Source organism: Astatotilapia calliptera, chromosome 15 (genome assembly GCF_964374335.1).
Source record: "Astatotilapia calliptera chromosome 15, fAstCal68.1, whole genome shotgun sequence".
Classification (NCBI taxonomy): domain Eukaryota; kingdom Metazoa; phylum Chordata; class Actinopteri; order Cichliformes; family Cichlidae; genus Astatotilapia; species Astatotilapia calliptera.
In genome coordinates this window covers 3,359,776-3,489,439 of record NC_137436.1, presented here as the reverse complement: position 1 = coordinate 3,489,439, position 129,664 = coordinate 3,359,776, and the positions used below count along the sequence as shown (strand labels likewise).

The 129,664-nt window shown below is 41.0% G+C and overlaps 5 protein-coding genes and 1 non-coding gene across 9 annotated transcripts; 3 read left to right on the top strand and 3 right to left on the bottom strand.

Annotated features, from left to right (window-relative positions):
• Window positions 1–21,018: 21,018 nt before the first annotated feature.
• Window positions 21,019–30,543, bottom strand: tbx18 (T-box transcription factor 18). Of its 2 annotated transcripts, none has more exons than XM_026143332.2 (8): window positions 29,952–30,543; window positions 28,581–28,740; window positions 28,124–28,225; window positions 25,894–26,065; window positions 25,310–25,477; window positions 24,266–24,330; window positions 22,860–22,954; window positions 21,019–22,670 (listed from the first exon to the last, which is right to left on the bottom strand). In XM_026143332.2, the coding sequence occupies exons 1-8, from the start codon at window positions 30,184–30,186 to the stop codon at window positions 22,135–22,137; spliced, it is 1,533 nt and encodes a 510-aa protein (XP_025999117.1). In that variant the 5' UTR covers window positions 30,187–30,543; the 3' UTR covers window positions 21,019–22,134. The 2 variants fall into 2 exon arrangements, with proteins under 2 accessions (XP_025999117.1, XP_025999116.1); XM_026143331.2 differs by having other exon boundaries at window positions 28,581–28,743; window positions 29,952–30,541.
• Window positions 30,544–64,813: 34,270 nt separating this feature from the next.
• Window positions 64,814–75,554, top strand: LOC113006921 (uncharacterized). The gene is made up of 9 exons (XM_080289802.1): window positions 64,814–65,191; window positions 68,282–68,337; window positions 68,452–68,590; window positions 68,746–68,873; window positions 71,647–71,782; window positions 72,348–72,525; window positions 72,643–72,726; window positions 73,976–74,252; window positions 74,342–75,554. Exons 1-9 carry the CDS (start codon window positions 65,001–65,003, stop codon window positions 75,103–75,105), a joined length of 1,953 nt encoding a protein of 650 aa, XP_080145928.1. The 5' UTR covers window positions 64,814–65,000; the 3' UTR covers window positions 75,106–75,554.
• A 10,581-nt stretch (window positions 75,555–86,135) lies between these two features.
• selenoi (selenoprotein I) lies at window positions 86,136–99,333 on the bottom strand. The gene is made up of 10 exons (XM_026194087.2): window positions 99,192–99,333; window positions 96,831–96,899; window positions 96,312–96,420; window positions 95,636–95,710; window positions 89,874–90,136; window positions 89,678–89,786; window positions 89,541–89,589; window positions 89,265–89,445; window positions 87,701–87,880; window positions 86,136–87,192 (listed from the first exon to the last, which is right to left on the bottom strand). The coding sequence occupies exons 1-10, from the start codon at window positions 99,246–99,248 to the stop codon at window positions 87,085–87,087; spliced, it is 1,200 nt and encodes a 399-aa protein (XP_026049872.1). The 5' UTR covers window positions 99,249–99,333; the 3' UTR covers window positions 86,136–87,084.
• A 296-nt stretch (window positions 99,334–99,629) lies between these two features.
• On the top strand, window positions 99,630–101,128 carry LOC113037235 (oligosaccharyltransferase complex subunit 4 (non-catalytic)). The gene is made up of 3 exons (XR_013901609.1): window positions 99,630–99,769; window positions 100,390–100,527; window positions 101,000–101,128. It is a non-coding gene; the product is annotated as an oligosaccharyltransferase complex subunit 4 (non-catalytic) (transcript).
• A 486-nt stretch (window positions 101,129–101,614) lies between these two features.
• Window positions 101,615–118,372, bottom strand: agbl5 (AGBL carboxypeptidase 5). 2 transcript variants are annotated; one of them, XM_026194081.2, is made up of 17 exons: window positions 118,238–118,372; window positions 117,212–117,496; window positions 116,954–117,125; window positions 116,654–116,820; window positions 116,343–116,520; window positions 115,450–115,628; window positions 112,616–113,147; window positions 112,261–112,430; window positions 111,879–112,014; window positions 110,841–111,058; window positions 110,549–110,742; window positions 108,177–108,356; window positions 104,598–104,740; window positions 104,424–104,476; window positions 104,071–104,258; window positions 102,430–102,563; window positions 101,615–102,320 (listed from the first exon to the last, which is right to left on the bottom strand). In XM_026194081.2, exons 2-17 carry the CDS (start codon window positions 117,424–117,426, stop codon window positions 102,246–102,248), a joined length of 2,934 nt encoding a protein of 977 aa, XP_026049866.2. In that variant the 5' UTR covers window positions 117,427–117,496; window positions 118,238–118,372; the 3' UTR covers window positions 101,615–102,245. The 2 variants fall into 2 exon arrangements, with proteins under 2 accessions (XP_026049866.2, XP_026049867.2); XM_026194082.2 differs by lacking the exon at window positions 108,177–108,356.
• Window positions 118,373–119,575: 1,203 nt separating this feature from the next.
• Window positions 119,576–128,699, top strand: LOC113037233 (poly(A) polymerase type 3-like). Of its 2 annotated transcripts, none has more exons than XM_026194084.2 (18): window positions 119,576–119,715; window positions 119,970–120,131; window positions 120,259–120,325; window positions 120,430–120,511; window positions 120,678–120,787; window positions 120,871–120,924; window positions 121,052–121,136; window positions 121,259–121,348; window positions 121,721–121,859; window positions 121,967–122,039; window positions 122,145–122,265; window positions 122,477–122,561; window positions 124,171–124,224; window positions 124,393–124,512; window positions 124,605–124,711; window positions 124,786–125,015; window positions 125,583–125,680; window positions 128,634–128,699. In XM_026194084.2, exons 1-18 carry the CDS (start codon window positions 119,708–119,710, stop codon window positions 128,644–128,646), a joined length of 1,698 nt encoding a protein of 565 aa, XP_026049869.2. In that variant the 5' UTR covers window positions 119,576–119,707; the 3' UTR covers window positions 128,647–128,699. The 2 variants fall into 2 exon arrangements, with proteins under 2 accessions (XP_026049869.2, XP_026049868.2); XM_026194083.2 differs by having other exon boundaries at window positions 121,022–121,136.
• The last annotated feature ends 965 nt before the right edge of the window (window positions 128,700–129,664 follow it).

The window sequence follows — 129,664 nt, the reverse complement described above, 5'->3', positions numbered from 1 at the left end:
TCAATAATCCCGACTGTATGGTGTCACCTCTACGCCTCACTGGCTGCTGCTGAAACACACCCATGGCATCTGCCCCAACTTGCGATTACCTGTAGCGGTTTCTTGGGTTTTTTTTTTTGCCCTAATGTGCTTTGTGGTTACGGGGTGTTAATTTCCTTTTGTGTCAATGTGCATTTCCTGCTCTTTCAGATACAGATGTGTAGGATTTGGGGTTTTCTCCTTTCAACACCTTCTTTCTCTCGCTGATGTCAACAGATAACAATTCTCCCTGGCTTCCCCCCCTTTCTTTCATCCTCCTCCTCCCTTCGTTCCCAGTCTTTGCGATATGTCCATGTTTACGTTCAGATAACTTTATTTTGACTCCTTATATGCTCTTGTGCCAGTGGTGCTGGAGTGTGTGTGTAGGGGAAGTTGCTGACAGACATAAACAACAGGGCAACAGAAGCACAAAGAGGGCTGATCCGGGGGGTAAGAGGTACTTGAAGATTTGAGTGTGTGTGTGTGTGCGTGGTTGTTTATAGTGGTAATAGGCTGCTCAGTCTAGACCCCTTTTGATCCTTCCACGGCATCTTGGTTAGCACCTCTGTATGGTAGGAACTCTCTGAACTTGATAATGAGACACCTCAGAGCTTCGGTCAGAGTGGGTTTTTTAGCCGGAGCTGTTGCACAGACACAAATAGAAATGGGCACACATGCTTGTATTTCAGGCATCTTGTTTATGTCTATGATCATCTTTTAGAAGTTTGTTTTCAGGGAAAATTGTTTTACAGGAAACGCTTATAGCAACATCTATGCTGCCCCCACATCATCTGCTACATGTGTGCGCCTTTTCTGGGTGGGTGCGGATGCGCTCCACATCAATGCACATTTATGTACAGACTTGGCAAGGAAACCTTCGCATTTTATTAGTTTCTGTCTTTGCATCTGTTAGATGTTTGCCGTGTTATATTTAGCATTTACATCCCCGTGTCTGAAATTACCCCCGCCATGTTTGGAGCTAATTCTGGGAAATATATGCTAAAATAAGGTCCACATAAAACACATTCTCTGGTTTCCGTTCGCCTGGCTGTCTCTGATCAGTCTGTTGTAACCTGCTAATCAAAAGCAGCGTGGCAGAGTGCTGGTCACAGCCCCACTATGTTTAGTGTTTACAAGGCTTAAACACGGCCCCATTTAGACTCATATAGGCAGAGAAACAACAGATGCAAGCGCACATACACACACGCGGATGTACATGCTTTTTTGGAGGCATGCTATATGTATCCATCCATGCAGCCCGCAGCCAACACACACTCTGTTGTTCTAATTGGATTTGAGGTGAGACGGTACATGTACAGAGACGACAACGTGAGGAGGTTGATGCAGACATTTTGCGTCCAGCTACTAATTTTATATTTTTGACCGTGTAACTCAAAAACCATCACTCTCTGCAGATCTGGATAACGTGCGCCGATGCAATCAAAAGAGCATAACTGGATTTGTTCCTCTCCACACTTTTCATTCTAAGAAACAGTAAAAAAAATAAATAAAGGTTCAAAAATAAGTGAAGAAACAGAAATCTAGGGTTTTATAGCAGCAATCTGAACTTGCTCATTGGTAACATTTATATTAATCACAAATCCAATTTTTAGAAGAGATATTTTTAGTTTTGATCTTTTTTTTAACTCTGTAATTTTTTTTATGTTTTATAAAAGTTCAATATTACTGAGCTAAATGAGCAGACTGTTCTACTTATGCATGTAGGAATCTTTGAGCACAAATACAAGCTTGCGGCATATTAGTCTGAAAAAATGAGAGGCCTGGTGCCTGCGCCGTTGTTTTTACCGGCTGAAAAAAGTTACCTTAGACTTGTTAGCCTCAAACTTTCACAAATGTCTGCACGCTCTCCCGTGCTCTCTTCCGTTGGCCCCCGTGTCGTTACAGGGCATGGCGCCTATAGCAGTCAAGAGAGTCATAGCTGTGCTCCTAAATTAAATCTGAGTCTCAAAGGGGAGAACCGTCCTGGCCACATGCGCACACACCATTGCCTTGTGGTGTCTGTGTGTGCCTCTCCTATTTATGTTGGTGAAAGTCCTCTGGATTTATCTGTTAGCGCTCAGAGGCCAGTGTGTGTGGGATCCAAACACGGTGGAATTATGGGTGATGAAGTCAAAGGTCAAGGCTCGCGGCTCAATGCAGTGTGTGTTGCATGTAAGTGTCTATGTGTATTGGAGCCGTGATGAAACTCGTCAGGGAGGGCGCTCTGCACGGATCATCAGCCGCCTGATGGAAGGTGTTCATGAGGAATTTAGATTAGCACTGAGAGAAAGCAAATGAGAGGAAGAGGGAGACTGCTGGGTGGTGTTGGTGGTGTTGGGGGGTTACCCTTTTTCTGAAGCAGATCAGATCATCTAAAGTTTTAACTACAGTTAAGTTAGCTCCCTTTATATTAGGTTTACATCTCAATTATGCTTTTCCATGACTTTTGCATTTATTCTTTACATGTAAGCCGCAGGGTTTAATTGCACCGGGTCACTAAAAATAAAACTAAAGGAAAAAATCTGGAAATCTTTATCTTCTTCCAAAACGTAGATATTAGCTCTCAGCCATATCACTGTGTAGCCACATGTCCATATCTCAGAGGACTGGCATGGCATGTGTTTACATTGTACAGTCAGCTATAAACCTTACATGACATTAACTCAGTTCAGCAGCCCTTCTCTTGGCATATTTATTATTTTAAAGCCCCAATGATGTTGTCATACTAGACCATCACAATTCAACACACAAACGCTGAAAAGTAAGAAAAGGTGAACTGTTAGGGTTCATTAAAAGTCCAACAAGAATCCACACACAGAGGTATTTTTGTTAGATGTTAAACATATATTGATGACAAGTGAATCCATGTATGAAAAGATGGAGGGAGAGTGAGAGAGACCATATTTCTTTGGGTGAACAGATTTTATGGCATATTGCCGGAACCATCATAACCTCTGCCCACACTCTGTTTTATTTCAATTACTCACACAAGGTTTTGTATTTGTGCATATAGGTGAGTGTGTGTGTGTGTGTGTGTGTGTGTGTGTGTGTGTGTGTGTGTGTGTGTGTGTGTGTGTGTGTGTGTGTGTGGACTCGGATGGAGTGTGAATGCTGTTTATTTGGTCGTGGGTCTAAACCGGATGGAGAGGTGTGGGAAACAGCAGCAGTGGGAGATGATATCATGAATATGCACGCGCATACACACTCACTGAGTACGTATACGCTTGTCTGATTGTCTGTATGGTTCTTATTGCAAGAAGGGCTCATGCTACATTGGTATCCGAACGCCGTATCCTTCCCAGCAGCATGTCCTGCAGCGTCTTGGTCGTGGGAATGAAGAGCACTAACATGAGGCGGTGACAGGAGACTCAGTAAGTCATTCCTGATGGGAGCTTTTTATTGACCTGATTCTTCATTTCCTTTGCTTTATTTTTTTGCCCTCTCTTATTGGCTTTTATTGGCCAGTAGAAAAAAAACATAAATGGATTCATTGCACACATAAAGTACATTATAATTTGAAAAGTTATGTACATTTCACAGATTTGTGTACATAACTTCAGAAAACAGCTGTAAAATACTGTATTACCAAACCAAAAACTGTGTTTTATACGGGTTAAAGCTCTGAACTTTTAGTTAACATTAAATCCAAACCTACATTTCCTTATTTCGGCCAAGCTGTAAATATAAATTTCCCAAGCCACTGCCATGATTCTTATACACAAAGATCCCAGTCTGACTGTTTCTCGCCTCACTTGCAGTCGGTCACAGCAGATGGCTTCACCTCCCTGAGCCTGGTTCTGCTGAAGGCTTCTTCTTGTTAAAAGGCAGTTTTTCCTTCCCACTGTTGCTACATGGAGGTTTTTTCTGTATCTGACAACCTTTCAATATAAAAACACCTGGAGGTGAGTGTTGTTTAAATAGTGCTATATAAATAAACTGTTGAACCAGAGGATTAGCCTTCCATTAGCATTGTATCAGGAGGCTTCTTCCTGTTAAAAGGGAGTTCTTCCTTCCCACTGTCTCCAAAGTGCTTGCTCACAGGGGGTCATATGATTCTCTGTATGTACTATTGTAGGGTTTGCCTTACAATCTAAAACACTTTGAGGCAACTGTTGTTGTGATCTGGGTTGATTTGAATGGAATGAAAGCAGGTTTGGGGCACCTGTGCGTCGACTAAACTTTATATAGTGTTTATGATGATAGCAAATATTTTAATTCTGGCAATTTTTTAGTGTCACAATGTAATTTAAAAAAAAAGGTGTTAACCTGACCTGAGAGTAACCTCTGCTTCCCAGATATTACCCGCACACATACTCATGACACACAGAACCACAACTGTAAACAAACAATATGCACAAACACAGGCAGCGTACGTGTCTAAACAAAACAGCCAGAAACCAACAGTGACCACCACACAGCAACAGGTTACAGATGAAACAGATGGAGCTTCTTCTCTCAGCCAGTTTCATCTACTCTCCTGCCTCCGTAAAGATGCCACCTCGGATAGTCTCGCCTCGCTGCAGGTGTAAGTGTAAGCTTGGGTGTGAGTGAAGAGAATCCAGAGACGCGGAGAGTTAAAGAGATGAAGGCAGAGAAAGAGAGACAGATGAGCGAGCAGATTAGGCTCGTCCTTGGCGCCTGTCTGTGGTTCTAGTGAACTGATGTGTCACCCGGATCCTGAGGGTGTTGACAGCAGAGCCGGGAAAAAAAGGTTGTTGATGCTACTTGGAGTCATTTTGCTCTTTTTAAGATCTGGGCTGATTGTCTATGTTTTGTCCTCATGCGAGTGGATTCAGGAAGGAAACAAAAGCACTCTAGTCTTCACGTATTTAAGTAGGATTTCAAACTTTGGATGTGGGTGGCGGACGCTGCTTATAGAGTTAAAAATGATTGAAAATATTAGTCTTTCTTTCTGATTGGGGAAAAAAACAAAACTACAAGTCTATCTTCTTACTTCCAAGCCTCTCGCCTCGTCATGCCTGTGTGCAAATGTGAACAGGAATTCACAAGTGTGAGGGGTGTACATATATTTGTGTCTGCTCGAGAGTGCGTGTGTGTGTGCATTCCTAGGTGACGCACACATGGTTTTCACATATCTGTTTTACAGCATTTTGCTGTGTAACCCTGACCACTGTCTAACCATCTGTCCTGCTCTCTGGATGCCTGTAATAACCAGTTACCCCTCTCTGTCCTTGCTGCCCTCCCCCCAATCTGGGACACTCTCCTGTCATCACACTCCATCCCCACCTCAAAGAAAGTCAATGAAAAGCAACAATTTTAATATGTTTTAATGTGATTTTCTCTTTTGATAAAGTGTGAAACGCTATGGCGTTTTAGCACAGGCGTCACAGACGTCATAGAAGTGGCAGTTTGATACCAGACACTTGCTCACACATTTAATATGCACAGTTTCTCATTCACAGGTGCGCAAAGTGACGCATTCACAGGTGGTTTATTTCATTTCCTTCACACCTTCACACCTGCGTGGCTGATATTGGCCTCAATAGATGGGTTATGCTAACACGCATACAATTGACACACATGTGCTTTCTATAGGGAAATAGAAACAAAGGAATGCATTCACAACCACTCAGTTATCAAAATGATACAGCTGGGAAAAGTTGCGGCTGTGGGGAGGTACCCATAAGTCTCTGTGAAAAGATAAAAGGGCACACACACACACACACACACACACACACACACACACACACACACACACACACACACGTACAGTGAAGCTGACATACAATGGACAAAGGTAGTTCCTGTGTATTGTATCTGCCCTTGTAAAAGCAGTTTCCAATCAAGCACAATATCTTTCAAATGTGTATCTACATCTATATATCTATATATATATCTATATATATATAGATATATATATATGTGTGTGTGTGTGTGTGTGTGTGTGTGTGTGTGTGTGTGTGTGTGTGTGTGTGTGTGTGTGTGCTGGAAGAGAAAGTAGGAACTCAAAGCCTGTGGCTTCTTTTTTCTGCCTTAGTACTGCAACGCGAAGGGAAGCTAGCAACACAATATTTCCTCTTTGATAAAGTACCCATGTTAAAGGCTTACACTGTTTACATGGACTCATATTTCACCTTACTTTGTGTTTCCTTCTCTCCCATCACAGTGGAACTGACACACAGAGAGTAGACAGGCTAGGCGACGATAGCATTTCTCAATTTGAAAACAACCCATTTTTGTAAAGCTTGATTTATAATATTGTGTTCAGTCTACACAGTAGCTACAGCTCAGCTCTATGCTCCATGTCTACATCATGCATCTTCCCAGAAATGGTACTATTGTAATAATATCTGTGGGCACAATGTAGAACTTGCACCATATAAACACAATAGTCCAATGAGGCTGTTAGCAAGCTGGTGAGGAGTGAGGCAGGAGGAGTTAGTTGCATATTTCATAATTTATAGAACTATCTGTAACTAATGTAGCCAAATTGTAGAGCTACATAAATGTATGAAGGAATTAAAGGAATGATCTATGTGAGAGACTTTTGATGAAAGGTAAAAGATTTTTGTTCTGCTAACCTGTTAGCTTATCAATATGCTAATAAGAAAAGTGGAAGAAGAGGGATGAATCTGTCAGCTTCCATCTGAAATACAGAAATTTTTTTGTCGTGTTCAAAAACCTCAACAAATGCAATGCTGTCTCAGTTTTGTTGGGCATCGACACTTTTAAGGCTACCACCGTCTTTTGTTGAATACAGTTGATTACGGTTATAATCTGTTAAAGTTAGTGGAAAAGATGCTTTCTCACACGAGTGTCTGTGCCTGTTCTGAAAATGCTTCACACCAAAAACCCAGAAGTACTTTAGAGGCTGAATAAATCTTAAATACGTACACGTGCATTTGCTGATATTTAAATGCTAAGGAGGTGCAAACAGAACAGCGTGCATGCCAAATGAATTTGCACGAGCTAAAAAATATCTAATACCATCTAACAAAATGCCAGCCTATCAGCTTCTAACAATGACAAGCTTGGAGATATGCTGTGGTAACCTAAATAGTGCGCCCCTGGCTGTGCAACTGTTTTGTAGCTTGGTGTCAAATTGCATCGTGTAAGCCTAACCCAAGATACTTTACATACTGTACTTTATGTGTGTGTGTGTGTGTGTGAAGTGAGAACAACTAACAAGGACATTTACCAAATAATGAGGACATCGGAAAGGTGTTAGCAGGTTCTTTCAGTTGAAAGACAACATTTAAATTGTGTGCCAGTAAACACCGACTGCCAAATGTTATGGCTTCAAAAGCTGGTTGTTTGAGCGGCCTCATTCTGTGATGTCTCATTGTTTTAAATGAGAATAACTACTGTGTGTTTTTTTTCTCCACAAATGTATAGATTCATGCTTCTCTGAGGCCATCCTCTTTTCCTTCTTACTGCCAGCTCCGCATTCAATATCCTGCATCTAATATATCCGCTATGCCAGAGCATCTATGCTTTTTTAAATGCATAGTCTCTATTTATTCACAGAATTATTAAACAAAAATATTAAACAAATGTTCCAGCTTCTAATCTAGATGAATCCACCTATTTGTGCGAAAAAATAATAAATATCCTACATATTTGTAGATATATAATAAAAAGTGATCAGTAATCTTTTTTTCTTAACCTGTGTAAGTGTGCATGTGCACGTGTGTTATGTTAACAGGCTCATTTCCGCAGATTTCGCCCATGAATGTTTTTGTCGGTTTTAAACTGGAAATCCAACCTCTGCTTCCTTTCTGCAAACCCCACAGTCAAAATATACTTGTTTAGGTTTCAGAGGGATTACACAGGGGCTAGCTAAGGCTATAGAGTGTTAGTAGATGGCTCGAGGAGGCTGGGGCGTCTGGAAAACTTTGTGTAAGCGGTAAGCAAGGCAGATCTTAGGTTGAAAGTGAGGTTGTTTTGGCTGTGGGGATTTATTTTGCAGGTTTGGGACTGTTTAGCGCAGAAAATATTCAAGAAGATGAATGAAAATTGTCCCTCACAGAACCTAAACCAGATGGAAAAAAGAAGAAGGAAAGGATGCGTTTAGCAGCGGCAGGGTGTTGTCGAATGGAGAGTAGTGTACACTTCCAGGGATCATCAGAGACTAATCCCTCTCTAGGGTCGTCTGCTGGGGTCATGCCTAAAAAGGGAGAGGTCACAGCAACATCCGGCTCAATGCATTAATGAGGGGTTTATACTGTAGACCAGTGGGTGTGGGTATCTTTTCAGTGTTTTTCAATGGTTCTCTTTAATTACCAGCCTTGGCACCATGACTGGTTTGGTTTCCACTCAATCATGCAGTCATGGAACTTTGCAGGCATATGAGTTTGAAGCCTGGAGTAGTCCTGCCCATGAGCAAAGGGTAGGGTTTTGAGTAAAGGCTGGTAAAGGAACAATGAGCCCCCGACTTGCATCCACGTCCCACGTTGTCTTTAACTTGTAACTCCTCGTATGAAGCCCTGTATCTGGTGTGAAGTAAAGGTGGGTGTGGTCACAGGTCAAGTGTTCACACTGTAGTGCACAAAGCAGCTGTAGGTGTGTGGAGTCAGGCCTCAGTGTGTGGCGTTTATTTGCTCGGGTCAAACGGCAGCAGATGGAAGCGTATTGATGACTTGCCCTCTGATCAGTATTATTGATCAGTGGTTACAGTGAAAAGGCTTTACTGTATTCAGTCCAGCATGCACACAAACACACTGAAGGAGATACTGTAGCCCGCTTGGGACAAACTGCTCTACGTGCTTACACCAGAGTGTGTGACTGCGGAGCAAGGACAGAGATTAACATGAAACACACACACACACACACACACACACACACACACACACACACACACACACACACACACACACACACACACACACACACACACACACACACACCAGCACAAACATTCCCAGTGAAACACAAAGAATTACAGATAAAACCCAGACAGAACATGTTATACTGTCACATTTAATTTTCAGCTGTTGTGTGTTGCACAATGTTGCTTTGTAGAAGTACATAAAACGCTTAAGAGTGAGAAAATACCTAATTGTTTTTTATTGACTTTCCTGCAGGCCCAAGACAGACAGTCAGATCCCTTCATATGTCGAACAGTCCGCCCATCTGGTTAAACCTCGCTGCTGCTTGTGATTAGCGATGCACTTTTATACAGCTGAAGTCATGATTAGATCATTTTGTTTTACAAATGTAGCATTTCAGACCCTTTGATTGCGCAGCTGGTAGAGCGAAGGACTGTAGCGCCATCATAGACGACATCCTTAGGTCACTAGTTCAGTTTCATTCATTTACAGAGACTTTATCCTATGTTGACAGGCTTACAGTTGTCTGCATCAGGCCAACACGTTGCATGTAGCTGTCAGCCATGTGTGGGAGGATGAGATCTTTTAGATGGTTTGGACTTAAAACTTAACAGAAATCAAGCTTCATATTAAATTAAATGATATGAGATTTTTAAAGTAATGCCACGCTGCTCACCCGCACATGTATCATTGTAGGGTCTTTACCTTACAATAATACAAAAAGTGCAGATGCTGCAGGGATTTGACGATGTATAAATAAAATTGATTTGAATTTAATGAAAAACAGCTTTCATCATCTAGTTTTGTGAATATATAAAACTGGAAATTGTTTAGATGAAGCCATGAATGGTTTTCTTAAAACATAACTGTCTGATAAAACTTGAAAAATTGAAAAGAGGATTGATCGGCTGTTGGGCCGCACACAGTAGCATCATAGTTTTTATATTCCATATCCAGTCATCACACAATATTTTAAAGAAAGACATTGTGTTGGCGTTAAATTTGCAAATGATGTTAATGTAAAAATAGGCCCCAAACTACATCGTGAAGCCACGTTTCATTTATTGCCTCATGAGTGAAGATTTTTACAGATCGCTTTTAATATTTGAAGAATATTGTTGTCATTGGGGGTTGTTGTGTTATGGTTGGATTAGGGTGATTTATTTTAGGATGTATGGCTAACATTAAATGTGTGTAATGACAACCCCCAAAATGCAGTTTTATTAACAAAGAAAATGTTCTATAACTCCAAAGGATGTGTAAGCAAACCTTCAGCATACTGATGGACTAAAACTAGAAAGCTAATTTATACAAAAATTCAGTCATTTTTTTAATTAAAAAAAAATTAAATGTTAATTTTTGATACCATCATGAAACTTCACCATTAACGACTTAAAGTGGGACTTTTTTTGAACATGCCTTGTACTATTTTAAATATTTTCTATATTTAAATAATGTAACATTTTTCTGATAGACAAAATAAGAAAGAAAATTAACACTTAAATGTTTATTTTGGACATTTTCTTTCCTTGGGTCTGAAAGAAGACGTGACTGAAGCAAAATAACCCAAAATGTTGTCCCAGTATATAAAAAAGCTTCCTGTGGCACATAAATGTCACATTATACAATTCTTTTCATTCCCCATAATGTTAAGCATTTCTTTTTTTTGTACTTACCTTCTAGATCCTGTGTTGTTTACCCATAAAGCAGAAGTTCTGTTGACATTTCAATAATTTAGAATAAAAGTATACAGGTTTGTATTCTTATTTAACTCAGTACTAACAAAATTGCTTCATAATAATTGTTAAATAAAGGTTGGGAGTTTTTATTGGTTGCGGTGAGGCCTGCCTGTGGTTGGCTGAGAGCCAGGCTGATCGACAGCTCTACCTGGGTGGCAGGAGGCAGTGACAGCTCTGTCGCTGTGGAAACAAACACAGCAAACCTACCGGCCAATCAGAGTCGACCGTGAACCCCGGGGATTCGTCTAACACATGCCGAAGATTTCCTCAAGACTAAAACACACATAAACACACACATATTCTTCTATGTGCCGCGCTGCTGCGTCGGATATATGAGCGTATATGTGCTAAAGTTGAGTTGATGTGTTCTTTCTCCCTGTGTGGTGTGGTCTTCTTTCGACACCGTCTCTGGGTCGTTGACGTAGCTGTCATGGGAGAGTGCTCTCTGGACCCACATGCGCTCCCGTACACATGCACACACATCAGGGGACAGGGGTCAGCTTGTATTAAAAGACCAAATAAACGAAGTGTTCGCGCCGCCAACCCACCGCAGACGAGCACAAAGAACTCGAGAAAGTGACAGCAGGAAATAGGTGGATGTTAGATGTTGGAGGGGAGCAGCTGAGGGAGATCTTTCATGTCTTGGGGCAGCAGTTTGGATCGCTTTGGGGGTGTTTCTCACCTGGACGGTGCAAAGTCATCTACACGTGCACTGTTTAGTGCCATTTCAACATGATTCTGTAGTTTACCTGAACTTTGGCCTTGCTGTAAAAGACAGTAAGTCACTTTTAATCAGTGTCCTCAAAGCACACTGAAGAAACAGATGTACCGGAGCATCTAAGCCTGTCATTAGGGGGGCTGTCGTGTCTGTCAGCTGCAGAACTGTGCGGCTATCTGCTCAGCTGTCCTGCTTGTCTGATTACTTACTGTAAAAGGCCGGTGTGTGTTTCAGAGATTCGATGTCTGTGTGCACACTTCGTCTATGTAACAACCTGACATTTTTGTGTCTTTAGTGGATCTAGGGGAGACCATGTCTCTTTTTTGCTTTCCTCGTCAACCGTCTTGCTCTCTCTGTCTCGTTCTGTCCCTCCTGCTCCTTGTTTTCCGCCTATTTATCTATTTCTCTGTCATTTTGTTTTGCTTTATCACATTTCCTTTCAACCCCTCATATTCCTTCTGTGTTTATTTCTTTCTTTCTCAGTTTTTCTCTCTGTTTATGTCTCCTTCTCTCCTGTCTGTCCTATTTTTCCCTCCCCGGCTCTTTTTCTCACTCTCAAGCCGCCATAAATCGCTCTCTTGTTGGCTGTTGAAGTGTGAGGAATGGCAGATCTGATGGTTTCTCACAGCTGTTACAGGCGTTCCCAGGTTTACCTCACTGCACTGCCCTCTGTGGTCCTGGCTTTCAGACCTGAAGGCAAAATATACAAGACATGAATAGGGTTTTAAATATTTGAACTGCTTTGATGTGAGCTTGACTTATCTTGCCAAGTAGTCCAGAGAGTTAACACATCTCATCCAACAATAAGACAAATCAGGCACTATTTTTTAAACTTGTGCCAAACAATGGCTTTATTTGGGTCTATTGGGTTTGTGGATTGCAAAAATATGTGTAAACTAGTTAAATATAAAACTGTTAAGCTAAACTTAAAATGTGTCCAAAAGTAATAAAATGTATTTACTGGCTCATCTAAAGCTCAGTAACTACATAAACTGTATAAAAGAGGAAACTAGAGACACCATGATGTCGCCCATTGGTATGTGGACTACTGTTTTACACCCTGGAGTTTAACATTTATCAAACTGAGACACTGGACTGTAAAGACGGTCTAAACCTAGCAACTCAGACTAAAAACTCATCAGGAAAATGTCATAAATCAGAGGAGCAGTGAAGTCATTTTCTTATAAACTTTTATATGATCAAATTTCTTTTTAGAATCACATTTGTGAATCAGGTTTAAGGCATTCTGTTACATATAGGGCCAGATTTACTAACGGTAACTGGGTTTGGGGTAATAAAAGTGCTGGTAATAATTACAGTGAGACAGTGACAGTTTTGCATGTAGGAGGTGAGACGCCAAGATTTTTCTAGTTCTTTTCTGAAGGTGCAAACTATAGGGAGGAGAATATTTAAATCGGGCATGAAGGCTGATTTATTAATGTTTTTGACACCCATTTTATGGCTAATTGCCACATTTAGGCCATGTCCACACTGATCTTTTTCTCTCCGTCCACACTGAGACGGTGTTTATGGTCAAGGAAAACAGAGCTTTTTGAAAACGTTCTCCAAAGCGGATACATTTGAAAACGTCGTTTTTGCGTCACAGTGTAGACTTTCGGAAGCAATGACACATTTTAGTCATGTGACCAATTAATTAGGGCATTATACAGCAGTTGTTTTGTTTGCTCTTAATTTGACAGCCCTATTAAAGATTAATATCAGTCTGTACTTTTGTGTTAATTGCAGCAACAACTCCACCTCATTGTCAGTCCATTTAAAAACTCACCATTTTGCTGTGACGTACCCATATCTGTTTTCAGGTGATTATTAAAGGAAAAGCAAAATTCTCTTCAACTAGGGGCACGTTATGAACTGTAAATTATGCCTTTCTGAATCTGTCTTGAAACTAGCAGTGATCGCTCCGTTGTTGCATGAAGATGCAGTGTACTGTGTCAGCACAGGCTCGCAGCACATTGCCAAATATCTCAGAGCACAGTGTGATCTGATGCCCAGCATGTGACCTCTCCAACTATGCTGGCAAAGCAGCATGTGTTAGTCCACCTTTACATGAAAATTGATTACCAAAATAAGAAATATGAACAAGAAATATAAACAGAAAGTATCAGTGTGTTGTAATGCAACTGAAACCTTGACTCTTCAGCACTTTGTGTGTGTCTGCAGTGGCAGGAGCACGAGAGACACGGATGGAAGACACCAGATCAGATCATTATTATCACCAACAGGAATAAACAAGTTGTGACCTCTCTATTTCTCGCCCCATCCCTCTTACTTACTCCCTCCCTCCTCAGTTTCACTCCCTCAGTGCTCTTTCGCCCTGCCACCTCCATCTCCCCTGTCATCTCTTCGCATGGCTCCCTCCCCGTGTTCCTCCTTCTCTCCTTGCCCCCATTGAGAGAATAGTGATCATGTCTGGCGTTTCATCGGCTCTTTGCACTTCTCTCCTCTATTAAGATTGATGGACTGCTTGGCTATAAATGAGCATGCTAAGACTTGGACAGGGCCACGGTCAGGCAAGGGCTACATCTACAAACCCGCGCACACACCCACACTCAGACTCTCACATGCACCCTCTTTATTAGCAGCAGAATGTCTGAGCTGGGGCCCAGGAAGGACGTGACAGTATGCAAACATAGACAACACACACACACACACACACACACACACACACACACACACACACACACACACACACACACACACACACACACACATATATGTCTATCACCTCCAAAGATATCTGCTGTAAACTGGTGGTCCTGATCAAATTAAAAACAGTATTTCAGTATAATGTCTAGAATGCCAAAAGGGGAAGATTAGGCATGAAAGGCTTTTTTTTCTTATCATTATCATCATTTGTTATCTGTGGTGTGCAGAAATGCTTTGTTTCATTGCTCGCCCTGCTTTGTCACCGTTAAAGCCGTATCTCGACAAGCTGTAGCCAACTGATTTTCTCAAACTGACGATGCTGCACAAGTGCACGAGTCAAAAGTATTTTCAGACAGACATTCCTCCTTTGCTTTCAGAAATGATTTAATTCTTTATGGCACAGATTCAACAAGGTGATGGAAACTTTCCTCCGAGATTTTGGTCCACATTTACATCATGGTGTCACACAGTTGGACCAGATTTGTTGGCTGCACATCCATGATACCAATCTCACATTCCACCACATCCCAGAGGTGCTCTGTTGGATTGAGATCTGGTGACTGTGGAGGCCACTTGAGTACAGTGAACTCCTTGTCAGGTTCAAGAAACAAGTTTGAGATGGTGTGTTCTACTCCAGAAGATGGGTACACTGTTTTCATAAAGGGATGGAAATTACCAGCAACAATATTCTGGTAAGCTGTGGGTTTAAATTATGCTTACTTGGTATTAAGGGAACTAAAGCGTGCCAAGAAAATATCCCCCACGTGATTTACAGCTCCACCAGCACCCTGAGCTGTTGATTTAAGGCAGGATAGATCTATGCTGTGATGTTGTTTACACCGAATTCTGACCCTCCCATCTGAATTGTACAGCAGAAACTGAAACTCATCTGACCCGGCAACATTTTCAATTTTTGTGTTGTCCATTTTTGGTGAGTCTGTAAATCGTAGCCTCCGTTTTATGTTGTGAATTGACATGAGTGGCACTTGGTGTGGTGTTCTGCGGCTGTAGCCCAAATTCTGCAAGGTTGGATGTGTTTTGCATTCAGAGATGCTCTTCTGCGTATGTTGGTTATGATTTTTATCAATACAATACCTTTGTTTCTTACACCGCAGATCACACATCCACAAGAAACTTCATAGCATGATTAAAGGGAAGGTTATGTTCTGGGATTTGCATCTTAGCTATTAGATTAGAAATGCCATTGTGATCTATTTTAAGGTTCAGAAGTTACAGTTCCTGTTTAATTGTTGGTTTTGGATTTTGTCACAGTGGATGGATGGATAGATAGATATGTTTCTGTGATACTCTGTTTAACAAGTGCTTACATCCAGTGCTAATTTAAGTTCCCAAAAAGTCCTTAGCCTTTAAAACTGTCCGCTAAGGCAGCTGTGAATAACTGTCCTGCGTTCGGTTATGTGTTGGCTAGAGGACTCAGGAGGGACCGAGCTACAGATCACATGCTTAAATAACTGATAGACATTTACAAGGCATTGCAGTGACTCTCCTTTCCTTTTGGCTGGACACTCAGTCTGTCAGACCTTCTCAATGTCTCACACAAGCACGAAGCGTTACGCACTATGAAGTCTACATGTGTATTCCCATGAATGTGTTTTGCATGTTTCTATCACTGTAGAACTAGAGGGGGGAGTGAGAGTTGTTTGTGCCTTCTTTATTAACATGGAAAGATTACAGGAAAATATGGTGTCATAATTATTTCTCAACACCTCTCTCATAGATCAGAGTTCATGGGGTGTCTAATAGGGGTGCACTGAGAAACTTCCCGGTGGAGCTTGCTATAAATCAGCTTAGCTTGAGCAGATTTGATGACAAAGAATTAATAGCTGTAAAGGACACCCTGAGCCCAAACGTCTAAAAGTCAACTGTCATCAAATACCCACGGGGCCATTAACAGGTCACACAGGCGTAGCTAAGCTGAGCCTGCAACATCATCAGCACAGTTACCCCCCCTCCCCTGAAGCGCCCGGAGCACAGGTGCACTTCCTGGAACAGCGGCAGCGGTGGAAGAACCTCTTTGTCCAAGTATTTGTCCTCTTCCTTCATCCTGGTGAATCTTTGGCGCTTTAATTTGAGACACCGTAGCACACGATGCATATAAGATGTGAGATCGTGAATTGTCAGCTGGCATCTTTAGCTAAAATCCAGCTCTCAAGTGTTGACAGATGTTTTAATCTCATTAGAACATTTCCTACTGGGAAACCTATAAGGTTCCTTTTGCATTCAAGACACTCAAGGCTTTTTCTTTTTTCCTACACAAACCGCCATTTGTAATTCTAATATGCTGTTCATCAGATACAAACAGACCTCCTTTTTGCCTCGGACCGTTGCAAGCATATTTGCCAAACCTTGTTCTGTGCTCAAGGGGAACTTTGCTGTCACTGCCTAAAATGACCTCACCTGTGGACTCCACGGTTTATATGCTTGGTCACGTACAGCAGGCCGCAACTCCCCTCTGAGCACGCTCGACCACGTGGTCACGTTGTCGGCCCATATGCTAATGCGCACTTCAATCACACAGAATGCTAAAACCACATAACTGCCCTCTATGCAAATACTGACTTCTGTGTTGAATGCACCGGGCAGCCAATTCCCTGAGGGAAGCAATGAAACGAGTATAGAGGAGAAATATGGTAAACGGGTTTGCTCACTGATACCACAAACATTAAACCGTACATGGAAAACATTTTTAAGGCATTGCAGTTTTCCCTACTTAATAGAATTATTCTCGTTTTCTTAAATGCTATTGTTCATATTTAATAGAAGCCACTTACTTTATCCAACATGTTAAAAGATACATAAAATAAAAACACCTTTTACTCTTTCTCAGCTGGTTCAAGATCCCAAGTGAACTTGTCCTTGCACCAAAGTACGTGTTTGATTTTGAAGGGTACTGGTGATCTGTGACATGTAAAATGCATTTTAATTGCACTGCAGACAGAAGTGAACTGTCATCACTACTGTGGGACGTGTATCCATGGTAACTAAGGACACATAACTGGGTAACACAGGAGAAACTTGCTGCAGATGGAAGAAGTTTGCCTTTAAACTTGTGTTTAACATCGTGAAATAGTCTGTTTGAACCCAAACCATGAGTTTTTCTTTCCCCCTTAAACCTAAGCAAATACTTTTGCATGTATCTAACACTAACAGAGGAGGTGAGGACAAAAATAATAGTAAAAGGAGAGTGCAAAAACGTGGTCCCATGCAGGACTCGACCCTTCAAATGCAGACGTCTGTAGGTTTTGTTCTTCTACATGATAGAAACAACAACCTAAGGGCGTTTAGGGAGCAGAACAAAAGCACTGGGAGCTAAATCTGTTAAAGCAGGTCGCAGATGACAATAATGTTAGTGTTATATTAGCTTCCAGAGTTTCTGGAAATCTTCCCTCAGATGCCCCAAATGTAGAATGTTACTGGAACTTTAACCCTTTCTCCTTGAAAGCCTACTAGGAGTAACCTGTGATGCTTTTTTCTGACCTGAGTGGTTTCCAACATATTTCAGGTCTGCTTATAGAAAAAAATATCTGTGTTTGCATCAGAAGTTAGTGAGGGTGGTCTCTGCCTCTGCAGCTACCCTTACAAAAACCTGTTCTAATGGTCATCAAGCCATTGATATATACTGAGGTGTCAGAACTCATTATTAATCATACAGAGGACAAAGTCAAATATGTCGATGACCATAAACACTTTTTGTTTGGTCTCTGGACTGTGTGGGACCCAGCTCTTATAACCAGTAACAATGCTTCACATGAAAGTTGTGTCAAGCTTCAATCACAAGTCAGGATTTCCAGTGGGGTCAGAATGAGTCATGTAAGGAGTGATCCAATTGTACCTCAGTGCAGTGGGTTGCAAAGAGACTATTTGAAGGGAGTATTAAATCTGTGTTGGGTTCATCACAGCAAATAGTTGCTTTAGTGCAGTCACAGAAAGTGTATGTAAATATATTTTGATCTGCAGTAGTGCATCAAATGAAATGGTTGACAGCCAGTTTACCTGTTTAGTATCATCACAACAACATACAGCACTAATCTTTCCATCCAGCATCAGCTCTTTTTCTACTCTCTCATCCAAGTTGCATTTGCCTGAGCTGGCATGAACGCACAGCCTTTAGAAAGAAGCCTGATGTCTCTCATTACTCATTGTCATGGTGAGCTGCTTTGGCAGCAGTGCTAGTGTATATTTATGTGTAGTTAATGTTAACAGGAAGACAAAGTAGTGTACTCAAATAATAACAGATATTGCAAGTAAAGAAGATAAATAGTGATTTTTATTAACCCTGCGATGCCAAGTGTGTCACACTTGATAGTTGAATACTTACTTGATACTTACTTGATACTTTTTGTGATACTTTGAGAACGCTACATTGTCAGCACAATAACATTTTAAGCAAAAACTGAATGAAAATGATGGATGTAGTAAAAAATGGTTACAAATTAAAGGTCATAATTGTTCATTGTAAACTGATGCATTTTAATTGTAAAATGCATCAAAATCCCAGCCCAATAAGTCTCATGTACATAGAGTTAAATGTGACTCAGTCCTCATCTACCTCATATTGTAGATATAATCATGCATTTGAGACTCAGCTGGAAGTTATCTGATCTATTTGTAAATTACAAATGAGGCAAATTTTTGTTTTTCTCATGAACACCGTTTGTGTAACTCTTAATTTTTTTTTTAAGTCAGTAATTGAAATTGAAATCCACTTATCAAGTTGTAATTCTTTACAAATTTTTGTTACATTTACCCTTTTAAAAACATTTAAATAATAAAAATGTGGCAAATATTATATTTTTAGTTTTTTAGATTTTTCTGAATTTTGATTGGTGACACTGACTGTGAGAAGTTTTCGAGTGATTTCCAGCACATTTGGTTACGACGTGTGCCGAATAAACATGTGAGGAAAGATAAGCTGTGGTTATAGATTTCATTGCGCTTTAGTTTAAACAAACTTTTGGTTTTAGCTGACAAGGTGTACAGGTATTCATGGTCGTCAAGGGACCAATCCTGCATTTTTCCTTTGGCCTATTTCGTTGTGTTTGTTTGTTTTTGTTTTTTTTATATTGGCACCTCTGTGTTCAGGACATTGTAAGTCATGGTCATAGCATGAAATATGCTAAGAATGCAGGATCTGGGACGATGAGATCGGAGTAAAATATTTCCTCCTGTGATGGTGTTACAGATGTAATCTTCTTTAGATCCTGTCTTGGTCCTCTTGTCTCAGCATCAGTCTGTTTGATGTGTGGATACTCCTACACTGTGCTGACAGTGTTCTTCGTCACCAGATGTGACCTACTGGCCTTTCTACCATTGCCATGAGATCCACTGACATGTTACTCAGAGCACCTGACTACCATTTGGGAAATGCTACTTTGTAATAACAGTGAATCTCATGGAGCATATTTGTTTTTTTGTGCATGTTTAATTTCTGATTAGACTTTGAATAGATTTATATCAGGATTCCCTGAAAGTCTCATGCTAAAGAGACACATACAGGTCTTAAACACACAAACACACTGTTCCCTTCATCCTCCTCTGTCCTCCCCTCCTGTTCTCTTCCCTCAGGCAGATAGCATCAAAGATCTGTCACGTCGGCACCTGGTCTTACACAAGTGTTAATGTCCCCACCTCAGCTGAGAATCACTGGAGCACTGACGCCAGGCTGAAGTGTGCCTCTGTGATTCGGTGTATTTTAGCTTTAAATGTATTTTGCCATTGCACCTGAGATCAGAAGTCTACTAAAGCTATCAAAGTTTTCCGAAAGAAGGAGGTTTAGGCAGCATTGTGTTTAAATATCTGTGTGCGGTGCGAATATAACAGGCAGAGTTCCAGCTCCTGCCGCTCAGACACAACAAGCCAATCATTCCTGAGTTCTAAAATAAGCTCCCCCCCCCCCCGCCATCCTCTTGCTCTCCCTTCACATGTGCTCCTCTCGTCAGCACCTCTCACCTTCAGAGTGACAGGAGACAACTGATGAGGAGCTGAGGAGGAAATGGGCAACATCAAGAGGGAGTCAGCAAACTTTGAAAGGGGAGAAATGGGGCCGAGTAAATCAGTTTTAAATGGGCAGATTACCTTCTATCTATCACAGCTAGCTACTAAAGAGGCTGTTGTAGTTGTTGGCCACATGATTGTTACTGTGATTTGCTGCGAGCTCAGACAGTATGTAATACATTATTGGACTTTGTAGTTACAAATACCACCAAATTTATATTGTACCTTGACTGCATTCTGAATGTTTCTCCCTCCTCCATTGATCAGTGTTTCCTGTCTGTGTGTTTGCTCTCTATTCTAGGAGCCAGTGCAAATAATTTCATTGTGTAGTTATGTCTTAAAGACACACGGCTCACGATGCAAGTTTCCCATTTTGGGGCAGCTGCTACAGTTTCTGATGTTTGTGTAGCTTTAGTGTGGACAGAGCCTCTCAGTATTAAGATGAGCTTAAGATAGCTGTAGATGTAGTTGTCTTCTCACAAGAAACCCTGCTTTATCTGGCTTTCTTGGGAACTCTACTTTTCCGGGTGTTAGAGTACATAAAGACTCAAAATTTTGGCTTGTGCTTTCATACACACATAACTTTGTGTGTGCATATATGTGTGTGTGTGGGAGAGGATGGGGGTGTCAATTCTCTGGGATCCACATGAACTTTGAGACTGTGAGGTCACACACTCGCTGACAACTCAACCACCTGTTGCCCCCCCCCCCCCCCCCCCACCACCACCACCACCACACGCACATGCACGCACACGCAAGTGTGCACAGGGACACACATATCCACATCCTTACACCCACATCCACATTCATAGCACACCCTCTGTCGTAAGACTCGTCACTTCTGCAGACTTGGAGTTGAAATGAGTGGTGATCGTGACGATGGTGTTTGAGAGTTGCGCTTTCTCTCTTTTGTTCTGGGATGTTTTTCATTTTTCTGTGAAAAAAACGGCTACTTTGTCTCACACACACACACACACACACACACACACACACACACACACACACACACACACACACACACACACACACACACACACACACCTGCAGTTATACTCAAATACAACTAGGCGTATTTTCTTGAGGAAATATTGTATTGTGATTGCTTTGATTTAAAAAAAAGTGTAAAGAAATTGTCGTGCCCACACGAACATGCATTGAATTTCATTACAAAACCACGTGAAATCAGTTAAATTAGTAAGTTATTGATTACATTCAAACATCGTGACACGTATACATATATTTTATTTGGCTCAAAAAGGTCACAGAACATGTTAATGTCCTCAGGCCAAAGGGCTTGTTGTTATAGCGCATTTGCAAAGAAAAGCTTTTCAGTCAAGTTCAGGGTAGGGTGTCCCATACCTGACCCAGTCTTAAGAGCAGAAGCAGGTGCATCGGGGTTTTTAAGTGCGAAGGGTTGCACGGCCCTTTATATACAGAAATCTCCTCCCGCCCACCTCCCCCCTTATATATACAGAGTCATGTACTGTTGCTTCTCTGTCAGACATGAAAAAATACATTTAAGCCTTAAATCTTTTCATTATCCACTCCTCTCTACAGTTTTACCATTAGACCACGACTGCCACCAGGAGAACTCCTATGGTCTGTTGTGGCTATGACGTCATTAAGTAATTATACGTCCGACCCCGAGTGTTGTGTGTAAAAAGTGTTTTTGAGTGGTGAACAGGCCCTGCCATTAGTGCATAGTGATCGAAGGAACAATCGTGCATGTAATGAGAAAAACTTTGATGGTGTTTAGTAGTCCCACCCACTGTAGGCAATGATAGAGACAAAGGCAGCACTGTATGAGTATCATAGTTACTGTTTCAGGGCAGAGGATGAAGTGCTTGCTTTGATTCTCTGGGCCACAACGGTCTGAGCCCAGTCCAAATTCAGTCAGTGTGTTCATTCGTCTGGACTCCTTAACCACCACTGCTGCTTCTTTAGTGACCACTGCAGGTCCACAGACATGTCATAGAAATCGTGCGTGAAAACAAAAGTAAAAATTATTTCCTTCAGGTAAAGCTTTAACAAGCTCATATATTCACAGAGGCAAAAAAAGCCTGCTCTGTCACTTCTTTCTGTCTTCAGCGTGATGCTTGATCGTTAACTCAGAGAGTGTTCGGGAACAAAAGCAGCACACACCCAATCCAGGGTGTCACTGTGTGTTTGTGACAACCCAGAGTCAAAGTCAGCCCATGTGAGCAGTGACCTGCGAGGCCCCGCCTCCCGACTGGCTCCCTGCCAGTCCCAAAGTCCGAGAATCGAACAAGAAGCCTTGCTGTCCTCCGCCGAGCACACCCAGACTGTCCGTTAAAGTCCCACTGGGCGACGAGCCAAGGAAGGCACTCTGATGATTGGCTGTGGCGGCCATTTTATCAGGACTGGCAGCGAGGCGCGGCGAAGAGGGAAATGTGTAACCATACAGGCTGTAGGGCGGCGTGTGGAGGCGAAGGCCGGCATAGCCCTGTGAGGTGGGGTTGGAGAGATAGCCGAGCTGAGAGGCAGGGAGAGGCAGGGAGCAGAATCCTTCGGCTTCATACGCAGATGGACCTCTGGGTGGGGGGAATGGCTCTGGGGCGTTACTGTAACGGTGGAGGGGGTGTGCCGGCCGGCTACAGGTGTAGTCCGGTGGGCTGAGAGGGCAAACTTGGAAAGGAGATGAGCACGGGGATGTGGAGAGCAGGTGAGGCGATGCTCCAACTGCTGCATGAGTTCCTGGGACTCCTACAAAATAAGAGCAGGATAAATGTTTACAGCCATGGCAACCTGTAGTTATGACCAACCAGTACTCTGTGAGTGACTGATAAACACTTTCATGGTGTGGATAAGGACGCCCATCACAAACAAAGATTTTGTCTTTAGGTTGGATATCTTATGTTCACCATCCAGAAGCTTCCTGTTGTTGAACTTTACCTTGCTTGGTCATGCCAGGGATGTCCTCAAATGTGAGTGTTCGCAGGGATGGACGCCAGAATGCATAAGACTCAACCAAAGCCTCCAAACCCATCCTGCAAACACACACAAATGCACACATTAACACTTCACCGTGAGCTCTCCCAACCTTCTAATGTCTGATGCAGTGGGAACCTCTCTTTCTCGCTCTAACTCAGCACGCCTCACTAAATCGTGCATTTCGCCCAACCACCTGGCGGCCATCTTAGTCGCCTGTGGGGCCCTCCTTGCCATCTCCATGGAGACCGCAGGTAATGAGGGGCATAAACGCCAGGCTTCGATTGGCTGCTGCTGGTTGGGTGCTTGTGTGTAATTGCTTTCACACGGCTTTTACGGGCGAATCAGGACGAAGGAGCAGGAAGCCGCAGCAACGATTTATGAGGTGGGACTCTCCTTCTTCCTCCTCCGCCCCCACCCCAAATCTGAGCCTCCATGCTCCTCTAGGTGGGGCGGAGGGTTGCTGTGGCGGGTGGGTAATGCGAGTGCTCTGTTACCCCTCGTTAGCGTGAGGATAAAAGTCTTCCCCCCCGCGGGGTTGTAGCCACGGTGATAATTTAGACAAGCTGCCCGGAGCGGTTCTGTGTGCTCCAAAGCAGCCTATCAGAGCAGAAGTTTATTTAGCAAACTGCTTAACTCTTCCTGTAATATTTAAGAGGAGGGTTTTTTTTTCAGCCTTCCTGAGTTTAACTTTTATAGGGTCAGCTGTCAAGGTGCCTGGGTTATCCAGTTTGCCGTTCTCTACCTTCCTCCCTCTCGCACATTCCCTCTGCTTCCCTTCCTCCGGCTCTCCTCTCTAATGATTTCTACGAGGCCTCAGGGGAGTGGCTGTTTGGAGACTGCTAGAGTTTTACTGCTGTGTTGTTTTAATGCTGTGTTTATATATGTTTAGAAATGTGTTTATACAGATTTTCTTCGGGACACTCTTGACTTTTATTATTTTGCTGTTGATGTTTATGTTCCCGAGGCTGGCTGGAATCTGACGCTCCATTTAGGCTCGCAGACAAAGTTACAGCATGTGCCTGTAACAGTGCAATTGCAGGAATTAATTTGCCTTTAAAGTTAGCACATTTGAACAAAAACGAATCACCACTCTAACCATAGCTACGTGCCACGTCTTTTTTCAGCTTAGTCCATTTCTTTTTCCTTTTTTTTTGCCCTTCAGGACAAAATTTAATGGGAGGCTGTAGCACATTTTCCATTAGGAAAAAAATAAATAAATAAATACATAGCTTTACTCCCCATAAAATCAGACTAAAATAGCAGTGACAAAAACCACATGCAAGCCAAAATATGAAGCAGTCATGCATCGCTCACTACCCCTAATGCACCAGATAATGTGCAAATCTCTGCGGTTAAAATGAACTCACCGGTTTCTGCCAGAGTCTCTGAAGCCTTTGGCAAATGGGTTTCTGTCAATTTTCAGCCTTGTAATCTGAAAAAGCAAAATAAGACTCTAATTATTTCCTGAAACGTTGTTATTATGAAATCAAAGATAACGCACTACGCTATATAATACCAGTTCCAGCCAAAATGTTTTCTTTCTCGGAAATCTTTCAATCAGGTCTATAAATAAATTCATTTGTGAGCATGCGTACTTGTATGTTTCTTTGCACATTTATGTGACTTTGTGTGGGTTCATGCATGCATACATGCATGGAGTTAATGTCTGAGCCTGTTCAGACTGTGGGTGGTGTTTAAGGCCCAGCTCTGTGACCCTCATCCAAAAGGACTTTTATAGACATCACCACCATGTTCTGACTTCAGCCATCATGCACTGCAGGCCAGCAAACCTCAGCTAACGTCCTACTTCAAAGCTCACATGGAGCAAACATGTGCAAAAACACAGAAAAGCTGCAGCTTTCCTCACTGAAAACAGAAAATATAACAATCTTAAGCTATGTGTGACAACGTAAGCGAATATCACTATTATTTCTTAACAGCCCGTCACATAAGCCTTTATTTGGTAAACTGCTTTAACAGCCTGCAGAGGAGTTTCCAGAGGACTTTATTCTGTTTATTTTGTAGAGCATGTACATGCATAGACATACACGCCTGCTGACAGAGATGAATCTGCCTTTAAATGCAAAACATAGAACATGTGTGATGTTTTTTTAATATCTCTGTAAAGCACTTTAAATAGACTATCGGCTTAAAAAGTGCCATATAAATACATTTTACTTACTTACTTACTAGGAATTAAAATAGCTTATCTTTACACTGCATGATGAGCTGCACGAACGTATATTAAACTTCTAACATCTACTTCACAACCACAACATCCAAAATTACATCATGTGTTTTCAAATTCACAGCACATTGTAGCAGCACACACTGGAAATGTGACTTTCTTGGCGACTGTGAGTATTTTGTTATATTTAGTTTATGGGTCTCTAGGAGTTCAGCTGAGCTACCTGTTGGTTCTGATACGCCGTGACAGTGGTAAACACGGTCTCCGGGAACGAAAAGGTGCGTGTGCCTTCCCCTGCGGGGATGGTCCTCACTGGGGATAACTCTTCTCCACACTCCTTACGGATTACATGGACCCGCGGCTGGTATTTGTGCATGGAGTGCAGAATGATCTGAACCGGGGGAGGGAAACACATTGATTGAGGCTTGGATTATGTAACTGCTATTTTATGTGTTTCATAAAGCATGGCTGGGGAAAATGTACATGTGCTTGTGGGTGCACAAGCTCTACAGACCTACACTGTAAAAATAAAGAAAGAAAATTAAATAAAACATGAAAATGCACAGAACATTAAGTCATGTTCAACTCAGACTAGGAAACTATGAGACTTTTACTATTTCATATGAGATGAGACTTTTTAATATTAGATTAGAAATTTACATTTTATATAATAGCTCATTGTGAAATTGAATGTTTTGATTGTAAATAATATGCAGTCATATTATTTGCTACAATAGTAGTAAATCATTTCATACAACAGAGCCACATTACAAATGTGTCACACAAGTGTGATGTGCTGCTACATACATGTCCTTGGTCATCCAGCTCGTTGTTGGTCAGTTTGAGTTTGTCGAAGCTGATCACCTGACGCATCCACGTCTCTCCTGAGGCCGGGGAGTCCGGATGGATGTATACTCTGGGAGGCACAGGGGAGTCGGCATTCCCCGCTACCATCCACTTGGAGCTGTGATACACGTACCTACACAATTCACACACAAGACAGTGAGTGAGCACGGTTTCTGTCTGAATGAACGTATCATTTACAAATCAAAAGGTAGACTCGATACTTCAGTAACTGATGAATAAATATACAGTAATAAAGAATAAAATGTTTTCTTACAAGGGAGTGAATTTATAAAAGCATAAAACTTTAACACTAAAATCTAAGTTCATATTTTACTCTTTATGACTTTAGGGTAGGACTGGACTCTCCCCTCTAGGCCACAGGTTGGACTCCACTACAGGATTAATGCTCTTTTTAAACAAACAGTATTTTCCTTCTGTTTGATCCACGGCGCTTTGACACCGGACGTTCTGAAGTGCGCCAATGCGCACCAAAGTTTACATAATGCATTTGTTATATGTTCTATAGGCAGATGGACCAGTAACGTGCTATCCGGCATGTCATTCACTTTAAAACGTGGTATCCTATAAACTGAATTTTGAACCTTTGAAATGACACCCACGCGGTTTATATCACGCAAAGACTTGGCTGCACGGATACCGCTGCAATAACACGCCGTTTTCTTCTGCTTTGTAACGACTTTTGCTGGTTTGACCTTCCAGGGTGGAGAGGTTAGGTATCCAAACGGTCCTCTCCAAAAGGGACGACAAAACCGCCGTGACAAAACACCGGTGCCAAGCACCATTTGTGGAGGCAAAGCTGAGGTTGCACAATTGAAAAATCCTGGGTTGTACCAAGAACACAGTGTATGGAGTCTAAATCAGGACTACATGCTAAAGAAAATTGCTGTGCTGTTGCCATTTATACAGTACACGCGTGTGAGAGTGTATCTTTAAGCTACAGCGCTGTGGGGTACAGCTTTCATTCTTTTGGGGACATTTTTCGCGATTCGTTTTTTTCGCCTCGAAATCGCTTTTCTGTCATTGGGAATGCGTCGTGTGATTTGCCCAAATTCCTTATATTGTGCTTTTTTCCGGACAAAATGGAAATGAATTTGTTTTTTCAGGGCTGGATGACACAAAACTATTGAACTATTTTACGAATGACGTGTTTTATTGCTTAGTATTAGCGAGACCTTTAAATCCTAACAGCACATTTAAAATAATCATGTTAACAATTGTTTTTGTTAACATCCAGCATGTTTGCTTAACATTATGCATTAGCCTATTTTGATGTGTTATTATAGTTTAACAGATTATTACGTCAACAAATTGCCTTGGGCTCCATAGTCCTGCTATTGATAAAGGTGTTACGTTGATCCAACATGTTTAAACAATATGTATTTTTTACAAGTATTTTCTAGAGTTTTGTTTTTTATCAGTGCATAAATTCATCCTTTAACTTTTGGCACTGAATATATCCAACCAGTTCATTATCGTGCCCAGTGATTCATCAAAACACTTGAATATAACGTTTTAAGGATTAAAACAATTCAATTCGACATCCCATCACAAATCAAAAAAAATCTGTGGTTAAAACTTACGTGGGATTAGCGAATTACATCACTGCCACACTTAATCTACCTTTTAGCGCATTCTTTATCTGAAAAGTTCAGTCAGCAAATGAACACCAAGATTATGCCCTCATTTTTTCAAAAAGTAAACATTATTTAAAAATTACTTTTTAAAATATTTTGTACAGAATTATAAATTTAATGAGATGGTGTACATGCCATAATTGACATTATTACATATTATTAACTCAAAAAGTCCACATTTTTGTTAAAATAAAGCTGAATATGTTCTTTTAGTTCACATTTAATTTGTTTTTTTGGCGCCGACCACAGTCCCTCACGTGATGTCGCAGGACTTGTGTCATGTGACTTTGTTTTATATTTCGACAGGGATTGCTTTGACAAGTCAAAAATAAAATGGTGTTTCAAATATCCCAGTGTACTCAGATTCGCTGGCACTCTATTCTGTTTTTACTTTTTCCTTCATTACGAGATTTGAAAAATAGCTTTTAAAAATTCTGACAGCAGGATCTCAAAGTTTAAGAAGCAGCATCTTTACGATTTACGAGCTTTGGAGTAAGTGTGCACGGGCCTGTGGTGGAGCTTTTTGTGGGTCTTACCTATATCGTTTATTGTCCACGGGGATTATATCCATGGCGATGTAATACTGCTGATGTGGATCCAAACCCGTAATCTTCACACGCATAGCGGGGAACATCCGGCTGCCAGGAAAACCAAAATCATTCTTTTGCAACACTCTGTCATTTTTTAACTGGTCACAAAAAATGCATTAATAATAGCTTAATTAAAGAATCAATGCAATAGAGTTTTGTTTGGCTTGGTTAGACAAATTAACTCTCTAAATAATTATTTTAATAGCAATTTTGCTCACTTTTCAAATTATCATCTGGTTCACTGCCTTGCTCATCTAATTTCTACGAATCGTGCGTCGTATTTCTTCTTATATGTTTGATATTGTTTTCATCTTTAACATTTTTTTTCTCTCCTCGAGTTTCTCATTTCTTCTTTTCTTCAGTCACCCATAAAGTTACGCATTCACGCGAATCCCTGTCTCACCGTCCGGCCTTGGTGATGATCATCTCCGTGCCAATCTCGTGGAACCTTTTCCACAGGTCTGATCCCTGCAGGTCCACGCGGGTCTCCTCTCCGGTCCCGGTTACCGGCGCCGTGCACAGAGCTGCTGGGTGCGGGCTCTCCAGCAGCGCGTCGTCGCTCTCTGCTACACCGAGATGAATTGAGATTGGCACGTGTTAATTGTAACATTCCATCACAAGCCAAGCGTTGTTCACGAGGTGTTGCATTTCACTCTTGTTGTGTGACTCATTAAAACAAAAGAAAAATAAATCTGAACGGGGTTAAAGCGCGGTAACGTCACACGGTAACGTCTTAGCAGAACAAAGGAAATACGTTGAAAGCCTTACTTTAATTTACAACACAATTATTTCAGAAGAGCAAGAGCGAAGTAAATATTTTTAAACCTCTGGCAGTTATTTCTGTCTCTACGATTTAATGTCACGCTATTGATAGATAGCCTTTAAAAAATGAAAACTATGAGAAAGTAGAAATATCTGCATGCTTAAACACCGTCTCGCACTCAGTACTGACCTTAAAAATGTTCAACGATTTTCACGCCAGTGCTTGAGTTGAAACCTGTTTTAATACTGAGGATATGTTCAGAGGAAGCACTAACAGCGGTGTTTATGCGTCTCGCCGCTGTTGTTATTTGTGCTATTCAGCACAGGCCTCCCCAAGTGGTAGAAATTTATGGACATTAGACATGGGCCTAACGAGGCAAACTAACACAGACTCCTCAGCCAAATGCATTGTGAACTTACAGCGGGTTTAAATCCTAATTTGTCCGGGCCAGTCGGTTTATTTCGTCTGCAGACCTCTTAGTATCCTTTCCGTGGCAGTTTCCCGGCCTTTATACGCTGCTAATTGGCGTGTTTATGATTGCAACACAACTCATAAAGCCTCTCACATTAGTCACACTCACACCGCTCATATTTACTAGACCAGAGCAGTGATGTATCACAGTCTCACCGTGCGGCCCCGAAGGAAGCCTATTATTGTTTTACTTTATAAACGTCATCTTTTTTATGCTTATGACCGAATTCTAGTCGGTGACGAGAAGAAGAGAACATGAATTATTATGCAGGCAAGGGGAAAATGCTCATGAATACATAAACAAGGATCAGGATTTTGGTCTTCTGATATAATAACAGAATAACAAATGTGCGCGGGCAGCAGCTGCACAGTAATTAACCAGCTTAAACAAATGCATCCTATAATGATGGAGTATGAGCGTCAAGTCATAATTTTATAATGCTGACATGTCAGACACCTATTATTATTATTATTATTATTATTATTATTATTATTATTATTATTATTATTATTATTATCATTATTATTATTATTACTTACGGGATCCGCCACTTCCACATTCAACTTCACTGCCCCGGTCGCCGGTACACCCTCTGTCCGCCCGTAGTCCCGGACTCCCGGTTACATCAGACACATCTGTTTCGTCCTCGAAGCCGGGGGACACGACCTCCTCCCCGCTCGTCCTGCGGCGTTTTTCCGCGCCGATCAACGCTTCTACTGAGAATGCATGCGCCTTGACGCTCAGCGCGCACGGGGACCTGCGCTTCTCTGCCATTTCTCCGCGTCTCGGGACAGAGGAAGAAGACGAAGGAGATCGCTCACGAGCTTGCAGGCCGGGAGCAAGAAAAGTTCAAAACCGAGGAAGTCGCAAAAAAAAGGTGATCCACGCTGGCAATCCCGCGCCAAGGGCAGGGTAGTTTCTCCGTGCTTGCACGGAGCAGCTGACGAGACAGAAGGGCCTGGGGCGAGCTGTAATGGTGTCTCCGTTATCCGTAGGTGCCTTGCGGAGTTTTGGAGAGTGTCAACAACCGAGCTTAGAGGAGAGTCGGGGAGAGGGACCTGTCAGTCACAGAGCAGAGCAACCAATCATGAGTAATCACAACCCCCCGGAACTTTTCCTTTGGTCCCGCCCGCTGTGGGGGCCGCTCGTGCCGCCTTATGTGGTAAAAGTAGAGCTGGTGAATGAATCATGTCTTCAGGCCAAGGAGAGCTAGGAGCGTCTCTCCGGGGCATTGCGCGCATTTTGACACACCGGCCCAACATGCTTTGCATATCTGGCCATTAGTAGCTCCTGCACGACTGGACCCCCCTCCCCCAAATAAAAAAGTCCTGACAGAACTATCATACAGACTGAATCTTATACTGATTATTTACCTCAAAATATCCATGATCATAATACGAGTATGGAATTAAATTTTGTTGTGTAAAATACTATTTTTATGTATTTAACAAGTCTTTTAAAAAATCCCAACTATGTCTACTGAACACAAGAGCTTTGTTGTGTACCATTTCACGTGTATTTTGGCATAAATGTCATGGCAACAGTGCCATTAACTTTAGTTACATTTCGATTTTTTCTTTTCTACTCAAATATGCAACTGTAAAAAGAGAAACTAGGCAACTGCTGCACTAAAAACAACCGTATGATAGCTGCACACTTAACCCTGAATCTATAGACTATTTAAAGGCTAATACAATAAGTATTAGTCTCTTAGTCGATAACGTAATAACAGATATGATAATGTCATTATAACGATCATGATCTAATCGGCGCTTTTGCTGTTTTCTTATGAAAAACGTAAATCACGAGGTAATATTTCCGTCTCAAACTGAACCCGAGTCTAACAGTAGCTAAATGAAATATTTGGGAATATGTTTGAAATACAGGGGGAAATGAGTGAATGCAACCAGCTGGATAAAATACATGGATGAGTTTGACTCGCTCTTACTGCACGCGTGGAAATAATCGTGCGCATTTTCAAGGCCGTGTTAACGAGCGCGGTCACGCCGGGAATGCGCGTTGGTGTGGCGGTGAGATATGGAGGGGAGAAGCTGGCTATAAATAAACAAAGCACTGAGCCTACGTGTGTGTGTGTGTGTGTGTGTGTGTGTGTGTGTGTGTGTGTGTGTGTGTGTGTGTGTGTGTGTGTGTGTGTGTGTGTGTACAGGTTTCTTTAGTTCTTGATGTTCTTTTTCAGACCTAAACACGCCATTTATTCCAAGAGTAATATGCACCGCGCGTGCTGCCGTTTGCATAAAATGTGCCAAACTAATGAACCTGTTCATTTGTTGGTGTATTTATTGAGCTGTTGTCGGAGTTAGAAAGTACAAAATGCCATTATTCACAACAGTATTTAAGCCTCCAGCTTACCTCCTCGGCTCCTTCGCCAAAATCAGCGTGAACATCGGGCCTCTGCTGGCTTGTTGGTCACGTATCCGCCGTTTGTTGGCGCAAATTTAATGTAAATATCTGGACATTAGGAGAAATTCCTTGTCTATATACTTTTGTTATATCAGATCAAAATCTGCCTCTTTCTCTTCCTCTTGGCGTTTTTTTTTATTTAAATGTGGTAGGTTATTTATAATTCCGTCACATTTACAGAGGCTAACATTTGTTTAAAACAAAATTTAGATTGTAGTCGATGCCAGGCCTCCCGACTTAACCTGACACTGTCAAAAAAAAACTTTAAAGCGAATATTTTTGCTCCCTTACCAGCCTCGGAACCAATAAAAACGCATGTAAACAGATGTACTTAAAACAAAAACAAAACAAAAAAAAAGACAGGAAAAAAAGAAGAAAAAAGGGGCAGAATTTAGTAACAGCACCAAACGGATTTCCCTCTTTTTTCCAGTTTAACAGGAATGTGTTCACAATCGTAATCTCAACATTGTTTAAGTAGTAATTTAAACCGGTTTAAGTTTGTTTTGAAAATCTTCACTCGTGAACAAAGGTTCTGTATGAATTGGATTTTTTTTCATAAAGACTGCCTTATTTATGTATTTGAGATTTTATTTGTAAGTTAAATGTTTTTTTGTTTTTTTAGAAGAAACTAACATTCTAATTGGCTGGCTGATCGTTAACAGAGTGCACATTATTTTCCCATCGTTTTCATGAAATACATACTATTTAATAATAATAACAATAACAACAATAATAAGAATAAGAATAATAAGAATATTTCGATTGGTATTGTTGATTTTTGAAACAGCTGTTTCGTGAAACTGATGTCGTTGCTTCCAGAGCACTGTAACTATTATTATCACATTATCGTAACTTTGTTATCATACTGTGTTTCGTCGCAACAGTGTATTTACACTGTAATACAAAAACATTGGTAAGTCATGCGATATTTATTTATGAAATTATTTTTTTTATATTATCTGATGCTTGTGTGATATTCTTCATAATAATATCTTCCCACAGAAATTTTTCTGCACATTTTAGTGACCTTTTTGTTTTTATTCGACGGTTTTTTTAAAAACATTTTTTTTAATGTATTTATTCATTTTTATTTTCTCCTTTCTATCCGGCAGCTCCACACTTCATTTAACATTACTGCGTTTTGCATATAAGTCAGGCTACAAGATTAAATAAATAAACAATGTATTATTTACGCTGTTTTAACTAAGTTTGGCAGGTTGCCCTGCTAGTTTTGTTAAGTGTTTCAGTTTTTCATTTCCCGAGGCTGATAGGATAAACTGTTCAAAATGAAATAAAATAAAATGAATAAAATAAAAACATTTTTTAAACAGGGTGTAAGCTTTAAGCATCAGCACATATTAACGTGTGGCCATTTTCTAATGTAGCTTTAAAAAAAAAAAAAAAAAAAAAATATATATATATATATATATATATATATATATATATATATATATATATATATATATATATATATATATTTAATATAAATCACAGGTTATAGCGGCAGGCTTCGCCTCCATACGTGAAACGCTGTCGGTGCCGCTATAATAGGCTCAAGCTGTTGCTTTGATTTATTATCCTTCCCTTTAGTCTCCAGTTTGTGAGATATTGGACGAAGGTAATTAATTTGGGAAATAAACAAAAATACTAATACTTAACAGCATTTCGGTTTAATGGACTTAATATTCAGTCCACTTGTGATTGACTATATCCTTTAGTCAAGTTTAAAGCATTATCCTTAATTACCCGGTCACATGCAGGTGCGGGGTTACCTGATGGCTTTTAACGACTTTGAGAAGACTTCAGCCAATCAGAGCCCTGCGCATTTGTAACTTTATCTAAAGGACAGATTTTGCCACTTTGAAGGTGGGCGTAACCCGCTGCACCAAGTAGCCTCAGCTGTTTATTAAAAACCTTTGACATAATTACCTGTGAGCTTTGAAGGGACCCGTGGAAGGGTAGAAGTGCCTGAACAGGGGAGTCTGGGTAATACATTGTTAACAGTTATTTAGCGCCTGCTAATGGGCACGTGGAACACTGCCAGGCATTTTATGGCGGAAGTGGCATGAGAGCAGGGAAGGTGTGTGAGTTTCTTTCTGTGTGCGTGTGGGGAGAGACCTCCGTACAAGGCAGCGGTAACGCAGTGCGTTTTATAAGCTTCGGGAGTGATAGCTTTCCACAGTTTTGTAATGTGTCACACTGATCTTTCCAGAGGACATGGGTTTTAGTGCTACAGCTGATCTGAGCAAAACGACAGACATCACACAGATGCAGTGGTGTACACAAAGATGGATGTAGTTATACGGGGAGAAGTGCAACATTCATCTTCAGCCATCTGTTTCCCTCCAGAATCGAGGGTCCCTGCTACACATCCGGCATGTCCTGGGGAGGCAGACCCTAGTCCGAGAACTGCTGGATCCTCTGCATGGCTCCACTAAGAACAGCCATGACTTGAACTCCGTGCCTATCTGCAGTTGAAGCAACACTGCAAAGTAAACGACCGGGGCCCCTCCGAGCGTATCCTGCTTATGCTGGCCCAGAATCACTCGTCATCCAAGTGAAGTGACCCCCGCGTTCTTTCATAAAGTTAACCTTCCATTCAAAATGTGGTATTTACTGACACACTTGATAGAAGTTGACGGATCTATGACATTTATTGATTTTCTTTTTACGAGCCGGTTCTGGTCTCGACGCCGTTTATTCAGGCCTCTGTGCGCCTCGGATGCTATTATAGTTGAACTCCTGCTCTGGCTGCAATAGCTTGTCTCATTTGCACAAGCGCAACAGACACACAAAGACAGAAAGAGAGAGAGACAGATGGCTCTGTGCACCTCTGAGTTACAGCCCGAAGCAGCGGGAGTCATCCTCTTATTCAGAGATAAAAAATGCTTTGCTCAGCTTACTAGGCTGCTGCTACACACATCACATTATTGTTTTCATGCTATCAAACTGAAACTTATTTGGTATAATTATCTCACTGTCTACAGATAAAACAAAAGAAGAGGGTTCAACATAAGAATTTACTATTGTAATTAAGAAAAAAAGGAGTGTTTAGAGTAGGGAGGTGAGAGGAAGCAAAACTGGAACAACGATAAAAAATTGTAACTAAACTTGCAACTAGTCTGAAGTCTGTCCATGATGAACAAATTTAAAGTAATTTACATCAAATCCTGAAGGACATCTACCCGTTTAAACCTCTTCATGCGTATTTTTTAGACACAAGCTGACACTCACAGGTGGTTTGCTGACCTGGTTTGCCCTTCTTTAGATGAATTACGACTCATTGCTAGCTTTTGTCATCATTTCTAGCTGATGATGGTAAATACTGTCTCGATGGATTGAGAACAGAAGACTGCAGCCTCATGATAGGCTGGAACGGGCAGAGGACAAAGCCTTAAAACTATTCTGTTGGTGCCATTATGATGCCGTTAGACAAATTGATGGTGTTGTGGCGTTTAAACCACGTTGTGAACATGCATTTCAGAGAGACAGATAAGGGAAATTTTGATCTTATTATCAGCTAAGTTTGTTTGAGGAATGTCATACCAGGGATCACCGCTTTATAAAAGAGCGTCAGTGAGTGATTTATCCAATGAGAGCACATTTGATGTGTCATTACTTCTCAAGATTAGGGACAGGGTTTTGTTTTTGTTTTGTTTTTTACTTTAGGGATGTTAGCCTTTTGCATCTTGGGTTTATACTTTAAACTGTGGAAGCTAAACGAAGGAGTTTAACAATGAAAACGGTCCTTCCTGATTGTCTGTTGAGCGCTTTATGTAGCGGTGCTGTAAGTAATTGTCTCTGAGCTCAAGGGAGGTCAACAGAGGTCAACAGCTCCACAGGATTGGCTCCAGTCGTATTTATCCAAGTCAGCAGGAGACGCAGTTATACATGTTTCTCGGGCTGATCTAAGGTCTGTTAATTACAAAGCATAGTCATAATTTGTGGAAGTAAACAGTTCATTTTCTGGCACTGAACACACTGTTAAACAAGCATCTCTCGTATCCAAAAGACAACCTGGTCCGATTCCACAGCGATGCACCAGTGATCTGCGTTTCATCACCTCATAGCCTTCATGTGCAGTGATTAATGCCCTACCGCTTGAAGATATTTGAACTTGGCAGGTTTTGTTGACCCCATCTTGCGGCCTCGAGGAAGACGCCAAACCCTTACCTGTCCAATCAATTTTAAGATGCAAATGTAATGTTTTTAATGCCGTTAGAAAGCGGCCAAACAGCTCGTCTCATTACCTCACTGGCTTCTTTTTTTTGCTCCCTTCAAAGACAGACAGACGGAGGAGGGGGAGGGTGGGAGGCGCAGTTGGGATGGAGAGAGAACAAGCGAGCAGGTGCTGTTTTTATGGTTTTTCTTCATCCAGCGAAGAAGAGGTGAAAACTTTTCTCCTCTTGTAACCCGCAAAACCACGTGAACATCTGAGCGGTGTGTGTGTGCGTGTGTGTGTTTGTATGGGTGTGCATGAGATCATAAGAAGGAAGGATTGTATGTAGTGGTTTGATTACCCTACTTGTTTCCTGTTACATAATTTTGAAATATATAACTTTATGTGTGTGTGTGTGCATATATATCTATATATGCACACACACACATAAAGTGTATCATCGTGTGCAATCACCACTACAGCTTCCTGCGATCAGATTGCATAATAAGCTGCTAAAAAGCACACAGATGAGAACTATGGTTAATTAAACTCAAAATACTCGGGTTTTCTTTTTTGGAAGCTCCTTTCTCACTCACGCACTCACACACATCAACACACACACTCTGCTAACGAATGCAAAGCTCATCATAGAAACACCGCAATTTGAAAATAACAACAATCATAAAAAACCATACAAACATCTGCAGCTCGTAACTAGCGTCTCAGGCCAAACCCAGCACACGTGCCTCTTAAAACTGGAGAACAACGGTTATTTTCATCTCTTAGATGTTGGAGTTTTATTTCTTTTCTCTTTCTCTGGCTCAACTGGAACCATTTAAGCATTTTTTTTAATCAAAGAGCAAAGTCGTTAAAATTGAGGATTGGCGGCGAAGGCGTCCGTTAAGCCTGCCTCTCCTCCCCGCCTGCGCTCGGCGCTCAGGCCAGCACTAACTAGCATTTAGCGCAAATGTAAGGAACGCTGTTTTATTACTGTATTTAAGGAATGTCTCCATTATAGCGCACAGAAAGCATATATATGTATATACGGGATTTTATTACCTTGTTATGAATAAGTGTTTCAGTGTTTTCGGTGTTTTTCGCCTGGTGCCTGGTGCTTACTATTTTTAAGCATTTCTGAGGCTTTGAATTACACAATTTTAGCTGGAGAGAGAAAGAACAATTTCTAAAGGAAATTCAAGACATCAAAAGGTCTAAGGAACTTTTATCCACATCAGTTTAATAACACCCCCCCCCACACACACACACACACATAAATGTCTCTAACATCCATTTTTTCTCAATATGAAACAACAGAAGCAATTTCTTGGTTGTCAGCTGCAGGTTAATACATTTCGCTGCTTACTTTTGTTTGGTGTAAGAAAAATCTGTTTTCTGTTTTTTCCAGGCGCAGAGTGAGTCTCAGTCAGTTGAGGCTGTGTGTATACGCTACCCATAATGCATAGAGTGAAAAGTGATGCAAACAAAAATAGTATCAGCTTTATCCTTGTTTGCATCCCAGTAAATGCACGATAAAAGAAAAACAGTAAAAACTGGATTGAATTCTAAAAAAGAGGGGCAGATATTTTATTGTTAATTTTTTCCTTTTGAACACTTCTCAGAAGATGTACATCTCCACTACAAACTGAACTGAAGAGCATTTTTAAAATATGCAAACTTTATCAAATGTCACAAGTTAAAGCCCTTTGTTTGTTTGTTTATTTGGCTTGTTGACAGAGGGCTTTAGTTTGTGACTGTACCTGTCACTTCATGTACCGCAGGACCTTTTACTGATAGTGACCAATAATATCCGACAGTAGATTTTGGCCATGCAAAGCATTCACCTTCACGCATGAGTACATAGAAACGTATGCTTTTATATACAGTATGTGCTGGGTTCGTAGCCGTGTGTCTGCAGTGACACAGCCTCGGGGAGAAATGTGTTTTTGATATAGAGTCTCTTCCTCTCCCTGCATGCGTCTAATACGCTCCCTCTTCCCAGGATAACAGGGTCACAGCATGGAGACCTCAACGACTCCACACCTGGAATAACACCACCCAGAATATCCGCTCTGCCCGTGAGCTTGTGTGTGTGTGCTTGTGTGTGCGCGCTTGTGTGTTTAAGGGAGATCGAAAAAAGGGAAGAGAGTGAAGGAGGCTTTATGAATGACAGAAGGGAGGTGGTCGTGCGGTGCTTTCAAGTCATCTGTCTCACTAATTTCTTTTTCCTTCTCTCTCCGTCTCTCTCTTTGACACATACTCAGACACAAAAAGAGCTCTGGTGTTTTTTTGTGATGGTCTGTTTTGCAGCAGAGGAAATATGAAACACCCCGAGGCATTTGTCAGTGGTCAGTTGCATTTTCTTGTGTGTATGTGTGTGTGTGTTTGAGTGTGTGTTCACGGAGCACGTTTTAAACTCACAAACCCATGTGCGTCACTCTTCCCCCTGACACACTGCTGAGGTCTGATTAATAAAAGATGAGTTTAGGGGAAGTATGACTGTTTTGTTTGCACCCCCACCCACCCCGCTGCAAAAAGAAAAGATGGGATGAAAGATGGAGAGAGAACGAAAGCAGAGTGAGAGAGGGCAGGGTCCACTCTGATCACCCCAGGACCGCACTGTGAATGGGCCGCTGACCCAGAGTGAGGGATGGATGGAGAAAATAGAGGGATGCAGCGAGTACGCGGAGAAAGAGTGGGAATTCATATCTTCACAACAGTTTGATGCCTGCGGTGTGCCTGTGTAACTATAGCTCTTTTTCTTTAAACCAGATCCCTCTTCTCCCCTCTCTACCTCTTTTTTTAAATACCCCTCTCTTTGCCCTCTTCCTGCTGATCTGTGCCAACCACCATGAAACCACCGCCACATTAGAGCCTTTAAAGGGCACTGCCTGGCATCCTGCTCCCACCAAACATATTATAGCCTAGTCGTGCAAACACACACACATGTAAGAGTGTGTGTCACATAAAGTTTCTGAATTCACATCTATAGGGTTGCAACGTATATTAAGTGCTGGGGGATATTTTTCATCCCTACAAAACTGCCACGTGTCGTTGTGGCTCCAAATAAACTCCAAAGATGTTGACTGCTGCTAACAGACTGTGGATGGGGAAGGCGGCAAATAAATGGCTCACATATACCGACAGAAAAATGATATTAAAGCTGAAGAATTTACAAGGAATATGGTTTAGACTGATGTTTATAGACTGGAATATTATTATTACATTCCTACTTGTGTAGTTTTATGAAACAGAGCAGAGAACAGGACTGAGCTTTGTTTTGGCGTTCATCCATTCGGCCCTTCGTCATTACTCAATGTTCTGCTTTATCAGTCAGCTGTTTAGTAGCCCATCTGTGAATCTGTGACCCATTTATCATTTATACAGCACAGAAGGTTGTGAGTGGTGGATATAATTCTTCTCACACACCATCTGAGACTCCAACAGCCCGAAGCCCTTTAATTACCCCAGAAAGCTCGACATTTTGACTCAGTTTGAGCTTCGTCTTTCATCTTTCACATGAACTAACCCTCTGAACATTGTCTCGCACCCACACACTTACACAACAAACACAAACACATAAGCCACACATGCCCACGTGAGGATTTTATGATTTGTTAATGAGGCAGTGAGGATGTTGCTCATGACCCGCCAAGTAGGATGCAGCTGGATGGCACTGACCACACCTGCTGACATCACGCTACCATGATGTTTGTTTGTGTGTTGTTTAATTTGACAGAGATGAGATAATGGATCATTGGACGGGTTATTTTTATGTGATCTGGCAAACCTGGGTAGTTAAGTGAGAGTGTTCACTTACCTGTACCCTGTACTCGATATTGGCCTTTAACCTCCATGTGGGGTGAATAAAATCTGAACTTTTTTTTTTTTGCAGTGATAAATAACAACAAAGTTGAGATTTGTCAGCTGCATGTCTGCAATGCACATTTCCCGTTTCCACTAAATGCCAAAGGTGGTCTGTTGGATTGAGATTCAGTGACTGTGGAGGCCATTTGAGGGCAGTTGGTTGTCAGGTTCAAGATGATTTGAGGTTTTTGACATGATGCATTATCCTGGTAGAAGGAGCCGTAAAAGTTTGAGTACACTGTGATCATAAAGGAACAGGCATGGCCAGCAACGATACTCAGTCAAGCTGTGGTGTTTAAACTGTGCTCAACTGAAACTAACGGCTCCAAATTGCCAAGAAAATATTCCCCACACAGTCACACCACTAGCAGCTTGAATCATTGGCAGAAGACAGGATGAATCCATGCTTTAATGTGGTCAGCACCAAATTCTGACTCCACTATTGAGACTCATCAGACCATGCAACATCTTTTCAATCTTTTGTTGTCCGTTTTTGGTGAGCCCGTGTGAATTGTAGCCTCGGTTTCCTGTTCTTAGCCGACAGGAGCAGCACCGGTGTTCATCTTCTTGTACATTTTGAGATGCTCTTCTGTATATGTTGATTGTCATGATTGATTGAGTTACTGCTGCCTTCCTAACAGTTTGAAGTAGCCTGGTTATTCTACTCTGTACTCTGGCATTAGCAAGGCGACAACTGCCGCTCACTGAAAAGAAACTCTAGAAATAAACTCAAGAAAATATCAGTAGTTGAGCAGTTGGTGTCCATCTGGCACCAACAACCATTCTTCTCCATTCTGATGCTTATTTTGAACTTCAGCAGGTCATTTTAACCATGTCTGCATGCCAAAATATATATTTTTTCTGCTGTTTGATAATAGCAAACTGGGCAGTTACTGCCCAGTAAAGGTGAGTGTATACTTCATACTCTAAATACAAGGTGCCACATTTCTAATACTGGAAATCTCCACTCTCAGAATTTTCTGTTTCAAAACATAAAAACAACAAAAGAGTAAGCACTGACATTTAAATTTGTAAGTAAACTTCAAGTGTCTATGAAATATATAATGCTATGCAGTGGTCCCTCGCTATAACGCGGTTCACCTTTCGCAGCCGCGCTGTTTCACCGATTTTTTTTGTGCAATTTTGCATGTTTTTTTTTAGCGCATTGTGTTCTGTGTCCTGATTGGTTGTAGACCATTGTCAATCAATCTTGTGCCGTGTCTCCTGTACAGTACAGGATGCGTTCAGCTTGTCATATTTACATAAATCTTCAATCATTAGCAGTGTGACTCTGAAGTGCTGTACTGTATGTTTGTAAGTTTTCTCCCCAACAAGCTCAACACTTTCGACGAAACGTTTTGCACCGGCTCCTGCGGGTGTCTTTGGTTTCATTCTATAATACTGGACTTATTTTTCTACGAAGGTTTGACATTTGAGAGCTTTTAAACAAGAGAGAAAAGTGTGAAAATGTTCATGCCTGTCTGAGAAAAGTGTTTACAGTGTGTAGTGGGGGGTTTTACAGCCTTAAAACATCTATAAAATTGTAAAAAATAAAGTTGGTTACTTTGCGGATTTCACCTATCGCTGGTTATTTTTAGAACGCAACTCCCTCGATAAATGAGGGAACACTGTATTCATGATGGAGAGATCTTAAGACCTATAAAGAGACCGAATCTATTTTGCTTGTATATTTGATGGAAAGGCCAGCAGCGCCTGTGTGACAAGTACAAACACACATGCATACGCACATCTTCTACCAAAGAATCCCAAAGCTGCAGCTCAAAAAGAATCTACATCACAGATTCGTAGCCTAAATGTGTCCTGACCGTGTGGTACTATGAAGGCTCAGATTCAGAAAGTTCCTTCCATCAGTGAGCCAAGAAAAAGTGTTTTGGTTAGACAGACGAACAGCAGGCATTACTGTCAGGGAGTATCACTGTCCATGTCTTCTAACTTGGCTATGTAAACAGCATTTATAGGTTTATTAACAACACCCTGTATTACTAGAGGTCACAGGAACAGTTACTGGTGTATGTGACAGTTTGTTTCCCTTTCATAATGGGCTCCGAGTGGGGCAGGTAATTATGACAGGCGGCCTCTTGGGCTGCACATTGATGAATGAGTGTTTACAGTCCTGGGACAAAGTACAACACAAATGTTGGAGCCTCGGAGTATCTGGGCATCTTATTACTGGCAAGCGCAGCCTTTAACAACATAATGATATTTTATCCCTGCTCTTTATACTGTCTTCCCCCTGCCTTTTCATTTATATCCCCTTCTACCCCCATGTCTGTAATACACTAAATTTTCCCATCTTTTTCGCCAGTGTTCAGTTTCACCTATTTATCTTTGTGCTCTTCTCTGCAATTTTATTGTTTTTCAATATAAACATTTTTTTATCCTTTCTTCCTCCTCTCACCCCCAACTGGTCGTGGCAGCCTGGTTCTGCTGGAGGTTTCATCCTGTTAAAAGGGAGTTTTTCTTTCCCACCGTCACCAACTGCTTGCTCAGAGCGGGGTCCTTACAATGTAAGGCGCCTTGAGGCGACTGTTATTGTGATTTGGCACCATATAAATAAAAATGAATTTAGCTGAACTGAAAATGAATATTCTGTAGGACACTAGTGGCCATGCTGTCAGCAGCTACCCACAATCCTTTGCACCCAAAGATAATTTGAAGAGACCAACGCACAAATAGACAGACTGAAGGCTGGTCTGGGCTTTTTTTCTGTCAACGTAGCGCATCACATTGACTTCTCTTTTGAAGCTGGGGCCATGGTCTGACCTGTGACTTACAGCTTGGACTCTTAACTGTAGTTTACAGCCTTAAATGCCTTTTTAGTGCTGAGTTTTAATGTGATTTCATCAGCCTTGGCCAAGCAGGCAAGAAACACATTTTTAAAATGTGGGCCTGATTTGAAAATGTTTGGAAACCTTAACTCTATGAAGCAGTCGACTTAAAACTTAGCAACGGAGACCAGTCGTGATGTTTTCCCCTGTGAGTTGCTCGGCAACTCCACTGTTGTATGAGATGGTGATGAGTGAGAATAACAGTGTTTTCAGCTTTGTCTGAATAGCTGCACTTTGTGCTAAATATACTGGAAGAGTGGAGATGTTGTTTGGTAACAGTTAACAATGAGAGAAAAATAATATGCACCACTGCAACGATAAAACAAATAAGTGTATTGTTAAGTGAAATGTTAAGAGCAACTATCTCTGACCTTGGTGCAGGAGTGTGCATGGCCTAAGCTCTCCTCACACACTGCTTCAGAGAAAAACCCACAATACGTTTGTCACATGTCAGCGATGATAATGTAGCAGTCTGCCTTGGTGTACAAAGTTTCTTTTACCTGTAAGCGATGTTAGCTTAGCTTTACATGACACTTAGGAGTAAACACTCATTAGTACAAGATTACTTTAACCTTTGAAGTGAGGGCCAGGGCTGCTGCTTTCTACTCCAGTAGTTTCATATTGATAGAGGCATGATATTCTCATGTGATTCAGCAAGAAAACAAAGAAGCAGATTTCTCCAGATGTGAAACGGTTACTTAGAAATAGCCGGATATGACATAAAAAATGCTGCAATCCAGAGTAAACCAAAAAGATCCAATAACAATATTAAATCTGCAGATTTGCTTGTGACCAATTCCTTCAGATTGTTACACAGTGCTGTTTTGTCAAGTGCGTCGCCTTGTTACACACAAGTTCTCATTTGGCATTGTTGCCTCGATGCTTGGCTATGCTGAGTGCCAAGACATAATGGTCCCGTAATCTACGGCCAGCATTATGATGTTACAGGGGGTGGCGGTGGTGGCATAAGTCGCAGGTTTGTCAGCCAGGAAACTGTGGTTTGTGTCCTGTTGAGACCTTTGTGTTTTGCACTTTTTCATGCACTCTTTAATTTGCTTTTTTCACTGGCTGTTTAGGTTTAGACACTAAAAACTACTTGGTTAAGTTCAGGAAGAGATTGTGGTTTGGGTTCAAATATGGCACTTCAAACAGTAACACTGTCAGGAGTCAGGAGTGACACATCACTAATATCATCCCCCAGACACCAAAAGACATCTTGTGGGTAAATGTCTTATGCCAGTAAATATAGCATGGTGAAGTTTTCTTTGTGAATCCCTGCTGAAGCTGTGGATTTGCTATTATGGCCTGTCGCCATCTTGTTTTGGACAAGATAGCCAAATGCTAAGTTATCAGCTAACTTTAGCAAGCAGAGAAACAGCAGAGCTTCAATGACTAAAACAGGAGCACGCTGCTAGTGCAACAAATCCTAGATTATTGCATTAAAAAATCCACAACCAGAGAGAGGCGAGAGATGAAGCCTTAACAGAAATCTAGCAGGTAAACCGCCTGTTTTGGGATCCAGCTGTCAGAATCAGAGCAGCCCACACCCCTGAAAATGCCTTAATTGATAACACTTAATCAGGTGAGTTTAAAAAAGATTCCCCCAAACAGCCCATAATGAAAGTGGGAATTCTCTGCAGAGATCAAATCCATTATTTCTGCCCGGCTTAAGTAAATTTGGGCATTTTCAACATAGTCTAGTAGTAGACAGAGAAAATGTTGTGCTGGCTTTATTTTTCAGCCTTGGTTGGAGCTCGACTTATACCCATCACTAAAACTGGAAAATATTGAAAACTAAATTGGTGAAATAACATTTAGTACACATGCAACTGTTATCTGAAGGATCCAAAGAAAACTCAGAACACTGTACAAGTGATTGAGTATAGCTTTATTTCTCTTTTTCTTTTGAAAACTTACTCAGGACTCTGCTCTGTAGCTGGTGTTATTGTGACTGGACCTTTTTGCTCAATTTTAGCTTCTAGTGTAGGTTTCGAGCCTTAAAGAGAGCAGCAGAAAGCCAAGGAAAGAGAAGACGACACGTTGGAATGAAAACCAATAAATGCACCTCTCTACGTATCAAGACAAACAGGAGGAAAATGGATCGGGGTGCGCTCACTTGCTCATTTGGAAACCATCGGCTGATGTTATCTGTCGATCAGACCGCCGTGTGGCTGATGGTGGCAGCTAAATCCTTCTAAATACGACGAGGTGGTGAGAGGACCAAATCCAGCGAGCAATCAAAACACAGAGAAAGGGGCTGAAATGGGAAAGAGAGAAACAACTCTGTGGACACAGCAAATTTACTCCTAATGGACTATGACAAGGACCCATTTTTAGTCCTGCGGTTTTGGTTTTGAGTGTGTGAGTGTGTAGACAGTCCAGGAAAAGAGATCATTGTCTTGCGATGAAAGATGAAGCCCCTGTGTGTGTGTGTGTGTGTGTGTGTGTGTGTGTGTGTGTGTGTGTGTGTGTGTGTGTGTGTGTGTGTGTGTGTGTGTGTGTGTGTGTGTCTGACTCTGGTCACATGTTCAACGAGTTCAACATTTGATATGAAGGCTTTCAGCGACTTCACATCTCTCACTGTCCCTTTCTCTCATAATATGCAGGAATTCTCAGCAAGCGTTGCGGACTTCCCTTTTTCCGTTGTTAAACTGTCTCGTCGGTATCAGCGCTGACTCACAGAGTTGGGCTGCTCTCGTCTTATGCCTCTTCTCTTTTTTTTACTTGACTTTCGTCAACAGACCACTTAAAAGGAGAACAATAAAGCACAAGGATTTTAATCGGGTTTTAAACAGACTTCATTTATTTGTCGCCACCAGGAAGATTTTAACCCCTCCTCCACCTATCCCTCCATCATCTCTCATCATGCCCGTGCCCCTACACCTCCCCGTTCTTGTTGAATGCACTCATGCATGATGGTCTGAACTTGATAGACATTCAGAGGGCATAGGAAATAGAGCTGTTAGCATGTGCATGCATGCATGTGGTAAATAGCAGAGGTGGGACCAAGTCATTGTTTTGCAAGTCTCAAGTAAGTCTCAAGTCTTTATCCTCAAGTCTCAAGTCAAGTCTCAAGTAATGTCAGGCAAGTCAGAGTCGAGTCTCAAGTCACTGGTGTAAAAGTCCGAGTCAAGTCACAAGTCTGAAACTTTGAATTTCAAGTCCTTTCGAGTCTTTAAAAAAAACAAACGAAAAAATAATGTTGCAGTTATGCTAAATGTAAATATTAGACCATGTAATTTTAAAATCTGTGTTTTTCTCAACACATGACAAAATAGTGAACTTAGAAAATATACACAAATTGTGAAATTGCACCTCTTTAAAATGCAGCTCAATTAAACTTAGCTCCAAGAATAATTTTCACCGACAGTTCTGAGATAAGCTGCATGTTATTCTTGGATGCGGTTGTAGGACCAGCTTTAAAATCGCATGACAAAAATATCATACACATTAAAAAAAACTGTATCACCAACGTAGCCTGGACAACATTTGCTAGTTAGATGAAGTCAGCTATCTCATCTTAGCATATTTATATGCATATTTATAATTATACGGTTCTTGGAGTGAGTGCACACACTCATGAAGTTTAGTAACTTCAGGTCACTGCAACAAGCCCAGGTACAGTTTACCGCCGGATGGGTGCAGGACCTTGAAATGCACCGTGTAGAACGAAAGACCATCGTACGTATCATAAGTTTACCAGTCTCACAAATCGTCCTCATAAATACACATTCGTTAACCGTTTATTAATAGGACCTTTGAGCTCAACGGTAATTAATTAGTAGTGGAAATAATTTCTCGTAGCATCACAGAAATGTAGCAGTGACAATAATATATGCTGTAATCGTACTGGGCAATTAGTGATACAAAAAACCTGTTTTACCCTGTGAATAAAAGTATATGTTTTTGTCAATGTACCATAATAACAGAAGCGAAACGCAATATTGTGTCAGGACAATTCACTATTTATGCACAATAAACACAGGAGCATAGCGCGACAATTTCTGTTCAGCGCCAGACTTGCTTGTAACCTATATCACCAATTATGTTATGAAAATGACGTATTAACTACTAAAAAACACTGACCTTCGTGTAAATGCTTGGAGCAGACTAACCTGTGAGCTGGAGTGTTCTGGGACGTTATAATTGGTCTTTGAATGGCTGCAATCCAGGCCATCCGTCGCGTCTTTGTTACTTCGGAAACATGGCTCGAACAATTTCTCTTCAACGACGTAATCCGATAACAACCGATCTCTTTACCCGTCGGCTTCCCGTGGCTGTCACGCGACCGGCTATTGCAGTTAATAATACAACAGCTTCTTGACATTTTTGTGTTTCTTTTTATCGCTGTGTGACTGATTTTAATTGAAAGCCTGCGTGCGCTAGTACCGCTTGCCACGAATTCCCAGAATCCTTTGCGGTTCTACCCGTGAATGACGTCACATTTTCAATCTCTATATAATATGCATGTTAAATTTTATATTTGGGGTAAAATATCAAGTCTTTTCAAGTAAACCGGTTCAAGTCCAATTCAAGTCCCAAGTCATTGGTGTAAAAGTCCAAGTCAAGTCACAAGTCTTAGAACATTTTTTCAAGTCAAGTCTAAAGTCATAAAATTAATGACTCGAGTCTGACTCGAGTCCAAGTCATGTGACTCGAGTCCACACCTCTGGTAAATAGAGCATGTGTGGTCTCTCTCTGATTGGCCTCCATGCGTGTTTTCCATTTCTTTACATACTATGTTTCTAAACGTAAATCAATCGAACGCTCAGATCTTGCTAACTTTCATCTCCAGCTCTTATTTTATTTTCATCAACAGCAAGGAATGTGTTAGTTTTATGTGAAGTCAGTGCATATGCCAACAGGCCTGTGATGTGGATGCCAAAGTATGACGACTCTATTCGAGCTAGCTGTCAGACATTAGCTCTAGATGGATGTGAACGAATAATTGTGAGGAAGTTGAGCTGTGAAGGAAAAGAATGTGGAGGGCAGATAGAGATGCAGAGTTTGGTTGCCTACAGCTGTCATTGCCTGGTAACTGTTTTCTTTTCTTGGTGATCCTGGGAAAAGAACTGGAAGACAGGGAGACAGGCAAGGTAGGGGCTTAAATGTGGGGTGTGTAATTTAGGCGGAGGGATTTTTAATGAGTGGAGATCTCTGCAGGTAACTTCCTCTGCACCCTCCTTCCTCCCCTCTGTCTCCACCATCTCCCCCCAACGTAGGGGGGAGAAATCCATCTGGTTGGACTAAACAGCAGATTAGCACATTAGCACTGGAAGAAGGGAAGGCATGCACCACGGGAAAGACCCAAGCTTACATATGACATTGGCACACATGGCGTATGACTCATTAAAGGCAGACATAAAAGTTGCACTAATTTAAAGGCGAGCTCCATCCGCCTTCATTAACAGATGGTAAAAGTTTCCCTCGTGATTGTAGATTTTATACTTTGTACACAAGGTGCTGCACACATCTGAAAAGAGTGATTTTGTTTCAGCACGGTAGGAGGAGCTAACCTACAGTGCTTTTAAAAATCCCTCCTGCAAATCACAGTTTTCAATCATCTAGAAGCTACAGTGGAAGATGGGCGAGGATTAGATACACAACAACCTTTATATACATTTTCATGTGCCAGCTGCATTAGAAAAAAATGAAGCACATATTCTAATTTGACCTGGGAACATGTTGAGGTATCCTCCTCTGAGACCTTCACAACCTTCAATCCAAGTGTCTGAGTTTTTTTAGTAGTTTAGTGTCAGAGTTCTGGCACAGCCAAAGTCTGAGGCATCAAGAGACATACCACATGGGCTAAAATGGCCTTAGCAGGTGAGCGCTTGGCATCTGGTAAGCACTGAATGTCATTTCTTTTCTCTCCTTATTTAGGTTTTCTATCTTTTCCCAAACAAAACAAAAAAAGTATTAAGATAAAAGAGACGTGACAATAGGAGAGGGTAAGCTGCAAAAACAAAAAACAACAACTTAACTCTGAGGAATGCCTCCAAAACACTCATTTGTCTCCTTTAGAAAAACTACTACCAGTCAAGAATGTGGATGTTGGACAATTCAGCAAAATGCTGGAACTTTTTTAAATTCTTTTTTTTGTGTGAAATTTGTGCAAAGGAGCTGCAGTGTTACTGTGTACAGAGGTTAGGCAAAGATTGTGGTCACAGTTAAAACAAAGCAAAGCAAAAAGCAAACATTGGAAGTTATTGTGATGGGATGCAAACTCTGGTCTGGCCCGGCTCAGGCCGCATTTGTTTGCATTGGAGCCGAGATGTAGCTTTGTTCAACGTGAGCGTCATTCTTAGGGTAACTTGGCTGGAGAAAACACTGGTAGGTAGAATGCAATGTATCCTCTTATAATGTTAAGTCACTGAAGATGCTTGTGTTGGTCTGTGTACTAGTTGATTGAACTGAAGTTACTTGTTAAAGAAGAGTTGATGCAACATATACTTTTAACCTTCCTGTCACTTTAAAGGGTGGAGAGTGGTCAAAACATTCAACAGGTAACTGTGTTTGATTTATTTTTCTTCTAGTCTCAGTTTTAATTATTACAGAACTGAGCTGTGAGAAACTACAGGTATGACTGGAAGGGGTGCAGTTTTGCACATGCAAACCAGTGTTTGAAAGAAATTTCACCTGCACTACTGGAGGTAGCTCGGACTGAAGAAAGTAAAGTCCTGTCCACCAAAGAATTCTTCAAGCAGGCTCCAAGGTATAAGACAGACAAAGCTAATAAAGAGCAGGGATGATTTAAGACAAGAGGGAGCTGTGAACTAGATGATTCCCTCCCATATTTCTCCCCTCAGGCTTGTAGTATTTCATATCCATCCAGATATAATTAGTTTGGGTTTTGGAGAGATTTACTGGAGAAACATCTTCATCTTCGTGAGTATAATAGAACCACATCACATTTGCTTGACATTTGCACTGTAAGAAAAAACAAACAAAGTGCAAGACTACATGCCAGGTTTACCAAACAGTGCAATAATAGGACCCAATAAACAATCTCCAAAGTCCACACAGGAATATTTACAAAAGTTTGAGAGATTTTTTTCAGTCCTGTCCACGAGTTCCTGAGCACACAGAAGAGACAGTAATTAGTTCTTTCTTGAGACAAAACACAAGAGGTTACCTTTAGTGGGAGCCAGGCTTGTAGCGCAGACAAGTAGTGTCCCAAAGATGAGATCGACAGCTCAGGTGAGTGTGATTAGCTGCCAGTGTGCATGGCTTGAAGCGGGAACTCCGCCAAGGTCCCGACGTTGTCCGGTCTTGCCAGCGAGGACATACCGTAAGTCTTAGTCTTCCCAGGAGTGGACAGTCCAGTAAATTCAACCCAAGTTCAGACGCTGCAATGCTGAGAGAAACTACAAAAAACCCAAGACCTGCATCTCCACAGGTCTCAGTTAGCATGTTAAATGTTTGAGTTCATGACAATACAGTTAGAAAAAGACTGAACACGTTTGTTAAAAATAAAACATGGCAGTACAGTTTAAGTTTGCAGAGTTGCATCTGTAAAAAACCCACATAACCTCTGGAACAAATGAGACCAAAGAAGACATCTTTTGCTATAACGCACAGCCACACATTTGATAAAACCAAACACAGGACATCAGCCAGTGCCAACTGGAGAGGTGATCATTTGGGCCTTTTTTGCAGCCACAGGACCTGCCAATGACCTTCTCTGTATACCAAAGTACTCCAGAGTCAATCATGCGGCCATCTTTTCAGACAGTTAAAGCTTCGTGGACGTTTGGTCCTGCAACAAGACAGTTATCACAAGTACATCAACAAATCTACAACAAAATGGCTTTAAAAGAAAAGAATTAAGATGTTGCAATGGCCCGGGCAAAGTCCGATACGACCTGTGACCCATGAAAATGTTAGTTTTGACTGTTTCCTCTGACATAGCAAATAGTTTTTTGTCAGCTATGAGTGTTTTATTTGTGCATTAGTTGCAGTTTTCATTCACATTGCACTTTATATCTTTGAATAAATAAATAAAAATATAGAATTTTCTCTTTTTGTCAGCTTGCATTGTGGTGTAAAATTACAATTAAATGTTTATATTTAAAAAAAAAGATTGAGCCAAATGCCAACAGCAGGACAAAAGAACTATAACTGGTACTGCCCCTTCAATTGGACCACAGCAGTGTGTTTGTGTTTTCCATGCTAACTTTGCAATCACGGTTACTTTTGCTGACTTACCAGGACAACATCTTACATGCTAACACAGCTGCATGAACGTAAAACAGTATTTATTTACACATATGCATATACAATCCTTACATTGACAAATATAAGCCCGCCTTTGTTAAGTGTAAGTACACAAGCAGCGCAGTTGTACACCAGTTTAATGACCTCATTTTGTTTGGCCAATGAGGTGTGCTGTTAACAACATAACACGTGTTTAATGAACGCACGCTCACAGGCATACACTCCAGCGCATGTTGTCTCAGCACCTGAAATATTACCTAGTTAACAAAAACACTATTAAACTGACCTACACCTAAACACGCACGCACAAACGAATTTCGCCAGGCCATTTTACCACATGCTAATGGAAGGGAACAGACTTTATTAGCTCTTTTTAACAGCCAGCACCCCACCTAATCATGTTCGCCCAGACTCAAACACGTGTGCATTTTCCTACATGAGTCAAAACAAAGATATCAGAGACATGCAAACTGAGATTTTAGCTGGAATATGGATGAGCGATTAGCATATCCTGCTGGTTGAGGTCAAAGAACCACGGGGCAATCCAAAGTCTCCACTCTATGTCGACGCCATGTTTAAACTGGTCCCAGCACCACCACTATTACCAATATTACACCCCTTGATATTCCAACATGATGTATTTTTGGTCTCTTTAGACAATGGAAATCAAATTAAAAGCTATGCAAAAGTAACGAAACATCATGCACTCCTAATCCCGAACTGGCAAACATTTATGTGCAATTTTATTGCAGGACAATAAGCTTGCTGCAATTTTAGTAAATTTAATCATAAATGGATTTAACTAATCTCTATTTCCTCTAATTGCATTCTGCTATTTGCTTTACTATTTTGCAGCCCTTTTCCTGATGCAACCGCACGGTTTTTTACTTCGGAAACTGTTTTAGTTCCATCCAATCATGTTGTAGCTTATCTCATCCTCTAAACCAGAGTCAGAGGTGCTTGTAGCCAGCTGTCAGCTGGGACAGCAGAGGGCCTGGAGGGACTGAGAGGGAGTGAGAAATTTGCTTATTGAATACAGAATGGAGCCCGTTCCAACATAAGACTCAAATTAACAAAATACCAGGATGCAGCTGACACAGAAAAAACAACAGAGAATGCACTAATCGAAAAGTGTGACTGCTTTGATTAATTCAATGCTTAGAAATAATCAGATGTAATATAATAAAAAGAATTTTGACGATTTTTCTAAAACTAAAACAGAGACAGAACAAAATCTTTTGTCCAAGCTTCCAGCTGATTTTAAAATATAGTAAAGTTATAAATGTTATATTTATCATCCTTAAAGCTCTCCAGGGTCTGGCTTTAGCTTTTCCCAGCTTTTGCTCCACACTTACAAACACAGATCCTGTGGCAAATCTTTACTAGCAGTTCCTCAGTCTAAACTTAGAGCTGAGGTTGTACAGTTGCTTTTGAGGCCCACAGTCTCTGCAACAGGCTTATTGCTTAAATTTGTCTTCAAATTTACATCTTTAGCTTTGTCCTTTGTACTGTCAGTAAAAGCTTAAAAAAAGTAGATAAGTTGTGGTTGTGTTTTAAGTTTTTTTAATCTGAATTTTGGTAATATTTTTTTTGACCCTATTGTGATTTTTTCTTTCCTTTTAATTTCTTTGTTACAGTGTACTTGCACTTTTAAAAGCCATAGGACAGACACAGAGAATGACTAAGGTACCGAGCTTTAGTTTACGATGCTTCGAAAAACACAGAGTAATTTTCGGCACATTATTCACACCCTTTAAACAAAGACTCGTCACTCGTGACACACCGTGATTTTGGAAAAGAAATTGTGAGCTGGGCTTTTTTTATGGACACGGGGCATAAAAGAAAGTTTGCACATGTAGCAGTTCGGGGAGCCTGGGAACGGAGTTAATATTTAGTGGTCACGGAATCATGGCGGGTAGACCTGGCAGCGCCTTTACTGTCCAAATTAAAACAGCAGAAATCACCACAACAATTGAGAACAGATTTTCACCAAAGGTGCCTTAATGACACTGTCAGCCACTCACCCTGCAAACACACATAAACACAAAAATGCAGCACATGCTAACGCTAATGATCTACCTGCTTAAAGCTTAAAGGATCAAAATCTTATCAGTGACCAGGTCTTTTACATAATCAGTTGGGAAGGGGTTAAATGTGTATATCTTAAAGTACATATATATACTGTGTACATATACATATATATATGTATATGTGTGTGTATGTGTGTGTGTGTGTGTGCATCTAGTAGGCATCAGAAAGCACGCACCCGCTGTTCCAGTCTGTTTCCTCCCCATAAAAAGCAACACTTAGCACTTCATTCTCGAGCAGTCCTGACAACATTATACAGGTTAGTTTAAGAGAAGAGAGGAAAAAAACAAAGCCAGAGAAAACAGAGGGTGAAAAAAAAGTTTGAGGGATGGAAAAAAAAAGAACAAAAACGGAAGCTTGATCACTCAGCTGGGAATATTCAGAGAATTGTTTTTAACGAGTTAAATAAATTTTCCCACAAATGAGGTGAGGGAAAGCAAGAGGGGCAGAGCAAGGCGGAGAGAGAGAGCTAGGGTGTGTGTGTGTGTGTGTGTGTGTGTGTGTGTGTGTGTGTGAGCGAGAGGGAGGGAGGTGAAACTGAAGTGAGTGTTTGGCCTGGTGTTGGGAATATTTTACAAGCTGCATTAATGGTTGTTCTTAAAACGCAGCTATTAAGAACCGTCCATAATGTTGTATATCATGGGTGATTATGTTCACATACACAGGCTTACGCAGCTAAACACTCCCTCATTAGACACACACACACACAAGCCAAAGCCCTTAAACGTGTGCTGGTCCAACACCTTTTGTGTAAATAGCTGCTTCCTCCTGCCCAAACAAACTGCACCTCTTCTCCAGAGCGCACAATGCAGCAATTCACGCTGGAGTGTGGGTTAGAAAATTTAAAGACAACAGTTGCTGACACGGGGTAACCCCGGTTTCGTTCGTCCTGTTAAAAATACCGATGCACATTGCCACGTGTGGCCAAATGTGAGGCCTGTGCATGGCTGCCAGATTTGGCTCTGTTTGGGGTTAGTTGGCTGTCAGCTGGTGTCAAAATTAGTCGTTAGCAACAGTACGGCCTGCATGGTTCGTTGTTAGCTCACAGATGTGAACCAGTTTCACCAGTATCACTTTCTGCAGTGTTAACTTGGACTCATGTAGCAGTAGCCATTTTTGACATAACAGAAGATTTCTACATTTTGCAAAGTACAGTGTGGTTTGGCTCTCTGTCCAGGAGTCAGTTGCATAAATGGATGGCTATATGGAGATTTTTTCCTTTTTAACATTTAGCCTATAAACCCTGTTTGGCTTAAGCAGACTGCAGCAAACAGCTAGGTTGGCATTAAACATAGAAAAACAAGAATCAGTCTATCATACGTCTATGATTCTTTCATTCATATGGTGGCTCTAGTACAGACTCGGTTCTCCGTCCAGTGCAGGGATGTCAAACTCATTTTACCATGTGGGCCTTGTACAGCCCACTTGATCTTAAGGAGGCTGGACCAGTGAAACAACTCTTTCTGTCAGTGTAAAGAAGTTTAACTACACATTTAATCCTTGAGATATTTTAATATAAGAAAAAGTGCATCTCAGGTTTTTCCACAAAATAAAGAAATTCTGCTTTGGGCTTAAATTGTGTAAGGAATAAAGCTCATCAGCTCATTGTGCAGGCTGTCCACCAATTATAAATGTAATTATATTATTTATTGACAAAATATAATTTTATTATTACATTTTTATTTTACTGTGAATCCACTGTAAAAATCATAAAATTCTTTAGCAGATAGTGAAAAGCAGGAACTTTCTGTTATTGGCATGTGTATCTATTACTTATTTACTTTAGTGTAGCATGCATGGCTATGAAGGAGGTCTTTATCAGTAGGAGAAGCTGTAAAACTTATAAAAAATATAGTTTAAAGGCTAAAAATTGTGTCCTCCTCTCCATTTTCTAAAGTCTTTGACGAACCAATTCTGGCCCTGGGCCTTATGTTTGACACCACTAGTGTTTAACTGTGTTGTGTGACATCCCGAAGGTGAGGAGACCCAACACCCTCCCAGCTGTCCACAGAGTCCATAACATGTTCTGAAAGTGTATTTTTATTTCCTTCATACATTTCTGTTTGTTTATATTAAACAACCTCTCCAGCTGTATAATGCTTAGCATAATGCTATGCTACTCTAATAGCTTCCTGGCCCTAATGCTGTATAATTTATGCACAGCCATGCAGGTCAGTACAGCTTTATCCCACAATAAATACGTCCCACTGTGTATTTACTGTCTCCCCAGTTAAAACACATAGTATACTGGCCTTAGGAAATCTGCAACACGCCTGCTTTATTTCCTCCTGCAGTTACTTCTGAAAAAGCTTTATTGAACTGGCAGAAGGATCACTGGAAAAGGATCTGATTGTATTTCTAAGTTATAATCCATGAATCATGCGTATATGAGAACAGAAGGGTTGGAAATATTAAGACATCAGACAGTATGGAGCTGAATATTTTCTTTGTTATTCTAGGCGCCAGGGCTTGCTCCCAGAGGAAGTGGCGGGCATTGTGGTCAGTAGCTGACTACAGTATGGAATAGACCCAGTGTTTGTGTGTATGTGTGTGTCTGTGTGTCCTGAGTGGCGATTGGAGGTGTGTCCATCAGTCCATCTAGCTCCTCCTCTCTCTCCTTCCTTCACTTTCTGCAGTGCTGCAGCCTCAAAAACTCCAATAAAAGCAATAAACCACACTTTGTGTGTATGTGTGTGTGTGTGATGCACCCCTAAGAAGCACACCCACCCACACAAACTCATTTCCTAAGCAAAAACAAACAATGTGCACACATATATTTATGCATGCAGGTAAGCACACATGCGCAAAAACCCCCGCGGTCCCTGCCACCCTCCGTCTTCCCGCCTCCCCTGGTTAAATATCCTGGTTATTAAGCAGAAATGTGCTGCAGAATTCTGAGGCTCTGTGTGCAGCACATCTGGCCCGAGCCTTCAGGAAACGACTGGTTCACTTCACTCTTGTCATCACCTTCCAACACATTTCTTTCACGTTTCAATTTAGGAGCGGCACAGCAGGCAGCTACAGCGCACACAAGCACGAATCTGCACATAAACACACACACACATCCACGCGCAGCCACACATGGACACACATCTGGGCATAAGCGCTCAGGCACTGACACACACGGTCCATATTAGCAAGGGTGGGAGTGTACTTTTAGCTGTTACAACGCACCATTTTCAGCCTTTCAGCTCAAAGGGGTGGGCTCCTTTTTCATCCTTTTCTTTATGTATTTTTATTAGAGCTGTCCCCCTCTCTCCCACTTTCTCTCTCTGTCTCCCGTCGGTGTTTTGTTGACAGTAGAAAACCTTTAAACCACCCGTGACACAAACTCCCATTTCAGGCTTGGTCAGGATTGTGTGGGATTAACAGAGTGCGATATACTGAGGCTCTGGGAAAGGATTTTTTTATGGAAATGTATTGTGTTTGTGTGTCTGTGTGTGTGTACAAAAGGACTTTACTGTCAGTAAAATCTAAAAACAAAAGCCTACTTTTCATCAAGAATTTAACACAGCGTAGCGTCTTCATTTTCAGAGAGATTTTACACATTTTCGAGTCTGACTTATATTATTTAAAGTCTTTAATTTTAACAGTTTGGGGATAAAAAATGAAATTTGATAAAATGATTTAGGTTGGGCGGTACTCGTGACGTCTTTTTTTGTTTTTTTTAGACTGCAACTCATTTGTGATACCACAGACAAGACTGCCTGACACTGAAATACTTCAGCATCTCTGTCTTTGTGTAGACTTTAGTTAAGAGTCCAAGACAGCCTTAAATCCGGAGTTATTTGTTTTATCCGTCCTTTCTTTGTTTCAGTTTTTCTTGGCGCAGTATGTGCTCACCAAACACGTTTCCCCCCACTGTTCGGAGACGTAATTTACTACAATTTCTGGTTGAATTCACTGCTGAAGCAACCTGATCTCATTGAAATGTTTCTGTGGGCAGCAATGGTTTGGTCTCTGGTCTGCTGTCACAATACGTATGATGTGGGAGACACACGGCTTAAAGTCTTAGAGTCCGGCTCGTCGTTGTCTGTTTAGAAACCGTGCAAAACCATTTCTAATCGTCGTCACAGAGGCAAAGACCGCAAAACATGTGAGGTTTAACCCACAGCAGCATGCAGGCGCTGACTGATGACACGCTAAGCCTGCTTCGCTGCACTGACTGATGATGACACGTCAAGGAGGCTGCTTCCACTGATGAAGTCATCTGGGATTAACAGCCGGCTGTTTCCTCGCTCCTACGTAGTGACAAACTGAAGTGATAATTCAGGATTAGACAGTGACATCGTCACATGCTGTTTCTTTAACAGCAGTGGATTGAAAGTGTATGAATAAGACCTTCTTGGTCTCCTGGTTTTGACATTTCATCACTCCCTTGCAATCTGATCATTGCGTGCCATTAAACAGTATGAGTAAGTGATGTTTACTCCTCACAAGCAGGACTACCCTCCTGTACTTCCTCACATGATGAGTGTCATCATGTGAAACACTGTTCAGTCAGCTGTGGGTATGCAGGTGGTGAGTGTGAAAGCTTGTAAAGATTGAAACAGACACTAGCAGTTCATTTTCTCAGCGTAATCTTAAACACATTTAGACTCCATCACTACAAATGTAGCTAATGACTCAGGATTTTTTGGCTCAGGAGGAGGAAAAGTCTGTTATCGAAAGACAGAGACAAAGAAAGAAAGCAGACAGATTGGAGAAAAAGAGGAACACTAGTCTTGCTTCTATTATCTGCAATGAAATTGCGTGGATGGATTTGCAGGTGGGGCTGTTGCACGAGTTTCCTACATCCACTTGGGGGCAGACATCGACAGCAGCTCTGGCAACACTCACAGAGGTGAGACAGAGGACCTGTTGGAATGTCTTAACTGTGCAATGTCATGTTATTTTATTATATATGCAACCTGAGAGTCACATGAACAAGCAAAAACTCAGTTTGCAATCTCTGCAGCAATCTGTAGCTCAGTGCTTCTTCCTGCATAGGACAGCGGATAACTATGTGAGACCAAATTCTATATTTCAGTCCTTACGGCTTCATAAGACCAGTCAACAAATCTCAAGGGGGTTAACTTGTGACTCATAACATTAAATCATTAAATATCACAAACAGTCTAGAAGCCGCAAAGTTACACGTGAGAGCTGTCGTGTTTTATATTTTACTGCATGTTTGGACACATGCAGTAAAACACCTTGAAGTGGATTAATTTATGTAGTGTTAAAATAATAAATCATGAGTTTGTTTTTTCACGGGCATATTCTGAACTGCACAAATCTACAGTTCTAGTTCAATCATTTGCAGAATCCATGTGATTTGTTTTTACTTTAATCATTTACACACTTTGCAGTCGTCCTTTCAACATACTCTGTAATTACATAAATGCATTAGCATCACATGTTTCTTGTATTCTTCTCTCACAATTTAGATGTGTTGCTTTCCGCCGTTTTCCTCCACATTTTGTTACATTCACTGTTTTTTGCATGCAAATTTTTGTATTGTGCAATACAGACTTGAACTTTCAGAGATAATATGTGGATTTCATCTTCTTGTTTAGGCTCAAAACAGTCGAATTAAAACATTTAAACAAGGGGCAGTCAGTGCAAGAACGGCCACCGTCGCGACTTTCATGAAACACTCAAACTGTGTGACTGTGAAGTTCATCACGCAGGAGCTTATTTTTACAACAAGCGCCTTTTTTTGTACAGAAGTGGCAGCGGTAGTAGAAGTGAAAGAATAGGAAACAGAGTGAGGAGTGAGGAGATGGTGAGAGGGTGGGGGTCGTGTCTGTTCTAGTGTGGTTTGGGGGAGTTATTTGGTGTTAAAATATGCCTTAATGGTTGCTGGGGATCCATTTATTACAGGCAGGAAGCAGAAGGGGGTTTCTCTTCTCATTTAATGTGACCGCCGAGAAGCTCGCCAAGTCCTACAGGCAAGCCAGCATTCCTGTGCACCAACGCTGCACACACACACACTGGACTATGTTATACACCTAATTATACTGCCGTGCATGTAAACGAAGTTTACATGCATGCATGTGTGTCGATGCATCATTTTAAAAACATACACGCATCGCGGTACTTCTAGAAAACTGGCAAATATGTGCGATCTCATAAAATGCACACACACAAATAGACTGTACTCGCTGGCAGTGAGAATGACCTTTTCTGAACCATGGAAACACACACATTAACACACACACACACTTATACACACAGAAAAGCCTCTGCAAAACATTTAGGCATGGCAGGGGCTGAGGTTATATAAAAAGTCTCTCGAGGGCTTATTAATTCACATTTGTTTTGCAGTTGTGAAGCTTGGTTTCTCTCCTTCTCACTCATCCCGTCTCTGTGTCTAGTTGTCGGTTTTCACTCATTTCCGGTCCGTCGTCCTTCACTTTCTCAGGGATGTATGCAGCTTCCTCCCGTTGCCACACTTTCTTCCCTTCTCTTTCTTTCCCTGTGTTCATCCAGCACAGAGCCATATCCAGCTTGACACCCTTTCCCAGCGTTAGGGAGGGTGTGTTAACACCTCGTCCCGCACACATGCCAGGGCCTAAAGACCCGTTTATGAAGTGTAGTGCTCCTGGCGTGTAAGTATGCACAGACATATTTATGCACTGATGGGCTTTGATTTCATATTTTTGTCTTGTTTTCAAAATATTCTAGAAAAAAACAAAACCTTCATTCCAGTGTAATAACTATGCGCCCCCAGTTGGCTCTTTTTAAAAAAATGTTGGCATGGTAACCTAATAGGAGACGAGGTGTGCTGATTGTGATCACAGCGAGTTTAACGACAGGCTGTCATGTCGTTTGGTCAAAATGCCAAATCAAATTATACAGTGTAACCACTTTTAAGGCAAAGTAACCATAGAGGCTTCACTTGGTTACTGCAGGCGCTCAATTAAAGGTTGCGTAAGGTTGTGTGTGTGTGTGTGCGCGCAAGTGTATTGGGTTACATGGCCGATCTAAGGCTATATCCCTGTTTTCATCAGCTGAGTGAGGAAGTATCCAGTGCCAATACAGTGCAATCTGACCCCTACGTGCAAACAGACGTGCGCCTTAATGCACAGAGTAGCAGAAAAGCAGACACACACTTTAATGATGACCTTTTTCTTTAGCAAGTATTGTATCACTGAGTCAGTACAAGACTTGAAGCCCTTCTAACTGCTGTTTTCACTGGAAATCATTGTTCTCATTTATGATTTGGTTTCTTACACAGGCTTTGATTCAATTCGTGGGATTTGGCCTGTAAATATCTTCTTTGATTTAGAGATTTCAAGCAAGCCATTTGGCGAAAGACTGGAGGAGAGGGGGCGGGGGGGGGGGGGGGGGGATTTGTTGTTGACCTCTCACCTCTCTGTGCCAAACAAAAGACCTCGAACATCTAAATAACACTTTTGTAGGGAATCCTTTCTCGAGGTAACCTACCTAAGTGGCCGATGACGTTACCGGCATTCATACTTTTGTGTGGTGTGTGTTAATTACCCTGTGGTCGTGTCCCAGTGTTTTATGTGCACAATAGAAACAAATAAAACTCTGGTATTCCCCCCGACTCTTTGTTGTGCTCACTTTGTTTCTCTCGTTTCTCACGTTTTGTCACGTTTTACATTCCCTCACATGCATTCTGATTTGACTTCAGCAGACCCCTCCAACTGTATCTGTGAGTCCTTACATTGAGGCAATGATTGTTATTTCTCACTGATAAATTCAAAAACAGGCCAATCACAGCAGTTGCTGGCTATGCTTTCAGTGATGAGTGGTTGCATTTCCAGGTGGGTGCACGTCGGGTTATGGCGCAGGGTGTCAGAGAGGTTTGCAGATAGAGCATGTCTACAGTGTAGCTTTAGCACAGATTTCCTGTAAGAAGTCAGTACTGATATTAACAGTTATGATTGACAGGGGATGTTTTCGCATTGTTAACTTGCTCTCTCTAATTAGCCAAAATGAATTGGGGGATTCCCATGATGCATTGAGTATTTCTTTTTCAGTCACCTTTCTCACTCACTATGTATTAACAGACCTCTCTGCATTGAATCATACTTGTTATTAATCTCTGTCTCTCTTCCACAGCATGTCTTTATCCTGTCTTCCTTCTCTCACCCCAACCTGTCGCAGCAGATGGCCCCGCCCCTCCCTGAGCCTGGTTCTGTCGGAGGTTTCTTCCTGTTAAAAAGGAGCTTTCCCTTCCCACTGTTGCCAAAGTGCTGCTCATAGGGGGTCAGATGATTGTTAGGTTTTTCTCTGTATGTCTTATTGTAGGTTCTACCTTACAACATACAGCTCCTTCAGGTGACTGTTGTTGTGACTTGGTGCTGTATAAATAAAATTGAACTGAATTGAATTCACTAATGTATCAACTACTGTATGTGACAAGTATGTTGACACATGTTGCTGGATATTTTGGGGAACTAGGTTAGTTTGATTCTTGGCTTTAATTCAATCCAATTCAATTCAGTTTTATTTATATTGCACCTAATCACAACAGCAGTTGCCTCAAGGTGCTTTATATTGTAAGATATAATTGTAAGCCCTACAACAATACAGAGAAAACAGAGAAAACCCCAACAATCATTTGACCCCCTATGAGCAAACACGACAGTGGGAAGGAAAAACTTCCTTTTAATCGGAAGAAAACTCCAGCAGAACCAGGCTCAGGGAGGGGCAGTCGCCTTAATAAGATGACTGATTTTTCATGTCTTATATTATTTGATATTAACATAGCTTTGATAAGCTTAGCAGAGCCGGAGCCTAAAGAGCGAGACCAAGAGAGAAAGCTAGCATAGCTCTAGCTAATCTACCTTGTAGCACTTCTAAGGCTTTCTAAATTCGGGCTCTAGCTTTGTATTTAGTATGTTTACACACAAAGAGTGTCTTCTCATTTAACTTTTAGCATCAGAACAGTTTCTCCAGATCTTTACAATCCATGAAAGAACTTGTGGAAACAAATTAAAACAAATTCTGGATCATCAGCTGAATTTTCAGCTAATAATGAAGCTTTAGGCTTCCAACACTTATTGCTAATTTAAACACTTACAATCAATCCCCTGACCTTTTTGTACAGTTAACACAAATTTTTCTATGTGTCTGAAGTGAAACCGAAATGGACTGAAGTAGAAAAAGAGCCGATCAAGAACGCTAACTAAGATCATTTTAAACGGTCACTGTGTAACTGCGAGTATCCGTGTGTACCTTGGTGCAGGAGGGGGGGTAATTTAGGTGTAGAATGTCTTCCTCATCACTGGAGCTGACCTAAGAACACAACGGTTAATCATCCACTATCGGGCAGGGACAGGCAGAGTGAGAGAACAAGAGAGGAGCCGGGTGAACAGCTGAATGACACTTTGAGGCATTTGCACTTGTTAAAAGGCAAAAGAAAGAAAGAAGAAAAGAGGAGTCGTACATCAGACAGTTGGAACAAAAGGATATGCTCACCCGAGAGTGGACAACAGAAATCTGCATTTGAAGACGCCTCTTGCTGATTAAGGATTTGAGTTTTACTTCAGTTTTGCCTGCTGTGGTTAAACTCCAGCATTGTGTGTCTGTTTGTGTGCATTTGTGTGTTAGCATGTCCGTTCTGTAAGGACTGTCCTGTTTTTGGATTCGATTGTGAGCGCAAGGGGAGGCCACATGGGGCCCGGGCCTTGTCCGGGATGCCAGCTGCTGCGGTGAAGCCTGCTCTGGACATGGTTGCCGAGGGAGGGGGCGTAGGGGAGCGCGGGGTGTCCCAGTGGGAAGCCTCTGGGCTGGGCCGGCAGAGGCTGCCTCTGCCCTCCCTGAAGGTCCCCAGAGAGCTGCTGCGCAGCTTCCCCCACTCCAAACGGGTTGGATCCTACCTGGTGGGGAAAATGATCAACAAGGGCTCATTTGCCAAAGTGATGGAGGGGCTGCATATCAGCACAGGGGAAAAGGTCAGTGCTTTCTCTCCAATTTGACAATTAGAGAGCAGACATGAAGTGACATGTCACTGACTGGTGGGGTGGCACACTGGCAAAGAAAAAGATCACACACATACAAGATTATGATTACATGCTTACAACTAGTGCCTTGTAACTGATAATTATACACTCTTGGGTTTAAAGAACGTAGTAGTCTGTTATTATTCTTGTTATGTGCACAGAACTCAGTCAGATTCATCCATAACTGCTTATTTCATGACTATGAGGGGTTTTACAAGACAACATTTGCTCAGCAGATTTAAGAGGTCTGAAATGCATCTGTTTCTGTGCAATATGTCTGTCGTTGGTTCCTTTAAAAAGTGCAGACTGATGTTAGAATCGGCGCTCTTTCAGATTAACAAAAAACATGAATTTGCATGTTTGTAAGTACTCTGTGTCTTCCACATCTATTTTTGGTGATATGGCAATCCATCTGCACTCACTGTGCAGGCGAGACTGTGCATGTGTTTCATTAATGTGTTTGTGTGTATCCATAAGTGTAACTTTCACCGGTCACCGAGTCGCTGACCCTGGCAATGTACCTGACCTGGTTGCCTTAGCGATGGCCAAACTCATCTGGGGGGTTGTTGTTCCTCTTAACCCAGTTTACCCTCTGCAGGTAGATACTGTGTTAAGGTGAAAACTGTAAACCTGCAAGCATCCACTGCTGGGGGCCTTTGGATTTCTCTGGAAATGTTTTGTTGACCTAAGCCAGAAATGTTACATGTTTATGACACAGAAACTCACGCATGCAGTAAGACACAGATTTGGTAATAAAATGAGCCCTTTTGATCTTAACTGCTATTTAAACCAACGGTGCTACGTGTCCAAGATGCCAAGATGCATCATTTTTTAATAAATAAAACATTTACTTTGTTTGTCTTTGCAGACTATTTTGGTTGTTTCGTTTTCAAATTTTCTTTTTAGTTCACTTTCAAAAGTTTTTCTTTTTTATAAAAAGAAAGAGTGCAGGATATTGTTTCACTTAGTTGTGTTTTTTATTTTTGGGGGAGGAGGGTATTATTTTATTTCATTTTAATTTTGATATTCAGTTTTAGTCCATTTTAAATGTGCTTGTTTGCCACGATCGTTATTCTGAGGAAAAATAGTTGTACCGAGCACAAATGCTGTTGTTACCAAATATTTAAATATTTTTTCTCATTTCCAACTTAGTGTTGTTGTTTCACCCTATTAAAGTAGTTTTATATGAGTCACAGTTTACAATAATCCTTATTAATCTTACAATGAGTCTACGTGTAGCTTTCCCTTCATTCTCCCTTTAGGCCAATTCTTTTCTGTTTGGCTGCTTCTTATACTGAACAGCAGGTGGGTGGAGCTGCAGTGCTCACAGCCAGTTCCTGAGATCACCATATTAAGGATATTCTCTCTCTGGCATCATACTAAGTGGCAAAAATCTAAACTCGAGCGTTCAGAGCAGTCCGTATCCTGAGCTTTTGAAGGGTTCATGACTATAGGCCGTTGGCTCAAACCTCTGGATGAGTGGAGAAAATGCAGACACAAAAAGTGACAGACCTACGCACCCTACTTCCTTAAAATAAGCCTCTGAAATTTCAACTTAAGTGTGTTACATGTTGGTCATAATAAATATCAGGTTTTTTTACAGTCACCTGTGAACATTTTAATCTATTTTCTATATAAAGCAAAGTGTCTTTGTGTAAATTTCTGTTGATTTTTGGCAAAAACAACAAAACAAAAGAATGTGCATGTGTGCATGTTTGTTCTCAGGTAGCCATTAAGGTGATAGACAAAAAAAAAGCACGACAGGACTCCTATGTACAGAAGAACATGAAGAGGGAGCCTCGCATTCATCAGATGGTGCGACACCCTCATATTGTAGTTCTGCTGGAGGTAAAGACATGAAAATAAAAAATCACAACAACAACAACAACAACAAGTACATATTCACCCATCAACCATTAACATCATCAGAAATACACATACATGAATCCAGAGACATATTTCTATCTCAGTGGTAGATGTTGATTGCAGACAGTAATTGAAAGGTTATTTTATATCTGCTGTGAACCACATATGAATAATCCTGTGCATCAGACTCTGGAGACTGAGAACAGTTACTACATGGTTATGGAGCTCTGTGCTGGAGGAGACCTGATGGACAGGATCTGTGAGAGGAAGAGGCTGGAGGAGCGGGAGGTGCGGCGCTACACCCGACAGATCCTCTCTGCTGTGGAACACCTGCACAAACACGGCATCGTGCACAGGTCGCTACACGCACGCACGCACGCACGCACGCACGCACGCACGCACGCACACACACACACACACACACAGGAGGAGCATGTATGCCTTCGAGGCAGATCTCATCTACAATTTTAGAAGGCTTCTGACTCTGCTCCATGTCTTTATCTAGTCTTCATAGTAAATAGGTGGATTTACTCCAGTGCATCGTTCACAGTTCACTCATTTGCATAGAGAAAAGATCAAATGCTTTTTGAACAGTTGTCAAATTGTTATATTACTACAATCGGCTTTAAGTCTCTCATCGAGTAAAACTGATGTCAAAGCAATACAACAGATGTTATTTAGAGCTTCTAAACATGCTGCAAATGGTATCTCTTTATACTAAAATGCAACCGATGATGTAATGATGATGATACTAATGAAAATGATGATGATGATGAACAATCAACAGCTTAGCTGGTGATCAAATAATGAAAAATCTCCTTCTATCTCTCTGACTGTGAACACAGTAGGTCCAGGTCACCTGCTATATAAATATATATGCAAAACATGGAACAGGAACCTCCCTGTGATTAGGAAAATGATTGCACAAAATGTTTTCACATTCTACAACCAGTTACAAGCAGTTGCAACAACAAACTGGTTGCAACCAGTGTTGATCGCACAGCGACTGCACAGGTCACCTGCTGGGAGGCAACCTGTCTCTAAAGAATTGTCTAACTTGGAGTGACTGCAGTCACTCTCAGATAGGTTGGCACAGGTTTGCAAATAACTGTTGCCTAATTTATTAATGCAGACAATTCCCAATATGTTCCCAATAACTTGCCTGTCTGCTCTTTACATTAGGGAACTCAGATCATCTGGTTGCCAGCTGTATTCTACTCTGTGCTCTACTCCCAATAAAAGCAAGGTTGCTGTACATGTACCTCATTTAGCATTTAAATCACAGTCCTGCAGCAACTGTGTATCTACTTGTGGAGGAAATTCTGAATTTCCCTTTCAGATTACTGAGTTTCTGGCTGGAATTTGAATTTCTGTGTAGATGGCAACAGGTTTGCAATGTTCACAGATTTATCACAGATTGGATGTAATCACTCAGTCACCTGATAGCAGACTGATGCTATCTTATGACCGTTTAATCAGTGTCTTGTCACACCGAAGCCACTTTAAGGATGGCAGCTGCCTGCAAGTGGTGTTAAATATTTGTTGATGAGCGAGAGCCAGTCAGAGGAAAGTTGGTTTTAAAGGAGATAAAATGGCCTGTGTCAGGTGGACAGTGAACTGATGGGGCTGTATAAAGACCCATTATAGAATAAATATGGATTATTTTAAACTGTGAATCATGCAAAGCTGCTCTAGTAGAGCCCGCCAATAAAATAAAGGGGGCGGAAATTACTGTAGTAAGTCCACTTTAACATTTTAACTCATACCTGGTTTTGTGCCCGACTCCAACTAAAGCTCAGAATCATAGAAAGAAAAGAAAAGAAAGCTTTTGGGCAACCAGCTGTGAGGCCACAGTGACCCCCAAACCTGATCACTTTTGAGTACATTTAGAATTTAGTGCCAAATTTGAATCTCATATGGCCTTTGACATGTGATCTCCTAAAGCATGTTTGATAGGCGAGTAGAAAATCCTACCAATCGAAAATTACTAAGAAAATATTCTTGTTGAGCCGATTGGTCAAAGATATTTATTTTTAAAAAGGTGGAAAAAAAGAGAGAGAATTAAAAAACGGATCAAAACAAAAAGTTGTTTATATGGTTCAAAGCTTTATGATTCATACACACATCTTGAAAAAGCATGCATATACACGCAGAAAGAAGTTTGCAGGACATTAACAGCCTACAGAGGAGGAAGTGCTGGGCACAGCGCGGTGTGGGAGATGAGAGTTTTATTTTAGTGGTATTTAAGTACGTGTAGGTGTTAGAGACTCAATAGTCTCTCACACACACACTTGCAAAACAGCCGCACACATTATGCACAGCTCTGCGCTTTGGTTTAAGACCTTGGCTCCTCTGAAGGTGGGAATGTGATTACCAGGCAATGACCTCATCATCCTGCGCCGGCGCCATGATTCACACATCATCACAACATCATGGACTTCCTCTCTAATGAAGTCCCTCAACGACGTCGCTCTCAACCCTTCAATGGCACCTCTTTCTGTCACACACACCCACGCGCTCACCTACACGCACGCACTCGCTCACGCGCGCGCGCGCACACACACACTGCACCACAATGCCACACAGAGATGATTAAACTGGAAATAAATGGAAATTTTGCACTTAAACGCACCTCCTGCCACCCACGTTCAATAGGTTCACCGCATACATTTTCTCCTTTATGACAATGTCTGCTCTCGCTCTCTCTTGCTCTTTTTTCTCTCTTTCTTCCTCCGCCTCTCTTTGAACTTGTCTCGGGTTGTGTGAGCAGGGTTTTCTGGATTTTTGGTTAGATGAAGGCAGATGAAAGGAGCATGGCGGATTCCCAGGCTGTAGTTTATAGGGGCTCTCTCGCTCCTGACCGCAGATTTTCATTTAGTTTGGTAGTTTTAGTGCATTCAGTGTGGTTGGTGGTGAGGCTGGGGTACTTTCAGGGGAATGAAGCAACTTTTTCAGGTGAACAGAGATATGGTATTTTGGTAAAGAATAAGAGATAAGTCAGAAAAAGGTGACGTGAATTGATTTGAAAATCGAGTGCAGGCTTTTAAGTTTGGGCGATTAGCTTCTTTTCTAAAACATAATCACCAGAGGAGATTATTCTGACAAAAACTCTCTTTTTGAGGATTTTTTCCAAAAGCTTGAGCTCTACCCAAACCCAAATTTAGCGTTTGGGTTATTCCTTTTGCTTCTGTGGGTCCAGTCTGATCCCATCTCATCTGGTCATCTATAAATACACAGAAAAAGCTTAGTGTTGGAGTTCTGAGCAACCACCATGATGTCTGTCAAGTAAATTGCCCCAGAACACTCATCAGCACTGTGTGGAGAAAAATAACTAGAAATTCCTGTAGGATTAAGGACAGAGCCTTATAAAAATGCTACTATGAACCACATTCTTCCTTTGAGACCTAACCGATTTGTCTCTTATTTTCCTTCTCCCCTATTTTCAGAGATTTAAAGATCGAAAACTTCCTTCTGGATGAACACAACAATATAAAGATTGTGGGTATGTTGTAGTTTCGTCACTAACATACTGATTTCAATTATTTACGCTAAACTGTTTTAGCTATCTAAAATTTCTGAAAAGAACTTTGCTGTAAGATGATGATTTCTCCCACAGACTTTGGCCTGAGTAACACCCTGAAGACTGACTCTTTATCTCTGGAGCTCCTCAGCACCCAGTGCGGAAGTCCAGCCTACGCCGCCCCGGAGCTCCTCGCTCACAGGAAGTATGGACCCAAAGTGGATGTGTGGTCTGTGTAAGTCTCAGTGTGTCTATCAGAGAAACTCTCTGCTTGGATATTGAACACATTTTTCTATAGTGTTGTAACCGATTATGTAATGATTTTCTCAGTATTTTTCATGTAAATGTGTCGACCGCCTCCTCACATTTTCCCGTTGTGTGTATCTACAGAGGCGTGAGCATGTTTGCAATGCTGACAGGAACTCTGCCCTTCACTGTTGAGCCGTTCAACATCAAACAGCTGCACCAGAAGATGGTCAACGGGGAGATCAGCAGCATCCCCGGTGACATCAGCAAAGGTACCTATCAGAGTGACCGAAACAAAGCTTCTTTCATTACCGTATTTAAACAGAATGCAATCATTTGAAAATCTCATAAACCAAAACTTTATTCACAGTAGGACAAAAAAAAATGGGACGGGGTTATGTTTACCGCTGGTTAGCACCCCCTCGTCTTTTAACTACATAAATGTCTGGGAACTGAGGAGAGCTGCTGTTGAACTTTCAGGAGAAGAAAGTTGCCTCATTCATGACTGAAATAGGATTGTAGGCTCTGAGCAGTCCTGGGTCTTCTTTGCCATATTTTAGATTTCATAATGTGCTAAATATTTTCACCTGGATTGCAGACAGGTCAGTTCAGCGCCCGGGCTCTTACTACGGAGCCATGTTGTTGGCATAGATGCAGTATGTAGTTTAGTGTTGTCTGGCTGAAATATGCAAGGTTTTTATTCGTGAAAACGATGTCATCTGGATGCTCTTAAACCTGCGTATACATCTTTCAGCATTGATCATGCCCAATTCAATTCAATTCAATTCAATTTTATTTATATAGCGCCAAATCACAACAAAAGTCGCCTCAAGGCGCTTCATCCCACAGGCATTGATTGACATCCATATTATCAGAGATCCAGGATTTCAACTGAGTGCTGATTACAAGCTAGATGACTCCTTTACTCATTGCGCTAAGGTGTGCGCTGTCCATGATTTCCAAAAAATTATTTCAAATTTCAACAGGTTTCCACTTTGTCTTTGTCCATTCTAAATCTTTGCATGATAGAGATTTTACCTGCATTTGTGGATGACATGGTGAACTGTGTTAACACACTTGATTTCCGGAAGCGTTGATGAGCCCGTGCATTGATGTCCAAGATAGAATTGTGCCCATCTTTAATGCAGCGCCACCTGAGAAGCCCAAAGATCAGACTTGTCCCTTGCACACAGAGATTCCTCCAGATTTGCTGAATCTTTTGATGATGACATTTACTGCGAATGATGAGGAATTCAAAATCTTCAGTTTCTAGTGAAATTGTTTTGAAACTGTTTCCCAATTTGCAGACACAGTTTTTTGCAGATTGGTGAACCTCTGCCATGATTATTGGGCTTATACTATTAAAAAGCCACTGGGTTAAGTGTAGTTCTGAAGTTGAGTCTTGGAGAATGAAGCGAATGAGAATAAGTGAGTAGACTTAGACATACCAAAGAAATGCCAGATTATATTATGAGCTGATGTAGCTGAAAGTGTTTATTCATTCTGAAACCAATATAAAAACAAGTCTACATGATGATACTTATTAAACCTTTATGGAAGTCGTGTTTTTGCCTTTAGACGTGTCGTAGCATAATAAATCGGAGGAAAGAAACGTTTTACAAACTGCTTACCTCTACCACTTGTCTTCTGCCAAGTCCACAGCAGCCTCAGTGTCCTGTTTCGCTCTACTTTATTTTGGTCTCTCTCTTACACATAGTCCCATCATTACGCTCAGTCATGGCGCCATGTCACCGCAAACAAACATAGCTCCTGTTACTGTGGGGAAAACCAGCACAGCTCCGAGGCTCTGAAACTGTGACAAGATCAGATTAGTGGCTGTACCGCTGCCATGGCCGGGCATCTGAGACATTCACATTAACTTTTAGACTTTATTCTGCCTCCTAATGGGGCTGTGTGCTTCTAGAGTTTTTAAATTATGCATGATACCGATTCTTTTTCTCTTCAGCCATGGTAATTCATGAACTTCATGATTTGGTGAAGACTGGCCCGTTTCTTAGCTTACGTGCTTGTCTGGCTTGTTTCTGTGATATCCTTTAAATTATATATCTTTGCTTTCTAGGATTTTCTTTCTAGGCTTCTCTACTTTCATCTTAAGTATATTTTTTTCTTTCATCTGTACCAGTTTGCCAGTTTATGTGTTTGTTGTCTGGAGGAATGACAATTCCACAGGTTCACTGATTAAAATTCATCAATCGTGTGTCTTCCTTTGATCTGTTACAAACAAATTGAGTTGTCCCTGGCTGAGACAGGCGTCTGGCTCTGAACCAAAAGCGAACTGATAGCAGTAAAGTGAACAGAGCAGTCTTGGCTGATGTGTCTTTGAATGTGGCAGCCATCCCGCTTGAACCCATCTGCTCTTTTACACTGTGAAACGTATCTGGAATCCCCATCTGGACTCAAACTATCATCCATGCTTGGCTGCCACAGAACAGCTCTCTGTCACAGGCTGACAGGCTGAATTGGTTCTCCTGAAGGGAAACCCTGCCTCTCTCCTCGCTGTCTGATACAGTTTCACAAGTCACAAAGAGCGAGCAAATTAAGTCGTCAGTACTCTAAGTATGTATCACTTATAAGGTTGCAACAGCAGTGGAAAAGATGGTTCTCGGCCCTGGGCTCATCTGTGATGAGATGTTTATCAAACAGTAACCACAATCCTGCCTGTGATTAACGACCAGCTGATGCACACTGGCTACACAGGTCCTCTCATTTCTATGTCTAATGCTGCTCTTTTCTCTTGACCACAAAGCAGAAAAAAGGACATTTTAACAGTTATCACCTCCTTCATGAGAATCTACCCATGACCTTCCTTTAACAGCTCTTTTAGTTCAGTTCATTGATCCACTATTGATCTACTGGACATTTTCAGAGTAAGGAGAGTGGATATACTCTATCTGTCTGTCTGATGCATTAATGGGAAGTTAGAAAATGCTTGTAAATTTCTTCGGCTTTCTGAAAATGGGCAATAAAAATTTAAACTCAACCAAATATAGAAATCGCCTGTTTTAAAAAGATTCATCTTTGCAGGTGCTGTGTCATTTGTGTTGTCTCTCCTGGAGCCCGACCCAGCAAAGAGACCCAGTGTTAGAGCTGCCATGGAGGAGAGATGGATAAATGAGGGCTATTCCAAAAAAGCTCTGCACACTCTCTCTCATAAAAACAGGTACAAACACACCTTAACGCATGTGGTGCACATCCAATTCATCAATATACACAAAAGACAATGGTAATGTGTTTGCAAAAAGTGGAACCCTTCTTGTAACGATTGAAATGATTTATACCGTTATTATACTGTAACATAAGAATGTGCATCTGTTCCATGAGAGAAAAGGAGGACACAAAGCCTCTCCTCAGGGAAAGTTCTGCAGCAAACATTACAGTGTGGGTAAAAGAACCAAGAGGGAAATCACTGCGTGTCTGAGAACAAAATGAACATTTTTGTGGTCTGCAGTGTAACAGCTTTGTGTATTATAGCACAACTAAAAAGCTTTTATCACTTTACGCAGAATGGAAATGCAATCATGTATGGCTCCTGCTGGAAATAATGCGTTTTCCGAAATCCGCAGGAATGATGCCACAGTCTGTGAGCGAGAGCCGTTGCAGCCCTGCTCCAAAAATCCTTCAGCTCCAAGTCTTTCTTTGCCACACAGGCCTGTTAGAGCCACTTCTTCTTCTTCCTTCTATTTCTCATTTGTGAGCCTTTTCCAAAGCTTTCTCTTGTTTTCCAGGTTGTCTTCAGAGGATCTCAACTCGACCGTGCTAGAATACATGACAGAGACACTGGGATATTCCCTCTCTGAAATCATACACGTGGTCACAACCAACCGACCCTCGGCCCTCACGGCCTCCTATCACCTGCTGCTCAGCCGACTCAACAGGAGTCAGAGAGGAGCCAAAGCCAGCAAGGTATTCCCGTTATAACACACAGATATACACACAAAGGCCTGAAAACATGAAACACAAAAAACCATCAGTACAAGTGATATATTCATGGTTTGGCATCAACAATGATTAATTTGTCAGAAGCTAGAGAATAACGACTGGAGTCTTCCCAGCAAGAATACATGGAAAGAGAGGAATAACAGTGAATCCCAGACTCCACAACAGGTAATGCTGAGGTCGCCCATCTCACTACTATTATTACTCTCCCTGACATATTGGTTCAATCAACAGTCAGATAAAGTTTTGATCCATTTTAAGTATAAACTGAATTTGGGCCACTCATGTGTGCTTACAGTACATAATAAAGGAACATATAAGTCAAAAACAGCCCACACAGAAAAACTGACCATGCATCTCATTCATTTGATTCACATAGACTGTATATAACACGGACATTACCAGCTGGTTTTTGGACCCGTACTAAAGTCTAGAATTAAAATTCAAAATTCTAATTCAAATACAAATTTTATTTGTCACATACACAGTCATACACAGTACGATATGCAGTGAAATGCTTACACAACTGCTCGTGGCCTAAAGAAAAAAAGAAAGGCTATCAATAAGATAGGAAATAAATATGAAAATTAAAAAGGGTAAATTTAACTAGGAAGGAATAAAATAAAATATAAAAATTAAAGTTAAAAATGAAATAACTGCACAACACAAATTAGAATGAAGGGTAAATTTAACTGGGAAAGAATAAGATCAAATATATGAATTAAAGTTGAAAATAAAATAACTGTACAACAAAAGACACAATACACAGTATAGAACTATATAAGAATGTATGAAGAAATATAAATATATATATTTACAGCAGCTGTACAAGTATTAACTGGAAATGAAGAATATAATGACCAGTGTTGTGCAATCCACATTATTTAGTGTCTTGTGCAGTGCAAATATGCTTAAAGTGATTATCATTAGAGGATCACATGCTAACATATCTGCTAACACCAACAAGCTTATTTAACAAGCTGCTTCTGTAAACCCCACAGACACAAACAGCTGCTAATTATTGCTGCTTAAAACACAAAATGCAGCCTTTCTCTCACCATCTCTTTTGTACAGACTTCTTCAACGATTGGCTCTACATGAACACATCAAGTCGAATTATATATCTGTTACATAATTGCACTAAAAACTCCAGAAACCACACACGCGTACAATCAAAATCAAAAACTGCAGAGTTGAAACCGGGCAGAAAGATAGAGGCAGCAACCACCTGTCAATCAAAGTAGCCATGTCCTAAATAATGCAATGCTTTTTGCATTGGCTTTAATTTTTTTTAGTTTTTAAGGCAACATTGTGGTACAAACTAGTGTCAGGTAGTGTGTTTCAGTATCATACATGTATTGTTGGTTTTATATTCCTCTTTCATCATCCTGACAACCAATCACTGATCAACCTTCAGAATGAACCAACCAATGAAAAAAGCTTGAAGCAGCTGAGCAAGCCTCTGAGGAACCAACAGGCAAGTGAATTTAAGAGCAGCAGAAAGAGGACTGAGAACCTGCACAGAGAGGGTGACGAGAATCGGTCACCTTCTCCTTCTCTACCCCAGCTTCCTCACTCTGCCTCTCCGTCCTTACCCCCTCATCTCCCCTCTCCTTCCCCTGCACCTCTGTCTGCAGAGGAGAGGGCTACTGATGAGGAGACCTTAGATGCCAGAGAGACACTGTTTGCAGAAGGTGAGGAGGGCATTAAATACAAATGCTGCATGCAGTGACAGTATAATACAATGTCAACTATACTATACTTTTATCTCGTTGTATTTTAGTAACTGTTTTTGGAGACAGGGAACTCGTCCACCTTTCTCCTCCTAAAAACTCCACATCTCAACTCTGTGACTCCGCCCCTTGCCAAGTTCCCTTACCTGCAGAGCCAATCAGAGATACTAGCACGTCAAGACCAGTCCGAAATACGCACCTGCTCAGGACTACTCAGTCAGATGGTGCTGCAGACCCCGTGTCAGACTGCTTCAAAGGCACCCGACGCCAGGAAGATTCTAATCACCTGAGCATCAATGAGCGACTGGAGAAGCTGCAGACGTTTTATTCATCCGAGAAGAACGGCACGTCTCCCAGGACGCTCCTGGACACTGACACGCGCACCACACACTCCTCAGACAGAGGCCACTTGGGTTCTGTTGAGGCGTCACAGACATCGCCCTCTTCCCCCCTCCCACTCCTCAACAACGTGGCGCTTAAAGACGGGCGGGGAAGGAAGATGACATGGGCAGGGCTGACCCGACCCGGGCCCCCGAGACTCCTCGTGAATGGGTCTAAACCTCCTGCTCTCCCCTCACAAAGACAACATACTCTGGTCTTCAAGAACCTCAGGCAGGAGAGGGGAAGGAGGAAAGAGCTGTCTGCAGCACGAGGAGAAAGAGTAGCAGGAGGGATAAATGGAGCCAAGAGGAACTCAATTCAGTTGCGCTCGTCTCTCCAGCGTCGCGTGGCAGACCTGAACCTTCCACTGCTTTCTGCAGGCCTGCAGGGGAAACCTGACAGGAAGAGTCAGCTACACAGCATGGACTACTGACACAAAGATGACAGGATCTGATAGTATTTCAGGGACAGTAACTAAAGAAGTATTCAGTAAATACTGGTGTCAACAGAAATAATAGCGAGCAACAGTTATTTGGAACAGATTTAAATGGCAGCTACAGAAAAGTACAATCCTAACGATATTACTTTCTCACTCTGCTGTTCTCTTCATGCCTTTTCTCACCAGCAGGGTCAGTGCTGCAGTGCCAAAGCTTTCAACTCTTAACAATAAGCTAGTCATACAACTCCAGTGTCCATCAACAAGACTTTGGCTGAGCACCTATCAAGCATGTTGTTCTTGAATTTCGACGTGCTGATCTCCACTGACACAAAGTCAAAGGCAGAATTTAAAATGATGATTTTTTTGCTTTGTTTGTATTCACTCTTCTGAAATAGATTTTTGTACTGACAGTGAAAGTAAAAGCAATCCTTGATACTGGTTAATGTTTTTATGTGCTTTCTTTTTCAAAGTTATTGTTGCCATAAGAAAAGAAAAAAACAGTCACACAAAGAATACAAATATTTTTATTTATTTATTTTGTGGTCTGTGTCAGATGTACACTAAACCATTATCATGGTTGAAAGAAGTGATAATATGAAAACATGATGATCATAACAAGAAATATATTATAAATCTAATTTAGGAAATAATCTATCCCTCAGATTCATCTTTAACTCTTCTTACTCCATCTTCTTCCAATTATCCGGCCCCAGGTCGTGCTTTTTTTGGACCAATGTCTCACTTGGTGAGAGGAATAAAAAATGTTTGTGAGCACAAACAAATATCAGTTTGTGACTATTTGATTGACGAATATCTTGCCAATCAAATAGTCAAGCTTGACAAGGGTAGTAGAAAAAAGCACAGGGGTAATACATTGTATATGCAAGTATATGTCTATTATTTTAATAAATTGCTAGTTGGTTCTTAGGCAACATTATAACATCATAACACATCATGCAAGTTTTGCGGTCATAAATTAGACGTTATTGCCATGAAATTAAATGCTATTATAAGGTGCTGTAAGTGCATAATGACTACACAATTTAGTGTATTGTGATATTATCATGTTGCAACATAATGACATCATAATATCTGATCTAGATAAGAACCTTCAGGGGCCTACTGACGCAAAGATGAGAAGACTTGGAAGTGCACCTGTGCGCCATTTTCGGTTGTTCAACTCCTGTATAGTAGGAGTTCACAGACAAACAGAAAGTTTCTGTATTATGGTAAAATTATAGGCACTAAGCACCCATATGATTTACGCCCTGACTAGTATCGGGCTGACAGATGCTAAAGGTTACTGTGCTTTAAAATCATAAAATTTAAGCTCTTACATGACACAAAGTTGTTGTTCTGAATGCACCTTCATATACAGAGCTATCATTAGGGCTGTATCGTCACTGATTTCTAGAATCAATTAGACTCTGATTCACAAGGTTCTGATTTGATCCACGAGTCGATTCAATTTGAATCAGAGAAATTTTGCCTCAGACAGTCAGAAGCATTATAATTCTGATCATTTATCAGTACATATCCATATTTTTATATCTATAAAAAGAAAGCTGACACTTGCGAGACTTTATCAGAGGTGTGAGCATCACAGCAGATGCCTGTGAAGGAGATGAAGGAGATTTTCCCGGCCTGGCTTTTTATAGCAGATAACCTTCAAAATATTCTGCAGTAGAACAAAAACGGAAGAAAACCATGAACCAACATATAAACATTACCTGATGCTGCTGAAGTGAAGCAGAGCAACGTTACAAAGGTTTGATTAGAAACACAGCTAAGCATTTTTCAATTTTGCATCATTTTAAAAAGTTAAAATTTCTTTAGTATTGAACAGCAGACATGAGACTTTCTTCAGGGAAGTCAGTTAAATTTAAGCAAGCAATAATGCAGAAAACAGATTTTTAGATGGGAAACTGTTCTTGAAGTACACTGAAGGGTGCAGGAAGTGTGATTTTATCATGGTGGAAGCAAAACACCAAAAGTCAGAGGGACTTCGTGACGATGTTTATGTGAAGCGAAATCTGAAGCGCAGTTTGGATCGTCTTTGGCTGCTGGTTCAATCAGTTTTGGTTGGAGAGTGATAAAACCTGCAGCTTCAGACTCGAGCACAAAAAAGTCGTAAACACAAAGCGCGAACCCGCCGACGCATCAGAATCAGTGAGCTGTCGGCCCCGACGGCGTGTCCGTGTACCTGCCGTCGGGTGAGAAAGCGTCGGGTCCGCGCTTTGTGTTTACGTCTGATTACGTCTGACACCCGATTTAGCTGTTTAGTGGTTGTCGAAATTTAGTGAGGTTTAACCTGAGATTCTCGTGTTTCGGGCAAAATAAATGTATATTTAAAAAGTCAGCAATGTTTTCTCCCCAAATCTCTGGCTTGTGCCACCCCAAGTCTAGGATCTGCGGATCATTAATATTCAGGACAAAGATGTAGAAGAATCTGGTTGCTGCTTGGTGGCTCTCAATAATTCAGGGACCGTCATCTGATACTTTTGTTTGCGAGTGTGTGTATTGGTGAGGTGGATGTTCTGTGTGTGCCCACTATGGACAGATTGAACCCACTGAGCTGGATACATTTCGAACTCCAGTTACCTCTCTGGCTACTTAACAGTGATATGAACCAGTAAGCTCTGATACTGTTATCAGACATGAGCACACATTCAAGCTGTACAATAGTAGAGTGACAGTAAAGCTGCCAAGTAAAGTAAGCCTATGTAAATAAAGGTGCATAACATTGAAAACAAAATATGTTATTTCAGTATAACTCTATAATGAAACTATATTAGCTCTTTGGATTAAATTAACATAAAAAGATCCATAATGCTTGTTTTGGATGCTGGAAATGTTGGTGTGAGTAAACAAGCATTGGTAACCCTCACCCGTTTAGAAATGACTTCAGTCACACTGATTCTGAATAAACCATGCGCACAACAATTTGGATGAACGTGGTATGGAAATTCAATTAAAAATGCATGCTGCACCTACAGATGTATCCATAGCTACTGGAACGTTGCATTTGCATGCATGCCACAGGAAATGTCATGTGATGAGCATCATGCCATTAACAAAGGCTTTCAAAGGTGTTAGAGAACATAGAGTTCAAGCTCTACTGGCTTCATGCAGGAAAAGTTAGACTTTCCACAACCAGTGGTATAAAAGGGTCCATTTAGGTCAGAATGACATCCGAGGGTCAACGTGAAGCTCTGTGAGGTCTTTTGCACTAACTACACACACTTTCTGAAAGTGGAATGGGAAATAGTAAAAGATCAGGATTATACATGCTTTATGGACAGCTGTAATATAAGGTCTCTGAGACATTTACATCTGTTGGATACGGTGGCCCGGAGAGGCCAAACAGACTGCAACTTAATAAAACACCAGCAATAAGAAAAACGCTGCAAAAGCACACAAAACACAACGGAAATAGGGAAAAACAGATTGCCAATAGCACAAGGGAAGTGTTTATGGGGAAACAATAACCCGACGGACCAGTTGCAGGAACCAAAATATGCTAAGAATTGCGCTGGGAGACACTTAAAAGAAGTGGAGGATCTATCACTCTTGTGAGGAAAGAAAAGATGAGAGGTAAGTGTGTTAGCCTAACTATTAGCCTAAAAATCCATCATCAGTATTTTATGAATCATGATAAAACACACCTACCATGTTTTGGGTTCCTGCAATTGGTCCGTCGGGTTATTGTCTCCCCAGAAACACTTCCCTTGTGCTATTGGCAATCTGTTTTTCCCTATTTCCGTTGTGTTTTGTGTGCTTTTGCAGCGTTTTTCTTATTGCTGGTGTCTTAAGTTGCAGTCCGTTTGGCCTCTCAGGGCCACCGGACCCAAGCAGATGCTTACATACTGCTGATGAAGAGGGTGAGTACCCACAAAAAGATGCTATTCAGCTGCTGTTCAGTGACATTTAAAGCTGTCTGTAAACACATCTGCAAGCACAGTCGTGAGAACAAGAACGTTTTCTCAGGACTCTGTGCAGTCCCAAGAAAAGTAAAATCCATGATTCAATAACTTGTAGAACCACCTTTAGCAGCGATTGCTGAGATGCAGCTCCTGAGTTTTTAAAAAGCATTGCATAATCTGACCTTGAAGTGAGTTTGCTGGGACGTCCAATCCTGGGAATATCTGAGATAACACACACCTGAAGGTTATGGCCCATTTGGTAAGATGCTATAGGGATGGTTGCTTGTGGTCAAGGGCAGTTAGTCATGTGTGCTCATTTAGTTAAAATTGTTCAGACATCAAACATGCCTGGACTTGTCTCCCTGCAACTTCTTTTGATGTTTGCTGTTTTTTGTTAAGTTAGTTAAATATTAGAGAAGCATTAGAAACAGCAGCCGTGAGCTTTCTGAACCCAGCAGATGTGTCTTAAATCTTTTTTTCACTCATTATTTCCCTCCAGTCTCCCTTCTTTCCTCATTTGTCTTTGTACCCATTTATAAAGTCATTGTAAATTTCTTGTCTTAACTAGCATTTGTTCACACCACCCTCTGTGGATCAGTGTCTTTGTCTTTACTAAATTGCTATGCAACAATGTGGTCTCGTTAGATTGCTTTTGATTGTCTGTGCACAAAAAGTTGTCTCCGTGCAGACTAATCCTGAGGGAGAATCGTGTATTTAAAAGCTGCAGAAAAGAGCCCACAAAAAAACCTAACGTACCCTGATTGTACTTGTAAGCTGAAGCCTTCATGTCTGCGTATGTGTGTGTGCCTGCGTGCGCGTACACTGTGAACGCATAATGCCACCGTCTACAGTCTACAGCTCAGTTCATCTGTTAATGACTGATGAGAGATGTCCCCAGATGATCCCAGAACAAATGCAGGATTAAGAGCTGATACAAAACCACAAATATGTACAATAGACAAGAATATTGTATCGCTATCATGCATGAAAGAGAAGAACTCATCCACTCAGCTACCCCCCCTCGAATATCATGATATGACACAGATTTTTAAATTGCTAGTAACGATGACACTGATATGGAAAATACTAACTGGTGGTGAGCTGGAGGCCACAGGGGTTACAGGTGCAGTGCTTATGGAATGAAATGGATGGTGTTACTCCATTAGCACTTCAATAGTCTTGGGTGTCTCTGAGCATAATCGCTGTGTCCATCACGGTGTTTGCGTGCGCGCCTGTGTGTGCCAGTCTGGGTAACCCTGTGTTCCGGCGTGTCTAGTTTCTAATGATGGTCATCCATAATTGAGAGTCACCTCGCAGTGGAGGGCCGGGAACAGTCCAGGGTGGCGCGGTGGTTAACTGGGTTCCAGCTGCTCACCGTGAGCGTCCGTATATGAGTCACGGGGGGTCAGCGGTGCACAAAACGCCCAGCACCGCAGGGCAGCAACCTGAGCCCAGGGCAGTTTAATTGATGCCACCCCTGATTAACTGTCAGTTGGGCATCAACACCAGCTAATTCACTAAAGGACGTCCTGACCAGAGACATTTTAACCTCGGCGCGTGGGAGCCGCCCTCAGCTTAAACACACGTCGACTTTCAAAGCGCGGTAGATCATCGGAGAATGGGGAGAAAATCCTGTTTGTCCATGAAGCACATCAAAATCCTACAGTACAGCACTGTAAAAGTTTAAGGTCAGGGATGGATGGACAGACACCTTTAATATCTGAATTGGGTTCAGTGAGAATCACTTCAGTCTTTTAACTTCTCTCTGCCATGTAAAGCTTCTCTTATCTTTCCTGCAATGAAAATAAAGGCTAATGAAATCTTTTTACTAAAGTGTCTCATCATCTACATAACAAAACATGACATGAAAAAAGCTTCCTCTCTAGAGGTCGTCATTTACATTTATATTCACTAAACATTCAAACTTACTAACATTTTATCACATCTAAGCCAATAAAAACAATATTTTAAGTGAACTGTTCATTATAAAATATTATTGGCACTCATAAACAGTAAGAGATGCCGCTACAGGTGCACAGTTTATGTCAACCTAGTAAAAGTCCATACATTTGTTTCTAATAAGCAGACAGTTAAAATTAGTCAGTTATCTGTTTTACATGTTCCTGGGTGGATTTGAGAACAATCAAGTGTGCAGTTGTAATTGTTACTCATTCATTAGCAAATATAATTAAAGACAAAGTTTTTTCCACCTGGTCCCACAGAAGCTGTGCTGTTTAATGGATTAGAGCTCAGCTCAGTCTAAAAGAATTCTTCACTGAAAATGATTTTAAAATTCATGGCTTCAGAAAGTGGCCCCAAGGACTCACGTTTTGACAATATTAATAATGTGACTGGAAGACTGAGCACATGGATCGACCCAGCAGAAGTCCCCTGCTTTAGGATTAGGTTCAGGAAACTAAAGCTTCTTTCTTTGTGACTTCTTGGTCTTTTTTCAGTTTGCTAATGCTGTGAATCCACCACAGCTATCAAAGAGGCCAGCTTTAAACTTTTTTAGCATTTCAAGCAAAAAGACTGTGAGATTTTAAAGGATTAATATATTTCTCCATAAAGTGTGGAACTCGTTTGGTGCACAGATGTTAATAGGTATAAATGATCGACTGAAAATGAGTGATCATCTGTAATTTATTCCCCCCCACTCTTCTGTAACACTTCTGCAACCAGGCCGTTGTTCCCAGACAATCAAGTTGATCTCGTGTTTAATGTGCCAACAGTCCCCCGGCTTGCTCTTTGTTTGAATGAATCATTGCTTCGTGAAAAAGATCTTGGGGAGCTGCCAGCTGTTTTGACAGGCAGGACTCAGCACCTATGCACAATGGAGAGGCCGGCCCGACGCGCCTCCACATTCAAACATACAGCTCTGTGAGCTACAAGCATTTATTAAAGGCAAACTTGCCACAGACTCTGCCTCTTTGATGTTCTCTGGCAGCTGCCCTAATGACTTTAAGCATTTCAGATTTCTCTTTGTTTGAAAGTTTTCATTCATTTTCAATCAGTACTCTGCCTCTTAAACTTCCCCGTGAGATTTATTTTTACAGTCTTTCTGTGAGCGCAAAGCTGATAAAAACCAAAAACACACAAACTTTTTGCTATCAGACAAACTTGCATGCAAGGACACATCAATTACTAATGAAGTCTGTTAGAGAGAGCAGAGCCACATAAGTCAGGGGTGTTGAGTTCGGCACATTTTGTTCATACTACGAAGAAGACTTTAAAATGCCAACGTGTGAAGCTCATTTTGTGGAGAACTGTGTGCTGAAACAATTCTTTTATAGTTCTCAACTGTCTGGTCCACTCTACGCAAGTAAAACTGCAACATCTGCTGAGCTACAGCGCCATCTGCTGGATGAGCTGCATAATGCACAAGGATGGGCCAGTTCCTACCTTTGATATTTCATCTCTGAGGCACACACAGCGCTAGAAATGTGCAATGAATTGAACTCACTTGAACAGCATAGCTCCCAGGTATTAACCAGGGTATGTTTAATTGTTTTCCTTATTCCACTCAAATGTAATTGTGTTGCAGATTGTCGGAGTTCATTCGACCACAGTTTGACTGGAGAACAGCTGCAGACATGTTGAATTCATTGCATGGGCAAAACTGTGGATGATTTAATCCACATATTAGTTCATTCCACTTCTTAACTTTTAGTTTCACTATTTTTCTTTCCACATGTGACTCAGCAGTGTAGCGATTTACACATCTGCCTGTCAAGCGACCGATCGCTGGTTTAATCCAAGGAGGAGATGCAGATTTCTTGGGCGTTGTGTCAAAAAAAGCATGTGGTATAAAAATCTGCCACGCATGTGCTGTGGTGACCCCTTGCGACAAAGGGAGCGACTAAAAGTAGCTTCTTCCGTTCGTGTAAATAGGTTCAACAGTATATTCCATTTTAAAGCAATTTCATTATTTAAATGAGTGAAACTGAAATAAATGATGTGGTAAAATGCTCATTTTAATGTGGCGCAATAATGGAAGCATTTTTCTACAGCTGAGGTCTTGTTAGATTTTTATTTATATTTTCTTATTTTAGCATAAGACACTTGAATATCAGTAATTATCAATTTTAGTAGTGTATTTTTTTTTTGTCAGATTAGATCTGTTGCAAAGGTCAAGTGCTTCCCATTTCTGATAATATATACTATGAAATGCAGATATATTTTTCTAAAGTTACAATATATACTACCCTAAGTTGTGAAAATTGGAGTGTGCAGTTTGCCCTTAAAAAGTTCAGGGAACTGGACAACTGGAGCACTAAATGACTGCTACGCCTAAAAAGATATCTACAGCATCTGAAAGTCATGTCTTTAAGAAAACATGTCACTTTGTTCCACCATACAATACGTTCTGCAAAGACTGATTGCCAGTTCCTTCATTTTTCAGCATGACAATGATCCCAAACACGCTGCCAATGCACTAAAAGCATCTTGATAGAAAAACACACAGTGGAACATTGTGAGACATGGATTGGCCTCCACCAGAGCCCGGACCTCAGCATTGCTGAAGCAGTGTGGGAGCATTTTGACAGAGAACAGACCAAAAGGCAGAAACGTCCAAAGAAGAGCTTTGAATGTCCTTCAAGAAGCCTGGAGAACTATTCCTGAATACTTAAACAAAAGACAAGAAGGCTCGACTGGTGAAGAAAAAAAGCACTCACACCAAATATTGAGTTCCAAGCTCATTAAAATTGTACAAAGTCTTTTTTTGCTTCAATAAATCATAGCAACTATTTCCATTTTCCTAACAAAATATAAAGAAATGACCGGTGGTCTGAGACTCTTGCACACTACTGTGTGCAAAGAGGATTGGCACATATATTAAAACAACAGTGTATGAGGTGCTGCTCAAATCTGTTAGATGGGTCAGCTGTAATATTCACTGCTTTTAACCAATCAAACTTGCGCTGACACCCAAAAGCTTCAAAGACAACAGTCGGGATACTGTGGAAAGTTTCTCTGAATATTCTGCATGCAGCTAATAACATAGTGCTGTATGTAATCACAGTGCAGCACTCTTACTACACGAGGTGAGTGAATGCTGCTCTCTGCTACCCTCAGGAGGACACTTAAGAAATGACAGGCTTCCAAGCCCTGAAGTTCAAACCTCAGTCAACAGCAAAATGTTAAAGAAATCTATTTTTATTTGTTTCCGTACAGTCCTTCTTCTACTGGTTAAGTACAACATCACAAGAAGCCACACTGAGGCTCTGGAGCGTTTGCCAGAGCAGCATTATACAACAGCTTGGTTCATCTGAGGGTGGGTGGTTAAGACTTGCTAAGGAAGCAGCATGACAATTTTTTGTTTCCTTCTTTAAATAATAATTTTAAAAAATCCCAGATAACATTTTCTCTGATATGAATTCCCTGTTTGGATTGAGTTTGTAGTGTCTGCAACCTGGAGAGGAAATCCTACTGCTCCTTTCCACAGGATCCCAAAGACCTGGAGGTGATCTCATCAGCTGGTAAAGCAGCACACATAAAAAAAAATAAAATCCTACAATTGTTAAAAACAAACAAACAAAACCAAAAAACCTTAACATTGACACATTTAAACACTGTTCCATAGACCATTTTGTGTTTTGTGCTGCTGACTGGCATCACACCCCATCACGAACTGTCAGACAGTCAACAATCCCACTTAGTTTAAAAAAAAAAAAAAAAAGGAAGAAGAAATAATAATATGTATTTACAGAGATATTCACACATACAGCGTATACACCCATACTTAAACAGACATGTACTCATGGAGCTGTACATACCCAGACAGTGCACAAACCCACCAGAGACACAGTTAGCTCACTGTGCCAGGCTTAAATCAGTCACAGTTGTTGCCATTTTACTACAATCTACTTCATGAAGCGGGGCTCCATAAACATCATTTATTAAAACAAAAACTGTCCTATCAGTGTCAACTGTTATAATGCGATAATGACTGAAAAACAGGTACTGCGAATCACAATCACCTACTTAGCTGTCCATGTTCCTCCCAGCCATACAGGGACAGTAACTAGGTTGTGTTGTGGTCTCAGTGTTCAGTGATGCTCAGTAACAGTTTACGTACAAAACTTCTGCACAAGTGGTAAAACTGCAGAGATGATACCAGCGTTGTTTATATATCCCCAGTGCATGTTACCTATGTATCCTTAAAATAAAGAAGACTGTATAAAGAGATGATGCTTACTATGACTGTAAATCGTATTCAGTCAGATAACAAACAAACATTAACTCCTGACCGGCCTGACTGTTCCTGAGCCCAGTCCAAGGTTTTCCTATAATTCTTATTCAGTGTTGAGTTTTGTCCTTTTATTTTCAGCTTATTGGTTCTTCCTGTCCCACCTTTCAATAAAGACTGAGGTACCCCAAGTAAACAAGAACTTTACATACATACTGGTTTTCTTCTGGTTTGGCTGGTTTTCAAAAACGGTGAAGCTCAAACTGGTGAAACTAACAACCTGAGCTGAACTACAACAAGCCTGCCCCTCTTCTCTCGGCATGCTTTAAAAACCAGTTTGATGAAAATCCAAGTACCGAGGCCATGACTGAATGGCTATCACACTGGATCCATAGTTACAATCACAAGAGAGGAACAGTGTTTTACAGGACCGGAAAAAGCAACGAGAAGTTATCAGACACACTGCTGAGAAAAAACAAAAATAGAGGCGCTGACAGTATCAGTGCGAGGAGGGACCACGGAGCCAGGCGGTGCTGTGGAGTTCGCGGTGTCCCGTGCGACGACTTGTTCCCTCAGAGTGAGCCCGCTCCGTTAGCGGTTTTTGGACCCACTCTTCATTCAAGTGCTGCGCAACTTTACCACACACCATTGCCATAGCAACAGTTGAATCAAACCCTCCCCAAAAGACGTGATGTATGTTAAAAAATGTTAAAAACTACAACCAAAACACAGTTTTAAAAAAAGTGTTTAAAAAAAAGAAGAAGAAAAGAACGAATCAGCATGAAGACACGACACCTCAGATAGTAGGTAGAGTTGGGAAGCCAGTGCTCAGAGGTCAAAGTGGAAAGTTAGTAAAAGTCACCTGGGTTTGCTCTATAGTCAACTCTGTTCTAAGACGACAGCGCAGACAGTGAACTTCAGAGGGAAATTTGTACAATGTTTTACAGTTTCATTTAAGTTAGAAAAAAGGATGCCCCAAATCCCCCTGACACATACCATTTATATATATAAGTCGTCTCATTAAAAAAAAAAGGTGACAGAACCTTAAACACTGGACCCAGCTGTGGAGCCACATGTGGCCAGAGTTTGATGGTTTGGTCACGTTCAAGAACAACACTACTTGAGGCATTCCTGTTAATATAATAAAACTGAAATGGCATTTCCCCAAGGCATACGATACATTCATAATACTTTTAAGAGTACACGTGTGTGTGTTTGTGGCTGTGTCTATAATCAAATATCTGCCACAAAGTATTTATTCATCTGCATTAAAACAGAATAATGCATCTTCCTGTGTCAATTAGCTTGTACATCTATCTTATAAGTGAGGGGAATTTCTGCCTTTCCTCACTTTGAGTCGGAACTTAGAAGACAGGCTGTGTGAGGTGGAGGCCTGGAGTAGAAACGTGTGCGGTTAAGGGTTAGGCATTGACTTGTTATGGACAATATAAGAGGGGGGCGGTCTGGGCACTGCGCTGGGACAATGAGGGCCCTCACGAAAGATAGCAGAACAAACGATGCGAGTGTTTATCTTTGCATGGCTCGTCTGGGCTCCTGTCCTCGCGACTGAAGCACATTTCCGTAGGAAACAATTGCACCTCATTGGCTCAACCAAGTTGGCCAATCATCAGTGACGGAAGCCAGAGCCCCTGGGCCCACCACACCGCCGACACCAGAGTTTGGTTGGTGGATAGGTTAGGGGAAGTGTGAGCGTGCGTGCTCAGAGTGACTGTGTGTTTTTGAAGACACTGGAAAAAGAAAACCCTAGTCCTTTCCACTTGCAGTGTTGTCATGGATGGAGGGGATGCAGTTTCCGCGGTGATGAAAGTGAAGTGTCGGTAAGCAGAGGAGGAGAGAAGCTTAAACCTCTGCTCCTTTCAAGCCGATTCGTTCCTCCTCCTGTCAGTCGCTGTTGGGCTTCTTGAGGGAGAAGGCAAAGATGTTGAAGTGGTTACTGAGCTGTTTTACCTAGCAACGAAAAAGGTAAAAACAGCAGTTAATTCAAATTCAAAGGCCTTCATATATTCTGTTTCAGTTCAGTTTTGCATTGAATGCAAAGTTTAGGAACACGAAAATTACTGGTCTCCTCAGGGTTCAGGTTTTGGGCCATTGCTCTTTAACATGCACATTTTCTCTCCAAGTTAAATCATATAGGACAGAAGCATTATTCATTACAGCTATACAGGCCATGCAGTAAGATGTATTATGTATAAAATGGCTACATAAATGAAGACCTTTTGGAATTTGGTGGTTTAACGTCTATAAGTTTTGATCTAAATGAACACAATCACTGTTTTGGGGGGCTTTTTAAGTGTCTTCTTAGCCTCAGTTGGCTGCGTGTTACTGGCACTGCTGCAGTGCTGGTAATCAGGATAAAGGCAGAGCTACAGCAACAAACACATCTTTGTCTTTGGAACAGCTGCAGCCTCTTTGCACAGCAGGGAATGAAACATGTTCTTTGCATATGTGCTCTTACCACAGACACGCCGTAGTGTATGTGCGCTAATACGACAGCAGCTGTCCACAAATAAAGCAGAAGCGTCTCGTTGGTGAAGACCCTGGTGATGGCTAACACCACCACCGCTGTCATGGGCAGTAACAGTATGCTCAGTGGCTGGCAGCGTGTGTTACTCATTTGACACACAATCAACTTACACTGAAAGACAAACACATTCACAAAAAACACGTGAAAAAGCATTAACTATGTACTTCATCAAAAGTAATATGTATGGCATGTTTTGATTTCCAAAAACACGATAGTACCCGTTTGTTTTTTGATTTTCTAAAATAGATACTCAGCATCTTACAGACCGACGCCCTTCTATTTCTGAGGAATTCCATGAGGTCAGTAAAGCTACTGTTTCACCAACACTCAAGTATTAAACATAAATGTTAACCAGGCTGACATACACATTACTGTTAGCCTATATACTGTTTTAACAGTCACATTAAACCATAACTTAACAGATGGCTAAGGCAACAGCTAGTAACTGTGGCTACTTGATAAAAGGATAACATTATTGTGGGAGTTAGGCAGCAAATGCTATTAGTCTTGCCCCTCTGTGAGGTTAACAGACAGCATTACTTAACAGAAAAACACAATAAGGGTCTAAAAAGTGTTGTGTTGCTCCTAAAGTCTCACACTGAAGTTGAAAAGTCCTGAGTTGAAGTTCACCAGCAGCTAAACAGAAACAGTGGCAGGCCACCTTAACAACTCATTTTAGAAAGAAAAATACGGTGCCAAGTAGGGGTGGGCGATACATCGAATAAACTCGATGTATCTCAAGTTTTTCCACGTACGATGGTTAAAATGGCTTTATTGTAACCATCCAGTATAAGTCGCCATGGAATTATTAAGCTGTCTGAATGTAACTCACTCTAAATTTTCTTTTCTCCCACATGCTGCGAATGCATCATTAACCCCCCCCAACCAGAAAATGTTCTACCCGCGCACTGTGCTGAGCATGCGTGTCTATATACCAGCAGATAAGGAAAAATATGGTGATAGTGGGAGGATGTTGAACATAATGCTGTAATTTGCAAAACATGCCGTAAAACTACTGCCGCAAAAGGTAGCAGTACCAAGAAAACTTTCCACCAGCTCAAAAGTCATCCACTGCAAAATTAAGACCGTTTTAAACTCTGCAATCTGATTCGGGGGCACTGGTTCGGGGGCACTGGGTTTCAAGACATATTGCGATGTATATTGTGTATCGCGATATAGCCGAAAAATATCACGATATTACATTTTCCTCACATCACCCAGCCAAGTCACCAGAAGCATATGAAATAAACAGGACTGTAGCTGAATACATGTGCATGGACCAGGACTATTGTAATCTATCTTTGACAAGTTGAAAAAACACAAATGAAATCTTTGGTATAGAAAATGGTATCAAGTATTTTCCTGGGTATCAGTACAGAGTTTGAAATTCTAGTGAGAAATTCTGACTGAGGAAACTACATTGCAGAGATGAAGGAAAAAAACAACACAAAAAAAAAAAAAGAAAAAAAAAGAAAAAGAAAAATCACACACTTACCGTGACGTTGGCAAAAGCTGTCCCCACCATGAGGTAGAAGATCCTGGGCTGCAGCACCAGGATGTTGGATGGAGAGTAGATCACCCAAATGGTGGACAGGACAAACAGAAGAAACGGCGAGAGGAAAGGCAGTAAACCTTCATACAGGCTGCTGTGCTTCAGTGTGTTATTCCTGTAACCCCTGCAAAAGCACCGTGGGAAAACAGTTAAGAACAGAATTAGCAAAGGCAAGAGAAAAAAGAAAATATGATCTAAACTGATATAAGTTGTGCTTACTTGAGGACGTTGTAGAGGCTCATAGGTAAGGTCACAGTGAAGGAACAAGCTGGAAATCAGCAGAAATTAGTTTCAGTTTCACTGCTTTGGCTAATGAATGAACATATTCAGTAACTGAGTAATTAAACACAGCTCACCAATGATCATAAAGGTGAAGAGGTCTCTGTAGAGAAGGTGAAAAATAACTGGCTGGTACCAGGTTTCCACACCCACTGCAGCAGTAACCAAGTAAACAAGGGAGATTGTCTGCAAGGAGACAGGACACAAGACAGATGTTTAGAAGTCTAGAGTAGTGTCTCACACTGTCAATCAACCAAATGCCCAAAAACTTACCACTTGGCTGATATCATATCCCCAAGGCAGAAACAAGATGCCAGTGTTATATTTCTCCCAGTGGGACAGTATGAAGGAGAACAGCACCACCCACAGTATGTAAAAAAGTGTGACCACACCAACACCACTCTCCGCACGCCCAAATATAGAGTATACAGTGGCCACAAAGAAGACACAGGCCCAGCTGTCCAGACCGTGGTCAAAAAGCTCCCCTAGCGGTGTGGAAGAGTTGGTGCGACGTGCCTGTTTGCCATCAACACCATCTATAAAAAGCACAGACAGACACAGATCAGCACATACAGTACAAGTTTATGGGGATATGTATTAGGGGTGCAACGATACACAAAATTCACGGTTCGGTTCGGTTCGATACTTTGGTGTCACGGTTCGATATTTTTTCGATACAAAAAAATGTTCATGCCTTTTTAATTTGTCATTTATTAAAATTATAAATATATATTTTAACTCAAAAGTACAGTTTTTAAATTTAACCCTAACCCTTGTGCGTGTTTTTTCTTTTGACAGCGAATGCGCACCTGCGGACCACTTATGTGCAGCCCTGGTTATTTAGCTCATCATATCGCAGCCACAGAAATTCTTTTGTCCATGAAACCATAAAGCTGCACTTTCTTTTTGCCTTATAGTCTGATTTGTCATAACTTCTCCGTTTTGTGGTAAGCTTTTCTTTGGCTGTCACTTCTTCACCCTGACCTGTCTTATTTGGCTCAGCAGAACTAAAATATATATCTGTCTGTGAAGGTCATCGTAGTCAAATATATATCCTGCTGCTTTTACACACGCACTCACATAAGCTCAGCGATTCTCTGCGCGATCAACCTCTCACATGTTTAAGCTGCGGGAGATTTCACTTGTCATGTTTGCATAGTAAGCTAACGATTAATAAGACGATGTCAGAGGAATTGGTGCACAAATTATCATCACTCACAGATCAGTGCTGTCATTGCAAAGTGAAAGCAAAAAAACAAGCGCAAATTCAAACGCGACTTCAATATGTCACATATTGACAGTGGCTCACCGATGCCAATGACATAATTACCCAGCTACATTTCTGAAAGAATGCAAAAGCATTGACATATATTTTTCCTTCCTACAATAGCCCGACGGGCAGGGAAGAGATAGATTTTGGTAGCCCGACTGAAAAGATCGCTAGCCCCGGGACGTCGGGCTAGCGATATTGCGAGCCCTGTATCTGATTGAGGAATCACTCATCTTTGGAAAAGAGAGTTTATTACAGAGAAATGGCTCTTTCCAAAATAAAAGCTATACTATCCGCTTCTTCTGGGCTATATTCTCAGCAGCATATTAAACATATAAGGAGAATCATGTGCTAACAGCTGTCTAAATGACTCGGCTAAAGTTAGTAGCATGCTTGTTGTTTTTGTCTTTGCACTAGGATGATGTCGGCGTAAATGTGCAGTTTATATTCGTTGTGTTCCCACTAGTGCTTTCAGGTTAATCTCGTTGAAATGACATTAACGCCACAACACGGCAAATCTCCGTTAACGAGCTACCGCCGATCGCCCCGTGCATGGGGCTAGACGGCCAACACGTTAACGAGCTAACTGCGCTAACACACTAGTTCCCACCCATGTAATTGAGCATTGCATGGCACATCCAACATACTGTTTTACTTTAGTGCATGACTCGCTTACCTTCAGGGTCATACGTCACATGAAAACCAAAATAATTCCAAACGCCAGATCTGAATGAGGGTGCGGGAGGTCCATGTTGCAAAGAGAGCTTAACTTCTGTCTCGCTAGCTTGCCCTGCGCTCTTCCTTCTGACGATGCTGTCTGTGTTGAGCGCTCAGTGAATCTGCGTTCGACTACTCCGCCTAGGCTCGACAGTGCAGCCTAGGCGGAGTAGTCGAACGCAGATTCACTGAGCGCTCAACACAGACAGCATCGTCAGAAGGAAAGTTGATAAAATAAATTAAAAATTTTGTATTGTTCGATACATATGCGTACCGAACCGAAAGCACTGTATCGAACGGTTCAATATCGATACGAATATCGTTGCACCCCTAATATGTATATATGATGACATCTCTGCTCAGCTAAGGCTGAGCATAACTGGTCAAAGGGAGCAACATTCCTACTTCCCACTTCACTGTTACACCAACACAGCTGGGCTTCATTCAGTTCACTCAGGAGCACAGCCTCACATGAAACATCACGGTTGCTTCACTTTAATGGTTCACAGAGTATGACGGAAGGATAGATAAGAAGGGATCAGTATAACTAACACAGATCATGTCAGTGGGAGAGCAACAGAGAATTATAAAAAGATATTTATCATAAACTGCAATGAGAAAGTCAAAACTGAAAGTATGCCCAGAGATAAGAGGCTTTGTTCATGTCTAAACGTTCACATTTAATGTTACACGCAGTGATTACTGAGGTCATCAGTCATTAGGGCTGTGTGATATGACCAAAATCTCATATCCCGATATAAGAATTTTATCGTCCGATAACGATATAAATCACAAAAATGTAACATTTCCTGTAAATTCTGTGAATCTTGGGCAGCTCGACTTGCATGAAGTGTTTCCAGCTGGGCGTCGTGTACCTGGAGTCGAATGTTTTAACCGATGCATGAAACGATACATTTTTAGACATAAGTTGTAACAGCCGCCGTTTTCTTTGTGAGTATTTATTACACTGCGTGCTGCGGGGAAAAGCCTGCTCTAACGTTTGAGTCTAAGGTTTATTTTTTAGCACCTGGCGGCTCTTTTTTGCTTCTCATCCGTAAATACTCTGCATCTTTCACGTGATTCAGTTTATTTTGAAAAGTCTCAACAGGATCTTGAGCTTTATTGTGAAACGTTTATGTGGAAAATAAACAAGTGGACACGCGGTGATTTTACGGTCCTTGTTGCTAACAACAACGCATAAAAACAAGCGCTTGTCCGTCCGTAGTGTGGTTATATTAAATATAAGAGAAAGAGAGAACTTTAAGAAATTAATATAGCCACTACAGTGACCATCAAAATGATGAAATATATTGCCGTAAAGTTTATTTTGCGACACCACGAAACAAACAATAGCGTAAAATGAAACGATAGACGTTTTTATATCGTCATCCGATACATATCGTTATATCGAACAGCCCTATCAGTCATTCACTAATGTCATTCTCCTGTTTTGGCTTCCCTTCATTGGCTTCCTGTTAAATCCAGAATTGAATTCAAAATCCTGCTCCTCACATACAAGGTCTTAAATAATCAGGCCCCATCTTATCTTAATGACCTTGTAGTACCATATCACCCTATTAGAGCGCTCCGCTCTCGCTCTGCAGGCCTACTTGTTGTTCCTAGAGTATTTAAAAGTAGAATGGGAGGGAGAGCCTTCAGTTTTCAGGCCCCTCTTCTGTGGAACCAGCTTCCAGTTTGGATTCAGGAGACAGACACTATCTCTACTTTTAAGATTAGGCTTAAAACTTTCCTTTTTTCTAAAGCATATAGTTAGGGCTGGACCAGGTGACCCTGAATCCTCCCTTTGTTATGCTGCAATAGATGTAGGCTGCCGGGGGATTCCCATGATGCATTGAGTTTTTCCTTTCCAGTCACCTTTCTCACTCACTATGTATTAATAGACCTCTCTGCATTGAATCATATCTGTTATTAACCTCTGTCTCTCTTCCACAGCATGTCTTTATCCTGTCTTCCTTCTCTCACCCCAACCGGTCGCAGCAGATGGCCGCCCCTCCCTGAGCCTGGTTCTGCCGGAGGTTTCTTCCTGTTAAAAGGGAGTTTTTCCTTCCCACTGTCGCCAAAGTGCTTGCTCATAGGGGGTCATATGATTGTTGGGTTTTTCTCTGTATCTATGAAGCGCCTTGAGGCGACTTTTGTTGTGATTTGGCGCTATATAAATAAAATTGAATTGAATTGAATTAATGGTGTTCAGGACAAACAGAAGAAACGGAGAGAGGATTCAACTCTAACCTAACTCTGCAGTCTAGCAGGAATGGCTTACGTTTCAGGATGCTGCAGTGTGACCCTTCTCTACAGTCAGGGAATGAAGCTGCTTCAAAGTGTGAGATTATTATATTATCTTATGCCACGTTAGACCCCTAATTAAAGATTGTGAAATCATTATGTAGTTTTAGTTTGCATTATTCTCCTGAAGAGGTGATAACTATCACAGTTATTAAACTGATTTGTATTACATTAGACTGCTCATTTATTGTGAATGAATGATATTGTTTTATGATGCATTATACTGCTGAGTTATAAGAAATACTGTTTTCAGAGAGTCATCACCTTATTTGTCTGATTAGAAAAGAACAGAACATACTGCACAGGAAGCCAAGGTCATAACATAAATGTGTGGAACGCTCAGACACTTCAAGATCAGGCGGACACCTTCCCGCGCTCATCTCTCCTCCGGATGGTCTCGGCTCATAAAGTGTTGAATTGTACGGAATAAACGATTGTTGATTGAGCATTTATACACCGAGTATTGTCCTTCCTTCAGCCCAAAGACCAAACAGAATTGGGAGAATTTAACAAAAGGCAATTACAGTGGTCCCTCGTTTATCGCGGTACTTACGTTCTAAAAATAACCCACGGTAGGTGAAATCCACTAAGTAGCTAACTTTTTTTTTTTTTACAATTATTATAGATGTTTTATGCCTGTAAAACCCCTCACTACACACTTTCTACACTTTACTCCGACAGGCATGAACATTTTCCCACTTTTCTTTATGGTTTAAACACTCTAAAAGTAAAAATAAGTCCAGTGTTACAGAATAACACCAAAGGCACCCGTGATTGCCTCTGACGGTGCGAAACGTTTCATCGACATTTTTTTGTTTGTTGGAGAAAACTTACAAACATACAATACAGCACTTCAGAGTCACACCGCTAGCGATCAAAGATTTAGATAAATTTTACAAGCTGAACGTGTTCTGTACTGTACAAGAGACACGGCACGAGATTGATTGACAGTGGTCTACAGCCAATCAGAACACATTACATTTAAAAATGTGTTGTTGGTTGTTTTTTTAAAAGCATGCAAAATTGCACACACAAAAAATCAGCGAAACAGCAAGACCATGAAAGGTGAACCGCATTATAGCGAGGGACCACTGTACTTATGTTATAGCTATTAAGTGGGCAGCCATATGTACTGAAACCTATTTCCCCAATGACATTTTCCAGCCTGGATTTCCCCCACCTTGCTACTTGTCAGAAGATACGTCTCTTTTTTTCAGCCTTGACAACCACACATCATACTGAATATCAGACAACAATTTTATTTCAAATATGCTTTCCTTCAAGTTTTGTTTTTTTAAATAAAATATATAGATATCAGAATTGGGAGTGCAATATATTTACTCTTATAATGTTGTTGCAATGGTGGTTGGTCCCTTATATTTCATACACATACCTCCAGGATGTCATGCATAGCTTTAGACAGACAAGTGCAGCTTTATCAGATTCAAGTTACAAATAGTCTGATAACTTTTATGATTTCAGTTAGAGATACTTCTAAAAAATGAAAATGTAATGCTATGAGATGTAACATGAGTGCATATAAACAATCCAGAAAAACAGGTGTCTGCGTGCCTCATTCTATAAAGTAAGCATCCGAAACAAAAACAGAATAGGGGCCTTTAAGCTTTCGAGGGGCACTGCACTTCCCTGTGAGTTTCTCTACTTCCCATGAGTAAGAAGGGGGAAAAAAATGTACAATAAAAATAAAAACAAGCCACATAGAGTTGCAGAGGTCAGAACTCACCAAGTGTATAGGCTAAGAAGTTGAAGATCCCCGCTGCAACCCAGACCCAACTAGGCACGTGTTGGTATCCTGCAGCTGAGAAACAAACATTGTGAGTATATGGCACGACACACGGAGATCATGAAAAACTTAGACTAGAGTAATTTTCCACATTACTGATTCCACTCACTAGACCAATGTTATCCAATCTAAAAAAGTCAATATTTTAGGACAACTGTTAATATGTGTGCACTGTTTGGATTAGCTATTCCTCTAAGAGCTCAGTACTGACAGATAAAATCCTGACCGGCCCTCTTATTGACTGTAGAGGTCAGCCTTTTGTCCATGAGTGTTTCATTTATGTGTGTATAAGGTAACCACTTAGATTGGACAGCAGACACGCCAGAGCAAAGTATCTTATTTGCAATACAGAGATGTAGTCTGGGCATGTAAACAGGAACAGCTCCCTGGGTGTTGTTGCCTGTGTTAATGACGTAACGGGTTAGTGATTACCATGAGCCACCATAGGCAGTCAATCGCTGGACTTTGCCTTCCATAAACAAACTTGCACATGCCTGAATCTCTCTTCCTACTCTAGACAACAGCGATGGATTCAACCCACGTCTAGTCTGTTTGAGGGAAAACAAACTGAGCAACCCTCCCCAGTTTAAGAAAAAGGAAAAAGTGAATGACCTACAAGATGCATTGAAGTCAAAGTCGTAGAAGGCCAACATGAGGAAGTTCAACACAAGGAACATAAAGCCTGTAAATGTAATGAGGTTTGGTGCCAACCATGTGGGTAGAAACTGTTGAGAAAAGAGTGAGAGAAAAAAAAAAAAAAACAGAGGCTGTGAGAACAACAATTCATGATCATGGCACTCAGCTCTCACACACAGTTTTCTCATCATAGTAATGGCATATTGAATAACTGGAATTTAATTAGTAGTGCTGAATAGAAGATTTATGTATATTAATATGAACCTTTTCAAATGACTGTCTGGTTAAATGACAGCATTAAAAACAACAACAACAAAAAATCCTCCCAAATCTAAAACAAACCATTACAATCAGTGACTGATGTGTTCTGACACTGGCAGAAAAATGCGCGCTGGTAATGCATCAGGTCGCCTCGCTACTGTATCACAGCACACGGCTGGAAATCTCATTAATGATGTAGCCTGCAACTGACACATTAAGCTGGACGGGTCTTCCTCACCTTCACAACAAGGTTCCAGAAAGGATGCATGACGTAGATGGACAGGGGATTCGAGTCCACTGCGCTGTACTGCAAAGAGGCACAGAGGTGTGATCACAAACAGGTCTTTAATTCTGCATTTCATTGCAGATAAAGCAAAGCAACTGCCTTGTTAACTGGACCGTCTTGATACTAAATAAGAATAAAACTGATTGCAGTGTTCACCTTTTTCCATTGTAGGACCCAATGTAAAAGCTATATTGCATTGGACTGTGTGTTTTATTTTAGTAGGCTTTCCTATTAGGAGTAGATATTGAATCTTTGATATCTATCCTTTGGCACACCCATCTCCTAGATAGACTTTGATCACACTGTCACTCTTAGATACTTGGAAGAAGGGTGGGATCTTCATTTTTAGGGGACTACACAAAACTATTGTTTTTTTGTTTTGCTTTGTTTTTGTTAAATACACTGTTCTTACAAAAGCTGGGCTCCCCAGTCTTCACTTTCCAAGTTCACTGTGAATACAGTGCAGCACTTAATACTGCAACAGCCAACTAAGGACACAGGCTAATTTTACTACACAGTGCTCTCACTCAAGCCTACACAATGATTTATCTAACCTAATATGAAAATGTTTATCTATTGCTGCAATACTGACAGCGTGTTCACTGCAGATAATGATGATTATAATATGTGATGACATAATAGGTTGTTTGTGTAATCACCTGTGTGATTAATTATAACCATACATGGAAAAACAGGCACTATAATCATAGTCTGTGTGCATTAACAGATACACAAGTATGTCACTTTCACACCAACTAGGGGCGATCGTGGCTCAAGAGTTGGGAGTTCGCCTTGTAATCGGAAGGTTGCCGGTTCGAGCCCCGGCTTGAACAGTCTCGGTCGTTGTGTCTATGGGCAAGACACTTTACCCCTTGCCTACTGGTGGTGGTCAGAGGGCCCGGTGGTGCCAGTGTCCGGCAGCCTCGCCTCTGTCAGTGCGCCCCAGGGTGGCTGTGGCTACAATGTAGCTTGCCATCACCAGTGTGTGAATGTGTGTGTGAATGGGTGGATGACTGGATATGTAAAGCGCTTTGGGGTTCTTAGGGACTAGTAAAGCGCTATATAAATACAGGCCATTTACCATTTACCAACTAAGGTGGCCCTGCAGTCTGTGACCTGTTACAAATGAATGTGAGAAGTGGAGTGACAGAAAAAAAAGTGAACTGATCAGCTGAGCAATCTCCACGCTCTTGTGTTCTTCCCACTTAAAGCTCATCTATATGCATCTTTATTCCCCTTTTGAGAAAGCAACCTCTGTTTTCAAGGAGAGCCACAATCCCCTCATTTGCTCTCATTTGTCCTTCTCTGCTGCCTGCTAGAAACCAGTGCTTGGGTTACGGCTGCTATTAGACAGGGGAAGCCACTTACAAGGAAAAAACTGGGAAAAAATGGTTTCTTGTGACAATCAGAGATATATGACGACTCTTGCTTTTGCTTCAGTCTGAAGCATTAAAAGCATGAGGTATTAGGAAGGAGCCTGAGTACCCACACTAGGGTTTCAAAGGAAGAAGAAACTTGACTGAAATAATGCAAAACATATAGAAAAAGTTGTAATGTTATAGCACATGTTAACAAAATGAAGATATTCAAAGATCAACTTACTACTTAAAATACTCCATGACTTCCATGCCCTTACAGATGAGCGCACTGGTAATAGCCCAGTGAAGCGCATCCTTATGGGAATTAACTAACAACTAAAATGCTATTAGTTGGCAAACACAAAGTGTGATTCCGTTCAAAACCCATCAAAAGACAATGTTGCACACCCCAGGATTTTTTACAATTAATTTAGACGTTTTTAATGTGCTTCTTTGTTTCTCATATCCTACTGGATCCAGTTCAATGGTTTCCTCTCCACGCTACCATTACAGGTGTTCGTTAGCAGTTTTATTCCTTACAGTGGCTGAAATAAAAAATATTAACAGCTGGAGTCCAATAAAAAGGAAATAGATAAAGTCTCTGAATTGTGCTGTCAAAGCAAAGAAGCCTCCATTCAAATACAACATAAGCAGAGAGGAGTCGCTAGCTGTTAGCGCATATGCACCAAATGTAAAGTAAAATACAGAAAATAAGGACACTTCCGAGCAGAAATTTCAAACTAAAAACGTACCATTGGTGAATATGAGATGAGCTACTTTGCGGCTTTTATTTTCAACAGGAAAAATGGCAAACATCCGGTATCGTTCCGTAAACTCTGAGTACCTTTACACATTTTTCAGGGGAAGCACCCTGCAGATCGTGACAACTAGCTGCTAAACGTACAGAGCCTGTCCGCTCAGCGGCTAGCATGCCATTGTAACCTATAAATCATACCTTATATTTGTCGAAGCCCGCAAGCTGCTCCTGAGTGACATATTCGTAAAGAGCCATGGCGGTAGGGTCTGGCTCAAAGACGAGATAACTAAATATCTCTTCCTTTGGAAATGCAAATCTCCAATGTTAGCTGCCGTGTTCAAGTACCATCTAGCTTGGCCGCCTTCGTTTACGCCGGGTGAGGCGATGTCGAACCATAGGGGCCACTCCTACGGAGCGCAACCCCCTTCCCGGTTAAACAGTAGCTCACTACCGCCACGCAGGCCTGGAGGACCCTGAAAAAATAAACCACACAAAATTCCATGAAATTCTGTTGACTGGGTCCCTCTTCCACTATGGTATGGTGATTGTGGTCTCACCTGATAAAAAAGAATGCTAAAATAACTTTTAAAGTGCCGGAAACAGTTTTGACTCCTGTTAATTGCTCACCAACTCCATCAATCAAACAGCTTCTATGGTGCTCCTAGATGTGACGTGGCTTTCCTCTTTGACCGGAAGAAACGTCACTGCGCTTACCTGCTGTTGGAGAGCTGGAGTATTGCTCGAACCGGGAGTTAAAAAGCAATTTAACAGAAAATGTGAGTGATAACATTTGGTAAACGTGATTGCACTTGGATAAAATTTGTAATTTTGCTGAAATATAATATGAAACGTTACTTATTTTACTTAGTTCAGTTCGTGGGGGTGTTAGTAGTTAGCATGCTTAGCATCGCTAAAGCTACGTTGATTGTCCACTTAGAAATTTTACTAAAATATGATAATTTGGCGGATTATTTTGAAACTATCCGATCACTCCTATCTGTTATTATCACTCTGTTGATTCACATAAAAATCCTAATATGCAAACTGCGGCAACGTGCAAAATGTCGGCACTTAATTGTAACATTACATGAAGTTGTGCATGATCTCGCTACTATTTCATTTTTTCCCAACTTTCTGTGTTAATTTGTGACATAATTGTCATGCCTTACCTTCAAGTCGCTAGTGAAAGAGAATGACATTTATTTGAAACTGGTGAAAGGTCCTGAAATGCATTCAGATATCTGCCAAAGCTGTAAAAATAAGCACAGAATATACAAAATAAACATGACTTTATTTTAACCCTTTGAAAATGCCTCTTCTCCTACTACCCACTGATGTAACACACTTTTTCTTCACCCCAGCACCTGCCTAATCTTGCCTCTGTGTCCTTTTGCAGAATGGTGACAGACGTGCAGCTGGCCATATTTGCCAACATGCTTGGCGTCTCCTTGTTCCTGCTAGTGGTGTTATACCACTACGTTGCTGTGAATAACCCCAAGAAGCAGGAGTAGAGTTGTACAGTATGACTGCAGAGGTCAGTGAGGTCAGACACTGTTTGCGTTTTTTTCTTTTAACATTGTCATTTCTGATGTTGATCATCATAAAATAACAAATTGGACAAAAGCAGGTTCTTTCAGTTTTTCTTTTTATTGTGTTTCTATTATGTATACCCCCATGTATTAAAAAACATGACTCAAATCCATCTATAACTGTTTTATAGTATGGCAGCTTTTACATTTAGTTAGTATAATTTTGGTGCTGCCAGTGCTACATTATTCTATTATTGAAGAAAAGTCTCTTCTACAGTTTTCAGTAAGTGTCATTAATAAAGGAAAATGCACAGAAATAAAGGTTATTGGGCTACATATATAGAGTTAATTTGTTCCATCCTAGTTCATGGCTGATCACTGAGCACTACTAAAAATCTGGAGGAATAATTACAAACAAACAGGATTTTAAGGTTTAACAACTGTGAAACGACTGAGGCTTTCTTTTCCTCCCCACAGACGAGATGGATGTCAAAACCACCACCTTGATTACATCATCCCCCTCATCATCTCCTCTTTCTAAGAGGTGTAATTTCTGTTTGCACAAGGATCTTTTTTCTTTTTCTAATAAACATGTTTGAATTTGAATTTCTACAGTCTTTGAATTTTTTCACCTGCTCTGTACACATGTAAACATTTGTTATGCAACTTTAAAATACATGGAGTTTATTGCAGGTTATTTATACTTCCAAATTTAAACACAGTTTTGTTCATCACAATCTTTGCAAAAAAACCCAAAACACGAACGCTAAATGAATAAATATACACATGTACATATAAAAGGAAGAAAAGTTAAAAGTTAATTCAGTACAAACGGGTTACTATTTAGGTGTTCACTCCATTTGGATGCATCACGTTTCCTTCATTAACCTCACTGAGTGCATTTTGCAGCATTAACTTAACCCTCGACTTCCATAAGCCTCACACAAAGCTTGTTTTAGCTTCAGCAATTTTGGTTTCTTATACACATAATACATTATTTTAAACCTGCACGCAGGAGGATTTTATAATGTGACATTTACTTTTATGGTGAGTAGAATCACAAAAACTAAAAAAAAAAAAAAAAAGGCCAAGTAGGTGAAAACCATTTTATGAACAGTATGTGCAAATCACAAAAGTGGAATAAATACACTCATCTCACATTTGTTAAACATCCACAATAGAGATAATGAGATTATAAAGTTGCTATTGTGCTTATGAGTCTAAATAAAAATCAGCCCTTCCCTGTAATTGTACAAGTGGCTGCCTAATAAAATATTTAGCAGTGCATAACAGTATTGGTCGGTATCTGAGGGGAGCAGCAAGGACCAGAAAAATGCAACTTAAATCACAAAAACAGGAAATGTGAGGTACAATTATGGTAGCTGAAATGTTCAAGGATGTTTCAAGTCTGCATTCTTGAGCAGCTGGAAAAATTTGAAAAGATTGAACCACTCCCCCAATACAGCTGCTAATGTAATGTCATAGAGCAAGGCACTTAACCTTCAGCTATTCCAGTAAAAACAAAAGCTGCTCAGTAGTTGTAACAGGTAATTCTAGGTTCTAAATGTTGCCCAAAAAGGCTAAAAACAATACGATTAAACATAAAAAAATTTATTTATATTGCACATCATCATGCCCCAACCAATCCTCCACTGGTGACAAGCCCCTCTCACATTTTGAAGTATTCAATTGCTCAATATGATATTTTTAGGCTGTCGGTTTCCTAGGCTTCTCCACACAGGGTTACTGTCTCACACATGTTCACAGTGTCAGGCACAGTCACTGGAGTTTCCTCCGCCTTTAAAGACAACATCACACAGCCTAGTCATCTTTTAGTTATTCATATTAAATTATAGCTTCAATCTAAATGTACATTAACAACAAGAAGTGTGCACATCGGTTTTCACCTGTTGTTGTGTTCCCATGTCCTCTGCTGCACTTTCTATGATAGCACTTTCTTTGCACGTGATACTTCTGTCTGTGCTTTTCTTCATTAAAGCTTTAGAGGCCAGCTGTATGGCAGCTTCTTTCTCAGATACACCTGCAGAATGGAATAACAGAGGGAAGCAAAGAATATGTGAGATGTCCACTGTAATAAGGGAAATGGGAGTATTAAGTAAAACTTGATGGTGACATTGTGGATTTAAGGACCAGTACTTCAGAAATTGTTACATTTTAGTGGACACAAAATTATGTAGTGCAGTAATAAAATGCTCCAGCAGGAGGCAGTTTATTAAAGTCCATTTCTGAGTCTAAAGACTGCTGGGTTCCATCTGTTTATTTTTACTCTTTTCAATTCAATTTTATTTATACAGCGCCAAATCACAACAACAGTCGCCTCAAGACGCTTTATATTGTACAGTAGATTGTACAATAATAGATACAGAGAAAAACCCAACAATCATATGACCCCCTATGAGCAAGCACTTAGGCGACAGTGGGAAGGAAAAACTCCCCTTTAACAGGAAGACTCTTGTGTCTGGTTGATGTGAATGAGAGGGGATTGCAGTGTATGGTCACAGATAGCGTGTTCCCTGGATTAAACAAGACCAGTTACACTCAGTTCAGCTCCATATTCCAAAGTTTTGAAGCTGAAATTAATCTTTATTTATGTCATGCTGGGCCTTGGCGCAGCTCTTCAGTTCACTACATCACAGAAATCAGCTCACGCCCCTTCCTTAAGCTGACTTTCTTCTGACTGGCTGCTGATTGCAAACAAAAGATCTGAGCAGCAAGTGGGTAGGGCTTTCTTGCTCAGAGCCAGAGCTATGTGCCTGGGTTGACCATCATAAATTATATATTTTTCCATTCTCATATATATATCACTCTTACATACATGGGCCTCAGAGAAAGTTTTACTTATATTTATTACAAGCATTCGGCACTGTAGCGGTAAAACATGTTGTTTAAGATGGTGGATAACCTGAGGGACTGTGTCAAGGTGTCACTAAAATAAGCATGTGTATCATTCAAAACTTGTAGCAGAGCTCAAGAATAAAAACATTAAGCTAATGTGCCTAATAGGTCCACTCTGAAGCATCACTATGCTAACATATGCTAATTACCACTAAAGTAACTTCTACATCTGCGGATCAAAGCCAGGTGGCAAACACCATAGTAATTAGAAGGGGGAAATGTATGACTGCACCAAAAACAGCTGTTGAAATATTTCACTTAAAATCAGAAATGTCCACCTCATATTAGCCAGTGTCAAAATCAGGGGGTGACTGAAGTCATTCTACCACTTGGGGATCCTGAATGTGTGTCCTTTATATGGATGTACAGATCTGAGCTTCAAAAGTGGTATCTGAAAATTCTCTGGATGTCATTCAAAGTTATCTCATTACATTTCATGCACACTGTGGTCAGATGCACAAATAAGCACAATCATGAGTTCTATGTTGTTGTTTTAGAAACGATTCTCCTTTAATATCAAGTAAAACATACTTTTATGAGATGCCTTCATGTCACTTTTAACTGATCATTGGTCAGCTCATCTCTGTAATCTATGTCATAAACAGCCCAGAGCAACAAGCAGGTGTACATGCCTGACAATGACAGGTGTCTGTGGAGGCCAGGTCTGAGCAGCTTCCACACCTTCATGGTAGCAGACACCTCTTTACCTCCTGGTGGGTTATTGCTAGATGGAGATGCTTTATTGTTGTGTTTGGGAGGTGCGTCAGTCGACCCCATCCTTCGGATGGGAATGCGGCTGACGTGGGGCTGCAGCTCACACCTGGGCAGGCGACAGAGAGGTTAACATTTTCGCTATTCAAGAAAGAAAATATCAGCATGAAGAAGGGGTTTCCAGTGTGGTTTTCATTTCATTTTTCAGATCCCAGCCTTTGTTGACTGTTTTGGATTCAAATTATTACAATGAAAGAAAAAAGATAGGGCTTACTTGCTAAATTTGATGGAGGAAAGGATGTGTTCAGGCCCCTGGTCTTTAGCAGTCTGTGACACATGGAGACATTACAACAACACATCATAGTCTAAGTGTATATTAATACGGGACAAAGTGTTAATAATGGAAATGTGAATTTGCTCAGTGAGTGAGCCAGCAAGGTAACCTAACCTCTCTACCAGCTTCTGTGGGAGGATGAGTGATTGTAAGAGTTCGGCACCCTCTCCCTATGTGCCCAGGACGTACAGGTAGAGGCATTCTGGACCAGACCGCAGAACTGGGTCCACCAGTCTCAAGGTCCGGGCAGCTAATGCCTGTCAACCACATGAAGACACATAAATAAACAGAACAAAGAGAAGAAAGGAGAAACAAAGAGTGGAAGATGAAACACTAAGAATCTGATTTATAAAACTTAAGATTTAAGCCATTTAGTGTGTGTATGTTTAAAGTATCACAATTATGCTGGCAAAAACCAAATATGTTGAAATAACTGAATGTCCTGTAATATCTCATAATCTACATATACTCCTAACTAAGTTTAAGTGGTGAGAGTTTTGGTGTTGATCTTTTCCTTGACGTGAAAGTTGAAAAATAAAGATCACAATCAGAGTCAAAAGAGAGCAAAAGGACCCACACTCTGTAGCTGCTTGACAAACGGATAGTTTTTATTCCAGAGGTTAAACAGAGAGGCGCTAAAAGACAGCGGCACATTCAAGAAAGGTGACAATTGTAGAGACGTTACAAGGACAAACACATAACTGTAGTCTGGTATAGAAGGTTAGCACCACATTGAAGGAAACGGCACAATTCTCATAAGGAGTATAAAGCCGAAAGACCTACTGAGAATGTGACTATGCATACAGTGTTTTCACCTAAAGCTGAGTTCGTCATTTTCAATGAAGACGTAGACGCTTTAAGGCTGAAACAACTGGGACACAGAACATCATAGCTCACAGTGAGAAAGCAGGAAAAAAACAACAACTACAGAACACTCCTTCACCATTTAGCAGGGCACTGATCTAAACTGATAGATCGTAACTCCACTGAGCTGAGGCTACACTAAAACCTTTAGTACAGTAATATTAGATGAGACTACTGTCCAGTAAGCACAAGACAACCATCAGATTTGCAGGGTTTTCTGAGCTTCTCTAACTTAAGAGAGCTGACATTTGAAGCTAATGCCGTGTTCAGACTATACGATACCAGGCTGGTCAGATCTGAGTCACGTAAAGCATCGATTGGAGGTTGGGAACAAAAATGAGAGTAACGCATGCCAATAGGGTGTCATGATAGACAAAAAAAAAGCTATGTGCCAACAAAAGGGCTAGCATATAAGGTAGGTGTACTATTGCATACATTACAAAAGAGAGAATGATGTTCCAGTATAGTTAGGAAGAAGTGTGAGAAGCAGTAACACAAGATAGCCAGCGTCATAGACACTCCTTTGTTTGCTGTTCTGTTGACACTCTTATTTAAAATCAACTGTACCTCCAATGATATCACACTGATTGTGAAAGAAGAGATGAACAAGATTTTATAACTCTTAACCACCTCACACATCGACCACTGCGACAGACTGAAGTATCATGTAGTCTGAGCCCAGCGTGAGTATTAAGGACTGTTTCTACAAGAGCTTTTTATTTGGCTTAACAACGCTTGAATTCGCAAGAAATTTATGTTGTGAGATCACTGCAACTTAGGCAAGTCACACTGAATATGAAAGACAGATGAAGAAGAAGGATATATACCCTATAAGATCACAATAGGAGCAGGACCTTCAAAACCTACTGCTTACAACAAAGCAAGGCACAGCTTAACTACAATGTGTAACAGCACTGGATCAGACAGTAGCTACAGTGAGCAAAGGCCAGATATTCTGAAAGCTATTTTGATCCCTTAATGGTCTGGTTTGTTTGCTCCTTCTAAAAAAGAAGAAAAAATAAATAAATAATAATTCACTTCTGCATGTTCAGTGCAACATAAACGGCCGGTCCTAAAACACAGACCATCATCAAGTACTTGGATAACAGCACGCAAAAAACGAATTACAGACAAGTTACTATAATTCCACAATAGATGAGTAAAATCTTAGACAACATGGCAGCTTCTCATGACTGCTTACCACAAGATATATTAACTCTAGCCGTCGACAGCCTACTACACACCTGCCACGATCGATTTACACAAGGAACATGTCTATCTGCTTGAACAAATTAGGATAAATATTATCTTCATCGGTTTAAGGAAACATATAATACATAAACAAACAAAAAGTCTTCACCATATTTACACCAGACCAGTGTTAGTGTCATATTAAAAAAACAATAAACACCTGCCAGTCAAACTGGTTATAAGCTAAACTCATTCTTTTCATATAATACTACTTGCTGGCAAATAGCCCCACAAATCAACCGTAGTTATCCCAAAGCAGCTACAAGATTGCAAAATCCATAATGAGGTCTCCACACAGGAAGTGAGTGACATGGTGACCAAAGTCAACGATAATCAGAGAAATTGTAGCTATCACCAATGAGAGGGAAGGATGCTGTTTACTGATGTATGAGGATGGTAAATGCCAACGAATGAGCCGCACAACGTTTCCTGTGTGGGTGCCCCTTAAGGACTTAAGCTAATGAGGGTACACAGTTTCTGGCAGTAGGCTATGCTGTGATTATAACGTCATGACCAATGTTGGTCCGACATTGGAATGATGCAGGTTTTTGTTTTTATTTATTTTTAATGGTATTTAGATAATGAAAAACTGACTTGTGTACAAAAATCTAAAAGCAAACCTTTGAATGTCACTTTGAATCATAAGAAATTAAAAAAAGCTATTTAAATGTTTAGCCTCAAATGACAGTATAATGTGATCGACTTGTGACATCGTTTTACAAATCAACATTAAAGTGAAACCCAAAGACAACAGAACAGATCAGAGGGTGCTTTGGAAGGCTTTTAAAGAAAATAAAGTCTGACTGTGTTCAGTCTATAAAAATATGTCTCAAAAGTCAAATAAAACCAATAAATAATTCAAACATTAAACGCATCACAAAAGCAACTGTGCGAATAAAGAAGAAAATCTCCCGGCTACTTTCAAATGGTGAGCAGAGTAACGTGGTAATTAGCTTTAGCTTATTATTGTATACAGAAAAAGCTTCGTCTGGATCCATATTATAATATTATGAGGTCTACGGATAACATCTACTGTGTGCTCTGAACGTCTTATAGGACAGCAGATATTAGGTACCCAAGCAAATATCCCCATTTACTAACCAGTCTGCTATGTTTATCAAAGAGCCAGAGGACAGTGCGGCAACCAGCACTTGATTCAAGGTCGGTGAGAAAAAGCATTTCAGTCATAGCTGAGATCTGAGGAACACATTCGCTCTCAAGTGAAAGTGTTATTTACCTTAAGGTGCTAAAACTGTAGACATGTAATTACTGTGCAGAAAGAAAAAAAATTATTTACTAGCACCAGTGATGTTTTGCACGCACGCTTTGACCTACATGGACTACCAGGCTGGTTTCTGAAAAGACAATCTCACTCAATCATCTCGCACAAGGACATGTGCCCAGTGTTTCATGGTTTAAGTCAGATTCAGTCCGGGGTGGGCCCAGTTGGACTGCTGGCGGCCGGCGGTAAGCTCTGAAGGAGCAGGGGACTCAGTTTGGAGAGCAGCCCAGGGCGGGGCAGGGCCTGCAGGGATGGGAGCAAGGTGGAGAGGCTGGGGGGCTGGAGGGAGTACAGACCTGTCATACTGACGGAGGCCGGGAGGGGACAGGAGCCTGCTGCACACACTGAGGAAGATGAGGAGGACGAGGAGGAAGGGGGTGAGAGTGGGGGACGAGCGGGTGTGTGGCTGTTGCTGGGAGACCGGAGGATGAAGCGGTGGTGATGGGGGGGGCGTCTCTTCTCCTGGGGCTTAGTGTCTACAGAGAGGGAGACACATACACCTGCTCAGAGACGTGCAGGGACCGTAGGGATACACAAAGTGGCTGAAACTACCCTGCATGCACTGAGAACAAAGTCATTACAGGTAACGCAAAGTAAATGCAAAAAAACTCATGAAAGCAAACTGAAATTCTTTTGGTACACAGGGTTTCTGCCAGGAAAGAGAAAAGGAAGACAATCGCTATCTTTTTTCACACTTCCAGCATGAAGAGAAAGTAAAAAGCATGTAGGTGCGATATAACCAAAATCTCATATCCCGATATAAGACCTTTATCGTCCCGACAACGATATATGTCACAAAAATTTTACATTTTCTGTAAATTCTGTAGTACAGTTTTCTGGTCCGTGTCAGACTTTTCATAACCAAACCATGTCCATGCTACAGAGGTAGCCCCTCGTTTAGGAATAAGGTCCTCGATTTGTTTTGACTGGTCCTTCTGTTTGTCATCATTTCAGTTTATTTTGAAAAATCTCAACAGATCTTCAGCTTTATTGTGAAAGGTTAATGTGGAAAAATAAACAAGCAGACAGCGGAGCCACAAGCTGGGTTTACCGTCATTGCCGCTAACGACAACGCATAAAAAAAGTTGCTTATCCATCTGTAGTGTGGTTATTTTAAATGTAAGAGAAAGAGGGAACGTAAAGAAATTAATATAGCCACTACAGTGACCATCAAAACGATGAAAAAACATTGCCGTAAACAGTTTATTTTGTGACACCACGAAACAAACGATAGCGTAAAATGAAACGATAGATGTTTTTATATCGTCATCCGATATATATCATTATATTGAACAGACCTAAAAGCATGCATGCATATACAAGCTGGAGAACACCAAAACATATTCAGCTCTATTGAAATAAAGTGATGAAGGATATATCTTACAGTGATTAATGGACCGAAATGGATGAATATGAGCAGAGTAAGTAAAACAGAATAAAGTCATAACATTTGCCAGGTTCTTTAATGCCCTTTAATAATTGTGGATCTCCTTTTTCTCAGAGACAAAAATCAGGTAAAAAACAAAAAAATGTAATTCTTTGTTTTTACATTCATCAGGTCCCAATCAGCCCAAATAGCAAGGAGAAATTAAAAATACATGCCACGAAAGAGTTGGGGTCTTAGGAGGTTAAAAATGTAATTAACTTATAATTGTTAAATTGTTTATCTGATGCCTTTATCTGCCAACTTTATTTTCATATTCTTCTATCTGAAACAACAGGAAAGCGGTTAAAAAGATTTTTTTTCTGTCTCTGATGATTGCTGCACCCAACCATGTAGCACAGGGGTGGGCAACTCCAGGCCTCGAGGGCCGGTGTCCTGCAGGTTTTAGATGTGTCCTTGATCCAACACAGCTGATTTAAATGGCTAAATGACCTCCTCAACATGTCTTTAGGTTCTCCAGAGGCCTGGTAATGAACTAATCATTTGATTCAGGTGTGCTGACCCAGGGTGAGATCTAAAACCTGCAGGACACCGGCCCTCGGGGCCTGGAGTTGCCCACCCCTGATGTAGCAGAATACAGGCATTGTGAGGAGCCAAAAAAGTAGTGATGCTTATCACGTCCAATATAGCGGACAGCTCGACATGCCCATGATGTCACGTGCAAACCCTTTATACACTGGTGGAAACCCTGGTACATGTGTTATTGAGACAGGGACGCGTGTCTATTCTGCACTCATCATATTTCTTTAAAAGGAGAAAAGAAACTTGATAACTCTAACTAACTCTAAACATCATGTTAGAATACTGTATTATCCATACTGTGAGAAAAATTTCTTTAGGGTAAGGACACAGCAGCAGGAAAAGGGGTCATGCAAAGGTCATGCGGGGGTAATGTGGGGGATGTTACAGGTCGTTAACATCCAGGACACCAAGCTCATCCCAAACCTTGCTGCCAGTTTCACGTCACGCGCAGCAAACCAGAAACTAACATTCACGCAGACAATAACACATCAGCCAGCCTTTCTGAACAGCTCCAACAGCAACGAACAAGAGGTTGAAGAAAAGGAAAGAGAAGAAAATGAGAAAGAGAGAGACCACAAGAGAGGATTTGTGATACAGAGAGAGAGAGAGTGGAGCAGAGGACCACTAAAGGAGATGTGACTTAAGAAAAAAAAAAAAAAAAGGCAGCCACAGCACAGGCAGATAGTTGGGAATTCAACTTACCTCTGACTGGCCCGAGTGTTTTGTTGCCTCCACGTCCGCTGCTGTTGTGCTGTGTATGAGTTCGGGGTGGGGGGCACCCGAAAGTAAAACTTGGGGAATTGTGCATCTTCGGCGAGGGTGTTTGGCTGCTGCTACTTTGGCTGTTGCAGCGGACGCGGCTGAAGGTGTTCTCCGATGCAGATCCAGACAGACAGCTAGTAGGAAAATGAAGAAATCACAGAAATCCATGACCCAGCTGTTATCTTTGGACAAACTAAAGGCATCCAAGTTAAAAAAATGTGTGGGAACTCACTTGTTGAAGCTCTTTGGTGGTGACACCTTGCTGCCATTGTGGTGTATTCGTGGGGGAGGGTTGGCATGGATGTGAGTGTTCAGTCCTTTGGTGTTGCGGACGTGCTTGAGGATCCAGGCTCGCAGATTTGTCAGACAGGTGTGCTCAGAAAGCACCAGTCGCGGCCAAGGGTTACACTCTGCCATGTCCAGGGCAGAGATCGCCACAGCACGCCCCACCTGATGGCATCACCCAAATTTATTTCAGAACTGATATAGATGGGCACACTTTGTTTACATAAATTGCCAAATTTCTTTAACATGTCAGGGTAGGTGTACAGTACTGTCTTGAGACACATCTCATTTCTTTATATTTTGTAGAAAAATGGGAAACAGGTGCAATGATTTATTAAAATGTGCAAATATAGATCCGGGTTCTGGGGAGGCCAGTCAATGACTGACAGTGTTCCACTGTGTTTTTCTGTCCAGATATGTTTTTCCTACACTTTCCAGATGGTATTGATTTAGGTCATAGATTTAGGTTCTATTTGTTGGAGGAGGAGGGTCGGTGCATACAAGTGCTTTATCGGTCATTAGCAACATAGTTTCTCTTTCTAAATATTTGATTTGCCAAATACTTTGTAACAACATCTAAGTAATATAATCTGCTCTCTAGTGAGTCTTTCATCCTGCCGAATAACTCTAACTCCATTGTCTTGATGTCAAGGTAACCCTCGTTTTGCTCTATAGCTTCAGTGAGCTCATCACATGTGTCTTAACCGGTTCCACATACAGTATGCTGCAGGCTGTGGTTAGTGTGCTTTCAAAATAAGAGCAAGTAGGCCTTGTCTTTGAGATGTTGCTCTCACTAATCAATAAAAAAAATGAAAATAGAAAATTCTAATGTGAGGTGACTAGTATGCTTGAAGGGGATGGTAATACACTTGGACATACCTCCCAAGTAAAGTCTATGGGTGGGAAATAATTCAAAGAAAAGTGGAGCATAATATGATATGATATGATATGATATGCATGTGTGTGTTATATATGCGCTTCCTACCTGCTCAAATATTTCTGGAGTGTATTTTGGAGGGAAGGATGGAGGTGGAGGGGGGGTAGCTCTTCCGTTGTCATGGCAGGCAGGTGGGATTGTATTCATGGTTTTTCCTGTGTTATAGTTGCACTCCAGAGTGTAACTGGTCGGTACCCAGTTGCAGAAGCAAGATAAAATATAAAATTACAACACAAAAGCATTACTGTGTTTCCAAGGCTTTTTGCAACTTAATTTGTACTGGGCCCACAAAATCTGCACTTGGTCATTATGGCTAATTCGAAACTGAGTAAAAATTCTGGAAATCACACTTTAAACACCTGAAAAATGACTACATAAACTTCCTACACCGAACACAGATTGCAGCAATGTCATAAATCTAATGTCTGACCTGTGAAGCAGCCCTATTGCCTTGTGAATGGCAACCCGACCGCTGCCTTCTTTAGATTGGCCATCTCTCTTGTCTCGTGCGTACATGTTTTTCTCAGAGAAGTTACAGCCCAGAAAATCAAAGTGGGCAGAATTCACAGCGATCAGCCTTGGATACAGCATGTTCTCGACCTGCGGCAAGAAAATCACAGCAATTCAGACACACGTGACAGAAAGTATTACAAATGTAATGTAGAAAATGTTTTTCTAAAAAAAAAAAAATTTCAATGAAAGAAAAGTAAAAAACAAATTTGAATGTTATTTGACAATTTTGCAAAAGTACTGCAAAGTAATGGATAAAATGCATTCATTATTACCTGCTGGCTCTCATCAGGAAGGCTATTTCCATACATGAAACACCCACGTTTAGACGCGTGCCCATGCAAGTCGACATAATATGCCACACCCCCCTCCTGTGGTGGCACCGACTCCTGTTCCTCCACCTGTGGTACTGCTAAATCTCCAGCACCTGGAACTACAGTCTCTGTGGAGCTCGATGAGCTGTTCTGATCTCCCTTCTCCGCCTCTGAGGTAGCCCAGGCGTTTTCCTCCATCATCATGGGGACCTCTGGCTGCGCAGGATTTGCATCTTTCTCAGCGTTCCGTTGGTTTAAGGTGACTTCGAGGGCAGTGAGGGGAGGTGCTTCATGCTGATTTGCAGGTTTTGTTTTAGCAGCTGGGGGCTCTGTATGGGTGGGGCCGTTAGAACGAGTGCTTGGCTGTGTTTTGTGCAAGCGGTTGTGTGTGTGGTGGTAGAGCAACAGTGTTTTGGCTGCATAGATGGACGGGTGTAACTCGGGGCTGGGGTTCAAGTATTGTCTATTCAGGTTCACACCCCTGGAATCCGTCCTTTAAAAAAAAAAAGAGAAAGTAAAGAATCTTTTATTGTCGACAAGTCTAAACCCAGCAGAGAGTATTTTGTACACTTCACCTCTGCTATATTTAACATGTGAGCTATTTTATACATTATTACACGGTGATGTTTAGATTGTACAGAGGAACACAGGTCTGGGAATCAAAAGAAGAGGCAGCATACCACTAACATGCCAAGAAAGCAGCGTCACCATTTACTGACACCTCAGTGCATCATTCTCTGAGACACAGGGACATCTGGTAAAAAGGTCACCACATCTCACCTCTGCTGGCTCTTCTAACCTCCTTATGACTAGTAGCAGTGATGAGCCTAAACTAAACTCAGCTGTGGTCGACTTTCCCTTCCAGTTTGATTTCCAGAATCTTATCATTTGTACCAAATGCAGTTTCCATAACCAGAATAGAGCCAGGGTTTCCATCACTGTATTTTAAGTTGTCACATCTTGAAAGATATTGCTTTTTTATTTATTTAACGCAAGCAATTTATCGTCTGTACACAATAATTAAACATAAAACCTCAAAACTGAAAAAAGTTAAAATATTAAAGAAGAACCAGGCTAAAACCAGATTATGACTTAATGATATTTTACTCTGTCTTCCTGTGTCCACTAGGTCTACCATGATTTGGTGCTCTCTCATTGGTGTAGTCTAAATTATTGCTGGGAATGTGAAAAAAACTCTCCAGTGTCTCTTATTCTCTCACCCCTGTGTCAGCATATACATATCTTCACAGTGTTACAGCAGATAGCAGGTGGGCAGCTTTCCATTAACTGAGTGCAAATGCGCCTGCATTAAATTGCACGTAATTTCTGAGTAGGTCGTAGGGCATAGGGCTTGAAGAAACCTAATTTTTCCAGCTGGATTTCTTGATTTCTCCTAAAACGAGCAGGTTCATTGGCCACACACATGCATAAATTAGTTCTTATATAAGTTTTAAATGTATGCACATGTTAGCAGAGACATTCAGTTGATATTGACAATGAATGTTGTGAAGTAGGGCTGCACGATTTTGCATAAAATGAGAATCACGATTTTTTGGCTTAGAATTGAGATCACGATTCTCTCACGATTTTCTTTTCCAGTATAAATATTTATTGCACTTATTAACTGCACATCAACTTCGTAACAGTTGAGACTGAACATAAAAACAATAAATAAACATAAAAACAACAAATGTCTCACGTTTTGTTGTTGCCGCAAAATGTTGTACTGCTTGAAATTCCGTCTCCATCGTTGCTCGACGCTGCGTGTACAGAGCAGGTAGTGCAACAATAGAAAAATAGTTGCGGGACAGCACTGTGTAGCGTTTGTCTAGGGTGTTGATCATTTTCCTAAATCCCTCGTTTTGCACAGTGTTGATGGGAGCCATATCTTTGGTCAGGTGATAAGTGATAGCCTCCGTAATTTCTTTGTGCCTGCGGAAGTTCGACGGGTATAGGAAAGTGCTGTATAAGGTTCCCGTTATTGGTGTTTGGGTGGTTGACCGGGACGGATTTTCTCCTGTCACTTTCTCGTCATCCCTGACGTGCTCTCCGTTGTTTTTCCCCCTGATAATTTTAGCATCACACGGCACAGCTTCTATATCACGTGGTATAAGGCTCCGCCCTTGTCATTTGTTGAGCAGGAAGAGTGAGCGCTTGTTTTCATGCAGATTACGTCCCGGATCAAAATGCGGTACAATCGTGGTTGTCGTTTTAATCATTGTCATTTGGAAATGAGATCGCACATAAGTATGAATCGAGATCGCGATTTTCTAACGATTAATCGTGCAGCCCTATTGTGAAGGCAAAGTAAGAGGAAGATATGCACATAGTAATACAAAAACTAATGGTCATTGTAAAAATTCAGACACATTTGCACTGTAGCATCAGGTGCCATATCCCCATTGGTTGCCTGGTCTTCAGACAAACTTTCCATTCAAATCAAAATTTCATTAGGAAGCCAAAAAACAAAGATTTTGAACACACAGAATGCTTATTTTTAATAGGATATATCCATTGTATTTGCAGTACATATGGGTCTACAGTTGTAAGACTTCCTATGCAGAAACACAGAGCTAATCATCTTATACTAGCAACTGTTAACTGCTGTGTAGCCTTTTAACAGGCTCAACATCAAACCAACTTGCTTTGTGACAATAATGAAAGAACATTGTAGCACAACAATACATTGTAGCACATTTCCAGACTATAATTGTGGTACACACTACTCACATTATTATTGAGAGGAAACGCTCTCATGTCTCATTTAAGGATGTGGATGAATGTGAAACTCTTACCTGTAGTGTCCACGGACAACCCCGTCTGGGTTCAGCATGGGAATGAGCTTGAACACAAACATGTTGCGCAGCGCGTGTGCACGTGGGTCATCTCTTCTCAGGATGAAGTTGAGGAAACCGTTAAACACAAATGATGAGGGAGTCTCCCCAGGGTGCACCCGACTGCTGAGAAAAAACACCTGGGAACACACACAGACACGCAAATACCAAGAGTGAACGTTCCTGTTTAAGGTCAGAGTCTTATCCCAATCTACAAAACACTGGAAGTGATTCACAGCCATGTGGCAACTGGAGATCACAGAAAGTCAAGGATATTCAGCGACTTTAAGAATGCCAATAATTGACATTTGTACTGGTAGTAAATACATTAGGGGTTTACCTAGGCAGCCAAAACCTGGAATTTCTGCAAGTGAACAGTCTTCAGCTTAAAAGTAATGCACAATGAGCAACTCACTTCCAGTGTGGATGCAGCTTAACAAAAAGCCAGTTAAGTTTAAATTAAAATGATCATTTCTTTACTTGTGGTAAAACAGTCCTTTCTAAGGTGGGAAAATTGCTGCTGACAATCCACATTATTACATTTAGCATCTATATTAGCAGCATGCTATAACTCGCTACATCAGACTCACCGAGGAAGAAACAAGCAGCTATGGGTTGATTATGTGCGAATGTACTAGTTTACTCTTTTCTTCATGGGGGGAGGCTAACTGCTTGGAGGCGGTCTAGGTGCCCGGTTTCGGAAGAATGTGCATTGTGACTTTGCTTCACAGATCATACTTTACACACGGGAATGTATTTAAAAAAAATCTCATAATGGTCTAAAACTAACTTTCATAATAGGGGACCTTTACAGAATAGTGATTGTTTTGTTTTTGTGTATGATTAAATGATACCCTTTTGCCAGGGAAGCGGTGTGGTCTTGGAGTGTTGGTGTCAGGAAACAGCTTGGGCAGACGGGCTTCCCGTTCATCCTGCATCCCGCTGCAGTTGGTCACAGTGAGAAGGTCCACCCTATTGCCATCTAGAGAGTGGCATAGCAACTCCCTATGATAATACACAGTGCCTGGAGTACTAAGCAGTGGGAGCAGTGCAGGAAAGAGTTTAAGGAAAAAAAATGTTAGAGAACTGTACACATTTAAGGTACTTTGACAAAGAAAAGATTCCAAATTTGTGTGTACATAGTTGTGTCTTTTGTGCGCTTTACCTGGTCGGACTGAGCTGAGCAGCCCTGGGGTAGCTCTGATCCAACTGCTGCAGCATCTCCTGGCACTCTGTGTAAGAGAATGGGTAGCAGAAGGAGAAATAGGTGGTAGCCCCTCTCACCTCCAATAGCCGGTGAGTGAATGAAAGGATGAACTGGTTATCTACAATCTGAAAAGCAGCAGAAGAAAAGAAGAAGAATGATATTTATAGATGGATAATAATAGCCTGACAGGCAGTACTCTGCCTCACAGAGTCCTGTTGCCCACATCCTCTCTGACAGGCTCAGAGAGTGAATATCTACCTCAGATGTTGGTCTGTCTCGTATCCTTTCCCAGCGGATTTTGCCCGGTAAAGTGCGTACGAGAGGAGCCATGCCTTGGCTGTAGAGTTTCCTCTGATTGTTCATGTTCATCACATTGATCTTCAGTAACTTCCCAGGTGCTGCCCCCTTCACACTGAAGTAAAACCATGATCTGAAAAACCACAACATGATACGGGATACTTTAAGTCATCTAATGTGGTAAAGTTGGTGTGGCACGAAAAATTAAATTTTGGTTACCTGTTTCCGTTCTCGTGCTCTGTGCCGGCACAGTCTGGCTGCGTCCACACATTGAACTCATAATCAGGGGTGAGGCTTGACCCAGAGGAGGAGCTTCCACTAGAAGGTGTGTCAGAAGAAAGGCTGGAGTTGCCCTTCTCCACCTTCTCCACACGTGCCAGGTTCCCTGAGTCAAACTTGGAGCTAAACACAATATTCCCAAAGCGAGCCTCCATGGCTCTGAACTCTGGCCTCTTTCACTTTTCTTTTCTGTGAAGTGCCCTTCAGAGTTCTGACACAGATCACCTGTCATGAAATTAGGGTTACAAAAATATGTTAACACTGGGCAAAAACATAAAAGGGAAAGGAGGTATAACCGGCTACAACAGGGGTTTTATGTATATGTAACGTATTTCTCAAAAACATAATAAACAAAGAATTTTATACAGATGTAATATACCATAATACTAGTTTTTGATTGTAAGACTAAACAGCGACATCTCGAGGCCATTACAGAAACTACAACGATGGCCACAACCAACAACACAAAACATTTTCTACAATTACAAGCTTTATACGTGTAGCCATTGCTGTACATTGGTTGCTTACTGTTTCCTTATCATTAACAAAAACGCGAGTGAAAGTCTCTCCAACAAGATGAAATAACGTTTCAGTGTATCAACAACAAGCAATAACAACAACAGCTGACCGAGAAATCGAGGGCAGCGTAAAAAGGGGGAGTGAACTAACGGCTGCAAGCATTACAGTCGGTTCATAAAAAGATTTCACATGATTTAAGGCAAATTAGCAACCGCTAGCTAAAATCGATTACACAGCTAATAGCCAGTGTCCTTCCTTTATTAATGTTCCACACAGCTAGCATACCTTTCTAAGCTACGGAGGCTAACTTAGCAACGGAACTAGCAGTCATTGCTCTGAAGGAATCTGTTTTTTTTTTTAATTATTCTACGTTTTTGGTCCACACACTACCTCGACACCTAATCTGCGTCAGCGTCTTTATGTGAAAATATAAAATGTCAATTTTACCAGCCTATTTTCGATCGATGTCCATTTTTGTTTCACCGTCCTTCTCAACCCTCAATTCATAGCTCTGTATGCTGCGTTCAGGGTTCTCTGGAGAACTGACACTGCCTGGAAATTTCCTTGTGTCTTAGCCTAACAAATTGCAGGCGAAACGTTTTAAAGTCATTCTGTGCATTTGGTCTGCTTATTACAGTGGACATGCAAAAATATAATCAAAATATAAGTAGATTTATCTTTAAAAAAACCAGCAATTAAAGTTACCAACTTTGTTGTTCTTTTCCTTATGAAACAGCGCAATAAAGAAACGTAATCTTAGTGTAGGCTTACTTTATTTAAAGGTCTCACGCATTATTTGGCTGTAGCATTGCAGTGACATTATGCACCCAGAATATCTCAAACCTGAAAGGCCTGTTCTACAAAGCAGACCTGGGGTTAATGGTCACCACCTCCTTACCTCATATGTGTGTGTGTGTGTGTGTGTGGGGGGGGGGGGGGGGGGGGGAGCTACAAAAAGTCTGAATAGTGCTTATTAATATATGATGGGGTCTAATTAGGATTTTGTAGGTAAGGAGAAGAAATTTTAAATTTAATTTTGGATTTAACAGGGAGCAAATGGAGAGAAGTCAGTATAGGAGAAATATGTCTTTCTTGTCCCTGTCAGAGCTCTCGCTGTAGTGTTTTGTACTACCGGGAGGCTTTTGGGGCTTTTTAGAGCAACCTTATAATAATGAAGCACACTAACTAACAATTAATTCATTAATTCAGACTTATTACATAAGTTATATGCATAGTTAAACACTTAATGGTATTCAAAGCAACGAGCTTCGTTTGAAATAAAGTAATATTTTTATGTAATACCACAGGTAATAGACAAATATTTTGCTTATATTTAAATATCAAATTCAAACATTTTATATTGATCCTTTATTTGTTTATTTGTTTATTTATTTATTTATTTATTTTTTAACAAAAAAAATTGTTGCAGCCAGGGGTAATAAAATGGATTCTCTTAGGCTGTTTTTATTTATAACAGCCTTCTTTTCCACTCAGTAACGGTTCTGTTATTAGTTAGCTTAGCTAATAACTAATGTTACTCCATAAGCAGCAACCAACCCAGTGAGGTCACTTTCTGTACTGACACAAGAGGGCGCTAAACCTGTTCAAAAAACTTTAGGTTTGTACGCTTATTTCTTAAATCCAGCTTCACGGACAGAGTTAAATTATTACTGTTTATCTATTACAGTGTTTTTTGTGTAAATTACCCTTGATACTTGTCGTGTTTCGTGTGCACTTTAATGCAGCTTTAAAAGCATACATACCTGGGGCTCACGTCACGTGTCACTGTTCTTCTGCGGCTCACCTTCATTGCTGAACATGGAATGTTCAAGGAGCGTGTTATTATTAGCGCTGTTTTGATTTGAGAAAGCAAGCAAGCAAGATATACCTGACTCAACTAAAGAAACAAGTGCAACAATGTTTCTGTAAGTACTTGCGTCCCCCCTTTTTTTTTGCTGCTTTTTCAGCAATTTAGCTAGCTAAAACACATATATCACTGCTATCCGGTCTTTGTTATGGTTACGGATTTGTTATGGGATTAAAAGGAATCATATTTAAAATTTCGAAACAAAATAGTTGGCGCAAGTACATTTTATGCATATTGTTAGTTTTTTCATAATGTTATTTATTTTTAAGGTTTCCCATTAGTACACTAGCTTTTTCCTTTTACTCCAAACAGGGGCCAAGCTCCCACGTGGTCAGACATGCCAAGGACCTATGGGCTCACTGGTCCAATCAGCGAGGATCTACCTGAAGAGGAAAACTTGATCCAGACCAGAAAACTGTTAGACACTATGAAGTCCTACAATGTATATGAAAACAACTTAGAGTTGGAGAACAGGTATTATACATAGTTTTTCCAGCCCTGTTTAATGTTGCATCACCTTGAGAAAGAGTCAGTGCAAGCAGTTGACTGCATAGCACCCCTCACTTCGGAGAAATTTAAAAATGCTCTGTTTCATCTGCAGAGAAAGGGTTGTTAAAAGACTGGAGTCCCTCTTTAGGGATTGGCTCAAAGAAATGTGCATAGAAATGGTAAGAATTTATCTAGCATTTTTTTTAAAAAGAATCTCCAAATCTGAAAAACAAAGAGAGTTGCACAGGGTTGATTTTGATAGGTAATGTCATTTGATTTTTAGAATGTACCTAAAGTGGTTACAGAAAAAGTTGGAGGCAAGATCTTCCCATTTGGCTCGTATCATCTGGGAGTTCACTCAAAGGGTAATTACCCAGACATTATTTAATGTTGTTGTGCAATTAAACATTGCACGTCTTTGTGATTATACGGCATCTTTCAGTGCTAACTTTCTGTAAGAACATGGTGAAAGGACAGTAGTTAGCTCTTTCCCTGGCTTTGCTTTTATCTGAAATAGTGGCATTTTGACAGGTGCTGATATTGATGCTCTGTGTGTTGGACCTGGATTCCTTGAGAGAAAAGCCTTCTTCACCTCCTTCTTTGCAAAGCTGAAAGCTCAGAAGGAGGTCAAAGACATACAGGTCAGTCACATCACTGAGTCACTGTACAAAAGTTGAATGACATTTTGCTATTTTGTGCAAGCTGACGGTATCATTGTCCTCAGGCCATCGAAGAGGCTTACGTCCCGGTCATCACACTGTCCTGGGAAGGGATACAGGTAATTTGTTTAGAGAGCAAATTTTTTAATAATGCAGGATGATTCAGTGTTTTTGTATCTGTCTTAATCATGTTTTTGTGTTTGTCTTACTTAAAAGATTGACTTAGTCTTTGCTCTGCTGCCTCAGAGGAGCGTTCCTGATAACCTTGACCTCCTCAATAACAGCATAGTGAAGAACGTCGTAGATGCACGCTGTGTCAGAAGTTTCAACGGTAAGTGTCAGATTAAAATTTGGTAATTAAATTGCTAATTAGCACCTGACAGATCTTCTTGGCCTCCCCCCTTAAAAAATAAATAAATAAAACAAAATTCTACTTTTATTTCTTGTCTGTAGGCTACAGAGTTACAGAAGAGATTCTCAGGCTGGTACCCAATGTTCTCAACTTTAGGGTTGCTTTGAGAGCCATCAAACTATGGGCCAAACGTGAGTCGAACTTTCAACTTGCAAGATAATTACACATTTATATTCATATTGTTAAGCCATGTTGGCATTTCATTCGAGCACGCGCCTTACATTCTGAAATAAAAAATGTAGACCTTGAGTAGTTTACCTCCTGACACATCTGTTAGTATTTTGACATAGTCTTCTGTCCACAGGCCGAAAAATAAGTCATGATTTATTGTTTAGTGACACAGTGACTAGTACCTGTCCAAGTACCAATTTGAGTATTAGGAATTAGCAGGAGAATTAGGAAGCAGCAGCAATGCAAACTATAAAAGTCTTATCAAATACCTAAAGGGTGCTTTGAGATAATATAGATGCTGAAGTCTAATGTTCTCTGTTGTTTCCCTTCAGAGCGTAACATTTACTCCAACAAGCTGGGCTTCTTGGGCGGTGTATCGTGGGCCATAATGGTAGCCAGGATTTGTCAGGTGTACCCAAATGCTACCGCTTCTACCCTGGTGATAAAATTCTTCAAGATCTTCTCCATGTGGTGAGTTGTCTCACTTTTTCCTCATTTCATTGATGAAAAAAAAAAGTGTCAACACCCAATGCAAACAAGGATCAGCTGCCGTGAAACTCTCATATGTTTTGTCTCAGGGTGTGGCCGATCCCAATCCGCTTGATAGAAGTAGAAAAATGCACCTACAACCTTCCTTTTTGGGATACCAAGGTATGCCCAGCTAAAAAAAAAAATCTGGTGGAGTCACCACCACCAGACGTTTAATAAATGAACATTTTCAAAAAGCACAAGTAAAACATGCTTCTGCATTTCCAGGTCAATCGATGTGACCGCTATCACCTAATGCCCATCATCACCCCAGCGTACCCGCAGCAGAACACCTCAGTCAGTGTTTCTCGGTCCACGTTTGCCATCTTGAATGAGGAGATTCATCGAGGTTAGAGATTATAAGCGCCATAAATACAAGCGTAATTTAACAGTCTTTGAACCTTTCTGTTTGCTCCAATGTGAAGAAACTGTTCACTGAGTTGAGTTGGACTGTTCAGACTGTTTCACTCACAACATCGGGGATGTTCTTCTGTAAGCAAAGCGAGGGGGTTTAATTATACCTGGACTCTAACCACTTCTATTTCCTTCCTCATCCACAGGTCACGCCATCTGCCTGGAAATAGAGCAGAAAAAAGCAAAGTGGTCTGAACTCTTTGAACCAACTGACTTTTTCAAAAAGTACCAGTATGTATTAAGACATGTAAAGATGAAAATCGACATTGCCACACACAGAACACAACTGTCTTCCCCAATTTCCTTATATTTTACCACACATCGATGTTTTGCACTCGTGTCTTCTGATTGTTCATTTGTACTTTGACAAAGAAAAGAGTGTTGTATTTGATGATGTTTGACTTTTTAAATTGTAATATTAATAAATTAAATGAAATTAACAGCTAAGGGCAGCACGGTGGCATGGTGGTTAGCACTGTTGTCGCACAGCAAGAAGGTCCTGAGTTCAATTCCACCATCAGGCCGGGGTCTTTCTGTGTGGAGTTTGCATGTTCTCCCCGTGTCTGCGTGGGTTCTCTCCGGGTACTCCGGCTTCCTCCCACCATCCAAAGATAGGTTAATTGAATAATCCAAATTGCCACTAGGTGTGAATGTGAGTATGAATGGTTGTCTGTCCCTGTGTGTTATCCCTGCGACAGACTGGCGACCTGTCCTGGGTGTAGCCCGCCTTTCGCCCTATGACAGCTGGGATAGGCTCCAGCGCCCCCCACGACCCTGAAAAGGATAAGCGAATGGATGGATGGAAATTAACAGCTATTTACATTTTAGTATCTTTACTGTATATAAAGGGCAAAATAAGAATGTTTTGTGCACACATTGTAATCTTACTCTATGTATTGTGTAAATTTAAAGTGGGTGGTTAAGCCGGGCTGTCTTATGTTATTCTTTTTTGAAAATGTCTGGGATGCCGACTGTACGATGATTGTACAGAAAATGCACTGCTGTTATTCAATTTATATACAGGAAACCTGATTGGTTAAATGTAAAAAGTGGATCAGCTTTTGCCTGATACTGTGATGAATTTACTTTTGTACCTGACTTTACTGAACTGTGGTTGGACAAGTTTGGCTGTTTGCTGTCATGAATTGAAACGCGTTCAGTGAAGTCTGTTTGAGTAATTTGTAGGAAGCGGATGGTCTGTCAGTTTTTGTGGGGATTTTAAATTATTTGTTTGCTTTCTAAACTCTTGGTATGCTGCTTCAGACATACATTTGCATAATGGTGGGTTTGTTGAACAGATTTTGCTGTTTTCTGTCCATGATTCAAATATAAACTGAAACCTGTTGGGGTATTTGTAGTAGTTTCTCATTTATTCATCGCTATATGAGCTGCTGGACGGTTTGAGTCATTTTTGAGCTCCTGATATTCTCTGATTCTTTAATGCTTTCTCTAAACTCTTGTGGAATCTGTAGCTTCTATCATTTCTGCTGCACTTACATCGTCCTGTCTGAATAAATTCACCGTGTGTTCTGATCTTCTGGGTTACTTAATAAAATGGCAAATAAAAGGTTAATGGTGTAATCATCAGCTGTTGCTTTAAAGTGTGGTTTTGCTTGTTTGTTGCAAGGCCTACACCGAGTGCAGTAAAGGGGAAATCATCAGTGCGTCAGTATTCTCTCTGTTATGTGTACAGCGTTGTTACCCACTGTCCTGTTACACTGCCTGACTTGCTTTAAATATTGATTAGACAGTCAATCAGCTTCAAAAACAGGAAGCATGATTAATGTACGATTCCAGCATGTGTGGAGCCTATCGCCATTGTTCTGTCTCATGTTTCAAGGCACTACGCTGTGTTGGAAGCATCTTATACTACAGAAGAGAAGCGTCTCGAATGGTGAGTACATAGCGCAAAGCAAAACTGGAACATCTCATGACTTTGGGTATGAATCCTTCTTATGTGTTCCAGCACTTCTCTTAAAGGCTGAAAACTGTTTAATATTTCATTCCCGACTGCTGTAGCGCTGTCCTCTTTCTGAAAACTCTGTGTTGTTCGCTCTGGCAGGATTGGCCTCGTGGAGTCGAAAATCAGATTACTGGTGTCAGCTTTGGAGAGAAATGAGCCGGTCTCCTTGGCCCATGTTCACCCACACGCCTTTCCTGGGCTCAGAACAGCGAATAAAAAGTAAACACAAGCGATGTTCTGGTTACGTTTAAACCGTGTTTACGAGTAGCGTTGTCTTTGCTAACTCGTGCCTGTTTTTCTGTCTGGTTTAGAGATGGACAGAGCACAATGTGGCTCATTGGACTTGTCTTAAATGGGAAATACTCTGAAAGATGTAAAAAAAATCTAGAGCGCAGCTTCAAAACTTTCACTAATATCAGTAAGTTTTTCTTTTTTTTTAATTAGAAAAAAGTAATTCCTGAAATTATAAAATGTGTTTTTATTTTGTTGCAGTCAACAGCCTGGCCAGGAGCTCTAACATATATGATGAAGGGATGTCCTTATCAGTCGCATGCCTAAGGAGGGAAGACCTCATTTATGAGCCACAGCAGAAAGCTCTCCAAACCTCTGAAACTGAGCCGCCTCGTCTCGTCTCACCTGTCAGCGCTGACAAACAGGGCACGACAAAGAGAAAACTACTCCATAGATCTGAGACACCATCCAAAAAATTCAAAGATGACAAGGTTTGCTCAATCATCCATCCAAATTGCTTGTCTTGGATGTTAGATTGGTTTTCTTTTTTTGTTTTGCTTTCTTAAGTGGTAAAAAAGTCAAAAAAAAATTGGTTTTAAGGTGGATTAGACACTCAGCCATGTCACTTACTAGAATCTGTAGTAGTATTGTACATTACCTTAACCCAGGAGTGTCAAACTGACTTAAGCAAGTTGGCCTGACCGGTGAAACTACATGAAAAACATTTAAAGGTTTTGGTAAATCACTGCTTAGTAAGTTAGTATCCTGTAATTGAGACTATGACGTTTTAATTAATTCAGAGAAAATATTCTTGTACTTTGGTGTGGCGTGGATGGCAGGGGGTGAGGATCTTTATCAATAGGAAAAGCTTTAAAGGTTATGAAAATACTGTTACAAAATACTGGGCCTCATTGGAGTCTTTGAAGGGCTGATACTGGCCCCCGGGCCCTATGTTTGACACCCCTACCTTAACATAAAGACATCAGACTGTTATCAGTTTTCTTAGACTGTCAGGAGATATTAATATGCTGTGAATAAGTCTGTTCCTTGTCTCTCAGAGTCTGCCCGTCGACCAGCCTCACAACGTCCCTTCAGGTGGCCACGTCGCTGGACCTTCTGCATTTGCAAAACCCGCCGTCAGCCTTACAGCCCCCAGGTACAGAAGAACACGAATGAACAGAAACCTCTCCCTAGTTTCCCCCAGTTCATGTCTTCCATGTGCCAAAAATCACATAACATAGCAGCTTTTGTGAGGTTCATGGAAGTCCTGTTGAAAGCGACACTTACAAGATGAATTTCATCTCTTTACCACAAGAGGGCAATGAAGCCTTTCTACTCAACTGCAGTGAAGCAATGTGTGCACAGATCAACTTTTCAGACGCCAGTCAGTGGCTGATAAAGAAAAAAAATGCTGCAGATTAGAGTTATGGGAGCAGCTTTGGATTCAGTTATCTCTGCGAATATTCTTCACTTTGAGGAAGGAAATTAAAGAATCCGAATGCTTGCATTTTTCACTTTAGTGTGTTGATTTGGAGACCAGATAATAGTAGTGAGGTGCTAATTAATACATTGGGGGTGGTGATCTATTATGTTGTGCATTTAAAAATAATTTATCGTTTCTTTTTTCTTTTTTCCTGGAAGCCCTGCTCCCAGAGGAAAGTGTTTTGTCTGTTGACCTCTTCCAGCTCTTTGCTAAGTGGTGCTTTTAAGTCATCTGCTGTCTTTGATTAACTGCAATTAATGACGGGGACAAACAAACATCACTTATTATTGGGCTGTAATATATTTGGATAAAGAGGCTAATAGAACTATGCTTAAGAATTTAGTATTGCCAGAAAAAGAAAAAAGTGGGAAAAAACAAAACAAAAAGAAGCTTTCAATTCCTCATAGGCTTTGGAGTTTCGTACTTTCACTTGCATTGAATAGATTTCCTCTCTCATTTCTACACCAAATGCGACATTTGCGGCGTTCAGCTGATGATATGAAACTGATTCCGAGTGATTGAGGGAGAACAGGGCTTAAAAAGTGTGGCTGACCACTTTGTGACCATTTGAGAGCACAAAGTGTCCGTTGTGTGACAACTTGTAAAATTATCATGTGTGATTTTTTTTTTCTTTTAAAGCTAGCTCAAAAAGGTACTTTTGTTCTTTTTGACATTTAGTCATAATGGATGTTGGAACGTTAATGGTATGATTTGTAATCGCTCAAGTAAAAATTGAACGGGACTAAAAACGGGCCGAGATTTTGATTTTGCAAAAATACCACGAGCTGGCTCTTTTCTCTTTACTGTCTTTTGTTGATATGCAATATGTATCATTTTGGGGGAAGATTTGTGCCAGGCGAGACACTGAGATACTCATCCATAGGGAGCTGTCTCATAACATGGCCTAGTTAAAGGTTTTCTGTTGTTTGCATCCCAATCCGGTCAAAATTTCCCAAGATATGGCTTGTAAGAGTGTGTATGTTGTTGCTAAGGAACAGTTTTTTCTGCACTCTCAGTAGGTGGTCTCTTTATGAATATCATTACATATCCTTATTCAGGGGAGGCAAGGCATGTTTATTCTTTGCTCACCGCGTTTATCACTGTTTTCGTGTTAAAATTTGTGAGGGCTCTGTGTGGCCACTGTTTAGACCTTGATGTATTTCCTAATATCTACAATTGTGATCCAGACTAATCGCTGATGATCTGATATGTTTTTAAATAGGTGTCTGATCTGACTGAAGTTAAAAGCGAGCCTGTTTTTCCCTCACTTGCATTTGTCTGTAATTAATCAAGGACAACATTAGGACTCAATCCAGAGGTGTATCCACGGGAGGTCCAGTTTAAGGTCTGGGGCTCCCCTGTAGTTGTGGCCCTGCTTACTCCTGCCGTGTGCACTCTGTGTGGGGCTGAGGCTCAGGGCACGGCCCCCTGTCTTCCTGCTGGGCCTCCATCTGCTGTGGTGGTGGTTAGGTCCCCGGATTGATGGCAATACAATGATTTTATGACAAGTGTCGCAGTGAGTGACAGAGGGTCTCGTCCTAACCGGGCCTCCCGACGACCACGGCTCCCACATTTGTGGTCGGCTCTTTGCCAAGGCTAATGGGAGGAGTGATCCTCCTGCTGTGGAATGGGACTTGTAGTTTACAGCTGGCTGGTAATTCAGGACAAGGAGTAAATCTCTCCGGCTTCTGTCTCTTCTGGCACCAGCATGTTTTTTTTTCTCAAATAGTAATCTTTGGTAAAAAATAAATAAATAAATAAATCAGCTATTCTTAGAAACTAGCCTTCAGTGCTGATTGGTACATGAGTGTAGTTGCTCTTCTGCCAGAAAGACTAGCCCACTCTTTTGAGAGACTTTTGTTAAGCCTTCTAAACTGGTCTCTGAAGTTCCCCAGTTGACCCAGCAGCACTCCTTTCACACACCTGTCAACACGCTGTTTCTTTCCACTTTGGTGGGTCCAAGTTAAAAAGAAATTGTTTCCTTCATCTCCCACTACTCTCCTCCTTGCCCAAAAAACAGGATGATAAAAGCTAAGAAAGAGTTTCACATCTGAGCAACAGTAACAACGCTACTGTACCTTCAAAGGGGAAGATGCCACATTGTGAGATGACAGGGTATTGATATGAAAGTGTTGTCTCCTTCCTGGGAGAGATCAGAGGAGGCCTGGTAGATGTGTACTGTTATGTTGCTCTGAGTGATCTGACCAGTGTGGTGGAAGAGAAGTGCCATTCACTGTGAAATGTGCCTGTGTCAGTTTTTCCCTGACAGGATCCAGGGTAATACTTCGGAATAGGCATCGGATTCTTTTTCTTTTTTGCTCTCTTTAAAAAAAAAAAAGAAATCTTGGCTTGAGTTTGTTGTTAATCACTTTTTCGGGCTATAAATTACTTTTAATTTCTGGAAACTGACATTTCTGGGGAAGATAACACAGTTGATACCAATAATGAAGATTTTTAATCTGTTACACACATTTTAGTCTTTACTTTGTGTACAAGACAAATCAAACTCCACGAGTTATTTGTTAAATCTTTATGATATCTGTTGTACTTGTGCAGGATTGTTCTGCAGGTGTTGCAGGTGTTACAAGCTTGACCGCTAACTTAGTTCTGCCTGTTTCTCTTACAGGCAGACCACTTAATTGCCACCGGTTGGATTGCTTTCTGCTTGCAAAATAAATACATAAAAATAAAATACTCCATCTCCTTTATTTGCCTGATTTTTGTGTGTGTTAAGCCTATATTGTACTGAAACTATAGTGCTATACACACATGCATCGCTGCATGTAGAAGAAAAAAGCATGTAAGCACATAAATCAGCCCCACAAGCATGCAAGAGCTTCTGCTTTAGAAACTGAAGTGCTGCTTGTGCTAATTAACTGACTGACTTTTGACAGTTACGGGCCGGAAACCAAGGGAGGAACTGGCCTTTTGATGGTCACTCTAACAGCAACGGCACACACACAACCTTCCTGACTGACAGCTCCGGTTAACTGAGTTATGCTGAGTTACAAAGTGGCAGAAAAATGACTTTATATTTGTGTTTGCTCAGTTAACTGAAGCTGTCAGTCAAGAGGTGGGGTTGTGTGCATATTATTTCTTTGAAAGTGATCACTGATAAGAGGGTCAATCCCTCCTTGTCACAGCCCACCCCCACCACCAGGAACTGTCAGATCCACTTTAGCAGCAGTTACCTGTAAAAACATACAAATCCACAAACTCTCGAACACCTGGTTGCTGCTTAATTCCACACCTGCACCTATTGAATTTGTGCACATATACTGGAATGCCTGACACCTCAGCAAACAAACCTAAATAAGCAAAAAATCTTTACACATGGAAAGCTTTCTAGTTTTAAACAATGTAGTTTTTTGGTTTTGTTCTGTGTTGCAGCATTTAAACGGTTACCTTCAGAAGACTTCATGATAGCAAGGATTCAGAAAATACACAAAGTGTAAATGTAATGCCTTTTGGAAGCCCATTAAAGTTTGGACCAAATCCACATTTTCAGCACCAAAGAAAGTAAATTAATGAAGTAATTAATACTTTATTTAAATGTGAACTCCCCAAAGTCTCAATATGCTTTACAAGAAGAAAATGAGCCCATAAAACACACCGATATCAATAACATATATTCTAAATTGATGCTAATCTTTGCTT

Coding starts and splice junctions, on each gene's coding strand:
- LOC113006921 (XM_080289802.1), top strand. CDS start 65,001: ATGAATAATCCTGTGCATCAGACTCTGGAGACTGAGAACAGTTACTAC. Junction 65,192..68,281: donor AAACACGGCATCGTGCACAG/GTCGCTACACGC, acceptor CCCTATTTTCAG/AGATTTAAAGATCGAAAACT. Junction 71,783..72,347: donor ACTCTCTCTCATAAAAACAG/GTACAAACACAC, acceptor CTTGTTTTCCAG/GTTGTCTTCAGAGGATCTCA.
- LOC113037233 (XM_026194083.2), top strand. Junction 120,925..121,021: donor TGTCCTGGGAAGGGATACAG/GTAATTTGTTTA, acceptor CTTACTTAAAAG/ATTGACTTAGTCTTTGCTCT. Junction 121,349..121,720: donor CATCAAACTATGGGCCAAAC/GTGAGTCGAACT, acceptor GTTTCCCTTCAG/AGCGTAACATTTACTCCAAC.
- tbx18 (XM_026143331.2), bottom strand. CDS start 30,186: ATGGCAGAGAAGCGCAGGTCCCCGTGCGCGCTGAGCGTCAAGGCGCAT. Junction 25,478..25,893: donor AGCTGGATGACCAAGGACAT/GTATGTAGCAGC, acceptor CCCCCGGTTCAG/ATCATTCTGCACTCCATGCA. Junction 22,955..24,265: donor AGAGACTCTGGCAGAAACCG/GTGAGTTCATTT, acceptor GTGTGTTTGCAG/GATGGGTTTGGAGGCTTTGG.
- agbl5 (XM_026194081.2), bottom strand. CDS start 117,426: ATGGAGGCTCGCTTTGGGAATATTGTGTTTAGCTCCAAGTTTGACTCA. Junction 111,059..111,878: donor CTCCAGAAATATTTGAGCAG/GTAGGAAGCGCA, acceptor TGATGCCATCAG/GTGGGGCGTGCTGTGGCGAT. Junction 104,477..104,597: donor CCACAGAAGCTGGTAGAGAG/GTTAGGTTACCT, acceptor CATGTGTCACAG/ACTGCTAAAGACCAGGGGCC.